Source organism: Molothrus aeneus, chromosome 1 (genome assembly GCF_037042795.1).
Source record: "Molothrus aeneus isolate 106 chromosome 1, BPBGC_Maene_1.0, whole genome shotgun sequence".
In the NCBI taxonomy this organism is placed as follows: domain Eukaryota; kingdom Metazoa; phylum Chordata; class Aves; order Passeriformes; family Icteridae; genus Molothrus; species Molothrus aeneus.
Window position 1 is genome coordinate 16117893 of NC_089646.1, and position 141731 is coordinate 16259623.

At 42.2% G+C, this 141731-nt stretch overlaps 3 protein-coding genes across 5 annotated transcripts; 1 reads left to right on the plus strand and 2 right to left on the minus strand.

The window, feature by feature from the left end:
- Window positions 1–24787: 24787 nt before the first annotated feature.
- Window positions 24788–29607, minus strand: BAMBI (BMP and activin membrane bound inhibitor). Its single transcript, XM_066559547.1, has 3 exons — window positions 29295–29607; window positions 26036–26326; window positions 24788–25588 (listed from the first exon to the last, which is right to left on the minus strand). Exons 1-3 carry the CDS (start codon window positions 29368–29370, stop codon window positions 25170–25172), a joined length of 786 nt encoding a protein of 261 aa, XP_066415644.1. The 5' UTR covers window positions 29371–29607; the 3' UTR covers window positions 24788–25169.
- A 30393-nt stretch (window positions 29608–60000) lies between these two features.
- Window positions 60001–115392, minus strand: WAC (WW domain containing adaptor with coiled-coil). 2 transcript variants are annotated; one of them, XM_066551922.1, is made up of 14 exons: window positions 115271–115392; window positions 115103–115139; window positions 113503–113698; window positions 95468–95574; window positions 94608–94723; window positions 93934–94046; window positions 92203–92511; window positions 77219–77464; window positions 75148–75270; window positions 74054–74202; window positions 70585–70703; window positions 65714–65897; window positions 62508–62635; window positions 60001–60190 (listed from the first exon to the last, which is right to left on the minus strand). In XM_066551922.1, exons 1-14 carry the CDS (start codon window positions 115309–115311, stop codon window positions 60121–60123), a joined length of 1938 nt encoding a protein of 645 aa, XP_066408019.1. In that variant the 5' UTR covers window positions 115312–115392; the 3' UTR covers window positions 60001–60120. The 2 variants fall into 2 exon arrangements, with proteins under 2 accessions (XP_066408019.1, XP_066408010.1); XM_066551913.1 differs by having other exon boundaries at window positions 65714–65900; window positions 115271–115388.
- Window positions 115393–115647: 255 nt separating this feature from the next.
- LOC136557784 (microtubule nucleation factor SSNA1-like) lies at window positions 115648–121694 on the plus strand. 2 transcript variants are annotated; one of them, XM_066551943.1, is made up of 2 exons: window positions 115648–116085; window positions 117024–121694. In XM_066551943.1, exon 2 carries the CDS (start codon window positions 117065–117067, stop codon window positions 117407–117409), a length of 345 nt encoding a protein of 114 aa, XP_066408040.1. In that variant the 5' UTR covers window positions 115648–116085; window positions 117024–117064; the 3' UTR covers window positions 117410–121694. The 2 variants fall into 2 exon arrangements, with proteins under 2 accessions (XP_066408040.1, XP_066408031.1); XM_066551934.1 differs by having other exon boundaries at window positions 115650–116089.
- The last annotated feature ends 20037 nt before the right edge of the window (window positions 121695–141731 follow it).

The window sequence follows — 141731 nt, forward strand, 5'->3', positions numbered from 1 at the left end:
TCACAGGCAAGGGGATGTGTGCCCTTCAAAGGAGGGAGTTGTCTGTAAAGAATCCTGTTAATGACACCTAGGATAATCAGTGCAAACAGGTCTTTCTATTTCTGGGCTCCATGCCATCCTCTCATTCAAAGGTCGGATAGCTGAAGGCAGGGCACTCGAGGGCTTTGCTGCTTTGGGAGGTTCTGGTGGGAATATACCTCGGGGAAGGGAGGGTTTACGATTAGGGAGAGTGATCCAACCTTTCATTTGGAAAGTGTGAATTTAGCAAACACGGTCTCTTTGTGCTATATGTTAAGTAATTGTTGACTCCAGCCCTGAATTTCTTAGCAAGTTTCCCTTCAGATTTCTCTGTGTGAGAGCTTGCCTGCGTGGTAACAAGGTGCAAACTGGATGTTGGTCCACTTCTACTGCTGAGTTTGTAAAGGCTCAGTGCAATGTGGTCCTGACCTGCTCGGTTGGTGTTTCCACCATTCTGTATGCTCCCAAAATCAGACTCCCTTGTCCATGTGCAGTGAGCTGGGTGCTCTGGAGCTGCTCACACGGTGTGCTCAGCAGCACGGCACCCTCCTGAGCCTCCAGAGCAGCATCTTCTAGTGATGCTCAGAGCCAGGCACTGCTCTCTTCTGTCCCTTCATTGCCACGCATCTGGCCCTGTTTCCTCTTGCATGGTGAGCCTGTGCTGCTGAATTCAAGTGCTGTTGGTGATCTCACATCAAAGAACTGTGTCTGGGCACCCAAATAAAGGCTCAGAAGACTGACCAGGAACACCGGTTGTGAGACTCTTGAGCCTTTGATTTCATGCTCTTAAGGCCAAAGAACTTTCTTTAAAGGTCAGTAAATAATTTTTGAGCAAACAGAGCATGGACAAAATCCCAATAGTGGAGTATAAAGCATCCAAGATACAGTGATGTCCAGAAAGACAGAAGAATAACTTTGTTAACATTGGGGTTTAAGGCCTGAATACCAAAATCCATGGGGGAAAAAAAGTAAAGTAAAAAAATAAAAAGTGTCATAGCTGTTGTTTGGACCTTTTGGAAGTTTTTTACTGGTGAGTGCAATTCCAGACTCCAGGCTACACCAGAAAATCCTGGCCCTTCACCTAAGCTAATTGACTTAGTATTTTGGCAACGTGTTTACCCCCCCCCCCACCACCCCTCCATCCCTTCTTTTATTACCTTTTCTATTTTAATGCTGTAAAACTCAACTAACTTCTAAAAAACAAATTTACTTTTTTTTCCAGTGTTTGTTAGACCTTCTCCACCTAGTTAATGACTGGCTGGAACAGCAGCAAGGCCAGGAATGCTTCATGCTCTGGGCACTCACTAATTGGGTTGTTAGCAGACTAGAGAGACAGGAGGAGATGAGGAAAAGCACTGCTATTATAAGCCACTGAGTGTAAAGAAAAAGAAAGTGAAATAAATATGGAATTGTTATGTTAGGGAAATTACGGTACTTAACGCCCTATTTTTCAAAAAAAACAGCTCCCTCAGGACATCTTGCAAGCACTAAAAACAAAATAGACCAGAAATATAACTGGCTTTATTTTTTATAGCAAACTCAGGGGAAAAAAAAAAAAAAAGATACATTTCCTTTTCTAAAACAAATCGTCAGCCCCAACCCTCCCTGTCCTTGGCCATGGCTGAGGCTGTGAAGAGCCAGTGAGAGCACCCGGTGTGGGTGAGCTGGGAACGCTGGCCAGAGCAGTCCAGCAGAACAGCACCAGCGCCGTGCCCTGCACACTCTGGCCTGTGTTAGTGCAGGATGAGTCACGGCGCAGGGGCCAGCCTGTCCTTTTTGTACTTGTGAGACTCAGAGACTTCTCCGACCGAGCAGCCATGCCCCTGCATGTCACCCACGGTGACAGCAGCACCTGCATGTCCCTCTGTGGCAGCAGAGGGTTGAGCTCTGTGGAGAAGGGAGCCTGCAGTGCAGGGGATGCTGAGATGGGTGCAGATCTGCCTTTGCCACCTGCCTGCAGTCACTGTGGGAGTGCATCAGCCACGAGCAGGTGCTGTGGGCTCTGCACTGGCACTGCTGGGGACAGGACACAGGTAAAGCATCAGGAGCACGACCAGGTAACAGGCTGATTCATGGCACAAGAAGCACAACCAGCACCACAGTGCTGCAGGGCCAGCAGTCAGAGCCACCAAATCCCTTTGCCCACTGAATGTCTGGAGCTGTGGTCACAGAATCCTAGGATGGTTTGGATTGGAAGGGACCTTAAAGATCATCTAGTTCCAAACCCCCTGCCATAAGCAGAGAGCCTTCCACTACACAAAGCTGCTCACAGCCCCATCCAGCTTTGAACACCTGCAGGGATGGGGAGTCCACAGTCTCCAGCCCTTCCCAGCAAGAGAACCAGCCCTGCAAGAGAGCAAGCCATGCATGGCCAACAAAGCCAAGGCCTCATCCACTCCCTGTGGTGCCTCATCAGCCAGGAGGGCAGCAGGAGCTGGGACTCACCCAGTCTTATCCCTTCACCCCAGACTTCCCAAAGCTGCTGCACCCTGGGCTCTGTGCACGCGTGTCTGGGGGGTTGTGTGTGTCTATAGGTGCATGTGTCTATAGGTGCATGTGTCTATAGGTGTGTTTGTATAGCTCCTGTGTCTATAGGTGTGTGTGTGTATAGGCACATGTGTTTATTGCCAGCCCTCCCTGGCCCCCTCTACAAGGTGTGAATTTCACCTCAGGTGAATTATTTCTCTGGGGATTACATAACAAAGTGATTGTGAAAATACCATCATCTGTGTTATAGAAACTTAACAGAGCCCCTGGAGTCTTTAAATTAAAACATTGCACTCAAGTGCTTTTTTGCCATGTATCTCCTCCTACACACGGCTCATTCTAGTCTGAAAAATAAAAAGGCAGGACAGCTTCCTACAGGCTTTCAAAGAGAAGATCCTACACTAATTAACTATAATCTTGTTCAGACGGCATTTTCCTTCAAGATTCAAAGACTAGCAGGGGGCTGGGGCTAGGCAGAAAAGGAGATTATTAAAACTTTAATAACATGAGCCTTTGAACCTTTCAAATTCTTTACAATTTTCTCACATCTCTAACCCAGATGTCTGCATTTAAAAACTGTGCCAACAAACATGAACTTTTTGTTTATGCTATTATATCTTTCAATGAACAGCCTCTTTTAAAACGATAGGAAACATCATGCCTGCAGTTCACAAAGGTGGATGACAGGGCTGAAGATTAAAAAAAAAAAAAAAGAAAAGGAAAAAAAGAGGATTCCACAGGCACTGTTTCCAGTAGGTGAAGTTGTTCCAGGAGGCATAGGCAATGCCTCCACAGAGCTCCAGGCAGAGTTGGAACTGGGTAAGAAATGGTTTTCCTGTTCAGTAAACAATTCTAAGAGTTCAAAAATGTTCTCATGGAGCATCGGAGCGTAGCTGAGACCTTGGGAATTTTTTTAAGGGAAAAAACTAAACCAAAAAAAAAAAAAAAAAAAACCAGAAACCAGACTTCTACATACACATGCCTGTAAAAAATGATGCTCATAGAAATTGGCCCAGTGCAATGAGGACTGTGGTGATTGGGATATTTCTCCAGAGTCATGATAAGCTCTGAGATGTGATATGACCAAGTTTCCTTTTCTGGAAGACTTTTATTGCATACCAAGGGAAGAACAGCCTCAATAGCAGAGCCATGGAAAGGCACCTCCAGCAGCCCTGGCAAGAAGGACCAGGGCTGCAGCCCTGTGCCACCAGGAAGCCATCAGAGCCATCCCATCAGCAGCATTTCTGCAGCATGACTTTTGGCATCCAAAAATCTCTGAAAAAAGGAATGAAAAGGCTCTTCTGTCCAACGTTCCCTGCTCCAACTGCAGGTCAAGGGAAGAACCAACACCTCACCAGCTCTAAGATTCTAAACCTGACTTAACCCTGCAAGACCTCACCAAACCTTATAACACAAGAATAAAAATGGCAGCTATCCTGACACACTGCACTGCCAGCTTTTCCAGAAGCCTAAGAGGGGAAAAAATCCCTTTTCTTTCTACAATGATTGCCCTGGGATCCTCTAGTGAACAATTTCAAATCATCACAATTGCTCCAACTTTTGAAAACAAGTTGTTGTTCAAACACAGGTATTTGTTATGACTTGCTTCCTGATCCCACAGTAAGAGCAAGGGAAGGAGCTCTTCACCAGCCAAAAGCTCCAGTAAGCCTCTTACCCCTGCCAGAGCCCTGCTGCTGGTACCACTGCTGGTCTGGCTCCAGTGCCAGGACCTGCAGAGGGCTTTGCTGAAAATGCAGCCAACAACCTCAGACCAAGAAACTGCCCTTTCTTTGGGCCAGGGATGGGAAATTCAAGTGAGGATCCCAAACCAGACTCTTAGAACACATCAGGCCAGATGTAAATCCTTCCTGCTCCACCAGGCCTGCAGTGGGAGGAGCACAGACAAGTGCCCTCCAAATTCCCTACTGGTCACCATGCTGCTTCTGTCAGAAACATTTATTGCTTCACATTTGACCTCTGTTTCTTGTTGTTTAAGGAACAATGTTTTTGAAATTCAAATGGTCCCTAAGAAAAGGGCTCCTTGGCAGAACACGTCCTGTAGTCACAGGGCACTTTGGAAACTGCCAGGGAGAGCTGGAAATGGCAGAAGTCACCAATGTTACCGAGAAAAAAATCTCCAAATTGGCTTCAAAAAGACCATGCCCACATCCAGACAAACTGTTCATGTGTCTCCAGTTTGATGGTATTTTATATTTTCTCCCTAATTATCATTTTCCAGTTGTCTCCAAGTTTAAACAAAAAAGTGAAAATTATTTATTTAACTGTTTCTTTCAGAATATGATTGGTAAAATACATTGGCCAGTTATGTAAAAAAAATACTCTTTTGTGGTTCCTGTGCAGATAAACCAAACATGCTCAGGTGAACCAATGACTGAAATGGGAAGCAGAGGCTGAGGTGTGTGTTCAGAGTTCCCTAAGCAAGTGCTCTTGAAGTGCACACATACCAGCACCCAGCACTGCAGCAGGGTTTGAAAAAAATGTGCTGTGACTTACATCTCTATGTTTGGAGCGTTCTGAGTTCAAATCCCAACATGCAATGCAGTAAGTCACAGGTGCTCCCTCCCTTTCCTTTTCACCCACTCCGCAGCTCCACCGAAGCCAAAGGAAGGAGAAAATTCTTCTTTGCCTGGACCAGAGATCCCTGGTGCTGCTGTCAACAAGAGAGGTGATGGGCTGGGAAAGTCAGAGCAAGAGGATGTGACTGAGAGCAGGAGCAGAGTGATGCAGCAGCTCCTTGTGAAACCATCGTGGCTGACCCAGCAGCCCAGGAACCTGGAGCACCCCCCAGACCTTCATCCCACAGGGCAGGAAAGACAGAACTGGGCAAAACCCTGCAGAGGAATGAGAGCCTCTCATGCACCCATTCAGACTGCAGAAGCGCTGGCAGTGCTTAAAGTATGTGGATTTTATTCTGGATTTATTGAAGACAAGCAACTGCCCAGAAAGCATAGATCAAAACATGTCACTTGGCTCCTCAGCCAGGTTCTTCAGCCACAGGGTGGCCAAATGCAGGAACAGGCTCCCCAGGGAAGTGGTCACCAAACCTAACAGCATTCAAGAAGTCTTTGGACAGTACTCTCAGGCACATGGGGTGATTCTTGGGGCTGTCCTGTGCCAGGCCAGGAGCTGGGCTTGGTGGTCCTTGTGGGTCCTTTCCAACTCAGGATATTCATGATATTCATGATACTCATGATATTCAGCCATGAGGCTGATGAAGAAAGAAAAGTTGGAGGGTTTGGAGGTTTTTTGGGTTTTTTTAATATGTTGCTATTGGATAATACATGTCTTGGTCTTGAACTCCTTACCTTGGGCTTTCACTCTAAGTGGCTCCTTCAAGCAACCTCCCAAAAAAAGGAAATCTCATTTCTCGGATAACATGCATGACACACTCACACCAGCCTACCCCATTTCATACCATAACCCCCTTAGTGCAAGACATTAAGGCAGGGACAGGCAATCCAGTCCAAGATTTATTCTGCTCTAATCAGCTCAGGCTTTGAGAATCTCCTGGTGGATTTGAGCCTGTGTGCAGTAGCTCATTGACTGCTGTTTTAATATTGAAGCCTTTCCAACCCAGCTGCAGTGATTACCCCCACGGAGAATGAGGAATCTCAGTTATAAACTAGCTGGCAATCTTGCAAGAATATGTCTCCTAGAGGACTTCAGGATATTTCTCTCTGAAGTTAACCCTGTTAAATCATTCCTAAGCTGTCTTCAAGTAAAGAATGAACCCTCAGAATAACCCTTGCTTTGGTTTTAAATACTCTCTTTTCGCTTTGCAAGTCAGCTGATCTTCGAAGCCTTCAAATCTATCAAAGCTCTTTCAGTTAAATAATCCCTATTTCTCCTGAAATGGTGCAAACATTCAACAGGAAAGCTTAGGAAAGACATTAAGAACTGGTAGAGTATAAGTCAAAGCTTAACACAGCTTATACAGAGAATATGTCCAGTTATACTCGCCAGACAGGATATTTTCACTCAGTTTGTATCAGAGGAGTTTTTTGCAGAGCAAAGATTACATCAAAGCCTTGGCCAGCAGATCCAAATTCAGCTCTTGGCATTCACGTTCAGCTAAACTTTGTGCAGGTGTGAGTAGAAATGGCACTGAGCTGTGGAGCTTCTCTGCTTCACCTGCATAAATCCAGTCTGGCTCAGAAGTGGCTGTCACCCTTAGATGACAACCTCAAAGTAGCTATGGAGAAGTGTGATGCCTAAAGAGCAAGCACCCAAGGGACTAAAGCCATGATAATGATAAAACCAATACCCTTCTTTTCCCTCAGAGGGTAGAAGAAGTGGGTGAGGAACACAAACCTGTGATAATCCGAGTCCTGCAGTCCTGGAGGCAACTCTGTTCAGGTGAGCACTGCAACCTCCCTGGCTAGCAAGAGGTGATGCCACCCCAACCCCTGTTGTGCTTCCTCTGCACAAGCAGAGCTCTTGGAGGCAGACACTGCTCAGAAATGTTCACCTGGCCAGCTTGCTGAGGAGATGCAGGTCATATCAGCTAATGCAGGCATTCCTACTGCAGTGATACATACTAATAACCTTATAAAGCCTTTTTTGCTTTGAACAAGTGACTGAAAGTTAAACAGTGTGTCACCTCATCCCCTTGCTGGGTCCTTGCATCTATAAACTTGACTAGGCTGGGAAAGAGCCCTAAGCACTCTGGGCAGCCTTCACCTGGAGACAGTGGGGGCTCCAGAGATACCCAAGGAGAGGGAGGCTGCACAGCAGAGGGTTTTACCACCACAGACCCCCATTGAGAAAGAGCTGGAGATAAAATGGCTCCTTACTACTCAGGCTGTCTTTAAATCCAGTCATGGTGAGTTTGAACATTGATGTTTTCAGATTACCACACAAAGAAACAGAAGCAATTTTAAATTCCTCTTTTCATATTTCTCTGAGTGAAAAAAAAAAGAATCTTTCAAAACATATAATTTAGTCACTGCTGGGGTGAATTCTCTAATATTTAGGCCAGGTAATTTTACTGTGTAATGGGGAAGTAATGTTATTGTCTTTCCTAGTACACTTTCTCAAGCTCAGTCCCACAGCATCCTCCACAGCCTCCCTCTCTGAATTTGGGCACTCTTGTATAAACTTGTTTGTTTTTCCCACTCCATAGGGGGCCAAGGATAGGATGAGCAAGCAACTGGGGCATTAACAGCACTTGTGGGGCAGCTGAGGGATGAGGGGCCTCAGGGCCACCCATGCTTCTCATAGACCAAATTCAGACCTGTCAGGAAGTCTGAAGACTTTTCCAAGGCAACAGAACTTATCAAACTGCAGAGAAGTGGTTGATAGAAAAACTTCCTGAAAGACAATTGAACTCTTGCTTTGTGGGGTGTCCAGCAGCAGTTATCAAAGCTCTGTAGCAGGCAGTGCTGCTAGGACTGAACTGGGGAGATAAGTCACCAAATCAGCCCCTGTTAATTATCTTGGCCCTGCTGTCATTCTTTGCCAAAGTCAGGAAGATTTAATTCAATGTTCCAAAAAACCCTTTCTATGTCAAACAATATATATCCTGACCTGAAGGGATGGTGGGAAGGAAAAGAAATTTTTCAATTAAAAATAATAATAAAAAAAGATTCATATACACAAAGATAAACACCTTCTGTATGAATTGAGCATTTCCTAAGAGACATTTTGGAGCAGCAAAGGAGTTGGGCAAACTTTAATAAGGGAATTCTTCAGAGACTAGAGCTTTGTTTTAGTTGCTGGCTGCCTCCTGAGGAGAGAAAACACTACAGAAATGAAATATGACCTTGCATCCTTGTGGCAGAGCATTTCCCTTGCCCATGTGAATAACCCACCCTTGTGTAAGGAGCTGCATTTAATGGTTACCTGCATGGCAGTGCTTCACCACAGATGACATTGCTGCACTCCTTTACCTGGCACACACCACCTGGGAGCTCTAACCAAACTACTTATTTTTCCCTAAGATTTGAAGGATGTAACTAACTTACAGCACTTGTTCATGGCATTAGAAATTCAATGTAAGTCAGAGTTTTGAGACAAGGCTCTGCACCCTCTCCCTGCTCACAGGAGTGCTTTGCAACCCCTCCTGCACAGCCTGTCCTCCCAGAGCCCCCGTGCCTCTGGAGAAGGGTGTCACCCCAGGCAGCCCATGCCCGTGCAGAGTCCCCCCATCAATGCAGCCTGTTCCTGCCTGTCCCCTGCCAGGGCAGAACTGGGACCAAAGTACCCAGCCCTGAGGAACAGCTCAGGGTGGATATAAATCCCCATCAGCCTATCTCCCCCAGCCTTCCTCTTGATACAGTAACTGCCAGCAATCAGGCTTTTTTTTTTTTTACTTATTTAATCATCTTGACTAAAATAAAGGGGGAAAGCATTCCCCAAATAAAAATATCAACATCTGAGCTTCCCCACTTTAATCTGTTCTCCTCTGACAGCTGAAACCTTCCTATTAGCACTGTGCCAGTGATTTCATTCCCTGAGTAGCTGATTATAGAGTAATCACAACCTTCCCTGGGCTGATGATTTTTTCTGTTTGTTTCGATTTCAACTTCCACAAATGGTGGGAAGTCCCTTTTGTGTTTCTACCTTACTCTGCTGTGGTCTATGTGTTCCCAATCCCGGATTTTTCCTCCCGGTAAAGGGAGGGCTGGATAACACTTCAGTGTAATTCCTGCCCCCGTCACGTGTAATTTGGTACTGAATGAGTAAATGAGTGAGTAAATGTTCCTGTAATTTCAGGGAGCAGCTGTCTCCCGTCTGGATGGCGGCACCGTGGTGATACCGTTACCTGTTTGTCTCCTGGAGGGAGAAGCAGTGCTGGCAAGCCCCTGCCCATCGCTGTTTATGTGCAGGGAGTTAATACCCCAGCATTACAGTGCCCCTTGGTGAAACTGTAATTAGGCAACGGTTTTATTTTACTGCCTGTGAACACTCCCTGACAGCACAGCCACTGGGTGCTTTCCAAACTGCTGCAGTTTCAGGTCCCAACCTGAAATTCTCATTTAGAGGAGAACTTTTACTGCACCTAATCCCTCAAGTACTTCACCGAGGCCCTAAATTGCACGGTGGTGCTGGGGCGTGGGGCTGGACTGGGCAGGGCTGGCAGAGGGCAGGGTGAGCCTCTGCTCTGTGCTGGGGGATGGCAGGACAGAGCATGGAGGGACACGGGGATGCTGCTGGGCTGAGCAGACAGGGCAGGGGCTGCAGTGCCCAGCAGCAGAGGTCTGGGCAGGCTGCTGGCCCTGGGAGCCAGAGGCTGCTGGTCAGTGTTGGATATGGGCACGGCAGCTCCACGACCGGCAGCGCTGGTGCCCACGGGAGGAAAGAAGGAGCAGCTGAACAGCAATGCTCTTTTTGTCAGGGGAGCTATTTTAAACCCTCTGCTTTGTGGGTAGCCCTTTTGGCTCTCAGGTCTGTCTGAGGCAGAGGTGTAGAACATGTTGGAAGGCAGAACATCAGAGCAGCACTACAGGGGGACAAAGACAGTCTGTCTGCTGAAGCACAGGCTTGCACAGCACTGAGAGGCACACGCACACTTGCTCATCTGGGACTAAGGGAACAAACATACCCAAGGCTTCTGTAGTTACCTGAGAGCTACTGTTATTAAGGCATTTATTTGGAGTTTTTCTTCTCCTTCCAACACCAAATACCCATCTTGTTCCACAATCTCCATGAGAATCACGGAAACATGCATGGCCCAGGAGGACATCAGCTCAAAAGGACCTAATAAAACAAAAACTTCTTCAAACCAGTGCTTTTAGGACTACTCAGATGACAGGCAAAGGAGCAGAGTATAAGCAACTAGAGCAAAGATTTATTGGCAGGAAGAGTCACTAAATCTTTTGTCTACAGTGATAGGGAAGAGGAAAGCCAAGAACAAGGCAGGGACAGACGCTGGTGCTGCAGGCAGCCCGGTGCTCACTAGGGCTGCCTAGCCTTGTTGAGGCACCTCTGCCTCCTTAGTGGGACTCATGTCGCCAGCTGGGCATCTACCAGCCCCTGGCCAGGGCCTGGAAGTCTCTCATGGCAGGAAACAAGGGCTGGGAAGTTTGAGGGGAAGGGCAGAACTGAGCCCTTGAGTGCTGGATGGCTGCCATGTCACAGCACTGCCTGAGGAGCCCAGGACCCCTGTCCCAGGTGATGCCCACACTGTGGAACATCTGCTTTCTCCTGCACAATGGGCACTGTAAGCCCTGGCACACATGGCAGGGGGGCTGGAACTAGATGATCCTTAAAGTCCCTTCCCAAATCATTCTACAATTCCATTGCAGCCCAGCTTCAGACACATTAAGCACTTAGAGAGTGTCCAAAGGAGGGCAACAAGGATGGTAAAGGGCCTTGAGGGGAGTTCCTGAGGAATGCCTGAGGTCACTTGGTTTGTTCAGTTTGGAGAAGACTGAGCAGAGACCTCATTGCAGTTACAATTTCTTTGTGAGGGGAAGAGGAGGGACAGACACTGAACTCTGCTCTGGTGACCAGTGACAGGACATGAGGGAATGGCCTGAAGTTGTATCAGGGGAGGTTGGATATTAGGAAAACATTCTTCACTCAGAGGGTGGTTGGTCCCTGGGACAGGCTCCCCAGGGAAGTGGTCACAACACCAAACCTGACAGAGTTTAAGAAGCTTTTGGACAATGTTCTCAGGCACAAAGTGTGACTCTTGGGGCTGTCCTGTGCAGGGCCAGGAGTTGGACTCCATGATCATTGTAAGTCCCTTATAACTCAGCTTATTCTGTGATTCTGTGATTCTGTGACCTCATGGCAAGCCAATTCCCAGCTTTCAAAAGCCTGTCAGATTGTATTTCCTTCACACATTCACTCAGCAGTGACTTACATTTCTGACATATGGACAACATGCTTGGCTGTCCCAATGAAGTATGTCTGTGCCTTCCCCTCTTCAGCAGAAACTGCAGGCATTTCCAGTGCACGGCAGAGCTGCAGCAACTTCTGCCTAAACTAACATTTCATTTCCTTGCTACAGCTCACTTCTATTGTCATCACTTTCATGCCTCGAATTAACTTGCATCTGTTTCGTGTTTGAAGTTTGTAACACTTGCCCACTTTGGCTACAGTAGTTTATAACCCAACACTAAACATATGTTTATGTTTACTGCACATCAGCTCTGAATCCTTTGACTTAGCATTGTATCAGTTCATTATACCACTAATGGAGAACCTCTGAGACAGGGCTGAAGCTTTAGTGGCAATAAATTGGGGAATCATTTGGAGGTGGTTGAAAAGAGGTGCCCAGTGAAGACACGCCTGGCCTGACATCCAGAAATGTTGAGCTCTTGCCACCCACCCTGTAACCACTGGGATTTTTGGCACCTCCAAACATGAAACCACAACAGCTTTCAGCAAAACTGTCATCTGGATCTTAAAGAAAAGACTAAAATAATTTTCCATCTTTGTTCCAGGCCTTCAGTACATCCCACCTACCTGTAATCTAAGCCCCCATTGTCTTTGCAATAGGGCTAATGAGATCTTCAAAAGGATTTCAGAAGGCCAGAGGGAGAGGGGACTGTATAATGTACTGTATTACACATATAATATACAGCATATTGCTAAGTGGTACTTAACACCTGCTCTAGCTGTTAGGTGACAGGCTGGTGTTCTAGCATCAGCTGAGGTGAATTTTAAGGTCCAATTGGCCATTCAGACCATTTTTACACCCATTAGCATCAGTGAAGCTTCTTCTGTTTTCCACCAGACATGGTAATGATGCCAACATCTGGGTGAAGTAAGCACCCTGCCTCCTCATAGCCAGAGCCATTAAGGTGGTGCCTAGACAAATGTGCTTATTTTTCATACAGATAACAGGATGCTCCTTAGAGCTAATAAGTATTTACTTTCCCTTGCATTGCTATTATCTCCCTCATTGAGAACTGTAATTAACATCATTGATCATTTCTGTAGTTTGCCTTCTAATCTTTTTTTTGCGCTATGGTGGACTGAAACTGCAATGTGCATTATGTCAATACAGGAGAAGTTATGTTTGATCTCTGCCTTTCCAATGGTCTGATCTGCCTGGGAGCTGCACTGTTCCTGTGACACACCACAATATTTTGCACGGTACCTCCAATTTAAAAGGGACAACCATATATTTTCCATGAAACAAAAGTACCCTTGCTCATAACACTATCACCAAACACTTGAATTAGTTGCTTCCACTTTGCTCATTGCTTCCTCATGGGGATAGACAGCCAGACCCTGAGATTCTTCTTGGAGCAAGTTTCTATCACCAAACCATAGGGCACATTGCATGCAAATAGGGCTGGAGAGCCAGAGGTGAAAGGACCTTCCCTTCACTCTCTCTGCACAGGCACCATTCTCAAGAGGTTGCTTCAGACAGGACAATTTCTGCAAGAATGTGATCCCCATCTGACAATTGAAAATGTCTTCCTGTTGTTGCCTGCATACAGTGAGGATTAAATAAAGCCACAGCAATGATGTACAAGGACAGGCTCTCTCATACAGCCTGAGATGCAGAAATGGATGCTGTCTTGCTGGTCAATGCCACAAAGCTGGTTTGCAGCAGCAGATATCTGCCCAAGCATCTCCAGGGCTGCTGTTCTTCCTGTTCAGGAGCAAGCATCAGTTGACAGCCATCCATGGTCATTTGTTTTATTCAGACCGCAAGAGATACACAAATAATAGATTAACAATAATGAAATTTGTGCAGTAAATTGGCCTGGAAAATAAAATCTTCTGCACAGCTTTTATTTTTTTCTGACTTCCAAATACTCACCTGTGAGCACACACTGAGAGGCACACTGTGAAGAATGTCTGCTTTCCAAAGAGTCTCTGAGGAGAAAGCCATTCCAGGCACGAGAGCCATTGCAGGACCCCAATATCCTGGAATTGTGGCTGGAAGGGGTCTCAGCTCCCTCTACATCCCCCTGCAGACAGGGCCATCATGAGAGTCCAGCCAAGGCAGTCACAGCATCTCCTAATCAAGGACAACCCATCCCAAAGCCACTAAGCTCTGCTCCCCCTCTGTGCCTGGCTGTACATGCCTCACATGTGGGCTGCTGGAAGAGAGTCACCCCAGTTTCTGTTACATCTACCTGCATTGCTTCCTAACCTATTAGAAATCTGGAATGGGAAAAACTTCTTATTTCTTTTGGTTTGCTTTTCTCTCATCTTGTTGGCTGGGAAATGCCCAGACTCTTCCCTAATTTGGCATAAATTCAATGCACCTATTCTCAAACCTTCAGAGCAGAGAAGAATCCATTAAGCTCATTTCCATTTGTTCTAGCAACAAATCAGTATATGGAGACATGAAGAAAATAATTTTGAACTACTTTTTCCATTATCTAGTTCTCACTTCCTGCCATTTCCCATTTGCCTAGCCTGGCTTCTTTATTGTCCCTGTGTCTAGCCCATAGCAATTATCTCAATATCTAGGAAAAAGCATTAGGTTTTAAGATTTCAGGCTCCCTTTTGACAAAGGCTTTGCAATCCGGAGACACTAAGGGGAGAGGATTAAACTTCCATCTGTTTGCCTTGAGGGGGCAAAGCAGAGAAATCAGAGAGAGGTTTCAAGAGATGCTTGTGTGATAACATTGCACACTCACTAGGCAGGGAAGTCTCAGGTAAGATGTGTTTGCTTGGGAGTCATCCCAGTCACCAACTGGAACAGGTTCTTAAAAATTCACTATATGCACAGCAGACTAGAAAGATTCCTTCAGGTCCCTTCCTCCAGAGTGTCTGATTGCCTCCCTAGACCTGTGCCATCTGCAGCTGCAATTTTTCAGACAGCAGGGAGGAGGAAGTGGCTCGATCCTGCACTCTGCTGAAGCTGGAACAGAAACACCAGTGTGGCTGCACCCAGAGGGAGCAGAGAAATCCCCCAGAGGAGCAATCCTGTCCCTTTGTAGGGGTGATCATGCCTGGCACAGACAGGGCAGTGGGTGGTGGGACCAACACCTGCCCCTGCAGCACCCCAGTCCTGGGGTCACTGTCCAAGGAGAGGGGGGGCAGGCGCCAGTGCAGTCTGGATCCTCCACCCCGAGCCGGCTCTGGCCTTTCTGGGGACAAAGCTGAATGTGGCTGTGACTCAGCAGCCTCCTCTCCCTCACCAGTGGCTGGTGACTAATTGTATTTAGTCCCTTTCTTCATTCTTGTTTTGGGGAGAACAAACATAAACAGACTCAGCAGTAATTGTTGCTATGTCTCTACTGTTTCCTCCTCTGGCCGAGTAGGGGTTTTCCCACACACTCATAATTTTAGAGCAGCATTTTAAGTACTTTTTCTTATTTTTAAGAAATAGTGTGAACATTTCTTGACTGATTAGAAAAGAAGGAAGGAAACTTCAAATATTAATTTCTGATTTTGTGCAGCCTCTGGGGGAAAAGTTTCTCTAACGTGTCTGCAGAAGATGACTGGTCTGCTCTGTGCAGAGAGTTTTGTCACAACACAAAGCAGATTGCTTACCAGCACCCTGGAAAAGTCCACATCAGCCCTGGAAAGATCAGTTCTAAGGATGACTTCTCTAAGGACATGGCCCAGAAATGTGATGCCCCTGGAAACAGGTCTCCTTTTTGATGATCTCTCCTGAGATGATCTCCATCAATTATCTCAAAGGCTGATCTGGAGAATTGTGGCTGCTGCCACACATCCTGGCCTGGGAAGTACATACCTACAGACCTGTGGCTTCTCACACATGCTTGTGCATATACAGGTATCACTGCACATAGTCATCCTATATTTGGGATCCCATTCCCACACCCCATATTTGATGGGAATCTGCACCTCATATCTGGAATGGACCTGAAAAGTTCTTAGGAGCTTCTTCTTCCTAGCTGGAGAACATATAGATTGGTCAGAGAAAGCAGGGAGAAGAGCAAAGAATGAGTGTGTGTCAGCTGGACAGGGCACTCCACTCAGGTTCTATTGGATATATTGCTAATTATACAAAAATATTTAACAATTATAAAATAATTTATTTACTACCAATATAAAATTTAATTACATAATCCTCATCCTCAGCCGGAAGACTTTTATTTATAAATTCTATAAACACATACATTTTAAAATATGTTTAACCCAAAGCTCACCAAATCAGATGCTTTCCTGAGACACAGGAGACCTTTGGTCCAGCTTTCACTTATGCAATGCCCAGAGGACTGTTTAGTGACAGCAATGACAGTGACAGTGCCCCTGCAGGGCCATGTGACCCAGGCTGGCCCCAAGCACACACCGCCAGCCTTTGCAGCCTGCAGTCAGGTGTTAAATTCAAGGTGTGGGGTTGTCTCTGTGCTCTCTCTGCAGGCTGGCCTGTTGATCTCTTGCAGATCTCTTGCTCCAGACATCTGCCTGTGCTGTGCACCCAGCGGCTCCCGCCGCTGCTGGCTCTGGGGAGGATTTGCCCCCCTCTGGGAGTTGTGAGCTTTGGGGGTGATGCCTGGTGCAGTGCCCATGAAACACAGCACCACGAGGCCCAAACTCACCTGGTGCACATGCTGTGTAATACAGCATCAGCAAAGAGCTGTGGGCAATCTAAAATTAGACTTCTACTCCCTTACCTTCTTTCCCATTGCACTGTTCGTATCATGATCTATCCTACAATTTGCAACATGATATATAGCATCAGACCCCCATATCACAAAATTTTTCACCTACCTACTATTCTTCCTAATCACTATACTCATCCTAATTATCACCAACAACTTATTTGTCATATTCATTGGCTGAGAAGGAGTCGAAATCATGTCCTTCCTACTAATCAGCTGATGACATGGACGAGCAGAAGCCAACACCGCTGCAGGATTTGCTGCCCTCTGGGAGTTAGTTGTGAGCTTTGGGGGTGGTGCCTGGTGCAGTGCCCATGAAACACAGCACCATGAGACCCAAACTCACCTGGTGCACATGCTGTGTAATACAGCATCAGCAAAGAGCTGTGTGCAATTGAGTTCAACCCCATATTCTTCCTCATGCTGGTTGCAGCCATCCCATCAGATCTTTGCCCAATGCAGTCATCCACAGGCTGCAGCAAAAGCCTCCATATGCCATGGGAGCACTGAAAGCTAAAAGCCAGCTCATCCATGTTGTATTCCACTGCTGGGATAAGTTCATGTGTTGCTATTTCTGCTAATTTTGTATAGCATACATGGATATTTTCAGGGGAGAAAATAGGTTTTTGCATGCTCTGATCTTCCCTTTGTGCCAAATTCTTCCACCTTGGTCCAAGCAAAAACTACCAGTGACTTTTGCTGTCTGTACTCCACTGTCCTGTTCTGAAACCCCATATTTCACTACTGTTCAACTGTACCAGACTTTTAGAAAGCTGTTGGCAAAACACTAGCAAAAATCAAGGAAAAATGGATTTAGTATCTATGAATCCAGGTGGGCAACTGAGGAAAATGTCTGGCTGTGGAAGAAACCAGTGAGATAAGATACTCAAGTGAAGACTGGAAATTACTCCTGTACATTGTATTTCTGATTCATTTTCACTCAATAATACATGTAGCAGAACCCTGTAATCTTGCTGTTGGATGTTTTTATGCACTGTGACAAAAAATCACTGACAGCATCCCCAGCTGTGATCAAGCAGACACCAGTCCATCTGTCCTGCAGCAGCAATTTCCTCAGGAAAAGACAACTCACAAATCCCCCAATACTGGCAACTTCATACTTAAAAATTTCTCCTATGTAATGAAATACTCTGGAAACTGTGAGCAAACAGTTCCCAGGATATTTCATTACTCATTACAAATTTGCAAATTGCTCATAAATGATCAAATATTAATGTGTAGCTAGGGTGCAGTCCCAGCAGGGATCCACCACTTTGATAAGGATTAGCCGTGCTCAGCAGGCACTGCTGCTGCTGTACTCAGGACTCCTGCAGACTCACCCATTGCCACTGTGAAACAGGGAATGTCACTGAATGCTGGCTATTGAAGATGACTGGGGCACTATAACCTGCTTGCTCAGACACTCCTAGGGAAAGTGGAGCGCTCCCCACGTGTGCAGAGCTCTGTACAAAGGGCTGCTGGAGCCCTCGGGGCAGCGCTGCGCTGGCTCCAGCACGTGTGCAGCCCCGAGGTGGAGCAGACTGTTTTTCTGATACCGTGTACATAACACTCCACCCAAGCCTCCCTGTGTAAATAAAAAATAAAGTCAAATCATGTCAGTAAAGAGTGGATTACACTGGTCACTGGGAGTGCTTGTGTATGTTCAGCCATAATCTATGATAAGGTGCTTGCCATAAAATTCCTCCTGGAGCCTTCAGCTCTCCTGGGAGCTGCAAGATGCCAGCAGAACCACCAGGGTTTTGTGTCACACAGTGGGGGCAGCAAGGGGGGCACTGAAGAATGGGCCAGAGACCCAGAAGGTTGCACAAGTCCCTGGGGCCATGGAGGTCCCTCTCCCTTGCAGGAGAAAGGCAGGAGCACCAATTGCCACCAGCAGATATAAGGAGACAAAGTTCAGTTCAAAGAGGTAAAGGGTGACAACCTTTCTACAGACAAAATTATCCTGCAGTCAGTAAAGCACAGCAGCAATCAGGACAGATAACAGAGCGAGTAATGAAGGCAGAGATTACAAAACTCCACAGCCAGTCCTTCCCATAGCAAAAAGCTGCTGTAAAGCAATTTTAACCCAGCCTATAAACACAATTAGAAACATTATGCTTCGGTACAAGATGTTTTTTAAAACAAAAACATATGGCAAGTTTCTTTTGCATTATGATAAATGAATGTCTGAGCAGGTCCCAAATTCAGTGCATTTTTTACAAACAACAACAAAAAAAAATTATTTCTGTCATCTGTTGATGCAGAAGAAGAAAGTGTTTCCAGCTTCTGATATAAAAGCTTCACAAAAAAATCACTTACAAGAGAGTGTTTTGTACTTCTTATTTCTGAAGAGGAAGACCCCCAGGTTTGGGCCTGTCCCATCCTGAGAGCAGATTGCTGGTCAGTGGAGGCTGGCAGAGCCTGGCTCTGCCCACCCACCTGGGAGTCCATCATGAGGAAACCACTCTACTCTCTGCTCTCCCACTACCAAACAGCCAGGTGGAATTGGGTTGGAAGAAACATAATTGTGGCTGTCCCCAAGAGTCCTCCAGGGGAAAAAAAAAATCAAATAAGGGAAAGGTTATTGTGGACTGATAACAGCTAGGGAGGCTGGAACAGAACCTGTTGCCAGGGAGTTTGCTCCAGCGCAGGCAGGGCGCCCTGCACCTCCAGCCCTGTGAACAGAGCAGAGAAAGGCATCCAGGGGAGGGAGAGCCAGAGCAAGGACGTGAGATGAAGAGCTGCAGAGAGATTGCAGCCAGCCACACAGGGACCCAGATGGTTGGGGGGGAGATTCAATAAGGAGGTTTTGTGAAAAAACCTTTGCATGCATTCATGTAATTAAAACCCTGACCATCATGGAGTGTGTGGGACAGAGGGGGAAGATGGTTGAGAGCACAGCTTTGGGCACTGGGTAGGTTTAGAGAGCTGGTCTGCTGCAGGCTCAGCACTCGTGATTCCTTGTGTGCAAAAGCATAAAAGGTTTTAGGTGATGGAAACCTCCCTACACTGCCTGCAGAAAGGGGCAGCTGCAGCCTAGGACAAGGCTCCAGAGCCAGGTGAGATGCTGCCCTGACAAACACACATCCACACTAATTTGGCCAGCATGGGCTTTTGCTCCCCCATCACCAGCCACAGCCGGGGCAGCCAGGTCACTGCTCAAGGGAAAACACTGACTCGATCACCACCAGCAGTGTGACTGTGACTGAACGCTGGCATTCACGCCCAATTCCCCTCCACGCTTTAGCCAAGCAAATGTCATGGCCAGGAGGGACTCGCCCTGAGCCTGCTGCAGCTCCTCAACAATGAGCCCACTGCGAGAGCAGGTACCCAGCCTAGAGCTCAACAAAACCCTGCCAGCAGCAGGGACAAAACAGCCCCTGGGACCGGAATGAATTATGCACAACCTTAAGTATTTGCAGGATAGAGGCCTCAGCTCACTGGGTTAAAATACCAGAACAATATAAAACACCTCTACCTCTGGAACCCACTGCACTTCATAAAAATGCCTGGGACCCTGCTGGAGCTAAGCCATTGTCGATAGCCATAAAAAATTGGTTAATAAATCTTCTTCCACTGATGAAATAGCTACTTCACAGCCAGAAGTCAACAAATTGAGCATTTCAAAGCAACCTGCTTGACACAAGCCCTGATTTGCACACCAATACAAGCATCCCCAGCCTGGGCAGGACCCTGAGCCTGTTCTGTTCCTCCCTCTCTATTGTCACAGCCAAGTGCCAGGAGGAGATTTAGTGCATCAATATTTTCTTCCCAAGCGATAAGAAGGGGATTTACATCTGCAACCCGCAGACCTTTGGGGTGAAAAAGTCTCAAAAGCAGAGACTGGCACTCAGCAGCCACACTGGCTACACCACTGCCATTGCCAGGGTGACAGTCCCCTGTCCCCCACAGCCTCTCCCAGACAGATGCTAGTTCATCACAGTGCCTACTTTAGTTCATCATAGTGTCTACCACTTTTTTTGCTTGGAAAATAGGTAAAAATTAATGTTAAGAGAAAGGCAAGTGTTCATCACCTTGCTGCTCCACAGACACTGAACTGAAATTTTAATCTAATAGGTAAAAAAGCAATTACAGGAGAGGCTCCATTCTTAACAGGCTGTCAAAACTCAGTATTTTTTAAACACAGCCTATAGCCAAGGGCAGTGAAACAACACATTTCACTCAAACAATACATTTCCCCAACTGCACGGCCGTTGATCTGTTTAAGTGGTGTGATAACTAGAAAGAGGAAAATATTCTACCATTTCAGTTTTAATAAAAAACTTCTTTAAAAATTGAGTCACCCTACATTCATGCCAGTGTGGGTTTTTATGAAGTCAGGGCTGACTTGTTCTCTTCCTTTCTGCCTACAGGGAAAAGAGCAGGGCTCGGCTGGGAGGCAGGACCTGCTTCCAAGGCAGAAATATTTATTCAGTGAAAACTTGCATTTAAATATTGATGTTTCAACAGAACTTACTATTTGCTTAACCAAATGTTATAGATTTGCCTAGACAATCACAATGAGGAATTTTTAGGCCCTTTTAGCAACACTGAATGATTTAGAAACAGTGATGAGCAAATCCTAAATTTTTCAAATCCATGTGATTTGTGGCTCAGATTTCACAATAAATTGTTAGGATTTGGGTTTGCAAGACAGGTGTTTGGCATTTCTAACTCCCTGCTCCCTTTAGGAGACATCAAACCAAGCATTAAACTCCTGCGGTCTTGAAAGTTCAAGTCAAGGTGGTTTTTGTTTTGCTTTTCCCCCTGAAGGTCAGCTCAGGATTGAATCCTTTTGTCAAGGTTGGCTGGAGAGCAGAAGGCTCTGCTAATCTGCAGGCACTGCGGCTCCCTCCTGGCTTCCTTCCCTTGCAGTTTGTTTTACTTCAGGATTCACCCCCTGGGATTGTAAAGGCTGCAGATGAGGGTTAGAGGTGAAACAAAGAAAATGAGGTCGGGTGTTTATTTAGAGGGAGACAGAATTCATAATGTTGGAGACACTGGGCCCCTCCCAAGAGATAATCGTAATTTACCAGCACCTCTCCACCACTTGTTTTTCCCCAGAAATAAAACACAGTGACAGATCCAAAATACTACTTCCCTAAGTAGCTCCTAGGACCAAAACAAGGAAGAGGTTTTTTTCTGCAGAGTGACCAGACACTGGAACAATACAAATATGCTTCCAGTGATCTCCATGTGGGAAAGTACCTGAAAAAAGAAATAAAGGCAACTTTGCCTCCTTCAGAGACTTTATTTTTTTATTCACTCAACTTGTGCCTGATGTTTTTTCCGTGGTAGATTGCCTTCTTATTGCTCGCCCTTTTTCACGAGAAGGCCAAATTTAGCTTTCATTTATTCACTGTGGAACCCCACTGACTGGTAGCTAAGGCACATCCCATCTCACACAGGCAGCCTGGTGATATATTTTCCCTTCTTCGTACCTTGTTTTAATTATCACAAGAGCAGCAAGAGAAGGTGAAAATGCGTCCATTACACCTAGGAAAAAACCTTACTCTTTTCCCAGGCTTTTTTTGGTGTTTGGCCTCTAGGGCATCATCCATTTGCAATGAGATCCTGGGATTTACAACAGAGCAAGTGGTTGTACAACAAAAACTGGATTCCGGGGTCCTGATAAGAGAAGACAAGCCTCCTGTGAGCAGAGCCTGACCAGTCACCCCAGGGCTAATCTGGTTGAATCAGCTGACGTCAGGGGTTTTATGCTTAACACACACCGGGGTGAAAAATGAGAGTCGCGCTCAGCGCCGGCAGCGCAGCCCCGGCGCTCCGCTACCAGAAGTGGCTGCTTACTTTCAAGCTCTCCGCACAGCCTGTAATCACTCAATATTGAAACCAGATTTACAAGCTCTTTAGAGGAGAAGTTTGTGATTTCCAAAGCAGACGCATTTGGTATTTCAGAGAAAGGTCAAGCCCCCTGTGGAGTAAAGGGTTTTTAATGGAATCAGTTCAGCAGGAGTTAAGAGGAGACATACCAACCCAGCGGCTCGCAAAGCCAGGAGCGGCAGAGACACAAGAAAAGCTACAGCCATTATTGTTTTGAGGAAAGAATCAGAGAAAGAGAGAGGCACGGGGTATGCCAAACTAAATCTTGGACATTTGACTTCATTTATTCCAATCTGAGAGACTTTCTCAGCTGGAAATAGAGGGCTGTCCTTTCGCTCCCAGGCTTGCAGAGGTTTCAGAGAAAGGAGTGCTCGTTATTATCTGCAGGGGAAACCTGAGAGTGCTTAGCACAATGGCAAATCCAGGCTCTTAACTCAGATGCTTTTAAATGGATAGCCTTCGATTACTGTCTCACCTCGTCCGCCTCCAGCCCCTGGCCAGGCTCTTCAGCTATTAATACCTGTGGCCTGCCTCACTAGGTTGGGTGAAGTGGTTGTCTAGGACTGCTTTGCTTCATGCTGGTACAGCACCCAGCAGCCGGGAAGCCCAGGGAACCTCACTAAGGACCCTCCTTGTCACAGGAGTTTCTAAATAGCGCTGGGGCCTGCAGGCTATATTCGCAGGCACTGCAGAAATACCGGCGATGAAGCTGGCTACTGCCGGCTCCAACGCCCTTTGGACTCTGCAGTCAGTGGTTTCAGTGAAAAGATTTGGGGCTCATTCCGGAACTCACTTAGCTGCTGCCAGACAGACACCAGAGCTCATAACACAACTTCCTGAGTATAAAGACTTAAAAATAAATTGGAAATCCAGATTTCATACCGTCCTGGCTTTGGCTGGAATAGAGTTAATTTTCTTCTTAGAAGACTCATAGCCCAGCAACTCTTAGGCCATATCAGCTACCACGTAAACCCTAGGTACCACAGCAGGTAACAGAACCCCAGGAGATGGCAGCTGCTAGCTAACCCCAGCCCTGCTGCCATGACTGCAGGGGATGGCAAACAAGCTCTTCTTTAAAACATCTCCACAGCAAGGGGCCAATTAGAGCATCCTGGTCTTACTAGCCTTTTAATGGCAAGCATAAATAGGCCCTTATGTATTCAAATCAGCAGCAAATGAGTAGTGAAGGTCACAGGATGCTTAAATGACTATACAATATGCTCCCTCCGATTGCTGGAGAAGGCACTTAAAAGGTTTAGCCATTAGATTTTCTAACTTGTCTGGTCACAGTAACTACTGGTGCAGCCACAGACGGTATTTCAGGTTTGTCTTTTTCAGCATCAAATTCCCAGTCAGCCATTCCCAAAAAAAATACACTTGGCAGAGCAGACAACTGCCCTAGATTTTCAGATCAGTGCAGAGGAAGGGCAGAGCTCTTATAGGAAAGCAGCACTTTGAAAGGTCAGCCAGAAGACCACAGGCCAGATTCCAAGAGAAGTTGTGGCCACGTAATTTCTTAAACTTCAGCAGCACAAAGAGGTAGAAATCAGATATAATTCTCTGCCTTAAAAGCAACTCTCCAGGCACGCTGAAGTAGTAAGGGTCAGCAGCTTGAGGTACACAGATGAAACTAATCCTTCTAAACCACACTTTAATATTGCAAACATGGGCACAGTGGGACCCTGGCATTCCCAAGGCTCTCACTGCACTTGGCCCATGTCAGTGTTTCACTGTAGAGGTGAATATGCAATTTCAGTACCTCTGCTTGTACAGCCAAGTGACCACCTTCCCTCCACCAAGAACCCTACCACATCGCTTAAGTGTGTGTAACTTCAAGGGGCAGTTTTCCTTGCTCACACCCCTTTGCATTTCAGCCTGCACATCCCAAAGCAACCTACCACAGCACAGGGATCAGAGCATTGCTGCAAGGCTGATGTAAACCCCGTGTGTGCCATCCCCTTCTCACTGCTGGCAGCAGGAGCACCTCAACTTCACAGCCAGAACAGGAGGCAGAAGCATTTCCAGGACTTCTTAAAACATAGATGAATACTAGACTGGTGCCAGGTTTTGTCTTCTGAAGCAGCATTTTGGATGCTTCTTTCACCATGATATACTTTAAATATTGCAAAGTCTAACATAGCAATAAAAATAAATACAATAAATTCCTTGAATAATCCAGAGGTTTTTGCTTTTAGCAACTAGGCATTGAATAAATGAAATGATAAAAAGTGCTGCCAACTAGCAGAAGGAGTAAGAAGCAACTAAGTGCACAAATATTGGCCAGGAAGAAAAGCCACCTAGGCAACAACATAAAGGAGGAGCTAAAGATTAAAGTACAGTGTTATTTCTTTAGTCCCACACAAAACTAGGAGCATATGATACTTAGTTACATGATAGAAGAGCAAGGCAGATGCTTTCCACTGTGCCCAGAGGGGTTATAAACAGAAAAAAACCAAACCACCAAACCTAATAGACAGTGTGGTTTTGGGGTTTCCCTCTCCTCCTCAAAGAAAAGTTTGGGTGTAAAAGGTACAAAAGGAAAACAGATCATAGAAACAAGAATTGTGAGACAAGGGAGGAAAACCAGATATGAAGAACTAGGAGTCACTTTCTCACACATTTTGCACAGAGGAAGTCTTTCTTCATTAACAGAGGAAGAAAGTTATCACACAAAGCCCTGAAAGAATTCACTGAGGTTATGAACAAAATGCAACAGCCAAAAACCAAGGATGTGGGTTCACTGCTACTTGAAGTATAAAACAAAGCTGCCACCTTCATTTTCAAATCACCGAAAGTCCTTTGCAGAGTAGGAAAAAAAATCTGCTTTCAGAATCTAATTGTTATGCATGGCATTACCATGTACACCTTGATTTGTTTTCTACTGTCATCCACAAGAAAACCCATTTTCCAAAACAGAAATCACAAGCAAGTTTCAGAGAAAATATATATATTTTAAAAAATCTTTACAATAAGTCAGGAAACATAGGAGCTTGCATACAGTTTATTATAATAACTCAGTTCTCAGCTCCCTACAGTTCAGATAACCCTGGTGACAGTGTTTACAACTTCTAACTTTTGCTTTCACAATTCTGAAGCAAACAATACATTTGAGTGTATTTTACTCTGTGCAAATAAGACAACTTTTGGAATCCTTCAGAAGAAATATCCAAGATTCTGTTTGCAGAGGTCCTTTGTTTCTCAAAGATGATTTATGAGAGTTTTTGTTTTAAGATAAAGTGCTCCTGTCCAGCAGAACCCAAAGGCCTTCAAGAGTCCAGAGAGTAAGTTTAGCTCAGATTAAAAAATAATTGGTCATACAAATTCCAGCTTCCCATGTCCGCTGTACATTCCCCAGTGGACTAGTGAAAGAATTTTATCATTGCTGAGGTCTGAATGTCTCATTTTATCACAGGTCATGCAGCAGTTCTCGTGACCAGTCACAGGCACCATGCATTCCAAGTCCAATTTTGCCACCTGCCCTTTTTTTGAATGATGTCCATGAAAACTGTAGTGCAAACGAGAGAGCATTTGCTGTCGCTGATCTTGCAGTCTCTTGTTTTCACTCCTGAGCATCCTCAAGGCCAGCATGATGAGGAGCACCAAGATGAGCCCACCAGCTATTGGAACAGCAATTACAGCTGCCCTGAACCATAACTCTTTCGAAGAAGTCAATTCTTGCACCTTGGTGATGAGATTCCTGCTGCTGTCGTGTTGATATCTGCTCCCTTGTCCTGCAAAGGGGAAAGATGTGAAGCTTATTTCAGGATTTATATATACACACTGATTTACATATAAGCACCTCCCTTAAATCCCACACTGACAAGTTTAAGGAGCAACTGCTACACACTGCAGTATCTAGAGAAAATACACCTGTAAAGAAAAAAATCAGTTTCTAAGTCTGCTTATAACATAGAACTTCTTACCCCAATAGCCAGTTTAACTAGGAATACCACTGCCACTGACTCTTAGACATCATGTCATGGCAGGAGAAACTTCCAATATTAATGCAGACAAACAAACCTAATTGGCTGAGATGTTCTCCTGCATCCAGCCACCTGCTTCTCCCTCTGGTGTTTCTAGTTACATTAACTAAATCAGTAACAGCAGATGCACAAGGTTTTGACTGTAGCTGGCCTGATGGCCAGAAGAGGGGTTTCACTGAAGCTTTATTGTCCTACCTGAAGCATCACCCCTGGAAGGAGACAAAACATCATGTAGTCCTCTGTAATTGCACATATCTTCATGACAGCATTCCAATGTGGACATGGTGGTGGTGCCAGAGTGGTTTTGTGCTTGTTTGGCTTGGCAGATCTCAGCTGTGCTTGCAATAGAGTCCAAGCAGCCATGAGTAAGTGGGGAATGCGTATTCTGAGGATCAAGCAGTCTGGAGAAGCAGGCACTAAGCTCAGACTTGCACATATAGCCAGTTGCAACACAGTGTGCAGCATCACAGTAGCATCTGATTTCACCTAAAAAACAAAAATTGGGCAAGAAAGGTAAGAATCTGGTCCTCTAAGGACACCTCACCATATATCCTTATTAGCCACACACATCACACCAACTCGGTGCCAGTTTTGAGGTACTTCTTTAGGCTGTAGATCCACAAGAGCTGGGGTTGCTCCCTTCCCATCACTGTACAGCGTTGAAACCTTAATCCTTGTAAAGGCCTTGGGGCACTTGCTTTAATGACTAGTACTATAGTCCTTTGAATTAAAGGGAGAGCATTTCACTAAAACAGGGACTGGGGGGAGGGCTTGGGGGGGGAAGGTCACAGTGGCTTTTTTTTTTCCAAGGTAAATAACTAACAAGACCATTTAATAGCTACTTCCACTCACTGTTAGCAGTTGCCTTTAACCACATTTTAAGTGAAATACCAGTTCTAAAAGCAACATACACTTTCAGTCATAGAAGAAAGTCACAACTATGTTTTTAACCATTACTCCGGGAACAGCATTCTATTTTTATAGAAGTAACGTTTCTTTTGCACATAAGCACACAACAAAAATACCAGGCTTCAATATTTATGTGACAAATGAAAAAGAGAAACTCGGAACTGCTGAATTGTTTATTACCTCTCAATACTGCCCCAAAATTTAAAAGGTCTAACTAACACCTTATAAAGCTATTAGCTAGAACCATTACCATTTAAGTCTCTCTGTCAGGAAGGTTTTACTGTGTGAAACTGAGCAACTATTTCTAATTTCTACTGAAGGAGAAAATCTTTAACTAGTTCTTCATGCAAAAGGACTTTTTAATATTATAGAACAAAAAAGTTCCAGTTTATAATTATTCTGCTCACCAGAGACAATGACTCTCAACTCAAATGTGAAGTTTTTTAATGGAGTGAAACTGCAAGGCTAAAGGCTCCCTGTTGCCTCTCCCCAGTTTCACATGCAATCCAATATGCAGTAGTAAAGAGGAAACACTTAAGACTGAAAATCCTCTACCGGCTCTACGAAAAATATCAGGAAACCTCAAAAATTTCTGAAGGAAGCGATAAAAAAGTTCCTTTCATAAAATTCTTCATTTTGTGCTCTCCAAACTGCTCTGGTATGAATTAAACACGTCCTGTGCTGTAGCAAAAACTTACTCTTTCCAGGCAAGTTGCAACTCAAACATAATTCAGTGTGCCATCGAGCCAAGGTTTAAGAGGAAGCCAGATTTTGGAGACATCCTTGGAAGAATGGACTTAAAACTACTTCTGGTGTGCCTACTGAACTTGCCACCACAGTAGCACCAAGGCTTTCAAAGCTGACTGAATAGTCAGATGTCTTCCTCCTAAAATCTGCACTCCAAAAAAACCAATCTACAGGCTTTTCTGCTGCCACCCCTTCTTATGATATTACCTACCACCTATATCTGAAAAAAACCTCCAACTGTTCTGCAAGACATTAAAAAAAATCATCCCAAACAAGTTACCTTCCCCTCGTCAGGCTACCTTAATAGTTTCCCCAAAATGCTACTGCAGGCTCCAGGCCTTGAAGTTCCCGCTGCTCTTTAATAACTCTGCTTAATAGAAGCCAAATGATGGAGTGTCTCACTGTCTCCAGTCCAATTCCCTTGGGGTTTCAGACCAACTAACCTAATTTTTCATGAATTCACACTCACTGTCATCCAGCATGTTACAGAAAAAAAGACTCAATTATTTTCTAAGCATTCTATATGACGTCTCCCCCCTACCCCTCTGAAAAAAATAGTTTTCGTAATTTTTGCACTGTTAAATTTAAGATGCAAACATGGCACAGTACCAGAGCTGACAGTTCTTTCATGAATCTCAGCACGATACGGGAATAAAGAGAAACAATACACATACTTTCATTTCAACTGCTTATACAATCACGTTCAAAAATCTATATTTTATTGCCTTAAGACAATCTTACAAACAAAATCTGACAGGCTAGTCATCAGGTTAATTCAACTGCTTTTTAATTAAAGCCACGTTTTCAGTGAAACAAAATGGACTTTGTATTACTGTATTTCTGTCAATTCATAAAGTTTCTTCCTGTGCTATGCAAAAGGCCAGAAAGGGTATTTAGTATTTTGAAACAGTGAACAATGCCCTTCTGTTCCCTCCTCTTTCTTGTTACTGTATGTAGCTATTAAAGAAAAATGTCTGCTTTTAGTCAAGATGGCTACAGGAGAGACTGCAGGCTTCTCTTAAAGCTTTTGAAGTCAACAGCAGCCAGAAGTCTGTGATCCCCTAATTATATCATTATCAGGCACATAGTTTCAGTATCTGCGACTTCACATCACTCAGTCACTCCCTGTTCTGCCCGCTTTGATGGGGCCAGCAGGCTCCCCCCTGCACGCTGCAAGGCTGTTATTTAGGGTTAATTACAGCCTTCCTTCCAAAATAAATAAATACCGTCGCACATCACCACCACGCTAACTTATCCTTTACCCTCCTCCCCGGAGCACGACGATTACCGGCAGCCAGCGGGTCGCCTCTGCCCCCGAGGGCGCTCCCCGGGCGGCCAGACCACAGACCACAGAGCCCACAGCCCCCAGAGCCCCCAGAGCTCACAGGCCCCACAGAGCCCCCAAAGAGCACAGAGCCCCCAGAGCTCACAGGCCCCACAGAGCCCCCAAAGAGCACAGCCCGCAGAGCTCACAGGCCCCACAGAGCCCCCAAAGAGCACAGCCCGCAGAGCTCACAGGCCCCACAGAGCCCCCAGCTCCCCACGGGCGGGGACAGCGCCGGGCGCGGCTGCCCCGCCGGGACACGGCGGGGCCGTGACTGCCCGGCTCCGGCGGCCAGGTGGGAGGGGAGGGACACAGGGGCGGGAGCCACCGGCCCGGCGGCTCCTCCACCAACACCGCTCGGCGCGGCGTCCCGAGACAGCGCAGGGCCCGGCGGCCCTCGGGCAGCAGCCCCCGGGCACCCCGCTCCCTCCGGCACGGCCCTGTGGATTCCAGGTGCCCCACCACAGCTCTCACCTTTGGTGAGCAGGACGGCCATGGCGCACAGCTCCAGTTGCAGCCAGATGAAGATGTAGCTGGAATGGCGATCCATTTACCCGGCGCCGCTCGCCACAGCCCGCAGCGCAGGCACGGCCGAGCAGCCGTCGCCCGCCCCTGCCCCACCGGAGCGCCGAAGAGCCGCTCGCCCGCGGGCAGAGCCGTGGTGCGGCCACCGCTGCTGCGGCGGCGGCGGGCCAGGGGGACGGCCGCGGCTCTCCGCCCTTCCCTCGCAGTTTCGCCGCGGCCGCAGGAGCAGCACCAGGAGCGGCGGCGCGCTGGCGGTGCCCGGCGGGCGCTGTCTCACTGACACGGCGGCGGCGGCGGCGCCCGCCCCGTAAATACGGCCGGCGCCGGGCGCCACTGAGCCCCGCCCCGCCTCCCCCTGCCCTGCCCCGCCCCGCCTCCCCCTGCCCCGCCCCGCCTTCCCATTGGCTGCGCCTGCCGGGAGTGGGCGGGGACCCGCTCCGCTCCGCCCCTCGGCCCCGCGGCGAGGCCCGAGAACCTCCCGCGGCGCCCCCGGGCGGCGGCACCGGGAGCGGGCCGGGCTCTGCGTTCGGCGGTGGGCTCTGAGCGCCGGGAGCCTCGGAGACCTGCCGGGAGAGCGGCCGCTGGTGGCACCGAGCGCCCTCGCTCACCGCCTTAGGTTCGGGGCTCTCCGGGGGCCGGGGAACGGGCTCCGCCGGGTCCCCGAGATAATTCCCTACGGAGGCAGCAGCGCGGGGTTTGACAAAAAACATCGTGATGTGACTGCGAGTTCGGCGGAGCCGTGATGGATGGATGGATGGATGGATGGATGGATGGATGGATGGATGGATGGATGGATGGATGGATGGATGGATGGATGGATGGATGGATGGATGGATGGATGGCTGTCCTCAGCGGTGACCGGCAGCGCCGGAGCGGAGCGCGGCGGTGTCCGAGCCCTCCCGCCCGCGGCCGCTGTCCCGGCGCTGCCGCCAGCCCTGCCTGTCCCGCAGCGCTGCACGAGGGTGCAGAGATGTTTCCCGAGCGGGACCAGCCGCAGTCCCACTGCAGCCGGGGCTTTTTTCCCAAGGTTATGGAAACCCTGCGCCTGGGCTTGGCGCAGCGCGGAGCCGCAGCCGCCGGCTGGAAGCGCGGTGCAGCCGGGCTGTCCATCCCGGTGTCCCGGCCCGGGGTCCACCCTGCTCGGGGGCTCCTGCACCTCGCACTCAGCCCCGCAGGGTCTCACCCGCTGCTGCCACATCCACGCAGCAAGGGCAGGCCCGTGGTACAGAGCTTTTAGCGAATATGCCCTGCAGTAACTATTCTCCTTCCAGTATTTCGTTTCCAAGAGCAGCTGTTGGGGATGGAAGCACGAGCTGGTGTTCGACCACTGAGGTCCGATACAGCTCCTGTGGGCTCTGTTTAGCTTGGACAGTTTTCCTTCACGTGTTGGTCCTGAAAAAAATGTGCCCTTAGTTAAAATTTCTTTGCTAACTTAGTTTTCTTCTTTCTTTGTTCATTACGTTTTATAAGCCTTGATTTCTACAGCACAGACTGTTTTCCATTTATGGGCAAAATGCTGTACATATTTGGGTCCACTAGTAGTATATTAAAGCTGTTGGAAAATGTGTAGATAATAATGAAAAAATTACTTGAGAATTTTCATTTGAAATTTTTTGTGAGTCTTTAAAGACATTTTCAATAGGGGACATAATACCTCATGTCGGAGACATTCCTCCCTGAAAGAGAAAGGAGGAAATATGAAATCTGAGATCGAGATAACTCCAGTTTACTTTGGCAGAGAGGAACAGACTGGATCTCTGGCTAATTACTGCTGATGCCATCACACGTTATAATGGTTTTACTGTGAGTCTTGTGATTTGCATATGTATAAGATAGATACACGTGTGCTGCACAGTCTTTACACTTAATGTTAGACATATTTGCACTCCACCACAAAGTAATTTGCTAATTCTTGTTTCTGTTTAGAAATTACAAAACGAGCAAGAACAGCCAAGTCATATCTCCCAGTCTGGCACCAGCTATCAGACACTCATTTGCAAACATACAAAATATCATTTATTATAACCTAGAATCATTACAGCAACATGTGCAGTTCTGCTTCTCCTGCTCCTATCAACGGTGACAAGCGCATTTAACAGATCTCATTTGTTACATGCAGTACCGACAGACTGGAAATGGCTTTTATTCATGGAGCCACATTACAGCTCTAAGTAACATGAGAGACTCCCTGAGTATTATAAACATCCTGGCCAAGGGAGCACAGACAGACTAACCAGAGGGCAATGTGCTTGAGATCAGTTTTGAGAAGCAAATTTCATTGACAGCTGTCAAGTTTGAATTGTGAAGTACAATTTACTGTAAAAAATTTTCTAATTCTGTATGCTACAAGCGTGCATGAAGTACCAAAAGTGAGGGAGGGACAGCAGGGATCACTACCCAGCCTTAGTTCCCCCCAAAGCAGCTGAAGAGCTTTTTGTAAACCTGTGGATCGAGTCAGAGTGTCAGTGTTTTACCAATTTACTGTGTCTCTTCACTCTCTGGTACGCTGCTCAGAGAGACATGCAAGGTTTGTGTGGGGTCCTCTGACAGACTATAACATAAACAAGATAATTCAGCTTCTGCAGTGCTAATTTGCTTTTGTTTTAGAGACAAGAGCTAACAGGGCCAAATTGGCCTGTGAAAAAGGGACAGGAGACAGACCCAGCACAAAGCAATAATAACAACATGTTCTGCAACCAGAAGGAATGTGGGATAATGACTACAAGGAACCATCAAGGAAAGCTCAGGAGCCTGAGGCCGCATTACGTGTCTCCAGCAGCCATGGGAGAGCAGCCTGAAGCCTCCACTTGAACGGACTGCAGAGCCTGTAGTCAGAGCCTGCAGAGCACAGGGCTGCTCCCTCCCACCAGATACCGTGAAGGCCTTTGAAGCCAACATGAACAGAAGGACCTGGTTGCAAAATCAGCCTCTGGGCACCTCAGGGAAAGGGACTGCTTTGGGCAGCATCTCACAGGAGCACGTTCTCTGCATCAGCTCAAAGCTCTGTCACAGATGCAGAATTTTGTCTTTAAGAAGAAATTGCCAGCTAAAATAAGAGATCCATCCAATCAGTCTTTGCAGGCCACATGAATGCTGGTTTGATTCTTTCACAAGCCAATGTTTGCAGAGCCAAGTTTCTGGTAGGAGGACTTTAGAACTGACAAGTCCTTCTAAAAGGCCAATTCCTGGTCTATTCCACACGAGGATTTCTCCTTTTAGACAAGTAATAGCTCAGGACAGTACCTGCTCTCCTCTACACTCTCATTCCAGAACAGGCTCACGATTTCCCTCCAGCAGCATGTGAGCACTGCAGCCATGCAAGACTCTCCTTCCAAATGTCAGGGTGCAGTCCCTCCAGTGAAATGCCAAACCAGATCCATCACCTTCTCCAGAATCTCCATGTGCCTGAGAGTCCCAGCACAAGCATGAGAGGATGGCTGCCATGAGGGGTTTGGGCCTTTCCTGCGTCAAGGAGGAAAATAAAACAAGCCAAGACAGAGATCAGCCTGACAGCCTTTTCTAAGTACAGAACTCTGATCAAGAGAAAAGCTCTTCTCTGGCTATGGGAACCCAGCTTTAGAAAATTCAACTTCCTCCCATTGTTTTGCTTCTTTCATATTTTCTCTTTTTCACATGAATTGGCATTAATGCCTGTCCCTGCTGCTATTGCCTACTGTTTATGTGCCACCACAGCAGCTTGTCTGCAAAACAAAGTTACAGCTTCAGCCTGCAGGTGCCCCTGATTTAAGTAATTCACCCCAGAAAAACAGTTTGGAATCAAAGATATTTCTTTCATCTGACAGCTTTGAACATTATCATGAATTCCTCACCCCTCTATAAACTTTCATGGCATGCTCGCAACTCATGACCATTTCCCCCAAATGATTGGATGTAACCCTTCTGTCCATTTCTAGCAAATAACCTGGTGTTTTCACAGTATTATTGTTTGTTTGTTATATACTTCTTTGAACCTTTCAACAATGAATGCACCCCCCTCGCAAAAAAAAAAAAAAAAAATTAGGCAAAAATAAAAATTTGTTAGAGGTGCAATTCGTAAATTCTTTCTACAATCACCTCTCTAGTCAAGGCATGGCTGCAGCCCTGTCCTGGGGAGACCCACATTCCTCAGGGAGATGAGGATTTGCATACTGCTGGATCTGTATGACCACACCAGCATTTGTCAGTAGTGCCGCATCAGATGCTCGCTGCACCAGCAAGGAAAGGTTAGTACTGCTGCTTCGGAGTAATTTCAAATTGGTGTCAGAAGCAACATTTGCACACCATATCCATTCCTTTTTCCACCTTGCAATTATGATTCAGCTGGGAATTTCTCATTTGGAAATGATGTGAAGTTAAAAGCATTGGGACTGTTTAAAGCATCTTTGGAGCAACATTAATCAGAGTAGTTTGGGGTTTTTTTGTAAACTGCTTAACACTAGCCAACAAACAACCATTGTTTTTTGAGTTGCTTTGCTAGCATTTGGGGTATGATACACAAAAGCTAATTCTACTGAATTACATTTATTTATGCTGATTATTGCCTTTAAAAAAATAATTAAGGCTTAAGCTAGCTTAACTTGGCATAAAGGCCAGGGGGCAGTGAACATAATGTGACTGTGCAATTCTTTTGGCTTCCCACTTCAGGGTCTGGCCATGGATTTCCTGAAGCAAGTAGCCATTTCAGGATCTAAGGCTATGCAGATCCCAAAGGCTGGCTCCTCCAGCCGCTCCCCTGTGACAAACAAGCTGCTGAGCAGGTTCCCTCAAGGATAATAACTCCCAAGGAGCTTTATCCCTGTAACTGGGGCAGTTCAAGGAGGTGGATAGAACCTGCACATTAGTCCCAACTCATTTCCAGCAGCAATTAGTGTCTCCCAGCGAAACCCAGTTACCTCCAAACTGGAGGAGGGGAGCTGTGTTCCAGAGATGAACAGTGATACACGTTCACCTAAAATAAGTCAGAAACCAGACAGTCGCAGGATCCACCTCTCCAGGCACGTGATATATTATCCAGATGGCACCAATCTGCATCCCCCTCAGACACAGGACATGATAAAGACACACTACTTAATAGGCCCAGAAAATGAAGCATTTCCTGCCATGCTCATCACTTTACTTTTTTTTTTTTTTTCATTTAAAAGTAATCCTCCCTCCCCCAAGCGAGCTGCACTCCTACTCCTCCCAATCAATAGGGCGATTTGCATTTATCCTCCTGGAGGCATGGCTCCTAGAATCGGGGCCAGAGCGATCCAATCGATAGGAGAAAGCTGGAGCAAGACTGGAAAAGAAGCAGCAGAGAGATTTCCCCCAGGGAGAAATGCAAAACACTGGAGAGAGGCAACAATTATTGTAATTGAAGGTAATGAGGCCGAGGCGCCAGCTCCAGCCCTGCTTAACATCATTCAATACAAAGTGAGACACACATGAAGGAGACGGCCCAGCCCGGCCGGCCCCGGGCGGCCCAGCCCGGCCCCGCTCCAGCCCGGCCGGCTCCCGCTGCTCCGGGGACAGGCCTGTCTCCTGTGCTGCTGCATTTGGGGCAGTCGCTCCGGACATGCCTGCTGCCAGGGTCCCAGGGCCCCCTTTCCCTTGCCCCAGGAGACTCCCGTGCCTGTGAAGTTCTCGGTGTGTTCATTGTCGCTGGGCGGTGAAAGTCACGCCCTGAGCCCCAAATCCTCCGGCCAGGGCCAAACGCCGTCCTGTCCCGAGACAGGACAGGCTCAGCCGCAGCCCCTTAACCTTCGATCTATCAACTATTTTAGAACAGTTTCTAACCTATTTTTAACAAGCCCTTCCCTGCAGACTCCCCCTCTGCCACTGCAGCCTCCTCCCCGCAGCTCCCCGGTGTGGGGTGCGACTCCCGGGAGCAGAGAGGGGATGCTGCACAGGATCTCCACCTGCCCTGCGGCTCTGCCGGGGCACGGTGCGGGCGGTTCGGTGTCTCTGTCCCTGTGCCCGGCCGGCACGGCCGCTATCTCGGAGCACAGCTCACACCGGCTCTAGGCGAGAGGTCTGCACTGGACGCGCTCGGCTGCGCCTTCGCCTTGGATTCCTCGGGCACAGAGCCTCGGCACAGAGCCGGGGGGTCAGGGAGCCACCCGCACCGGGGCAGGTTTATTGAACCCTCCCGGAGATGGAGGCAGCCGGGGCAGGCGCGGGCTGAGAGCCGCAGAGGCGGCCGGAGCCCGGCGGGGCGGGCGGCGCTCCCGGCTCAGCGCGGGCACCTCTTGCCCTCTGCCGGCAGAGCCGGCCCTAGCAGGGACAGCCGGGGCCTCTCCGCAGCGAGGAACCTCCTCTCTGCCAGGGCAGGGAGAAAGAGCGCCGGGTGGAGGTACGCGAGCATGCGGCTGCCTACAGGAGCAGGAGCAGTGCGGGTACACCGGGGCTCACATCAGCATCTACCCCCAGGCACATCCTGCACACAGGAGTTAACATCCAGTATTCAGCCATCACCTTCTGAAAGATCCACGTAAAAATGTTACATGTCAGGATTTATAAACGGTACCTAAAAAGTCAAGCATCACCTATCAGATCGGAGTTATCAGGTGTCTAGAGATAAGGAATTGCAAATATTAGGAATTTGCTTTAGATCCCAAGCGTGATAAACCATTAGTTACGTCCTGTCATAGCATAATGTGTGTGGGGGAGAGGAGAGCTGACACTGGACATGGCCAAAAAACCCTAGAAATTGAGCATCACTGTAGCAGGACAGAATATACAGTTCAAGTAACATTTCTTACAGAAAGCTATAGTTTGGATATAGGGCATGGACAGAAACAGTCATGTTTGCCAGTGAAACCATAGCCTCTTGAATAAGAGCTTATTGCCTAAGCAAGAGTCTCAGGCTTATGTTTGCACATGCAAGACACACTGTCCATGAGTCTAAACACAAACACCAGCTCCTTGGAGGACTTATCCTAACCCTTGGAAGACTTTCACCCAGCAGTCAAACCCTGCATGCTCGGCAGGGCCATGTGAGACTGTTCTACACTCTTGCAAATCTATTGTCAGCAGCCCCTTCACAACAGCAGCTCTAAAAGCTTTTGATGCAGATAAAGAAACTCTCCAGAGATACATTACTTTGTATTAGTCAATATTTATTGCTCCAGCTCTGTTTTCTGAGTCGCATATTTCAGAGCCAAGTGCCAGAGCCAAGGCAGTCAATTCAAGTCAGGAAAGTCTATACACATTGTAACAGACTGGAGTCTCAGCTATTTAAATAGGCAGCACTCTGCCAGATTACACCAAGCTCCAGGTCTGACAGACATTTGTAAATACAGTAGAAAAAAATGAAGGCAGAGCTAGATCTCAGAGCAAGGACCAGCCGTTTCAAGAAGATGGATATGTATCTTAATTGTATTTAATAAGATTTTAATAGTTCAGCCCCACAAAGCTGCTGTTTGAAAAAGAAGGCAGCAGGACATCTAAGCATAGATGTGCAATTAAAACAAAACCTTAATTCTCACTTTATCATGAAAAGGAGAAGGAAAAAAAAGTATTTGTGAGAGGGGACATGAAGAGTGAAGTCAGTAAAGGCTGTGAACACACTTAAATTCTAGCAGCATGTGTGCTCCAAAGGGAGAGAGTGGACAATTCCCTGCCCTGGCTCTAGGGCAGGATCAGTAAGTATATCAGAGACAGCTTGTGATTCTGATAACTCTGAGTCAGAATAATTGTAAAAAGGACAAATAACAGGGCAGGGGGAGCTGCAGTGAGCTTTGGCAAATACTTTGGCAAGTATGAAGCTGAAGGCATTCAATATCCAGGATGCCAGGCAGGGCAGCATCTGAAGACCCAAGCCCACCACCTCTGGTTGGTTTAACCAGGGAGGGTGAAGGTTGTGATACCCTCAGCTTTCTGGTGGCCCTCCTTGAGGGACTCCCACCCCTGTGACAGGGACTGCAGATGGGATCACCCAGCCCTATCACCTGCAGCCTGGCACAGAAGCACCCAAGGAACAGGTTTGAGCACCCTCTGACTGAGAGGATAATCTCAGGCAGAGGAGGAGGATCCACAGCTTGCTGCCAGGAACACCTCGAGAAGCCACAAGGGTTCATCTGTAGGAGCACTGTGAGATCAAAGGCAGATCAGGCAGAGGAAAGGATGGGTGGAGAGAGCAGTGTTGGCAGAAAGCAGTACCAAGTGCAGCAGAAATTCAGATTCCTCACAGTTCAGACCTCAGAGGCAGCAAGGAAGCAAGAGGGCTGAGTTCAGAGAGCTGAGAGTCCTGTAAGGGGGGAGAAGTGTGGCCCCTATATTTTCATAGCCATGAGTGCAAGACATTAAAGTTACACAGGACTAAAACAAAATTAAGAAGCCTCAGAGAGAGAAAGCCCTGATTAGTCTCAAAGCACCTTTTATAACAAAGAGTATTATATAGCAGAGTAGGATATTAAACCAAGGTCTTCTCCACAGGTTGCAAGGCAGTAGTGAAACATGGGAGTTGAACACACTGGAGGTGGGGAGCACGAGAGCGCTGCCCAGAGCCCCAGAGCTGCTGGGCAGCCCCCCCAAGCCTTGCCCCCAGCCCCCAGATTCACATCTCTGCACTGCAGAACTGAACTGGTTCTGCCTCCACCAGGCTGCCATCCTCTTCCTCTGCCATACCTCCAACGTGCTGCTCTTCTACTTTGGTGTGTTCAATAAATTCCATTGCATGTTTATGGACAAATATTTTTCCTTCACTTTGACAGAAAGAAGTTAAAAAAGGAGGTAGTGGGTTTTGTCATCTGAGACCCAAAGGGAGCTTCAGAGATGGGGTTCCAATGTACCAAAAGTAATGAAGAGACTAAATTATGGCCCTCAGCAAATCACCAGTCTGCCATAGACTGTGAACAGGCTGGCCAACTGCTCTGTCTTCTTTGCTGCCTTTGATGCTCATGGCAGCACCGTGCTGCCTGTGGCTGCTGAAGCCCTGTCTGGCACACCCCCCTCTCCCAGCAGCCCATCTATGACCACCTTCTCTTCTAATCAATTCAATAATAACCTTGTTTTCACTTTCATCTTCACTATCGAGTCCTAATGAAACAAAATTCTATCAATCTCTCTAAAGACACATTCAGACCGATATTAAGTGTGTCTCTTTAGGTCCCCATGGAGAGCCTGGCAGGAAGGTTGATAAAGCACAGAATGTTCTTTTCCCTCCTAAGGGCAGATTTTAAACTCATCTTGTTTTAACCATGGGAGTAGCATAAGGGCTGATATTAGGAGCCCCATTAAGAGAAACTGCTGCTGAGCACTTTGCAACTGAATGGCCATTAGCATGATAGAAATCAGACACAACGATCTGCATTAATTAGTATCCCTGTTGTTAACACTAGATACATGCATTTCTAAATAAATACATGTAATATTCATCTGAATTGCATTCCCATGAGTAAAGCTGGACTCAAGCTCTGTGCCAAAGGAAGGAGGACCCTGTGGGTTGCTGTTTTCAGAGCAGGGCTGGCAGAGGAAGACACAGGCAGTAACTCTGCCCCCGTGCTGTGTCCAGCCAGGACCATTTCATTTAACCAAACCTCTTTGCCTTTCCCGAAACCCTCAGGTTAAAACAGCATTGGCTAACTCATGACACAAATGCCAACTGAAACACATCTATTTCCAGTAGCAGGAGGTAACACTTGATTCAGCTCTGAGGAGGCTGTGCAGGGTTTCTCTGCCTGTCCAAATGGCAGGGAGCTGAGAATAACTCAGAGAATAACCCACCAGCTTTGTTGGGCTGCTGGGCACCCAGGTACATCCCTGCTCTTCACCTCTGGTCAGAACCAAAGCTGCTCAAGATCACCCCTACTGACATGCTCTTCAAGCCTCTCCCCAAAAACCTGAACTTCCCTTCACCCCTCTTGCTCACGCTTTTTTTCACTGTGTTTACACATGAAGCTAGAAAGTAGCAACATCAAGAAGAACTAAGCTGTTGAAAAAAGTGAAGAGAAAACTGGCCAAAATGGAGAGGAGTCCAAAAAGCTACCAGGGAAGAAGGATGAGGAATGAGCCACCCAAGTGAAAAGCAGTGAGCAGATCTGAGCACAAACCCCACAGTGAGAAAAGCTGGTCCTGGCACTCTGCTGAGGGAACTAGGGGTGATGTGCCAGGAAAAAGAGATGTGGTAATGAAGGCTAAGGACAGAGTGACTGACAGGCACTGGCACTGCCAAACACCAGTGTGTGAAAAACTGTCCTCACCATCCCCTCTACTGATTTGCAACTTGACAGACCTAGGAGCCCAGCTGGCTCTGAGGAGGTGCTTGGAAGAACTGGGGACAAGGAGAAGGTACAGGGAGAGCACAAAGATGAGGTGCACCTGAAATGTGAGGAGCAGGTATTTGGCAGGAGGACAGAAGCATTCAGGGACACTGTGTAGGACAGTCCTGTCAGGATCCCTCTCTCAGCTGAGAGGGCCCCTCTACATCCATCCTGGCAAATCTGCAGCAGTGCTCATACTTTCATTCCCTAAATGTAGTACCATGCTCCAGAAACAGATCATTATTTCCAGCATGCCAAGCTCAGAGTTTTTCACTGTGCCCAGAAAACAAGCCTCCCCATGGCCTACTCCATCCCTGACAGTCCTGCAGGAATACTTGGGTGAGGAATATCTCACTGTGGCTGACTGAGTTTTTCCTTTCTGATTTCAGTGACATAATTAGGAAAGCACAAATGATGAGGCTTTTGAGAAGGCATGCTCCTTCCCTCTTTGCTGGCACATCTGTAGCAGTCCTTCTCACTACATTTGTGTCATAGATTTACTTCATTTTTGTTGAAAGAAGGGGTTGTCAGAAATCTGAAAATGGAAACTGAGCCAGGGTCCTACCTTAATCCTTAAAATTACACAGCTGCCTCAGAGTCCCTCACACATATTGCTTAAAAATGTGGTGGTATGCAATGACTTACCATCACCAACCAGCAGGGAATGGCAGATAGTGTGTCAGGAGATACCTTCAGCTTATAAAGCATGTTTCTTCTAGAACGTCCCTAAAGCCCAGTATTAAAATCAGTCAGCAAAAATGATTAATTCTCATTAAATTTTATTAAAAGACCTGCATTTTCTCAACTATGGTTCAGGTGATGATCCTAAATAAAAATGCACATGCCAATTCTGAAGCAAGAGAAATAAATGTTAATTGATTCTCTATAAATTGGAAACACATAATTCTGTCACCAGCCCCTATGGCTCTTATCACAATATCAAACTTCACTGGACCATTACCAAAAACAATCCTACAGCTGATTCAGAAAGCACAATAACTCATTCACGAGCTTCTTATTTCCTCCAGACTCAGTGATTTAGAGTGGGATCCTTCAGGGGAATTCAGTGGTGCTGAGTTCCCATTTGCCACAGAAACACTCATCCATTACCAGAGGGTGATGGGCACAAACCAGGGCTGAATATGGTGGACATGGAAAGCAGAGCAAGGTGTCAGCAAGAGCCATGCAGCACCTACAGCCAGAATGAGCTGGTGAATTTGCACACGCTGCAGTAACACCCATTCAAGTATCCCCACTGGAAAACATCCCATTTACTCCAGCAGATGGTTTTCCCTCAGCAGAGGCAGTCTCCTGAGGACAGTGCTCCACGGCAGGGGTCTGGCTGACATCCATACAAAAGTCCTCCTCTTCACCTGGCTTTCCCTTGAACAGTGCCCCTACAGAAAACCTTTAGGAAACACTAGGCATATCCCTGCAGAAAACATCAGAGACTATCCTGTTTGACCCTTTAAGGATAGATGAAAGGAACAGAAATGAACCACATTTCTCAATCATTCTGCAGAAATAATTCAATTATTCAAAGTGCTGCCCTACCCCATGCTAGACTCTTGTTCCAGTACATAAAATGATTGTGAGACTTGTTCAGCATCCAAAGTTGAAGTCATCAAGTTCTACAGATGTTGAAAGTTCATCTACAGTCATCCAGAAATGACAAGAAAAGAGCTGCAGGCCACTATAAAGTATCATGGCATCCATAATCACTTCAGGACCAAAGAAAAATAAAAATAACAGTTGACTAAAAAAATCCCCAACATAGTGCAGTCAGAGCCGCTTATTCCTTGTCCTACCTGCCAAGGACACAGAAAAACTTAGGCTTCTTGCAACAACCCTCTATATATTTGAATATTGCATGTTCCCCTCTTTCATAGGCTGCCCCAGGCTAAGCTACCCCTGGGGTTTTTTCAGCCCCCTCTGCCACGTCATGTTTTGGAGATCATTGTCCTCGTTCTCGTCCAGATTCTTTCCAAAGTGCAGTCTACAAATTCAGACTCCACCCTACACCTCAGCCCCCCTTGCCTGATTCTGCAGACAGGAACCAAGCATACACCTCTGAATTTGCTGCTCTCCTGCAACAGCAACACACTGAGACATATCCTGAACTGATCTCCAAAAGGAAGAAGTTAATCTCCCTGTTGCAAATTTTAAGGCCACTCCAGAGGATATTCTTGAGGAGTTGTCCAGCTAAGGCAGTCCAAATTTCAATTTGGGAGGTAACTGCTGGCTGGGAAGGGAGTTTGGGAAAGCTGGCATCAGGCAAGGTGTGTCTGACAGACTCACAGCCAGTACCACATCCAGTTTGTGAGACACAGATGGGCTCTCAGACACCTTCCAAAGCTCTGCTCCCCTGCTGTGTTCCTGTGGTGGGCTCTCCTCTGTGCACAGTTGTTCTTTTCACCAAGGAGTTTCTTCCCACGTTTTTTCAGAAAAAATACTTTTCTCTTACTGTACACCCCTACCTTGTGAAAGAAAAGATCACATTGTAGCCAGTATCACCTCTTACTGCTTTTGCTTTCCTTGGTTCATGCTGGAACAACTTCTTTTGGCATTCTTGGGACTCATATTTTAATTATTATTTAAAGGAATTGCCAGTTCTGCTTCATTCCTTTTTCCTTCAGGCTTCCTCCCTGAAATTATCTACTAATTCTGATTTTACTCCAGACTTTTGTCTATAGTCTGCTCTTCTATCACTTTGTATTCCTGAACAGCAAATACATTACCTTTTAACTTCATAGTCAACCTGTTTTGTTTTACTGGCTAGTCTCAAACCTAGAATTTACCTTTCTAAATTACTTTATATATATATAAAGAAAGTGAAAAAAATAATTTTCCATCTCATTCATACAGGTAGAAATAGGCACATATACTTATGAAACACATTATGGCAACAAGTGCTGGAATTTCTCGCCAGTCTGCATCCCACTCATCCTTTCCCAGCAGCTGTGCAGATGACTGCAGCCCTCCGTGACCGCCTGCCACGCTCTGTGCTTTGGGTGACACTGAAAGGCAGCCTGGTCCACCTCATTTTCCTGCTACAGAAGCCTGCAGGAGCATGTGCAGCCAATGTGCTCCTTCTTTCCCTGCCATCCTCCCTGCCAGAGCCAGTGTCTCCTGTGAAAGCCTTCTCCTCCTCTTGGGTGAGCAGCCGCAGATCACGCAGCCATTGAGGTGTGGGGTGTTTCCTTCTGCACTGATGCCACTGAAGGTGTTTTGCTCTTCATTGAGCCATTGAGGTGTGGGGTGTTTCCTTCTGCACTGATGCCACTGAAGGTGTTTTGCTCTTCATTGAGCCATTGAGGTGTGGGGTGTTTCCTTCTGCACTGATGCCACTGAAGGTATTTTGTTCTTCATAGAGCCATTGAGGTGTGGTGTTTCCTTCTGCACTGACGGTGCTCAGTCCCCACTTTGTGTTTGGGCAAGGATCTGGGCAATCTTTCCTGCTAAGGTTCTGACTTCCCTTTGCAGCATTCCCTCTGTCATTGGCAATACTGCTGCAAACCCTCAGCTTCCCAGCTTTTGCATTTTCAGCATCCACTCTTTCTGGGCCTGTGGAATGATGATCCTTTCTCTACCTCACTTTTCCCCACACAGCTCTTGCAGTCTGCTTCCCCAGAAGTTTCCCCATGACTATTCTCCACGCTGGACCATGCTGGTCTCTGCAATAAATCCGTGGTTCTCTGGGCTAATATAAACCCAGATCTGGCTTGCTCAGGACTAAAGTCCACACGGAATTGCATAGACAGAGAATAAAAGATGAGAAACACTCTTTGCTCTCTCTTTTGGAGACGAGTATCCAGTTTATTAGCTTGGGACAGGACACTTCTGGTGGCAGCAACCACCCAGGAGCAAAGAAGCAGAACCATGCCTGCCGTAGGGTTTTATGCCCAGGTGATGGGGGCGGGGAAAGAGGACCGTGGCCAATGGGATAACACTGGGGAGGGGTGAGGGGAGGGACCACCCGTGGGACAGACCACCAGGGCATACAGAAACCAGGGGGTTATGTGAGGGAGAAACCATGTGAGGGGGAATATACCATCCACGTGATCCAATAATGTTTTTTTCAACACCCAGTGCAAACAACTAAATAAATATTTAGTGCAATACAACAGGTCTCCTCACCCTCACCAGGAGGAAAACGTGGAGTTCAGTCCTTGGTACCCCAGCCCAGGATCCAGGCTGAAACACAGTGTGTTTGTGGTGGCCATGGGGCCTGGCCTCAGAGAGTCAGGGCAAGGCAGGTCTGGGCTCCACAGCACTCTGCTCCACCATTCTGCCTCCCAGGCTGTGTCCCAGCCCACCTGTCAGCCATGTGAAATTCTCTTTGTTACCCTATTCACTCACAGATGCTGGGGCTGGGGTTCACAGGCTCTCTCCCAGCCCAGCTGCCTCCTGCTCTCTTATTAGGTAGCAAAAAGAGGGCAGAGATGCTACTTCTCATTAAACTGATGTAGCTGGGGAAGCTGCAGCAGATGGCTCTGGCTGGAGGGATTATGGGGCTGTGTTGGGATTCCCCATAAATTCATCTCAGACAGAACCAGTTTTCTCATAATCTGAAAAGGATAAATGAGAAAGTCTCTTAAAGCAGCTGAGGAGTAGGAGCAGCATTAGAGCCACAACAAATCCCCTTCATTATTTTCTGAACAGGGGCATTGCTTCTGTCTGCCAGAGCAGCTTGTCTCACAACAGCAGAAATGGGGCAGGCTGCACATATTCTAGGCATCAGCTCTTTTCATTACAAGATTCCCTTGTCAGAAGGAGAGCCAAGATTCACCTAGGTGAGCTGGTGTCTCCTCCAAGTAGGCACTTGCATTGTGTAAGAGAAGCCCAGCATTTGAGAGACCTGTTTTTTCCTCAGTGTACACAGGTACCATTGGCTTTGTTACTATCTGTGTCAGGCATTAAAACCCCTAATATTCAAAAGGAGTAAGGTAAAAGTTTTCAGCTGTGTTATTTTGGCTATTTTTCTCACCATTTATGTTCAATATCTCTGAAAACATTATGAGGTTGGCTCTTTCTGTGTTGAGCATTATGAAAGAGATGGAAACTATGTCCCCCAACTTTTTTACAGTCTATTCTCTATACAGGTTATGTTTTAACCTACTACAGGTCACCAAGTTTCTTCAGTAGTCTCAGAAGGACTGGGTTAAGATCAAGGTTATATCTCCCTAGCCCAAATGTGGGCAGGTGGCTACTAAAACAAGGTAATTTCCAAACTGCTTATGAGCTGATGCCTTAAATTCTTTTCCAAAGAATCAGAAATAAATAACTCAAGTTTGTGTCTCCTCTCAACGTTGATAGAAGCATTCCTATGTATTTAAGTCAAAAGATTTCTGCAAGCCTACATATTTTCGACATCTCCAGAAACACTTAGGGGTTTGGATTTTTTGGGTTTTTTAAAAACTTGTAACACTTTGAAGTGGGCATCTGCATCATGGTACCTCAACTACAGGACCTGGGAAAGGCTGAGCTCTCAGGGGCAGGGACTGCTGGGGTGTGATAGGAAAGGGAAGCAAGCTTGTAGAGTTGTCACTGATGGGTAACTTAGACAAAGCAGTGTAGGCATGGGGGAATAATCATGCCTAGGTGAGAAAATCTATTTCAAAATTCATTACGTAGATGCATGCAAATGTTAGAGGGAATTTTAGACAAGCTAATTCACCTAATATACCAAATTGTTGCTGATAGGGGTTTAAACTGATTAATAATCAAGCTAAGATACCCAGTTTCCTCTTTCTTTTCTCAGTACTTTTAGTGATTGTCATTGCATCTTGTTTTGAAACATACTGGCTGTGCAGCGTGAGGGATATTTCCTAGTTTTTGAAATGTTCCAAATCCTTTTTGGGACTGAGAAGCAACTATTTCCTATCCTCAACTAAAATTATGAGGGCCATTCCTGTAATTTCTCTCAAATCTAGGCAAGTTTTCACTCAGCCTGAGCACTGATCTACTGTTGGCACAACCCAAACCCACAGAAGGGTCACACTGTGACCTTTCAGCTGCAGGACTACATTTGACCCATGAATGACCAAGTAAGGGACAGGAACTCCACCCAGGTCACTCCCTGGGAAATATATTCTTAATTCAAGATATGGGATTGTGGCACAGAGGAGATATTTTGGCTGAGAAACCAGCCTGTGTCCAAGCATATTTAGGAAGTCAAATACTCAGGAGCCAAGTCTCATTTCTCACATTAAAATCAATCAGTTAGGTTGCAACATTCTGTTTATGCTGCCAAGCTGGGATAGTCAACAGAATTTGTTTTGTCTCCAGTATACCCCAGGATGAGCATAAGAGGCTAGAAAATCCCACATCTTGTGGGAGCTGCCAGGGCCTCTGCCTTTGTGAAGACAGAAGGATGACAAATCAGGGCAGAGAGCAGAGCAAAGAGAATGGGCAGCCACAGCATTCCCAGTCTCTCATCCAAATGGTCTACCTCCCAAAGTGCAAAAGCCAGAAATAAAAGGAAGTTATGCAGCCCTATAAGAAGCAAGGGACACTTAGGCAGAAATGCAGAGGAGAGCTGGTGTCATGCAGCAACAAATTGTGCTAAAAGAGAAGATGCATCCAGGAAAAAACAAAGCTCACTGGCAAGGTCCAAGGGGATTTTCTTGCTTTGCACCAGTATGGATACTAATCAAAAGCTCTTTCAAAAGCACATATTAACCTTCCTTCGAGAAATAAGGATTCCCCACATCCCTCCATGAATAGAAGTACCTTGTGAAAATGTCTCTGGGAGTCACAGCCTGCAGTCCCCCTCTCACCAGCTCTGCACTGGGAATGCACCTCCAGCAAGTGCCAGCAGGAGCCAGGGCCTCCCCAGGAGAGGCTGAGCATTGCCACACTCTGCCTCCAAGTTCTAGGTTCTAAGCACCTCAGAATTCAAGTTCTCAATGTACAGAATGTTTTTGACACAGGACTTTTGTCAAGCCATAGCCTTAGTAAATAGAACTTTGATCAAAAACTATTCTTCTGTCTCTAGATACCCTCAGCCCCCTGGTATATTCTCTCGTGGTCAGAAACTATTAGCTTCACATCACAGTTTTTTTGGCATGGCACCTCTGTAAAGAAGCAGGTTGCAGCTGTAGCCAAGCATTTGGCTTAGCTCAGCACAGCAGGAGATGATGCTGGAAGCAGGGGGTTAAACATGTTGGAGTAACCACAGCCCTCCAACTTCCCCTTGCAGCCAAACTCAGAACCTGCCAAGTGCTGCGTTCCAATAAAATGCAACTCACACAATCTGTAAGTGCAATAAAATAGCTGTTAACAATTCTGTAACTCTCCCTCTTTTAGCTTGTAAAAGCCTGAAGGTCAGCTGGAAGTCAAACTGCATTTCTTTGGGAAGAGGGCAGGCCAATCCTGGGTGATGGGTTCCTGTCCTTTTGCCTCCTCCTCTGGGGTTTCTGAAGGGCAAACACTGTGCCTGGAGGGGTCTTCTGCCTGATTCCCACCACAGGGGAGCAAAGAGAGCACAAGGGAGCAGGAACCAAAGGATCTTGCCTGTTCCAGGGCAGCTCAGCTCTGCCTTTTGTCAGCAGTGACACTGAGTGAACATCTCAGTTGATGTTTCCTCTTCTCTGGACTTGACACTGCAGATGCTTGGGACCATGGAGTGAAAAGAGAAGCAATTTCAAACCCTGTCCCTCTAGGAATGAGCAAGCCTTAAAATCACTGGTGACCTCCAGGTTGGCTGAGGTTTGGGGCTAGGTATGCACACCCAAACACAGCACTCCTGCAGTCATGTGTGTTGAAATTTAGGGTCACCCATCAAGGGGCTGAAGCAGCTCTGCCTCATATGAGAGTGGGGAAATAGGATGAGTGCAGAGAGGAAGAACAAGGGTAACAGAGGCAGAAAAAGCTCATTCACCACTCCCTCATCACAAGACACTTCATTTCTAGTTTGGCAAATCAAGTGAATTTACTTGTCATCTCCAGGGTCAAAAGCCTCCTCACGTAATCATTGAGATTTGGAGGGACAGAATGTGCCAACACTAAGAGTAAAAACAACCAGCATGAAAGCAATGTTTTTCCCAGTAATTTCCCAGTTGTGTTCCCAAGTAAAAAAAATTCTTGAAAGAAAGAACATGCAGACAGGCCAGACAGAGGGCTGAGGCACACCACCAGAGCAGCCCTGGTGAAAGCTGCAGTCGTTGCAAAATGGCATAATCCACTCCAGTTAATTACCAGTTGATAGAGCAAAGCCTTCATGGCTGTATCCTTTTATTGCTTTAGCAAATATTATGTTATTATATTTTACATTTAAACTCTGATTATTTCAGCTAACAAAGGAGGGACTCAAAGGGGAAAAACAAAGAAGTGCACTGACCTGCAAAACCAGTTCAAACACAGGCTTTGAAATCAAGCATTTTTTGCAGGATGACATAGGAACACTCAAAACTCTGCTCTTCCTAACAGGCTTTTGCTCACCATTACTTTATAGTAGCTGAGGCCAGGGCCTTCAGGGGCAGATTTGGATGAGCACGGTGAGGGAGGAGGAAAGGTGAGGCTGAACACCATCAGCAGGCTGAGTATTGCCATCCCCTCCAGGTGCTGCAAGCCCATGTGAACAGAGGAGATCCTAAGGTTTAGACAGATCTGCAACACTCACACTGACCAAGTGCCAACCTTTTAATTTTTTAAATTTTTTTTAAGAAGTGCCCTTTAGAAATTCCATTTGCCATAACCCCATTGGCAGAAGGATACAACAGCAGCTTAGGTAACAGCAAGATGCACCAAAATAATGATGAAACACATTCAGTTTTTCACCTAGCCTTGTGTCTTCAGCCCATCTATAATCAGGGAAAAATCTGGGTCCCTTGGGGGTTTGATTACAGGGAACCAGCTGTAGTGCTGGAAGAAGACAGAGCCTTTCCAGAGGGAGCTGGTGGGGTTTGTGCCTGGTGACTCCTACAACAATTCAAACTGGCCTCGAACCGAGCTCTGTCCTGCACCCTCTCCTGGGAAACACAGTGGAGATACGGGTGAGGTGTGGGTGGTCAAGAGCTGGGGAAACAGCACATGAACATGGAAAACAGCCCTGGGATGTGTCCCGCAAGGCTGGCATCCTGTCACTGGCATCCCGTCACCTTCATCTGCCAGCATGTGCCTCCCCTCCATGCTGCTGCTGCCCCAGTTTTGGGGAAAACTGCCAGATGAGGTGAATTTTGTCCTGAGCCAGGAGAGATCCCCACAGCCTGATCTCACTGTGCTGGGGCAGTGGGGGGCGGAGGGAGGCGGGGGCGGTTGGGGTGATGGAGGTGATGGATGCAGTGGAAGGAGGTGGAGGCAGAGGGAAGTGATGGATATGAAGGATGCGGTGGATGTGATGGATGTGGTGGATGCAGTGGAGGCAGAAGGAAGTGATGGATGAGGTGGACGAGGTGGATACGGCGGAGGCAGACTATTAGGTTGATACAATGGATGCAGTGGATGTGGTGGAGGCAGAGGGATGCGATGGATGAGATGGATGCGGTGGATGCGATGGATACAATGGATACAATGGATACGATGGATACGATGGATGAGATGATGCGGTGGATGCGATGGATACGATGGATACAATGGATACAATGGATACGATGGATGAGATGATGCGGTGGATGCGATGGATGCGATGGATACAATAGATACAATGGATACGATGGATGAGATGATGCGGTGGATGAGATGGATACAATGGATACGATGGATACGATGGATACAATGGATACAATGGATACGATGGATACGATGGATACGATGGATACGATGGATACGATGGATGCGATGGATACAATGGATACGATGGATACGATGGATACGATGGATACGATGGATACAATGGATACGATGGATACGATGGATACGATGGATACGACGGATACGACGGATACGATGGATACAATGGATACGATGGATACGATGGATACGATGGATACGATGGATGCGATGGATACAATGGATACGATGGATACGATGGATACGATGGATACGATGGATACAATGGATACGATGGACGCGGCGGAGCCGGCGCTGCCCCGGGCGGGTGCGGACAGAGCCCGCGCGCGCAGCGCCACCTAGCGGCGGCCAGCGGCTCCCGCCAAACGAGGGTGTCCCGGCGGGAGCGGGATCGGGATCGGGATCGGGATCGGGACACCGGGGACACCGACTCACATCAGCAATAAAAGGAGCTCCACGACCTCCGCTGGGTGTGGGGCGAAACACAAGGTATGAGGAAAAGGCTGGGGTACTTAGTGCCCTACTAGCGTAGGTTTCCACAGAGCAGTTGTTCTCTGGGTACTCAGTGCCTAAGGGGGAAGGTGAGGATGGGGAGCAGAATGAAACCCTCATGATGCAATGGAAATGGATTGCATGGAAATGGACATGTTCCACTATTTGGCCAAGAAGGCCAATGACATTCTGGCTTGTAGCAGCAATAGTGCAGCCAGCAGGGCCAGGGCAGTGAGTGTCCCCCTGCACTCGGCTCTGGTGAGGTTGCACCTCAAGTAGTGGGCTCAGTTTTGGGCTTCTCAGCACAAGAATGACAGGGCTGGAACATGTCCAGAGAAGGACAATGAAGCTGGGGAAGGGTCCAGAGCACAAGTCTGATGAGAAATTTCTGAAGGAGCTGGGGTTGTTCAGCCTGGAGTAAAGTAGGCTCAGGGGAGACATTATCACTCTCTACAGCTGCCTGACTGGAGGCTGTAGCAAGGTGGAGGTCAGATTCTTCTTACATATAGGGAGCGACAGGATGAGAAGAAATTATCTCAAGATGCACCGGGAGAGGTTTAGAATGGATATAAGGAAAAATTTTTTCATGAAAAGGGTGGTCAAACACTGGAACACACTGCCATGTGAAATCACCATCCTGAAAGTGTTCAGAAGATGTGTAGGTGGGGCACCTGGGGACATGGCTTAGTGGTGATATGGCAGTGCTGAGTTAACAGCTGGATGCAGTGATCTTGGAGGTCTTTTCCCTTATGATCCTGTATTTCTATATGTGCTGTCCACTGAAAACTCTGTGGGAGGGATAAGGAATTTGCCCTTTTACAACAGGAGGAGACTGACAAAAGGAGGTAGAGAGCAGCAGGAAGACAAAACTAGGCAAAGGAAGATGAGGCCATGATACTCAAAACTTCAGCAACAAGATCATAAATGTGCAATGGAGGATAAAATCCGACCTAGAAAAAGAGAAATTGCATTACTGAACTATCCCAGCAAGACACTTTGGTGCACACACGAAGAGGGGATACAATCCCTGATCAAAGATTAAGAAGACTGACAGGATATAGCAAGCAATTTAAGAGATATAAAAGTGTGCTGAGAAGAAAAACAAGGCTCAAATAATTAAAAGGAAGAGTAACATTTCAAATAAAATGGCCCCAATAGCTCAAAATGAAAAAAATAATCCAGTTGATTTCTCAGTTCAGTGAAGTCTCTAAAGCCACTGTAGCTTACTTCTGCATTGATTAAAATGCATTAATAATCTCTGAGTTTTAGATTAATATTGAAAAGCAGATTCAGTTAAAAGTATTTCCTTTAGTTCATGAAAGTCTTGTCACTCATCCCAGGAAATTCCACAAAATGTAAAAGCACATAGAAAAGACAGCATTTAATGATATTGAATACAACCTCACTCCAAAATTTCCAATCTGTGCAGAACTCAAGTGTGTAACAAAATGAACAGGAAAATCTGATTTAACTTTTACCTTTTTCCTCCCCTCAGCAAAGTACTAGACTCCCACAGCTATTTTTGAATTCAGGGGTTTTAGTTTTTAGGGTACACTGTTTCTGACAACACTTCTCATTTATGTACAATTTGCTTGAAAAAAAAAAGATGAAAATTAAAAAGGCCCTTCAAAAGCATCATAACTGGGCTAGATTCCCAGGTAGAAATTCTGTCTCTTAAATAACTCTGTGTAAATTAATTAATTACTCCAGCTCCAAAGAGAAAATCTTATAAATACTACTATGAAGAGGTACAAAATATAAGGTTATTTCAATATTTATACTTGTCAGCCTGGGATGCCTTTGCTGAAAAAAATGTGATTAACAAAATTTCATTGTGAAAACTCCTGCAATAATAAAAATCCCACTGGAGTTGAACAAGGCAGTAAAAAGAACAGAACATCATTAGGTATATGATAATTTTTTTCTAAACAACAATGTAAAAGTTAACAGCAGGTTTCTTTTAGGTGGGCCCCATCTAAAGTTATATATCCCCTCAAAAGCCTGAGGCATATCAATGTTTTCACATTAGATCTTACAAAATCTTATGTCCATGGGTCAGCACACAGGATGTGAGCAGAAGTTAATCTCGTGATATGAGTAGCTTACCTAAAAATAGTAGCAGCTTTTTGGGTCAATGCATGATAATGAAAATTCATTTTCAGACTACTAAATGCTGAATAATCAATCCATAGCATGCCTGAAGTAAAGTCCCTTACTAAATACTATCCAGGGATGATGTGTGCCACTCCCAACTGCAAAAAGCAGATTCTTGTGAAACTCAGACCACCATCACATTTTACCAGTGCCATGAAGGGCAGTCATGTGAAACTGCAAAAGCATGGAACAAACTCCCATGAACCACCAATTAAAATGTTGTCTTCTGATCAATAAACTATTCTAAATTGAAGTTTTAATCTCAAGTAGCTTGAAACAATTGCTGACAATTCAGATTAAAATCAGTCAGTCACAAAACTACACCTAACGTATAAACTCCACTTAATCTTATCCTGATCAAGGACTGACTCTGAGTACTAGAGAATGTAAACAAATTCAAATATATTAACAATTAGGACAGAAAGCCACAAATGTTACCTAGTAGAGAAATTTAGGGGCTTATACCAAAGATTATTCTAGGTGGGGTATCAGGGCCCCAAAATTGGTGACATTGCTTTTTAAGCAAAAGGAAGCCAGTTTCCAGAGGAACAAGGGTCTGGCCTAGCATTACCAAAATTAGATCTGAGTTGGCCATAATAGCAGTGCTCAATGCAGTTCAGGTGAGTGCTGACCCTGATGTGGTTTTCTGAACCCTCCTTTTGGTGGTTCTCTTGCTCTGACCCTCCAGAATTGGATGCCTTGCATGTGCCAGAGCAATGCCTGCAATTGGAGCTTCCTCAGATACTACTGCACTAAAAACTCCAACTGAGTAATGAAATGGCAGCTGAAGCAGAGGCTTTTTATCAGGCCATGCACTTGGTCTGTCTCTGCTGAGCCAGGGGCAGCATTGGATCAGCTCAGATACCATGTTCTGCACAACCCCTCCCACCCCAATCTGGCACCCAACAGTTTCAGCTGCCACAGAAGTGAGGCAGATTGTGTGGAGAGGGAGAGAAAACACATGCAGAGACAGAGCCAGTGTCTCTCTGTACCAGCACAAGGGCAGAGCTCTGCTGAGCACCCGAGCTGGCCCAGGAGCTGTGGCAGGTGCCCAGCCTGGCTGGCTGCTCAGGACCTGCAGCCAGGGCACGTGCTTGCTCACAAGGCTCCCACAGGGGCGTCTGCAAGATCCTCACACAACAACTAAGGAGTTCAGGAAATGCTCCAAACTCATCAGATGGCAGATGAGGACAGCCAAGCAGATTTTCTCTCTCTTGAGAGAGGTTTGGTATCTGATGGGACAATCCAGGGCAAGAATAGCAGTTCAGTGTTAGTTTAACAAGGAGTAGTAGTTGAAGAGGAATAGCATTTCCTTGGAGACACTGCTTCCTTTACACACCACACCTATCAAAGGTGCAGAGTTTATTTTGGGATGGGTGCTTTGTTTAAAATATATTAAGAACATGTTTGATATTTAGACTTTGATTTATGTTTACCTGAAAGCTCATGTTAATAGAGCAGTTTGATGTGGGAATTTTGTTCAGATGCACAGCAGGTAGAAATTCAGAGATGAAATTTTCAGAGGAAAGCATACATGCATGAAACCCCAGAAAAACATGCTTAACTTGGAGCAGTCTCCACGTCCCAAGTCCTTGCTCTCTGCCTATGTAGCTCAGAGTTTTAAGAGCATTTGCCATTTGAGCTCACAGCTAACCCAGGTGTTACTCTGACCTGCCCTTCAATGTCAAAATGTGTCAGCCCTGCCCTTGCTTGGCTACTTGGTGTGAAGGCTGTCAGCCTCTGAAGTCAGTGACATATTTATCAGGCAGGTTTCTCCTGGGGCTTTACTCCCAGGAACACTTCAGGGCTGGCAAAAAGGCCTCAGTAGGAGCACATTGCCAGGAGCAGGGAAGTCTGTTCTTTCTGCAGGGAGCTGGGTGTCAGATAAGCTGAGTGAAGCCTCACCCTCACTGAGCAATACTATCAGTGAAACAACCTGTGAGGCAAACCAGAGTCCTGAAAGATCTTGTCCTATCAATGTGATACATATATTCCACTCTACACACCCCCTTCTCTAATTGTTCAGGTGAGGAGGTGCCAGGGGATGTAAGAATAAAATACACAACTCTTCTTTAAATTAAATGAAATTCAGATACCACCCCAGGTTAAAGTGAACTCTGGGAGTTTTTACCTAAAACCAGAGCAGTATGGAGAGGTTAAGTTATCCGTGCTATGGGCAACGTTTTTGCAAGCAGAAAGGCAGTTTTATTTAGCAAGTGAAGACAGGGACATGCTGTCAGTGGTTTAATAGCTTTTCCACTTAAAAAAAGATAGAAGACTTACTGTGAAATTGAATCTCAAACACGAACAAGAAATTTAATAAACCTTCCAAAATGTGGAAGAAAGGAAAAGCCTTTACTCTGAGGATGCAGAGCAGCAGCTAAAGAAACCTGGGTGGAACTGACGGACATCAGAACTCCTTGGCACCATCACGCAGTCCAGGCTTGCTGAGAACACATTCACCTTCTGCAGCACCATCTGCCATGGGCTTTGGTCATTTTACCAAATAACTCTTCCCAGGGTAAATTTTCTGCTACTAACGAGGATGCATCCAGCAGAACAGGAACCCCAGTCAAATTCTGACAGCATCCCAATTACACTGAAAAAAGATCCAACCACAGATTTTTGCCCAGAGAAGTATATAAGACATTGTCAGCAAATCTGCCTGGCCAGGCAATAGAACTGTCCAGTTTGTTGAGAACTCAGAGGCAACACACTAACTGACCTCCATGGGCTAACTTTAGATTTGGGAGAATGAGGAGAATCAAATTGTGACTTGCACTTAAATTGTAGCTGCTAATACAGAGGACTGTGACAGTATTCTCCATTAGTGATTTTCTTGTAATATACAGAGAGAAGGAAGATGAGCCTAAATTAACATTCTGAGCATCACTGTATTAACACACTTTTACACAGCCCAGATTCTGAGATTTCAAATTGGAGCACAGGGATTAGTCTTTGAGCATGGCACTGCATGCAGGAGTAGGTAGCATCCCTTTGCAAATGCTCTCTGGCACGTGTGACTAACAGAAGGTGACAAAATACTGTCACACATACGGAGTAACTGCTGGAAAGATCAGGTTGTTCAAGCTGTGTTTGCAAACCTGCTGTGCTACCTCTGCTAAGTGGAGCTGTGTAGTACAGCTGCACACAGCCCATCAGCTCCAGGTAGGACTGCCCAGGATGCAACAAGACATCCTAGAATGTTCCTACTTCCCATGGGAGTTCATTCTCCAGAAAGTCCTAGTTCAGGTGGGTTAGAGCCTTTATTAGGGAGGAGAAAAGTGCTTTGTGACTTTCAGATTCTCAGCTACCTGGAGCCCTGAGTGCTAGAGAGTCTACATCAGTCCTTTCCCTCAGACAGGCTCCCCAAACAAAAAAGCCATAGTTGGAAAATACAGAAATCTGTCTCAAGGAGCATCTAGGAAACAGTTCCAGATGGGTTAGCACAGCAGCAGCAACACAGGCATCCATGGAGGTTAGGAGGATAAAGCTGATGCCTACAGCTATGAAAGACTGAATATTTTTGAGCATCTGTTGTAGACCAGAGACGGAAGATAAACTTAGCAGATATCTAAGAAGCGTGATGTGTAACTGGAATCCAAAACTAACAACGCTGAACATATTTTTTTGCAGAAGTCAACATCTATACGGATCTCAGTTGCAAATGAAAGCTTTTGCTTGACTGACTACAGGAAACCGTCAAAAAAAGGGATTTTTTTCCTTTTGCTAGGCAACAAAACACATTCCTCCCACACCAAAAGCTCCAATTCTTAAGAAATAATATAAAACAAATAAGAAAACCAAAACAAAAGAAACCTCCATGTATCATTAATCAGCAATGATTGGCAGAAGAGTAGTGCTGATGTCAATGTGACGGCACTTTAGCTCAGAACATTCCTCTGCTGCGAACTTTCAAAAGTCGAGGCATTATTTTTAAAACATCCAGATTTGCCTCATTATCATCTCGTATCTGTAAATGAGATTGATTTGGTGAGGAGAAATTATTCCAGGATCAGCAGTAAGGATGACATATTCACAGAAACATCCAGCTAATTCCAAGAATGGAGTTGATATTTAACTACATATAGAAGAGCTGTATGTTGATACAGAGGTGAAGTGCTTGCCCCTTACACACAGTGGCCTCACGAGTCCCTGAGGCACCATGGCAGTGATGCTCAGGGTACATCACTCCTTCCTTCCTTGCAGCAGAATATATGCTACTGGCCATGGCAGCCAAACTCTGCTAAATCCTCAGGTTGTCACCACAGGCAAGGTGACACTGGAATGAAAGGGTGACAATAAGACACAACCTTCTTTGACCCACTGACTTAGGAGGCATGGCACAACTACCCAGTATTTTCTCATGTATCTTTGGGGATAGTCCTGCAATGAGGCTGCTCCAGAAAAGAATGGATATGTTACAAATTCTTCCTGGCCTCAATTATACACTTTCTGAATATATTTTCAATTGCAACAGTAAAGACAGCATCAGTATCCACCAAAATATAAGATGCTCCTGCCAAAAGAGATGCAATTAATGAAACGAGTCTGAAAAGGAAACTGCATTGCCACAGAAGATCAGTGTAGGCAGGGAAAGTTGATGCAAATTGAGCAGTTAACCACAGCACCTTCAGATCAGGGTCAGTGAAAAGAATACATTCACCTGCAGAAGAATTAGACTGCCTTAACAATAAAGTAAAAATAGGAATTCCTTGGATCAGTCATGTAATTTTATAATCATATTAAGCTGCTCCTGCTGTAGTCCTTGAGCATGCCACATCTGATAAAGCACTAGCCCAATGGCACTGCTTGCACTGTACAAGCTCAATCTCCTCAGTCTTTCTGAAGGCTGTTTTTCTATTCTACTAAATAGGTGCTTAGCAAATGCATAACAAGAAAATCAAGAGCAACATAGACAACAGTTCTTTCCCCAGTTTCTCATCACTTTTCCTTGACTACCTCGATCAAGTAATTAAACACATCCCACAATTCCAATCAACACCTTCTGAACACCTGCTTAGGAATAATATAAAGTTTGATCCAGGGGACTCACAGGTGCAGAGCAATTCAATAAAGCCCCTTTAATTAACCAACGTGAGGGATACCATCAGCTTCAGGATGGATAATTAATGAAAAGCTGGTAATCTAGTAATAGGTCTCACCACACCTGTTTATTTTTGTCCAGCTTCAGATAGGGATAGATTTGATAGGGAGGAGTAAAATCCGTGTTTTTTCCCCAAGGAGTTTACAGAATGCTGGCTTTGGCATACTACAGAAGCCAAAGAGGATCTCCAGATCACACAGTAAAGCCAGGATTGTATTTGCATCTTACTGAAGCCATTTTGAAGGACCTTAACCTAACCTACTCTTTGATTAGTGCTGACTTCAAAGCAGTGCCTGCAATCCAATCCTCTTTCCTAACTTGCCTAATACTAGCCAAAGTCTGGCAGGCTGTCCCTCCTCAGCTAACAACAGCTCCAGGTGTTGGAAGGGTGTGGGGGATAGGGAGGAAAGCTATTGCATGGGGAGTAAATACAGAACCCAACCAGGTGTGGACGTGTCACCAGATGGTGACAAAGCAGCCACCTTTATTGCAGAGTTAGGGAGGGCATCACCTGAAGAGAGAGCATGTCTCTGTGTGATGGGTATTTATGCAGGTGGTTTGAGAGGGTTAAAGTGGCACATTAATCCTTGTGACTCCCAAATTATCTGTGACCATTCACACTTTATGGAAGTTTTCAAGTGATAAACAGATTAGCATCTTTTAGGCTGGAAAGGACAATCTTCTGCAAAACTGCAAGATCAACAGGCAGTAGTTAAACATAAGAAAATTAATTCAAAACAGAGCTTTAAAAAAAATGATCCAAAGTAATTCTCTAAAACTAAAATTAACTTCTGAGGCTCACTGATACAGGATGCTATAGAGGGCAATATAACAAGCAAAAGGAAACAAAATAAGCTCATGGAAAATAGACCCAGCATATCTATTAAGATAGGAACCACCTCTGTCTCAGGAAGTAACCAAACAGTGAAATATCTAAACTAAGGACAGCCACTGGTGAGAGATCCCTTGCATAACCCCATGCAATTCACATGCTATTGCCCTACACTTGAGCAACTTTCAAAAATAGGATGCAAGGCAAATATTAAAGTCTCAGGAAGAATTCTGTCACTCAGCCTTGGGTCTCTAAAAACGCAGAAACAATGTATGTTCCAATTCATTCGAGAATACTCCCATCTTCTGAGAAAAATCAAACATTTGCATGTTTGATTTGAATAATCAAACTTTTGCATGTTTGAACACAACAGAACATACTGGGTTACAAAGTGAGGAAAAACTACAAGTTCATCTGTCCCAACTTCCCATTGTTGTTGTTAGTTAGGTATTTAAACTTGCTCCATTTGCAATGTTTTGTTAAATCAGAGCATTCAGCTTCTACTGATGAAAACCTGATTTTAAAAATCAGTCCAAGCTCACTCAACACAAAAATCGAGTACCATTTCTGGTGCTGAGATTATTTTTTAGGAACAAAACACAAAGTATCACATGTTCACATGTCAACATCTGTATCATTAAATTCTTTCTTTCTTCTTTCTTTTTTTAATCCATCTCCTACTATCTTTCCTCCTTAACAGACTGCTGTGACATATACCCTCTACAAATATTAAACTAGTACTGCCATCACGTTTCTGTCGTTTTTAAGCAAAGAAAAAGCCACGTTTATTTTGTAGTAGCAATAGTTTCTTTTTTATTTTTAATATACTTTAGGAAACAATATACAAAGCTGAGCTTTTCCACCATTTTCAAACGGTGAGTTGCTCCAATTACACAAATTCAGCGTTTTGTGATGGTTAAGAACAGCAGTCAGCACCAGACTTAAACAGTTAGCTACAACACAAACATCCTTCGAAATGAAATGTCATAATATCAAGACAGGTAAACCAGGAGTTAACATATGACAACTGTTGGGGAGGTGTCTTAAATCATCCTTGTTGAATTTTATATTTCCTTAAATATTTTATACATATTTTCCTGTTTACAAGTTTTAAACAAAACCTCCCTTGAGGAATTATTTAAGTACAAAAATGTTCAACAAGAACAGTTCTAATAAAGAATCCCCAAAAAGACCAAATTTTAATGTGTTGACCAAAGGAAATGAAAACCAGTGTTTCTTTGCTTTAACATGTTTATTACAACAGATACAATTCACATCTGACTAGCTTTTTTTTTCTCTTTCCCCTCCCACAACCATGTTAACATGTTCATTGGGCTATTTCCTTATATTTGAGCAAGTAATGTACTTTCAGCACACATGCCCAGCAGTACTCTAAGTCCATTCTTACAGGGTGCAAATGGAAATACGTTTCAATAATTTATACAAACAAGTGGGTTATGCTCAATCACTGCAATTTTAAGCTACTGTACACAGGAATGAAAAGATTATAGAAAAAGTGCCATAGCAACAGTGCCTTAAGAAAAGAGAAAAGTAGAAGCATTAAAAAGCTGATAAAATCAGATTTAGGATTTCACGGGGAAATGGAACACAGAAGATGAAAAACATTTCTCTGTAAAACAGAAATGGAGAAGCACTGCTCTCGACTCGGTGCAAGTGTGGAAACAGTTGTTTCGTGGTATTTTGTACATTGCCCAAACTGTTGCAGCCTTAGACACAAATCGCCTGGCGCTTGCATTGAATTTTAGGAAAAATTTCTGAATGATAAATTAACTAAAAAAAAAAAAAAAAAAAAAAAAAGAAAAAAAAAGAAAAAAAAGAAAGGAAAAAAAAAAAAAAGAAAGCTAATTTTGCAGACAGGTTTACATGTAAGAGGCTAGGTATTTAGCCACCTCAGCATTGATTAGTTTTGGATGTCTAAGCTCTGATACACATGGCTTCCCATGGCTTCACTCTACAAAATATATTTACAACGTGAAGAATACATCTACAAGAAATCTACATTTCAAGGGTTTTACAAATCATTCTTGTATCTTTCCCCTGAATTTGACTCCCTCCTGTCCCCTTCCCCATGTCAACTTTTTTTTCTGCCCAGCTCAACGGTCCAAAGTCTACTCAAATGCAGCTCAAAAGTGTTAAGACTGGGCATCAGTTTAATAGTTCCTGTACTCAAAACCATGTGCAATTGTTTACAATTTTTCACACCATGAAGGAATTCTGATTCTTTAGCTTTTCAAGTTCTTTAATTTGTTGCCTCAAAAATAGTATCCTGCAAGAGAAAAGAAATTAATTAGTATAAACATTTCCACTATACAGATGTATTAAATAAGCATCTATACAAGTACTTCTGCAATTTCAGTAAAAGATACCAACTTCCTTAGCCCCATTAAAAGAATCAGGTATCAATTCCCAATCTGTTCAATAACCTACAGCCATGTGCAGATGCACAAAGGCTTGGTGTGTTTGACACTTTAGTTCAAAAAACTAAGTTGCTGCATTTTTATTATGACTGATACATAGTTGTGTTTAGGTCAGCTCTTCACTTGAATGTAGCTCCCAGAAAAAACAGGACACTGTCAAGTAAGCCAAGTAACTGAGTAATCTGGAGAACAGCATTATGCGTTTATCATGCAGTTTTCCAGACTGTAAAACAACCTAAAGTGCTCTTAAAAAAAAAAAAAAAAAAAAAAAAAAAAGGTGAGTCTTCTTCTCACTTGCTTTTTTTAAAGTATTTGGCTCTGTGGCTAATGGCAGTCTCTACTTATGGTAAACTCCAATTTTCCAATTTCAAAAACATTTGAAGCATCATTAAAGGGCATCTAAGATAAAAAGTTGTAACTACACCTTGCTTAAAAATAAATTATATTGCTCACAACTTCTTATACCTTTTTTCCTCTTTTTCTGAAGTGACATAAGCAATTACCATGACTAACAAACATCTGGTTCACAGGAATTTTTAATGAACAATTTGAACCACTTTTCATGATGCTGAAGTGTAATGCAAACATGTCAGTGAAATAAGAAAATACTCAGGGAGAATTTAGGTTTTATATAAATATTCTATGAAGGCTGAAGCAACTTTAATAAATGCAGAAAAAGGAACAATTCAGCACTTTTTTGGAACACTTTACAAATATGTGCCCACTTCATTAAAAATGAATTTTCTACTGAAAAGTAGGTGGAAAATAATATATTAATATAGAGACACCAAAAGGAGAACATTCAGCTTCAAGGCATGGGCATATAAAATATATCAATCAATGAAAAGTGACTTTTTACATGCTGTCAGTTATGATTCAAACAATGTATGTGCTTTATCTAGAGATGAAGTTCCTTCTTGGAAGACATTTAAGTAGCACTCTTCTGTGCAGAAGTACAGAAATAGTATCATCATTTAAATGTATTGATTTTGATAATCCCATCCTTTGTCAAAGCCTCCCCCATCAACTTGGTTACTTATGCCTTGTATTCCACATCTTTGGGATTGCAGCAAAAATAAAAGATACATGTTACTACAGGCTCAAAGTCATAATAATAATTATCCATTGACAGTTTTAGGATACAAAGTGTACAAGAAAGAAGGTGCTATTTAATGAGCTGAACAACGACATTTGACATGTTATTTCAGATCAAATGTGCAGAGACAAATGACACCATAGGAAATTAAAACTAAGAAACCAAGCCATTCATTAAATATACTACAGAAGTTATAATTCATGTGGTGAAGTTATGAAATAAAGCTTCAGAAAAAATGGGTGTTTTCAGTTCTTTATCAGGAAAGGCTTACAAATATATTATAGCCTGATTCTAAAGGATTGTTTCACTATCTGCCAAAATGCAAGAGCTTCTAGAATAAATGCAGCTATTTTAGCAGCATGCAACACAATTAAGGTGGCTTCAAACAGTAAGAAGCACTGTATTCAAACTGTAGTGTGATTTGATAGTTGGGATAATATCACTGAAAGAGGAAACTGAGTATGAAAGCAGATACAAAATCAGGACCACTGGTGAATATTTTGAGCATGTATTTTATGATTACAGTTTCCAATCTCGCACAAAAGTATTCAGCCTATCACTGAAGTGATATGCAAGACACCTGCTATCACTGACTTATAGCACATCTACTTTGCTATAACCAAACATTAATTTCTCCTTCACTTGTGATGTAAATTACACCTGTTCAAACTTGCTCTGGCTTTAGATCTATTGAATTTCTCATATGAACTGTAGTGCTTCAGATCAGGATAAACTGTGCAGACATGTACCTATGCAATCTATGCATTATGTATGGGCTGATACTCTAGAAGCATGCTGAAATACTGTGAGTTCATCAGTTCTTTGTAATGCACTAAGGTTTCTGCAGAGATTTATTTTCTATCTCAGTTAAAGCAGATACAGGAATTGCATATCTGGTTCTGCTTAGTGGACAGAAACAGGCAGAATGTACACAGGGAAGACAGCTCGCAAACATGGCAAGTATTGGTGTACTTACAGCCATCAGTAAACAGAACTCATGCAAAATAAGGCAAGAATGAAGTTCTAATAACACCCTAAAAACTGAAGATAAGCACAGAGCACACGCTTACCTTTGCTCACGCAAAGTTGCTTGAATTTCACATACTCGAACTAAAGACCTTAAATTCTTTAATTCAGTACAAATTTCTGACATATGCACACTTCCCATGTTATGGGCTTCCTCACGTAATCTTGATGCCTGCAGGGGTTAAACAAAGATTAGGATTTTGAATCATGCATTGGAAACAAGTGGCAGTAGCCAGAGAATTGCTGGATCAGTGTCTCTTGAAACAGCAAAGCACTCTAATTTCAAAAGGCAGTATTAAATCAGAAGCACTTTAAGTTGTCTACAAAAGCCCATTTTGAATCACAAATAAACAACACTGCTGCCCAGAAACTGTCTAACCTACGCCTATGCTAAGGCCTTCTTGATCCTAAATGTTTACCCAGCCATCTTGAAAGACAATATGTGACAGGACTTGGAGCTTCTAAAATAACCTTTTCAAACAGTTTCAAAGTCTCCAACCATTATTCCAATGGCAGACTTAAATTTCCCATCTAATTAAGCCTTAGTGACAAAAATAACTGAATGCCATCATCTTTCCAGCTACCTTCTACCTAACAGAAAAAAACTCTGCAACCCTCTTCAGGTGCTCTCTAACAGATCAACTCCATTACTTTAATATTCCCACTTAGTCAGCTGGAGATAAGCAGAAGTGTAAATTTAAAAAGCACAACCTATCCAATTCCCAATTTGTGCATTTCTTGAAGTGTCATCACTGTACTGGATATGACTCCAGAGGACTCCACAACAGCACCAGGGAGACCAGTATAATTATCTGACGCCCTGTGTATTACACTGCAGTAGGGAACAGGACTTCTTTCAAGTGGCACATGGAGAAATTGTTTCAAAATACAGCCTTCCCTGCAGCATTACTGTTTAGCAATGTTATCCTCTGCTACACTGGGTCTGGCTGGGATGGAATTAATTCTCTTCAGAGAGAAGAAAATGGTGCCACGTGGTGCCATGTTTTGAAGCTGTGACCAAGCCAGTGCTGACAGCATAGTAAAGCTTTAGCAATTTCTAAGTAGATCCTACACAGCATCAAGGGTTTCTCCCTTTCTCTCTCTGACCTGCTCTCCACCCAGCAAATACATTGTGGGTGGACAACAGGCAGGGAGGGAACAAAACTGGGAGAGCTGACCCGAAATGACCTCAGGGATATTCCACACCATACATGTGCCATGCTCAGCAGTAAAACTGGGGGACAGTGTTCTAGGGTTGCCATGGCTCAGGAACTGGCAGTGCACTGGCTGGCTGGTAGTGACTGCTTCTGCATCCCTTTCCCCCTCCCTCTTTTACTCTTTGACCTGCTTTTACCTCAACTCCCAAGTTTTCTCACTTCTGCCTAATTGTTTCCCCTGTCCAGCTGGGGCAGAGTGAGCAAGTAGCTGTGTGGTGCTTAGCTGCCTACTGGGATTCATCCACATCTGATTAGGTACTTGTACATTTAATTCTCCTTCCCAAAAATAATGTTATTTAGCACAGGTCTTCATCAACTTTTGGCATTTCTCCAGTTCAAAGCAGCATTTTGTATTCTAATTCCCTACATTAAAAGTTTTCATTTCTGGAGTTTATTAACATCCAGGAGTACCCTGGTGTCTAGTAGGATATAAATGCCCATGCAGTAACTCCAGTTACTGAATTGTTTTTCAGTTTGCCATGTTAAGTGCTTTTTATGAGTTCTGTGAGGTAATTGCTGTAATTCAAGAATGTTTTAGCTATTAACTACTTGCACACCACATTTCTTCAAGTCCAACTGCTTTAGCACATACTTGTCCTGACTTTTCTAATTTATTTACTTATTTATTTTTCAGTTTACTCAGGCATGTGCTCTTCTGCCTTAAGTTCAAATTACACTATATATCTGGCAGCTATCTGAAGAAACCAAGGCACTGGATTTTAGTCTCTCCACTTTGATCTATCTTATCTTCTTCACTATGTACCGCACCTATACTTTCATTCACTTTTATATCAAATGTCTCACTTAAGTGCCTCAAGTGCTACTATTCAAAACTGGTCTATAAACAACACCACCACGTGAAATCACCTGAAATAGCAGACAGGACAATACAGCATGTAGCACAAAGGGAGAAGTACCCAACTGAGTACATGACTGCCTAGCATTAGCTGAGTTTTTTGATCTCTTTATTACCAACAAGGGAAAAAGACCCCAAAACCTATGCACTGCATAAATCTGCTTTCTATATTAAGATACTTGTGAATTCAGTACACTGTGAAAATAATACTTTCAAAACTACAGACCAAGGCCATAGGTAAGTGCCTATGCTACACCATTTCCTTCAAGACACTCCACAGCAATGCCTCAGTGTTTGATTCAGTACAGGTTGGTAATTTCTTAAAACCAACTTTAACAAATCAGTGAAAAGAAGCAGGAATCCTAACAGGGTCTCAGTTTACACTGTGCTTGTGAGAGTCATCTTGCAAGTTACTATCCAAAAGTCTCCAGTGTAGAATTGTGCCAGCATGCATCAAGTCTTTAAAAGACCAAAGTAAACTGGGCTAGGTAAGATTATTACCCTAAATAGACTGCATCAGATATGGCTGCCTGCAGAAATAACTTAACTAGATTCAATAACCAATATGGTTCCTTTGAGTAATACATTCCAAGCAGCTGACATGCATCCAGTTTCCTTGTATTACTACAAGAGAACAGATTTAAGGCAATTAGCTATAATATATGGATGACAGTTTGACTGGATTTCCCATTATGTAAAAATAGCCCAAATTCAGTCTGAGTATCTACATTAATTCACAAACAAGGTAGAGTTTCTTCTACACTGTGTAGAACTAACACGTCAGTAACTAAAATCATGGAGTATTCTCAAATAGTTTAACTCTGTACCTAATTTATAACATTTTCCACATAACCAAAATATCATTATGAAAAAATATGTTGAACTCTATGTTCTCTGTAAATTTCAACAGAACTTTAGCAGTAAGAAAATAGTTATGAGGACAGCTATTCATCTGAGGGAATTTCAAAAGCACTGACACTTCAAGTGAGACTGAAAATACCCAACTACTGAAAGGCACACACATAAAACCTGCAGGTCTGGCCTAATCTCCCTTTCCTCTCTCCTGGCTGAGGACAAGAATAAAGGTTTTAATACTTTTAATTCCTAGAAAAAGCAACCCAAATTTTAAGCTACATATTATGCCCTCTCCCAGGTAACAAAGCAAAGGAGCACTCACCTGCTTTTCTGCATGATCTGCAGGCCAGCCCTGAACATGCTTTATAAGGTTCTCATTGAAGTGTGCTGCTAGCGTAGGTGTTAATGAACATGTGGGTCGTACAGATGTATTCTGTGGTGCAGGTGTTGAGTTTGATGCACTACTGCTAGAGGTATGATTTGGACCTGGTGATGGACTTCTTTGACTACTAGAAGAAAGAATAACAAAAAACAAGTGAGCATTTAAAAAACATATGTGAACCTAGAGAGAAATGAACACTGAAAATTCATGCTTCCAGGCACAAAAATACATAAAGCGTTCAAGCCACAAGTAAATACTCCTGGTAGACCAAACCTGGGCCACCTTTCTACAAACCTCTAAATTTAATTGGAACTGAGTGCTACAATGTAACAGAGGATTCTGTTATTTGGTAGGGTTTTGTGACGTCTGGTTTTCAACTCTGAGAGCTATTCAAGAGAGGTAAGCTGTGCCTAAATGGTGCTGGATAGAAAATATACATATATTTATGTTCTTCCTTCAAACAGCTGCAAACATAAGATTTTCAGTAATGATGTATCAGGTTGGAGGCAAACACATTTATTCAAAAGAGGTTTGTCAGAATAATCATTAAGAACAATGCCTGATATCCTGATCTGAAAATACAGCCATGTGGGATTTGAGGAGTTCAGTACTCATGTCAAAACACAATCTACATGGTTTTGTGACATCGCACATCTTTACTGAATGCACTCGGGAGAACAGAAGTATCACAGGAGCAGTGTGTTTGCAGCCACCAAACCTGACTGCTTTACTGGAACGTACTCAGCATAACAGTGATGGTACCTCACAGTTAAATGTTCTTTGGCACTACACGTACTGAGAAACAGTAGCACTAATTGTGTTAGTGCTTCTCCCACTGGCAGAAACTTTTCAACACAGGCCATAATTTCAGTCTATTTCTTAAAACTGTGTATCACTTGCAGGCAAGAAGAAAGTATTATGAAGGAGAACCAAATTTCAAAGGACTTCTGATTCATCACCAAACCTGTCAGTCCCTTTGAAGACTGAAAACATCCTTACATAATGCAACTATCTCTCTAGTCCAATGCCCAGACATTTACCCTATTCAACTCACACTTTCAAAGAACTACAGCATTAAGAATTACAGCCAACAAATTGGATGTCTGACTGGACCTGCTGGAACAAAGCCAGAGAGTCACCAAGCCGACAAGAGGGATGAAGCACTTCTCCTATAAAAAAGGCAACTCCTCCCTTCTTTTCAGAGCTTATGCGATTCACAGTATCTGGAGCACTGTATAGTGGGAAGCCTAAAACCAGACAAGAATTAAACTGCTATAGCAAAGGAATGTGGCACAGGACCACACAGGTGACTAAGGGGCTGAAGCACATGCTGTATCAGAAGAAGCTTAAAGTTTATTCAGTCTGGAAACCAGAAGACTGAGGGGAAGGGGATTGAGGGATCTTTTTGCAGATTTTTACTAATTTTGGGGAGAAAAGACTCTTTTCAGAGATGCACAGTGACAGCACAAGAGGCAGAGACAAGCTGCAACAAGGGACATTCTAATTAGACATGAGAAAAAACAATCACCATAAGGGCAGTCAAACATCAGAAGAAGATATTCTGAGATATTAAAAAAAAAGTCACCTAAGCAATTCAAACTTGCCAGTCCTACTCCAAGTTGGGACCAAAGTAGACTGCAGCTAGAATTCTGTTCCAAAGTAAATTATTCTAATTTAGCATCAGCATAGTGATGGCGCAGAGACAGGCTATTTTTATTAATTAAGTAGAATTCAGGCACAACCTTATTTACTCCTTAGTTCTACTAGAATTAAATTTCCCTCTATGACTTGCCTCCTCTTCATTTATCAGCCTGTCTTCTCCCACTCCTGCTTCATTAGTAAAACTCAAATACATCAGAAATGTTTCAAGAAAATAAATAAATAAATAAAATCTGTGGGCTTCTCAAAAATGAAGCTGTACCTTAATTATGACTAAAACATACTGTCACAATATATCCTAGGCACTGCTGTGTTAGCAGCAGGGGGAGCTATGAATGCAGCAATGACTGTTCCAAACTACCACAGTATTTTTAAATGCCTCACTGAAGGGAAATACTTGCCTTAGCTGAGTTAAAGACTGACTATGCCACAAGTAACAGAATGCCTCCAGAGGGGCAAAAATATCTGTACCAAGGGTATTAACACATGATGGTTCTGAAATATACTACTACAAACGTCAGAATTTTACAACCTACAAAAAATGCAATGAAATATCTCCCTTCACAGCACTTTCCCAAGGTAAAGGAAAATTTTTCTCAGTCCTTCTGAAAAACAGAGAGAAACTACCAACCTGATGAAACTATTAGTTATGGAAGCACTAATTTAGTTTCATATTTAAAGCAGCAATAATCGATTGTGTGTCTTTGGAATAATCTCTAACAGACAGACTCACCGTATGCCTGCATTGTGTTAATTTCCCAACTTAAATGGCTGAAATGTTCACTTTTTGAAAGTTCACAATAGCTACTCAGGTTTTCTCACACTGTGTTTCCACCCCAGCAAGTCAAAAATAATTTTACCTCCATTTACTTAAAACTTTTAATGAGCCAAGGAAATGCAGCTGTGATGAACTTCTGCTCAATTAATCAGTATTTAAGCTGGAGAAAAATGCAACCTTAATTCACAGAGCTAAAAAGATTTTGGACCATCTGTCCACAGTTCAGTTTGCTAAATTGTTGTTCACTCCTATAAAAGTAAAAATTGCTCCCAAGAGCCACTCCCAATCCAACCAAGTACTTTCACTTATAAAGGAATCATCTGTTCCATATCAATTCAGACATACTGCGACACAGCAAATCTTTTGCAGGTAAGTAAATCAATATCTGAACTGGTCCACTTTCATTCAACTCCACTGCACTCAAGAAAATACCAGTCACACAGGTTTTTCCAAGTCACCTATTCCTTAATTTTCCACTTGTTGCAAACGAGACACTTCCAAAGCAAACTGAAATCACATGAACTCAGGATGCACAATACAGCAGAGTCACAAACATGTATTAATTTCAGAGACACAGGACACTGAACAATACTAACACTGTCTCAGTTTCTTTCACCCTGGCCTGCACACTGCCTCCTGCCCTCAGCCATGGAGTGTGCTACCTGCACAATGCCCCTGCTTCAGCAGGGCTGGGGCAAACTCAGCTTCCTCCAGCAAAACACTGATGCCAAATGGAGCAATGGTTTGCAGAGGGACAGCAGATCCCTAAACTCACTGTAGGTAAGGGTCATGCTGGAGTACAAAGTCATGTAACCCAAAGGAAGGGTGAGGCATGGACTAGCAGGCCAAATGCCCACCAGTATCAACTCACACAGACTCTAAGCCATGGTAAAGGTTTCCAAGAATAAGACCATCTTTCTTAAGAAGACTTCCTGTGCCGAGAGGGTGACAAGCAAAGAATAAAAGGGCCTGTGACTGAGAGCTATCCCCCAAAACCTCATCACTCCTCATAAAAGAAGCTCAGCTTGCTGCAAAGTGTAACTTTATCTTTGGTACTATAATTCAGAAAGATTTAAATAGCACCATTCATAATTACTAGGGACTGGAGCTGGACACTTTGCCTTTATTCTCCTAAAAGAGATAAATGAGCTACAGGCTTATAATCCAACAGAGCTTAGAATCAAGTGTCTGTAAAATAGCCTTCATTAAAAACTCAAAATTTCTGACTTTCTTGAGTCTGTACCCTCAAACTGGTCAATACTCCAGGGTCTCCAATAAAGCCAGCTTCTGGGACAGGACTGCCAAGCATACAACAGATAACCCAGTCCCCCAAAAAACTTCAAAACATACATCTCTTCTCCCCACAAAAACAGCCAATACCAACAAAAAAACCTCCCCCCCCCAAAAAAAAACCACCCCAAAAAACAAAAACCACAAAAACAAAAAAACAAAAGTCCCTTTTGTTATTACTCCCAGAAGGGCAGATAGAAGGATCTCACTCTTTTATGATCTGGAAAGCAGCACCATGTGTAGCTTCAGGTATGCTGACAATGCAAGAGTATTGGGCTTTGGCTTTTTGTTTTTCTATTTAATACCATACCACACCACACACCTTATTCAATCACTCTAAAAATCCAGCTATTAAGAAGTGTAGATTTACAGAACCTCTAAAAAAGTCAACTTCTTCCTACCACAGTTCTATACCATGACTCCATCACACATTTGACATGACTCATGACACATCTTTGGTTACAGCCCCTGGAACCAATATGACAAAATGCGGAGCATCCAACACTATGAAGACTCCATCTACCCAAAAGAAAGGTTTCAAAGATACAGATTCTAAACCCACCTTGTAAATCAGAGGTTAAATGTTGGTATCATGCAACATCTTAATAAGTTGCAATGTTGACAAAAAAGTCTGGCCAATGAAAGGTATTTGTGAAACTTACTTAATTTTAATGCTTTTCATTAGAGTGCAATATCACCCAACAAACCAAAATATCATGCTAATTTCAGAATTAAATTACACTACAGCAAGACACTACAAACATCTAACACTAAGCATCACAGATTCTCTAACTGCACAGAGACAGAAACTTCAAAACTCTGAAATCACAATCCAAGGAATCACTTATAAAATTGACACCAGAGTGACAGAACACAACCATATTGCTTCTGTGAGAATGGTCTAATGACTACCCCAAAAATGGAGAATCCACCACATTAAATATGTAACAAAGGTACTTAGCTGCATCATCTCAGTAGCAGCAGTTCAATAAACTGGCCAAAGAGAGTCCACTAACTGCAACATATACAACACACACTGAATGCAGATAAAATCTAATGACAGAAGAGAAGCATTTCAATATACCTTGAACGCTGAAGACTTCGTGGAGAGGCAGGTTCATGACCTGCCTGCTTGTCAGCTATTACTGGCTGCTGAGGTGCTGCCTGGGAAGCTGGTCCTTGTTTAACACCTGGAGTAGCAACCTGGAAAGTTCAAGACTTCATTAGAATTCCTCCACAGTAAAGAGCAAGTGTAAGAAACAGAAAAAGATAAGGAAATTACAGTTTCAACACCTGTAGGGTTTGTTTGCTACAAGGCCTTTTGCTGACACAATTTTTATTATCTTCACAAGGTGTTAGTTAAAAAAAAAATTCTATTCCACAGCTGTGCAGAAAGATTTTTTTTTTGTACTAAGAAGGGGTTATTAATAGACGTAACAGAAGCAAATTTAGACCCATGTGACTTGTCGAAATATTGCAAGCTTATGTTATCTTTGACTGTATCTTCCATCTGAGCACTGAGCTCATTTTCAACCTCAGAAGAGTTGTTCATCACCCAAATAACATCTTCCTGTACAAATTTAAGACTTCCCTACTTGAAAACACATTACACAGTGTCAAGAACATAATTACATCACAAGCATATTAAAAACATCTTTATCAAAAATGGAAAAAAAAATCTAAAGCATATTTATCAGTTTGCTGTTCCCTCTTCTCTAAATTCTAAACTCACAGGTGACTACAAAAATAGTCATCAGCACTTTCTTGCTTTTCCTTTGCAGTACACATTCAATGCAAGGTATTAAGATACCAGCAGTAAGATACAGTCTTTTCTATGAATTTCTCAACTACATCAGGACGAGAAGTTTGGGAATCTAGTAATGTCTAATTTACAGCAAATGAAGTCCAAGATATTTCATCTCGCCCAATGCTTTGCATACCAATTTTGAAATACATACAAGAGAGGTTGAGCTTCAAAATTTATCCTCCACAAAATTGAGCTAACAATATTGAGAGAAAAGGGAGAGAGCAAAGGAAAAATGGCTTCTGGGGATCCATAAAGACAAAAAAACCAAATTGGCCAGCCTCTCTGGCATTTGATGACTTCACATTAGTGTAGATTACTAACTAGGGTCTCCTGAACCTCCAGAAATGCTCTACTTCAGAAACTATGACTTCTATGAAACAAACCACAGATGGTAAAATAAACTGAAGACGTAACTTGATTCATTTAAATATTCGGGGGGGGGGGAGGGGAGGAGGGAGCTGTCTTAATGCCCATTCAAACTCTTAAATGTCTAAGAGGAAAAGTCACCTTTAAACTTATCATCAAAATGAACATGTGTTCTTTCTGGTTTTTAGATTAATAGGCATATACTAAAGAAGTCTGAGTAGCACATGATAAGTCCATGGTACTAAAAGGGAAAAGCAAGATAATTTTAAGATCAATCTGCTGTTGAAATAAACAGAACTATATAGTTCAGAAGGGTGAAACAGTAGCAGATCGTAAACTGATTTATGAGAACAGACTACACAAGTACCTTTATGAAATGTATGACATGAAGAACTTTGCTATTAATGCCTGCATTTTGCTCAGTGTGTAAGCAGACATTAAATCACCAAGGCTGTTCAAACAGAACAATTTCAAAAGAGAAGCCCATCAGCAATAAAGGAATCATGCAGCAGATCCAAACTGGTAAAGTAACCAGCTCCTAGTCTGGTAAAAATAACCCCCCCCAAAAAAAAGGACCATAAAGAAAAAGTGGGATTTGTAAAATAAATGAACCACAAAACCTTTCAATTACTCCATGTTCTCCAAGTGTTTCAAAGACTGTAAATATATATACCAGAAACAGAAAAATAGTAAGGGCTAAATAAATTCAAAAAAACAGAAAAACCAACCAACCAAAAGCAACATTCTCACTGAGCTTGACAAGTCTGTGTAAAGTGCTTTACACAACTACTTTGCAGAAATTCAGAACAGCTTCTGACCACACAATACAGGCACAGCTAAAAGGTAAAGTCTGTGCCCCCTGAGCTGCCACATGCACACAGCACCCCAAAGGCAGCCACAGCAGCTTCAGTCTGAAATCAGTGCTGACATGTTCAAGCAGTCCTAAGCAATGGTACTGTGCCAATGGCACTACTGTAGTCCCACAGCCAGCTCAAATCCCTGAGCCTCTGGCACTGGGCTCTTCTTGCACAGAGCCACTTCAGCTTTGTCTGCTCTAAGCCCATGTGCTCTAAAACCAACTGTGTCCTGGCACAGCACCACATCTTGATTAGGCATAATTCACCTCAAACTGTACAACTAGACAAGCTAGCCTGACTCACATACCTGATGGGCTGCTAAAGCAGACGTGCTCACACCGGAGCTATCACCACCTAAGCTCCCATCTCATGGAACTGAGTTACACAAATAGAAAAACTATCAAGACAGTTCTTTTTTTATCAAACTGGCAAAGTATCTGCTGCAGAAAAAAAATTTGTTACTTCTGGGACTAACAATCAATCTCTGGGTTGTAGAGACCAGAAGAGATCTACTTCCAGTTATCGACAGTACACAACTTAAGATTCTTTCTCATATCTCAGGATTTGGAAGTACCAAATATCTCAACCTTGGCATTTGATAATTTCATTACCTGCCACCTAGCTATGGAATGTGAACATAGATTGAGGATGCAATCCAGGGTCAGAAACCAAGGTAACAACCAGTACTGGTACACACATGAAGCTTTGCAATTCATTGTATCACTGTCAATCAAAAGAAACTGGGAGAATCACTTGGTTTTATTTGTACCCATGGAAAAAATCTGATGAAAGAAAATAAGGCATTTTGAATATAATGAGGAATGCAATGTGTTCTCCTGAAAAGTATTCCTCAAAGGCATCCAAGACATTAGAGGTTCACTTGTGAGCAGAAAACTGAGAAAAAGACACCTCAGCTAAGCAGAAGTGGTGATAGAGAAGACAGATTTTAGGAAGGTGGGGGTTTCTCAGAAAGAACATCAGCAGCTTGTATGTTAGCTTCAATTTACACTTCCTAGACACTGATCCAGTGAAGGAATTCTGAATGAACAGAGGTGAGGGGGCAGGAAGGGAAAGGGACATTATATTATTGACCTGTAAACACCTGGAACATTTCTAAACAAAATCTGAGACTACTTCAAGTAAATTTCCCCAAGAAGTTCTCTCCCATTCTAAACATCTTTTATTGGGTAAGTCTAAATAATTGTATCAGTTGTTGCCACTGAGGTATGCTTTTGTTGCTATTTAAATATGCTAGAATACCAATGCCTTGGTAAAATCTCCAGACAGCATCTGAGGCCAGCATTAAGAATTTCCTCAAGAGAAGTAAACTAGATTTCATGCTGAAGCTGCACTGCCAAAATACAGTCAAGCAGTTGCTTCCAGTTGTTTGTTTCTATTGGGAAAGATACACATATTTTATTATCCTACACACAACTGTTAGCACATGGATATATAGGAACAATATTTAATATTATGTATAATGATTTCTTACTACAATATGGCACAAGCCAAAAGGAGCTCACCTTCTGCTGGGATGATACTGGTGGCGTAGTCATCAAAGGTTTCAGTGGAACAGTGTTAGTCTGTGGCGTGCTTATCCTTGGAGACACATATGATCTTGGTGATGAGGCATCAGATGTTAAAGACATTGGAGACTGATTAGATGGCTGAGCTGTAAAGAAAAGAAAAATGCTTTTAATAAAACCATGTCCTATCATAAATGCAAATTAGATTTTCTTTGGGTACTCTAGAGTATGCTGTATTAGATGATATACAAACATGCTCACTGTGAACAACTAGAACTATTTAATGCTCAACAACAATCCTAGCTAAGGGACTGTTATGTCCCCCAAACTCCCCACTTCTAAAATTTCAGGGGAGGGGAAAGAGAAGAAGCTATTAGGAAATGCTTTTTACAGATTCAGAGACTAAATCATATGCGACTCCTATTTTAAGAGTGTTCAATTTGATTTAACCAAAAGAAGGCATGAACAGTTTATATAGAAACCTATGAATCCATTCTAGGCATATACCAACAGCTCCCCACCCATAGTTAAAAATTACCATTAGCACTGCTTATCTACTCAGTAAGATGACTGCATTTATTGTTTTGGTTTAAGTTTCTAAACTTAAGTTTTTAAATTTTTTTATTAAGTTACAGGCCAGAACATATTGGAAATACCTGAAAGAGTATCTTGCCTGGAAGATGAAAAAAAAGTCCCCACCAGACAGAGGAAACTTTAAGAATTTAAAGCCTCCCCCAAGAGTCAACAGTTGCACAGTATTACAAGATGGGTGTTGAAGTAAGGAAGAGTTGTCTTTTATACTGTTAAGTAACATCTAATTCCAGAAGTTTCACATTACTCCTGTAGAATTTCTTAACATACAAAGAAAATCCCAAAAGGTGAGACAGAGAAGCATGTTCACTTAGTAATGTGTCAGGTTCCTGCCCCTCAATAACAATTTTTTATCCTATCTTTGGAAAAAGAAGTCATTTCACATTCTCCACATCGTGTGGCCAAAGATATGCCATGAGACAGATTCCACAACTGTATCAGCCTTTTTAAAATGTTGTGTAACAAATTTATGTAAGTGAAAAAAAAAAAACTCTGAATACCTTGCGTAGACAGTTGTGCAGCTTGAGAAATTAGGGAGGTGATATTGAAAGCAGATGGTCCAGCAGTAAGAATTTTATGGAGTATAGACTGCAGAGAGGCTTGTGTCACAGCTGCTGTTAGAACTGAAAACAAATATTCTATTTTACTGACAATTCTAGAACACCACTTTAAACTGTTGAAACTGGCTAATTACATTTAAGGTATGTTTTCTTTCACATTTATTTCCTGAATCTACCATGACCAAAGATCCACCTGAACTGTTCTTCAGTTACTTGATTTCAAGTTGCCTTGGAATGTCTAGCAAGTCCTTTCTTTAGCAGTTTTAAGACATACATTTAACAAAAAATTCTTTAAAAAAATAACGTCAAGTCTTCCAGTTGACCGTATGGATTAGCAATAATTCTTGTAAACAGCAAGAGAAATTTTTTTCAATTTGCTACTGTAGTAAGCAGAACATGTGTGAAGATTTTTTTATACTACAATAATTTTTTAAAAAAGCAAAAAGCAGAATCACTTCAACTCACTGAAAGAGATGGGGCCCAGACTTCATGTTCAAGAGCAAGACAAATCTCTTTCAGGTTAAAAATCCATGTTTCTTCTTACTAATAAAAAACCCTTATCTCTTCTGGGTTTAGCTGTCGCATGTCATCCCCCTCACCAGTAAAATAAAATCACTTCAAACCATTTTAAAACTGCACAATACAGGAAGAGCATCTTGCAGTATGAGATGACAAAACCCTGAACTCTGAGCTTCTGAACTAACCTTTCCAAAAAGGTCTCCAGGCTCTGTGGATACTTGCTGCACATACCTTCCAGCACACTCCTGCGAAAACTGACTCACCAGCAAAGCACAGAGTAACTCTGGATTGTGTGCACAGTAAGAGCAGCCCTGCTGTGCAAGGTGAAGTCACTCTGCCCACGTGGACACAGCCAGGCCCTCATGTCATCAGAACAATTCTGAACACTCTTGTTCCAAGACATACACAGCTGCTGCTCATATGGCAAGAGAAAATTACTAGAAATTTCACCGGGCAGCTTTTTAATAAAATACAACTGGAGTTGAGTGGACCTTTCATTTTTCAACACAGCCATAACACTTTTTAGTGGGTTTTTTAGTCTTTTTTTAGTCCAACCTAGTGGATTACAGTTTTAAAGACTTTCCCTGCACAGGAAAAAGAAACCAGTGACCTACTCACTTATTAGTACTGAATGAAGACAGAATATTTGCTGATTAAAAGGAACCAACTGACCACTTTTTCTGATGAATAATTGCAAGGTATAGAATACTTTGTAAGCATTTTCCCTTACTTGATTTGCACTTTCAGGAAGTTAAAGACAATTAACTCTCAGCACTCCATGCAAATATTTTACTTCCTATTTAAATCAGTGATTCTTGCACAAGAAGCAAACAAAACTCCTACACCACTTTATCAGTAACCTGTCACATGCAGACACATTAGAAAAAACTGCATTCAAAATGCATCAACTCTACCCACTCTTGCAGCAAAAGGCACTACAGGTAAGTGATAAACTGACTTCTAACAACCTAAGCCAATGTAACAAAAACATAAGGGACACACTGATTAAATGTACAAAATTTCACTGGCTAGCAAAGTTACTGATACGCTACCTTTATTCAGAGAGGCTTTCTTTGTTATGCTAAAGAAAAAAGTTGTTAGGCAACAAGATTTAAGAACCCCTAGAAGTTTCACTATATGCAACACACATTAATAGAACAGCAGCACAAACTACAGAAAACAAAGAACAGTGCACGAAACAAAAGAACAAAGAGCTCTAACGAAATTTTGCGCAACAGACAAATGCTGATATAGTGATTAAGTCACCAGTTTCAATTACACTGCTCATGTACATCAACATTTATTAATTTGAAATCCTTAAATGCTGAGAAGGTTTAACAGAAAAAAAAAGCCACAAAAAACTCCACTTTACCTAGGGATTCATTTATTCACTTTTCAATCAAAATAAGGCTTTCATTTACTACAGTCTGGTATGCAATAATACACTAATGTATGTAAATGAGAGATTACATGAACTTTAAAGAATCCTTACCTTCATTGATTTTGGATATATCTACGCTAGAATTATTAAGCTGCAAGGTGGCTTGCAGAGCAGGCAGCAGCTGTCGAAGGAGATTTGGGTCCTGAAGTAATGGAGGAATTGGTGATTGTGGGATAGGTGAAACAGGAACTGTAGGAGCAGATGAAGCAGGCGCAGAAGTTGGATTCAGTCCAGAAGCAGAAGATGTAGAAGGAGTTGTGCAAGAATGGGATACAGACTTGTCCACAGATGCAGACTCTGAACAGAAGACAGACAGTATTTTTCATTTTCCCCAATACAACCTGACAACTCACTAGTACAATACTCAAATTCAGAAGATCAAATGCCTAACTACCATTTTAAGAAAAAAACTCACAACATTAACAGAACAAAAATTGAAGACAGCTGATTTCTAATGCAGTTTATGCTACTGAACCTAATATTTATTATGCGCACACAAATGCAACTTTTCCACTTCAAGATACTGGATGAAAAGCAGCCAGTATTAAAAATAGGACATTTTTTTCCTCAACCTTTACGGCAAATGTGGGCCAAAAATTCCTTACTGATCACCTCCACTCATATTCTACACTTTTTCTTATGATCTCAACCTTTCTTTGGAAAATATACTATGAACATAAACCTCATAACCCACGGATTTTGCATATAGGCTACTGTGTCAAATTTGACAGGAGGGTATAAAGCCATACTTCATTTATGAAGAGACCAGTGCAAGAACCCACAAATATAAGTGTATTGTACAAAATCCAGCTACATTGCTGAGGATTTAGAAAGGATAATGAGCTGTACTAGAAATGTAAAGCAGTGCTGTTAACATCCCCACAGCAGAGTGGAAAAATATCTAAAATGTGTCTGCCTATAATTAATTTTTAACTTGCCAGCTTCTTCTGAAGCATTGAGACCGATATCCTTTATTTTATTAATATGATTTTAGGAAATATTACCACTTTTTCTCCAGAGAAACACACAGTACTTAAATACAATTATACTATATGGCAATTTGTTCTGATTAATATGAGTTAATTAATTTTAAATATGACTTCCACTCAACAGAAAGTTGCTCCTCCATTCCAATACAGTGATAAATCTCTGCAATGGAAGTATTTCAACTTACTATATGTGTACCTTCAGTCACTTCAAATATCCTTCCTTTAAGAAACTTGGATCACCATATTTCAATCTGAGCTCCTCCTTCTCTCATCCTCATTAAACCCTCAGAGACCCTGCCCACAAATTCAGTCAAGACTAATGCATCTATAGCACCAAAGAAGTTGGATGCAGAGCATAAAGCCATGGATCCAAGATCTTATGCAGGATGTCTGCCCACAGTAATGAAGATCCAGATTTTAAACCCACCTCAAACCGAGCAGAGAAGGCCAACCTGCATGTTCTACATTTCAGGCAAAAGTCTAGAAGTTTTTCCCCAAAGTAGGGAAAAACTGGCTAGGAAGTTCTTTTACTTTAACGGTGTGCTTGGTTTTTTTTATTTGAAGAAATGGTAAAAGTAAGATGATGCTGACTTTATTAGTAAAGAGGTGATATGGTCTGGTTTGTTTTACTACTGAAGAATAAAATGTCATAGAATTTCTAACAGCTTTTGTATTCCAATAACCTTAACTGCAACTTCCAAGACTAATTTGGAGAAGAACCCTAAAAAAAAAACCAAACAAAGAATTACAGAAGTAACAATGTGTAAATCTTTTCACTAAGATTTCTCATCTCACTGGGAAGAGGATTTCTGTTTCTATGCTGTTATTCTATTAATAGCTTATAAAGGTCACAAATACTCCAGAAAACTTTTTCCAGACAAGTAGCTGAGAAATCTGAACCAGAAAAAAAAACCTGCTGAAGAATTTGAAAGCCTGCAAGGATGCAACAGCCAGGACACAGAGACATATTTTGGAGTTTCAGGCGAACTTCTGAAAAAGATGTGCCTCTATCTAGTTACAATCTCCTCAGGGTTGGTAGCAATGAATCTGTGAAGGGACATGGTCATTTGGCCAGGAGCTTTGGTAAGAACAACTTAAAAAGGGACAAAGGGGTTACAAAGATTGAAGATGGGAAAAAAAGAATAACCTGTTACAAAGCTTCTGTAGTGTTTTCAGTAACATGTGAACTAGAACAGCTGATTAGGTATTAGTTACCATGAAACACTAAGTCATTAGTAAAAGTTTTTGTTATAAAATATTGCACCCTGTGTTATACCGTTTAAAGTAAACATTAGATAACTTCAGGTCAAGACATATCCAACAAACAAGAATCTAATCATACTAAACAAAAACATGTGAAGTTGAAATTGAACTTGGATCTGTCACAGTCCAAATAAGATCAAGATACACTGGCAGACAAAAGCAAGGGAAATAAGCACAATGGAGCACGTTAGTACTTACATGTACAAGCCTGCTACCTACAGTTTTGAAAACCTTACCAGAAAAACAACCATTAAAAACCCAAAAACACCTTTATTTCAAAATGAAAAAATACTGCAACTGCCAGCACTAATTTTAAAACATATTTAATGCATTTAGGCCTCTCTTCACAGTTAAATATTAAGTTATTTTAAGTAAAGAATCAACTCACTACTGTATTATTTATTCATGTAAGCAAATACCTAATCCTCAAACCACACCACCATACCAAACAGCTGGAAGTGCTTTTCACCCATGCTGCAGTTTGAACAGAAAACACACTGAATCAAAGGCAAACTCAAGCTAACAATGCAGTTAAAATAAACCTTATACCCATCCAGTCCTGGGTATTCACTTATTACTTGAATAACAGAACTCAAAACATGTCACTCAAACCACCAAATTCCATGAGGTCTGTAAAACTACTTTAGTTTGAGTTTTTAAGCTCTAAAAATGCACACTGAATTGCATCAACACAATACAGTCAAGTTATTTCTTTCAAACAATATGGAGACATTATTTCACAAAGCTGTATTACTGCAGGTATTTTAAGTATAAGTTAAAATGTATCTGTGAAAGGTATTTTTGTACATTCACCCTATCAAAACTAGAGAAAGGATACAAAGCAAGGATAACACCTACTGCTAACATTCCAATATTCTGAGATGTTTAGCAACTCAAAATCAAACCACTAAATGTTATGAAAGAATACATCTCTATGATTATGACTACCTACATCTACATCACATTAGAACTGCTACTTAACACAGAGGATGCAGAACAATATGACTGGTCAGAGCATCACTGCATTTCACTAATCTATTATTAATGAAATTTAAGCTTTAAACCTGTGTCTGCCAAAAAAACACCCCAAAACAAACCTGTAAAAATATTGGTAGAAATTAAAGTATTTCTTGTTGGTATGAAGTAGCTGTGTTGGTTCTGGCCAGGACAAGGTTAATTTTTGGAGTAGCCAGAGGGGTTTGGTTATTCTATACCACCTCACTTCACTACCAGGGGCAGGGGTAAGGGAGTTTTTCCAGTCAGTGTAGCGTGAATTGTCTCTCTTGTACACCCTTTTATTAATATTGTTGCTGTTAGTGTTCATTTCTTATTGCTGATTCCAGTAAATTTTTCCTATCTCAACCTGCAATCTTTTTGTTTTGTGCCTCCAATTCTCCTCTCTAGCCTGTCACAGGGGAGAGGGAGGAAGCAGTGAATGAACAGTGCATGGGGAACACCACTCATAAACCTCAATAGCTTTATTTGGCACCCAAAAGGTTGAGATAATCGATCTGACCAGAGGGGTTTGAAACAAATTTGATTTATGCATTTGTTGCATTTGGGCAGGGAGTCAACAGCCACAATGTTGCTTGGTCTGTTCACATGGTTGTGGCACACAACCCTGTATATATTCCTGTATACACCCTGTGTGCCCACCACAGTATCTTTTCATAGCAGGGAGAGAGAGGGATCAGGATTGCTGTGTTGTTGTATTGTGGGAGACCAGTTTATGGCATGTGGGGGGGCGGCAATGAGAGTTATTTGGGATGTGTGCTCAGTAATGCTCTTTTATCCTTTCTTTGGGGCCTACCTCTGGGAGTTCATGAAATTGTACCTAGTCTGTGGGGGAACAGGGGCAGGTAATTTTCCTCAGCTTTTTATGCCCTTTGTCACTTTCAGGCCTATTAAACCAGCTTTTGAGAATTTTGGATTTCCCTTGGTTGTTAAAAAAGCATGGTCTTGCTGCTATGTCTCTTGAGTAGAGTCTGTACCACGTTTAGAGTCAGTGTGGCCCACAGCATGTTTAGAATCCAGAGAGAGATTTCTAAGGAGGTCTGCTCTGCAGGTGGATCATCATGAGTGGCATGGAATGTGAGAGAAAATGGGCCAGTTTTGGGGGAAATTCTCTGCTTCAACGGTTTGAAGCTCACCCCTGAACAACTACAGAATCCTGATAAAGCAACAGTATATTTTCAAGGAGGATGGATGGTGTGACATCTCCAGAGGGGAGGAAATCATTGCAGTGTGTTGGGCACTGGCCATTCTTTACCAGACATAGTTCAATACTAGACAGTCCCTCAGACAACAGGAGGAAAACAAACAGGCACTGAGACCACTCAAACAGCAGCTGAACCACAGGATGGATCTGTGCCACTTAGAAGTTGCCCTATACATAAGAAGAAATCCAAGATCAAATCAGTTCAGTTAGTGAGGGATGAAGACAAAGTAGAACCCTCACAACAGCAGGAAGAGGAAGGGCCAAAGATAATTACCCAATCCCTGTCCCTGAGTGAGTTGTGAGATATGCAGGAAGATTTCAGCTGCCAGTCAAATGAACTCCTGGTAATCTAGCTGCTCCAATGCTGGGGTATCATGGCCCATGATATGAAATTAGATGGTAGTGGAGCCAAGCAACTGGGATCTCTGTCATGGGATATGGGCATTAAATAGGGAATTGGGAAGAAGACATACCCTCAGCCTTTGGAGGTGACTCCTGTCATGCAGGAGGGAAGGTATCAGGTATCATCTCAAGTACAATCTAGTAGTGCACCCCAGCAGGCAGAATGCCATGGAAAAAAGGTATCCAGTACATGAATCAGATGTGATGGAGTAATGTACAGAGATTCAAATAACAAGGAGTCTCCTGTATATTCAGATCAGGTCCAGTGCACACAATCCCTGCGGCAGAAGTTTGTACAGAGCATGCCACTGTCATACACCAACTAACTGGCATTCATGTCCAGAGAAGGAGAAACAAACAGTACTTCATGTGACTACCCAATGCCAGCAATATAAAGATCATCTTGACACACACCTCGGCTGTGGAGACTGTCCAAGACTTTGGACAAACTTGGAAAAGTCAGCAAGGAAATGTCCTGTGCCCTGCCAGTACAGACCAAAGTCTCTGCTATTGGGAGCAAGCAGCCCCCTGCTTGAGAGAGAAGACACAGACAAGGCAACCTGTGCTTTTATTGTGAGCAAAACAGAGGACATGAGGAAGTGGGATGGAAAATCCACCTCTGCCCTAGCAATATGGGTATGTGAGCTGAATGTTTGGAAGAACAACCACAACAGGAAACTCTTCATGGACAAATGCCACTCCAGTTTTCAGTGGGCAAGTCCTCAGACAGAAGAGGTGATGTTACTTCTGATCCTCTAGAAGGAACCTCCAGTTCATATTTATACGGAGTGAGCAATGAGAACTATGACCAGGTCCTGCCCCCAGCCAGATGGGGGAAAGGGATAATCAGATCTATTGGCCCAATGGATCCTATAATTGGATCCAATAGCCTGGCACATCAGACCCCAAGAGTACAAGGCTTTAGTTGACACCAGCACACAATGTACCCTGATGCCATCGAGATACGTAGAGACAGAATCCATCTGGACTTCTGGGGTGACAGGGGCATCCCAACAGCTGACTGTACTGGAAGCTAAGTGAATCTGACTGGGAATGAATGGCAAAACTATCCCACTGTGCTGTGGGTTTTTGGAGAGTGCATATTCCAGATTACAGACAGGTAAGTCAGCCCTCTCTACCATGTGACATGAAGAACGATTTCAAGTTGGGCCCTGAACAACAAACTTTTAAACAAAACAGGATCATGCAGTCGCCCTGGGCCAGTCAAGACAGAAGATGTGAAAAATGCTCTACACTGCAGTCAGTGAGAATGGTCCTTCCTGGAGTGTCTGGTAAAAGCATCTGGGGAAACACAAGGACAACCCCTGGAGTTCTGGAGCTGGGATACAAAAGATTTGAGGCCTGCTACGTCCCAGCTGAAAAGAAGATACTGGAAACTTATGAAGTGGTTCAAGCTGCTTCAGAAGTGATTGGCACCGAAGTACAGCCACTCCTGGCATCCTGACTGCCACTGCTGGGCTGGAGATGCAAGGGAGAAATCCCTTCCGCACCTGATGCCATGTGGAGAAATTGGGTCATGCTGGTTACACAGCAAACTCAATCAGGAAACCCCAATCACTCTTGGATCTTGGAAGTCTTCACTAACTGGCCCAAAGGTGAAAATTTTGAACTATCATCATCATCAGAGGAGGAGAAGGTGACATGTGCTGAAGAGACTATATCACATAATCAGCTACTACCAAATGAAAAGTGATAGTCTCTTCACCGATGGCTCCTGCTGTATCGTAGGGACACACCTGAAAATGGAAAGCTGCTGGACTCCTATGAGGCAAGCCACAGAAGCTACTGAGGGACAAGGTGGATCAAGTCAGGTTGTACAGCTGAAAGCCATCCTGCTGGTTTTAGGTATCGCTGAATGAGACAAAATGGCCAACACTCTACCTCTACAATGAGTTACAGACAGTTGCAAATGCTCTGTGAGGGTGGCTGGACTGATGGAAAAAGACCAATTGGCACTGGAGAGGGAAAACCACCTGGGCTGCTGTACAGTGGCAAGACATAATTGCTCGGGTAGGGAAGTTCACTGTGGAAGTCTGTCATGCCGATGCTCTCTGTACCTGAGAGCTGGGCTACTGAAGAACACCACAACAGGAGAGGGGTGGACCAAGGTGCCAAGCTTAAAGTGTCTCAGATGCATCTGGACTGGCAACGTAAGGGTGAATTATTTATTTCTGCCTCAGTGGGCTCATGGCACCTCACATCAACAGGAAAGAGATGCAACAAACTGACAGGCTCACGACTGAGGGCTGGAGTTAACCATGGACAGTATCTCACAGGTTATCCACAACTGCAAACCACGCACCGCAATCCAGCAGACCAAGCAGGTAAAGCCCCTGTGGTTCAATGGACTATGGTGAAAAGTACAGGGAAGCCTGGCAGATTGACTGTATCACACTTCCACAAATCCACCACAGCAAGCTCTACATGCTTACAATGACAGGAACAATCGCTGGATGGCTGGAGACATACCCTGTGCCTTAGGCCACTGCCTGGAACACCACCTCAGGCCTTGAAAAGCAAGTCCTGTAGCAGCATGGTACCCTGAAAGAACTGAATCAGCCAATGGGACTCCTTTCAAAAACTGAGAGCCTCAGAGATACCTGGGCCACAGTATTGAGTGGATATATAATATCACACACCAGCCTCTGGGAAAACTGATCTGTACAACAGACTGTTAAAAACCACATTGAAAGCAGTAATTGGTAGGGCCTTCAAACACTGGGAGATAAATCTAGCCAAGGCCACCTAGTTAGTTAACACCAGAAGCTCCACTAAGCGAGAAAACCCTTTTTTGTCCAAACAAAACTTTCACGTACCACAGAAAGGGATTAAGTCCCTGTGGTGCACATGAAGAACGTGTTAGGAAAGACAGTTTGGATTACTCCTTCCTCAAGCAAAGGCAAAACCCATACACAGGGTAGGCAAACCCATCCATGTTTTTGCTCAAGAACCTGGGTGCACTTGGTGGGTAATGCAGAGGGATAAGGAAACACTACGTGTACCTCAAGGGGATTTGATTGTATTGTGAGAACAGTCTGTAATGTTGAATTTTAAAACTCTGGCTGCTGAATGACACTGTCACTGCAGGCTATAACTATTGTGGACAGTGGGTATGGACTGCTTCAGATATACCAATCAGGAGATTCTGATACATCTTGCAATTAGCCAGGAGCACACCAGGTGGAAGGTGTAGGATCTGGGCATGATGTAGGTGGTATAGAATAAGGGGTGGATAACGTCCTGGATCTGGCCAGCACAGGGTTAATTTCTGCAGCAGCCAGGAAGGGCAGTTATTTTGTACCATCTCACTTCACTGCCAGGGCTGGGGAAGGGAGCCTTTCTCCAGTGGGAGAAGGTGGCAGCAGCTCCCATATTGCAGCTCCCCCGTGTTAAGCTTTAGTTCACAGGTGAATTTCTCACCTCTCTTGTACACCTTCTAATAATATTGTTGCTTTTAATATTGTTGCTTTTACTGTTCATTTCTTATTTCATTGCCATTTCCAGTAAATTGTTCTCATCTCAACCTGTGATCTTTACCTCTTCTTCACAAAGAGAAACCCCTCTGTGATGGAAACTCGCATGTTAAAAATACAGACTACAAATTAGTTGTATATAATCACAACTTTCTTTAGCTTAATTTAAACTCATCTATCTTACTTCACAGCTCAGACAGGATCCTAAATCCTAGAATGCTGCCAACAAAACAAAGCCTCTAAATACTTCCACATCCATTTTTGAGTAATGTAACTATGAAGTTTAAAACCTGGTTTAATTTATGATGCTGTACAGGGCCTGCAAGTTTTGCCTTTTGAAGTTAATTTAACTAGCCAGAACTCCTCAAGATGAAATATTTGTCTGACAAAAACCCTCAGATATCACTCACTGGGGTGTATAGATTTCCCCTGCTTTTACTATAAATAGAAGCAGAAACTCCTCACTCCCTTTCTTTTCCTCCTTAATTCCCTTTTTCTGAGAGACTATTTCATTGTTTATTTTGCCAAAGAATTAAGTTTACTTTCCAACATCTAAAACACTGTTTTTTAGTTTATTAGAGTTTTTAAAAATGGCTGTTAATAATACAATCCTGTGGTTCTTAAGCGCACTTGAAGCCCTCAAACATCACCAAACACAGTCAAGATGAACACAGCATGCTGAGAATAGTTAAACATCTCCACAAATTTAAATCCTGTAGTTTTACAATTCTGATACACCGGTCCCCTACACCTGTGTCAACATCAATTCATGGTCCTTGACAAGCAATCTACACTATTATTGCAAAATAAGGATTTGGATTACGTGGCAGTCATTCATAAACCTAACATGAATCATTAAGCATCAAACTAATTTTGAAATGACAACTGGACTTCTACCAACACAAAATGCAAAATTAATCCACGTCTTATAAAGAAATTTTTATAACAATTTGAGACTTTTGCAGGCTTTACAGCACAGATTATGGCTTAATAAGTGGAACAGGGCAAGGCTGCAGCCTCTTCATTGTCAACATCAATTTCAAAACAAATGCTGTGCAAATGACTCTAACCTCACCTAAAACTTCAGCTTTTATCATGCAAGTCCCAAGGAAAGCTTTTTAAATTAAAAAAAACAAAAACTAAAACTACAATACAGCATACTGCGATCTCTTCAAGTTGTAAGAACTTCATTAAATAAAATTTGTTTTATCTCTTCCTCTGAATAACTAAAGAAAAAAAAAGAAAATTAGATCATTTTTAAAATAAGTTTTTGTGATTTTAAAAACATGACTTTGCACCAATTTCTCCATTATAAGCTATGCACAATAAAGTCTCAATATGTGGAGCTTTTAAAAAAACTTTAAAAATCCATTCCCTTTGTGGCAATAACAGTTTGCTTTCTGACAATTATGCAAGTAAGTTTATTAGACGCAGCCTACAAACAGACCTGTATTATAGAACTAAACAACTTTCTGGACCATCGACTTCATTCACGTGGGAAAAAAAAATTGACCAAAATAAACCCACAGAGGAAAATAAAGTAAGCGGATGGCAAAAAGAAACACCATTAGATTTGGACATTAACTTAATGGGAAGAACTATTAATTTGGTAACATTAAAATGGAGCAGCAAAAAAACTTTTTATAATAAAAATTATTTTTGAAAACCACAATGATTAGGGAAGAGCTTTCTATTCTTAACCCTCTCTGCTAGGAGTGTGACCCACAATCACATCTTTTGGACAAAAAAGAAAGAAATCCAAGTTATCAGTCAGAATTTCACATCACAAGAACCTGTATGACACAAGACGCAGTTTAAGTTTTGTGAAGAGGTTTGCCAAAGTTTTTGCTGAAGTAGAAACACCAGGTCAAGTCATAATGGGAACATTCTGGTGTGATTCTTCCAAGCAGTGGGAATTTTTTAACAACCTATAATGGGTTATTAAATAATGGCCAAATAAATGGTTATTAAATGGTTATTAAATAATGGCCAAACAATCCTTTCAGAAAAAAAACAGGAAACAGATCATTTTCAGCAGTTGTGCCAAAATGATCCTCAGTTTTTTTTCTAAGCACCCTTATCTTCTCAGTTTGAGTCAGTACATAAACACACTACAGTATCTTGCCATCACCAATCTCTGCCCATTATAACAAGAATTTTTGCACCTAAGCAAACAGCTGATCTGCCAGGACTGACATGATGAAATGCAACCCTGAGCCTACAAGACTTGAATGCAAGGGGGTGGAAATCGAAGCCTTCTGACTGTTCAGCTACTCTGCTTCAATGCAGAGGTTTGACACTGCCAGTCCCACACCTGTGCTGTGCTGCTGCCACCCTGCTGTCTGCTGGAGGCCTGTGAGCACCTGGAAGTTGCTTACTCTCCCTCCTGACCAGGGTGCGCCGAGCTCATCAGGCACACGAGCGTGACAGAGAAGTGGATGGGGAAAAAAGAACAAAACTGGGAAATGCCTTTTTTGTGAATAAAGGACTTCACAGCCCTCTTTCTGACAGCTAACATACTTGCACTCCCTGTATGACTACCTTTAAATTAATGCTATATATTAGCTTGTTCTTACTCTGATTTATAGCAACAAAGACTTACTCTTAATGACATGAGATTACCAACTACTGTTGCCTAGATGATTCCTAAATTATTAAAATGACTCTGAGTGTTCCTATAGCTTTTACTGCTGATGTATTTTTTATCCCATTTAAAACAAAACAAATGCATCCCAAGTCCTTTGGAGTCAACACTATAATATTACCTCACTCTCTTGTGAGCTTGAGCTGTTATCTTTGCACTGCTAGCAACTATTAGGCACTAGTGCTCTCACAGTGTGCTCTCAGTAGGAGAAAAACTACATTACAAAATTCTACAAATTTGTATAGTGTCGCCCTATAGAACTCATCTCTGCTTCACTGATTAAAAAACTACTACCCAGAACAGCTAACAGAATTGCTTCATTTTCTGCTCATGATTAAGTCATAACACATTTTCTGTGCTGAAGCACCTGGAGTGTACAGGTCATCAACTAAGCTCTCTGAGCACTGACAGTCACATTTATCTGTTTTACAGTTCAGTTCTGATCTACTAAGGACTGTAAGCCACAGCCAAAATACATAAATATTTAAAAGCAATGCATTCTGTAAACACATTTGGCCAAATGAAACTATAGTAACAATAGCAACTAGAGTCTCAAAAGAACTCAAATTACCTAAAATACAAAAAAAAAAAAAAAAAAAATCCCTATTTCTCACATTTGGATTACTCCAGTCTTAAAACTGATTTTTTTTTGTATTTCACCTCTGCTGTCCAGACAAATGTAACAGCAATGTTCAGCAAACAAGCATTAAGTATTGGAAGAAACTCATTTTCTCACATGTAACTTTTTCTAACCGACATATGAATTGAGTAATGTACTTGGAACTGCAAAACTCAGCCAAAGAAGATGCAACAATACCAGCAATGTTAATAACTGACCACTAAAGCTAGCAAGTGTTACAAGAAAACCACAAGAGTGAGAAAAGGAAAAGAAGCACTGGAGTCACAGCCCATCCAGCATTGCACTGGCCAGCTTGCCGTGCCCTCATAAAAGTTTTAGAGTATTGCTGCACTAGAAACAGAAGTGCTGCCTTGATGGGACTTGGAGGAAAGGTGTGAGAAGCAGTATCCTACAGACAGACACACTGTTAAGATACGGACAATACAACATTTCATTCTGAATTAGAAATAGGAAAATGCGATGTGCCCTACAGATAAAGCAGCCAAAAAGTAGGAAAAGCAACCCCACACTTTACCTGCATAAAGCACTCACAGTGAGCACAAACAGAAGCAGCAGATTCTGACTGGAACATTCAAACCAAAGGGTAGAGGTCAAATAGTTCCCCAGGAACTCTCCACTACTGCCAGCCATTGAGGGCAGAGGACTACTGCTAACAGCTGAGCTATAGTTCAGCCAGGGATTTTATTCAATCTCCTTGTGGGACTACAACATACCCCTGCAGCAAAAGAGATTGAGCTGAAAAAAGCATTGTCGTTGGGTTTTGTGTTTTTCTGTTGTTCTTCTGTTCAAAACTATTACTGCTTAAAAAAATAAACACTGAAATCAGAACTATTAAAATAGTGGTACATATACGCTGGGATAAGGCAGCCAGCAACACATTCACAAGAAGCAAGAATTCATTTAAGGAAGGACTACTGCACATATTATTCAGTCATTGGACCAACCTATTTTTTTAGGCAAAAAACAGTTTTACCTCTTTTTAGAAAGAGAGAGGGATGGCATAGTCAGTGAACAGAAAAAGAAGATCAAAGGCTATTTGCTTTACTACTGTAAACATAAACCTCTCAAACTATTTTTCAGTTCTGCAAAGACTTTTAGAAGATTGTTTGAACCGAGTGTCTCAGGACAATTACTGTATTTTCAATTTGTAAAACAGCTACAAAAAATATTTAATAAACTGCATACTTCTAGTACTACAGGTTCAGAGTCACCTGAGAGAATGAGTAACAGTAAATCATCCAAAGCACTGCTGCTTCCCTTCTAAAAAATTTAGATATGTAAAATGCTACGGAAAATTTACTGGTTTAATTTCTTAAAAAGACAGTCCAACATTCATTCACCAGAAAAAGGAAAGTGAACTGAATGTACTGTTTGATGAGCTTTTATCATGACAGCACCCACACCGAAGTCTTCTGTTTCTGTACAAGAAGTAAAGCAACGTGTAAAACTCACATTTTCTACAGTAAGAATTTCAAGCCCAACATTTACCTATTCTAATTCTTCAATTATTTACTAATTTTCTGTAATTGACCCTTTTCTGAAGCTCAGTACAGTATTTGCTCACAATCAAGGACCATGAAACAGATCAATGAGGCATGATTATTACAGAGAATCTATTCATTTAACCCATATAAAATTTAAAAAATACCTAAGAATACAGAAATTCAGTAAATTATTTAATATGGAACTATCCATGGATTCTAATATCTAGATTTACAAGACTGCCCTGTGTGATTGTTTTCAATATTATTCCCAGTTGTATGTCCTCTAATTAATGTTGTATGTAAGAAATACTTGAACTCTCTGCCAACATCTGCAGCAGTTGTCAGGATGGGAAGTTCCTTCAATTTCTGTAAGAGTCATCTCTTCAATTAATGAAGATGTGCAGTTAAGCAGCAAAAGAATACCCAGTATGAAATCTGATCACACACCAAATGGGCATCAAGAACATGCCAGAATTGAGTAATAATAAGAGGGGGTTTAAGTGTATTTTAAATATAGAAATGGAAATGGAGTAGATATACTAAAGGAAAGAACACCTGACACGGATGTTCTGCACTGTAATGTGTACAAGTGCATCAAACTGCAGTCAGAAAATCGAGGCTGAACTGAAGCAGGTAACTACTGCACTCAGTACAAGAACCATGCTTGAACTAGTACACCTTACTTTGTCCTTTACTGTGTTGAATAGGAAAAGGCTTGCTGAAAATAACCTGTTCCTCTGTAGTTTACAATCAGTATTAATAACCCAGGTTATGTAAAAATTGCACAAAGTGTCAAGAAAAAATGTAAAAATATTTCTTTACATGCACAATTACCTTACAGTATTTGTCAGTTTCGAATATTTTGTGTGGCCAGCTGTTCTTAAGTCTGTATAGAAGTTGGAACTCTTTAATAAACAAAAATGGAAGAGTCGAAAACAAACACAGAGCACAAGACTAGTGTCAGACCAGAGTCTGTTTTGGTCTTCTTTTTAAACTATTTAACTAGGCCAACTTGCAAGTATGGACAGGGCAACAAGCCATCTTTCAAATAAAGAATTCAATTACATATTAAGTACACAATATTTTATATTAAAACACAACATGATTGCCAAAAATTATTTTCTCCCTCCTAAAGCCTTCAAAATAGAATTTTCTTACACAGTACCACTCTGAAAACTACACCAAAGTAACCCACTATCAGTAATGACACACATCTCATTCTCACAATCTTCTTGAGCTCTTCATCTCTAATAATGAAGTAAATCTAACAAAAAGACAGAGGTCTGAGAGGTCATAAACAGCGCACAGTGAAGTCCTGATCTTTGCTCGACTGTAACTGGATCTACCAGGTATTATCAGGTAAAAGAAACACATACTATCAGATTTAGAATTGAAGATCCAATATTTCTCAAGATGCAGATCAAAAGAGATTAGCTCTTAGGAAAATGTAGAAAACTCTCGCTTTCTGTAAGAACTGTGCTTGTGTTGATTGAAAGGTTTGACACTGGCATTCCAAACAATAACAGCAATTCATAAAACATAATGGTCCAAAATGACTTTCAAATTGTGTAACTACATGACAACTCAAATAAATGGCAAAGATCCAAAACAACAAGAGAGAAAACAAGAATTAAAATATGCTCTACAAAAATACATTTGAAATGTTAATTTGCAGAATAAGGCCATAAATAGTAAATATCATAGTGTCAATTTGAAGTTCTACAAGGCACAGCAAATTGGGTTTGGGGGTAAGTAAACATATCAAAACAGCAATCAGGTTCTAAAAGCACACACAACCAAAAAGGAAAAAAATCTTTAAATTCTAGTACTAACATACTTTGAACAAGCAATGTAATGCAACGCATTGTCTTGAATACTAGAGGGAATTTCATTACACATACCTTTTCTCTCTGTTTTCTGTGCAGGGATGGAAGATGCGGATGTAGACAGTTTTGATAAAGTAGATGCTCCATTAGCATCAAAGGATTTCTTTGGCTGGTGATCAGATTGTAGAGAAAATGGACTAGGAGGAACAGTGCTTGGGGTAGCAGTTGGATGAACCACTGTTTTGATGGGATGCTGTACTGGAGTAGAACTACTGTGAGTCTCTGCTCTTGGCAGTCTGTAGTCTCTGTCATTGTGCCTGCTCGTTTGAGATAAAATATTCTGTGGGAGCATACTGCTGGTGTCACTGGAATGCTTGTCTTCCACTTTTTTTCAGGATTCCCCAAGTAACATTGCAATAAAACAAAAACAAAGGATTAAATTAGAAACGCGTCTAAGATTGCAGTAACTGATTAATACAGCTGCACACCAACAACTAGAGCTGATTGAACTTCTTATGATTAAAAAAAGCTTCAAGTAGATCAGCATCAAAAAAGGCAAAATTTAATTCTACTCACTGACAAAATGCATTTTCTCTGACCTTTGCTTGATTTAGAGCTCCAGTTAAGCACTGTATTTTGATGAAAGGCTGCTTTATAATGAGTGTTACAGTCAAGTTAACTTTTGAAGTCTCCTAAAAAGATCTAAATCAAGATCTATTATTTCCATCTTGTATTTAGTGTGAAGAGATAATTTATGCCATTTTTCTTTTGTTCATTAAAATCCCTGAACATCAAGTATCATTTAATAGTTTCACATTCCACGCCTTCAAAGAATTCCTCTCCGTGTCACTTGAGTACTACTACAACAAGCTTACTTACAGTTAATTCAAGGCATTTATATATATTAAATGAATGACTCATCTGCACTGGTCACATGATCATAGACTAAAATATGCTACTCAGAGAACATACCAAGTAAACAGAGAGTAATTCTTCTATAGATTCTTACATTTTCACCTGTCACAAAACAAATACTCACTACATTATGCATGACTGCTATCTTTTTGCAGCATCCAGTATATTTTAGCATACACAGTAATTTTCAGTTTACACAGAAAAATACCCCTTTATACATCACCTTGTCAAATCCCAAGAGCGTGGGTGAAGAATAATGCTTTGGCTTCTGCTTTTAAACTACCCTGAGAACTATGCTACAAATTTATCCAAACTACATCAGGATACAGACAGGATCTTACAGTACAACTATTTTCCAGAAGAAAACTGACAAAGATTAAAGCTAGGTATCAGGATAAAAATCTCCAAGTTACATAAATTTACAGTCCAGGGAAGATTTTGCTAAGAGTACTGGTGAGGTGTGCTCTCAATAACACACACATGCCTCTGAAAACCCTGATATCAAAATCCATTTAATTAGGTTATTTTTAGATGTGAAATCTTTATTTTTAAGGTCAGAATATGACATTAGCAGGTCTCAATGATCACAACAGTCCAACTAAATTACAGATGATGCAAGTTAAGTAACTACCCATGAAGATAATTAAACTCGACAGTAAAAGCCACAAAAAGGAGGAGAACCATGAAAAGCATTAAGCAAATGTTGCACTAGTAAAGTTATTAAAAGAAACCACATTTGTGAGAGTTAACTGTGCTACCCACTTGGCTTTTATATATGAAAAGGTGAGAAAAAGAGCTAAGGAAAAGGATATTTTATAGTTTTTGAAGTTTGGAAAAGAAAACAGTAATGCAAGCAAGGCAAGAATATATTGCTGTAAAAAAACCACATACTTCCACTGGCAAACCCACTGGCAGCTGTCGCCTGCATCACCTCTCTTCTGTAATCCCTATCTTTTGGAAAACTGTTAACTGACATTTTGCTTGCTTCTTTTTGTCTCTGCTCTCTGAAGAAAAGAAAACAAAAGTTAGGTAAAAACGTATATTATCTAATAATAAACCAGTTTCTATAAATTACATGAGATGAATTAAACTGTTAAGTGCTTGCTGCTACAGGTGGGGTTAGCAAACCCCAGCCACTGCTTCCTTACATGCGTGCTTGCTGAAGCCCACAATATACCAGCTCAGCTCACGAATCTTGTCCAAAATAAAATCCACCCAAAAAACCCACCCTGAAACAAAACATTTAAAACAACACTCAACCAGAAAACTAAAACAAAAATCCAACGAAAACAAATAAACCCCAGAACAAAACAAAAACCAAACCAACCAACCAAACAAAAAAACTCCCCCACCAACAAATCATCTCCACACCAACCATACTTCCCTCTCAGGCTCTGGATTGTCAAGGGATAAAAGAGGTGCTAGAGGTAAGGGTAAGGGTAGGAACACAGCAGACTTAGAGCACAATCTTTTATAGCAGTAATCTATTAGATAAGCTCAAGTGCTCTGAAATGTGCTTAAGAATATTTGTTCTTTATACAATTAAAACAAATACAAACATATACCTTTCCAGCCACTCTTTTGGTTTTTCCCACTGTGAAACTTCTGTCCGGCAGTTGTAGTAGTATTTTTTGCCTGAAGAGCTGATGTGCTCAGACCAATCATCCGCAGAATCATAAGCCTTTAAAAGAAAACAGTGTTGGACAAAAGTCTACTTGAGAGTTTGGATATACAAATTTAATATCTTTCATTGTTTTTAAAACTACATGGCACCTTCTATGTACCCATATCACTGCTTTCCACCACCTCTAAATGACAGCTTGAACACAGGACCAGTATCCTCCTGCTGCATTCTGCAATGGTTTCCTTTATTCCCATCAAATCCCTTAACAAAATCTAGTAGTACATTTAGTGGTATACAGGAAGGTCAATACTGATAACGTTAGTTTCCTTCACCTTACAACATCCTCAGAATTATTATCTTTCCAAAATTTTTCCACTGATCACAAACGTACCAATTTTAATTTTGGGCAATTTTTTAAAAACACCACTGCAACTACTAAAACTTTGATACTGAAGTGACTAAAATTCACAATATGTAATGCATTTCAAGTAAGTAAAATCACACTGTCTACGCTAGATTTACCACAAAGTTCATGGAAAATATTTCTGTTTCTATGTCATTAAAATAATCTAATATTTTAAAATGAACAACAGGTAACTCAAAGCTCTAATGATTACCAATTAGAATAGTTTTAAAACATATAACAACTGCAGGTTGGGTTTACAGAGTGTTTATAAAATAAAGACTGATGTTGGAAAACTCAAGCACAATGTATATGCTGCCTGTCTTAGACAAAATTATGAAAATATGGTGTGTATGAACAGGGCAACACATTGATAAAAATCAATCACAAATACTCACTGCATCAGAAGTTTTGCTTGGATTATTGCTGGGATTAGAAGAATGGGAATTTGAACTATGAAGAGCACTGTGGTTGTGTGAATTTTCTTGTGGAGAGTAACTGGTCCCTGAAAGAAAAGAGAAAGACTATTCACCATGTATGATTTCAAAGTAATCAACCATCTGCATTCTAAGGAGGTGGAAGGGCAAAGAAAAGGGAAAGGGAAAAGGAAAGTTGTCCAAAATCTGGATCACAGCCAGGTGAACCACAGTTCAGATGCAGAAGTATTTCAAGAGACCACATGCACATTTCTTTTTCACACAGCATAAAACTTACTTTGATTTTATAATTGAGAGTAATCCAGTAAGACCAGTGAATCGACAAACTCTCAAACTTTATTTCATTACTAGCAAACAAACAGCCTTTATAATTTTGATGCTTTTAAGAGTCCTAACATGCCAATTCAGAAATTAACAGACATTTTCTCCTCAACATTAGATCAGAAAATTTAAATAGCTTATCAACAGCCTACATGGTTAGATGCATAAAATCAGGTTTTAAGTTTACTGAAGCAATGCTGTTTTCTTAAAACTGTTGTTTTCTTTTGAGACTACTTGTTATTAGTTCTAGACAACTATTTCTGTTTACGCATACTGAGCAGACTAAATTTTCCTGCACCTCACTCTCTGCAATAAAGGTACTGGCATCTAGAACACCAAAAGCAGCACTTCCCAAATGGCCACCTGCTTCTGGCCTCCCTACCAACTACTCTTCAAGGCAACATGGTTTTCCTCAATGTGAAAACACTTGAACACCTGAAACAAGAAAGGAGATAATTCTCATCATCTTTTAGATCTGTGTTTGTGCCTAAGCTCAAGTCACCTGAAAAGTTCCATCTACAATTAAACAAGAATGCCCATTTCACACTGCAACCTTCTTTTGAATTTCCTGCTCTTAAGGCTTCCCATTTCTCTAAAATTTCTAAGCAAGTAAAAACTTTTCCATTATTCTAGATGGGATTTTTCTAAAGTTCCAAATGTTCACATAAATCGCACCAAACTAAGTAATTTTCTTACACATTTCAGGAAAAAACCAAGATATTGCAAATATAACATTCTCCCAGCTTTTACTTTCCCTTTCCCTACTGAGAAATTTCTCAATACCCAGGGGTACTACATGAAGTAACACTAGCTTCACAAGTTGTATAGCAATCTAGTATTCATAGTAAATAAGAAGTCAAAGTGATCTGAAAATGGCAAAGACTTTATCTTATGGGCAATTACAGTAAAGAACAGTAAAGGACTGATAGGTAGGAGTGAACGGAGTCATAAAAAAATAATTGTTTCAAAGTCTTCTGAGCTACACACACAGAACACGAGTAAATGACACAGTATGGTGCAAAATGAGAGCCATTATAATGCAAATTTTGTCTTCTGAGCCTTCTAACTACACAAGCAGTGACAAAATTGCAATTTCAAACTTCTTTCTCCCCACCTTTAACCCTGCAGGTTAGAAAGACAGTCCACCACAAAAAAGCAAAAAGAGGTAGACCACCACCAAACTGTTTAGTATTCTATAAAGGTTAAAGGTCAATTTGCACAAACATGAGTTACTGCAACCTGAACCAGCACTACCTCAAAACCTTTCCCTACACTATGTTGGCTAAAACTGTATGTTATTCTCTGTAAAGATATAAAGGGAAACAAGTAAGGATAATAAAGTAAGTCTCATACTCAAATACAGTTTTTCAAAAGCTAGACCATAATCCTACACCAAAAGTATCTTGCATGCTCAGAGCCAGGCAGAATGACTTGGCATGGGGGCAAGTTAGGCTTGTCAAAGCAATACTAACAACCATGACACACTTGTGATGCACATGCCTAACAACAACAACAAAACCCCATGTATAGATGCATTTGATTTCCCCCCCCAAGATATAAGTAGTATATCATAATTACGAGGCTGTGCTCCACAGCTACACCAACATTCTCAATTTTTTTAAGACACTGATCATGTAGGGAAATAACTGTTTAGCAATTCTTTTAGTATTTATTTACTGTATCATTCTACTGAGGTAAAAATCATTAAAACTTTTTAATGTATTTTTGTAGGTTGTTCAACACAGACATATTTTAATTAATTTCTGCTAAGAGGTAAAATCATCTCCCTTTTTCAAGGAAAAAAATTAGATGAAAATTTACCAGACGGCTTTGTTTGAACAGTCCTTTCAAAACATTAGAAAGCACCAATGCATTTAATTTACCTGTAAATTAATTAATTAATCCTGTACCACAGCTGCAGTATCACTACACTTTGTTCAGCATGCTCAAGACATACATGGTGATTTTTAGATTCTGTAGTGGCCTAAATACACTGCCAGGTGTATTTACACCTAAATCTAACAGGCATTTCCCAAACATGAGAAAGAGCCAACAACATACCTATTATATCAATAAAATATTGTGAAGCCAATTCTATCCAGCCCATAAACAAACCCCTCAAATTCACTGTGCAGACTTGAACCCCACATGGTGTATCAGCTCAGCAGCATGCCCCCATGTCACGCAGTGCCCAGCCCCAGTACCGAGTCACCAAGGGCTCTGCAGGAGTATCAGCGCAGCTGCAGCAAGTCACACCCACCTCCAGCTGGCCCCGATAGGCAAACGCTGCCAGGCAGCAGTTTCCTCAAGAGGGGCCCCTGGGCCTCTCTGAGCTGCAGTCCTCCCAGACTGTCCACCCACATGCTCCATCCATCAGGAGCCCTGTCCTACCTCAGCGGCATAAGAAATCATGGGTGCTCCAGCAATGCTGACTGCCTCACGTGACTAGGACCAGCGACGCCTTTACAGAGCGGGCCATAAATGCATGCTGATGGTGCAGGGTAATTACAGGTGTGGGTTCACCACCCAGACCTCCATTCTGTTTTACACATAATAACACTTTATGTTTGGATCTGTACCCAAACTTCAGGAATGAGCATACAAAAGGACTGCTGAACTGCTGCTTACTGTTGGAAAGCTTACAAGACCAAAGTGGATGATACTCTGGGGAACAAGAATTTTAGGCACTTCAAACAAGTCAAGGGCTTAAACACTGTATGTACACATGACAACCATATTACCAAATTACCTTTTTATACTGAGGCAGCAAGGTTTTAGTATGTGGTTAAATCCATGCACAGCTGTCACCTAGGAATCTGACAATCCAGACAAGCAAGCAGTGCCAGCTCAAGTTGTCTGGGAAAGTTGTTGAGGATGTTTAAAAGGCCAGAAAGCAACCCACAAGCAGAGGTCTACTTCTAAAAACAGGGGGGTTCCCCTCACTTGAATGATAATTTGCAAAGCCTAACCCCAAGCAATTCCAAGGTGGCTGTGACTTGCCACCAGCTCTGTATCTCCCAGCTGCATGCCTGGCAAAGGAGATCCTGAGAACAGGATCACCAAGACTAGTCCAGACCCCAGAAACAGGCCTGATAAGGGAGAGAGCATACTACTGTCCCTTGAGACAGCTCCTCATGGCAACTTCTCACCTTCTCCTCTTACAGTTAGACCTTCCTTACTAGCTACACTTTCCTCAGGAAAGAGGAACAAAGACTTGGTTTTGCACTCCTTATTAGCATATTTTCAGATTTAGCAATTGCTGATATATATCTTTGATGCACCATAAGGAAATTTATATTATGTTATAAATACTCCAATTCGGTTTCAGAACTCCCCATGGAAATGTTTACTGCACAATTACAGTGAGTTTCCTCAGTTTAATCATTATTTTGAAAGCAGTTGAAGCTGGAAAGAGCTACTCCTAACTGGAAGATGGCCAACAAGGGCATCAGCCCTACAGTTATATAAAACTGTAGTGGTGCAACTGTGTGAGCAAGTCTTCCCTAGTGATTAACAAGTCATAGGGCAGGTCAGAATCAAGGCTAAAATATCACAGCTATCTCCTAACCTTTCCAACAAAAATCACATCTTTCTTACTAATGCATGAAAATCACCAGAAAGCACAAAGAGCAAGGGTCTGGGAACCAATTCAAAATTGACTTAATGCCTACTACAGATTTGAGATTCTGTTACAAAAACATTAAAATGAGTCCTAGTGTAAGTTGTTTCCGTATCCCAACTGCTGAATCCAAGACACTTTGAACTGCAACAAAGGCTCAAAACTATCCTGGACTTGAAAAACAGATTTAACATAGGCTGAAATAAGAATACTCCATTTTCCAATACAGTCAACTTTTTCTAGCAATTATCAAGTTAATGAGCATCTCCATTAACATCACTTCAATTCTGAAAGTATAAGAAGTTCAAATTTTGAGTTAACTAAAGATCAGACTGCTCTAATAAAGCACCAGGTTTCCCTCCCTTCTCCCCTACCATCTTCAAGATCCAACCAAAACTCCCTTTCCAAAACCTGTGAACTTACACTGGCAATTACAACTTCCACCTGAAACCACCTAAAATAAATTTTCTTGCCATTTGATTAGAATAATCTAATATATGACTGTGCATTACCCACCATCCTCTGGCATCCAAGTATCTTAGCCTAATTAACTCTTTTTTGGTTCATAACATCACACAGTATCAGAATCATAAAATCTTCTACTGAAATGCACAAGTGGGAACAGAGACACATTAGAGTTGCAGTATACATACTGTTGTACCACATGACAGTTAACTTTACACAGTTCACTGCTGATAGAGGATTTATGTTTTCTTTTTAGCCACAAAAATACCTTGTTAATATCCTAACTCTCATTTTGTCCATACTGAAAAGTGTCAGTGTAGATATAAAATAAACGAAGTTTACAGGTGCTCACCAGCTGGAACTCGGAGATGGTCTGCTCCTCCAGCCCCTCTAGAGGGAACTGGGAATCAGGAAGGGCTTTAGGAGAGTCACTGTTTCTGTGCCCACATACTGGGCATGTGGAAAGAAACACTAGGCAGCAGAAAAGAAAGGTCAAGGAAGGTCATTACCTTTGTGACAAGTCTATCCATACTTTCTATGACTCCATGTTCCACCTCTCAGCTAACATGCAATCAAATTCATTAAACTACAGACAATATCAGAATCTGAACTTCCTCAAAAGAACAAATACTAGCAAGTAACAGATACCAATTAGTTGTTAACAGAGAAAACTTAACAGCAAGATTAGTTTATGGTGGTGATATTATATGGGGATAACTAAGACTTCCTCAAACGGTAAAAATTATAGAAATTTATCTAGGACAAGTCTAAACTAAAATGTCTAAAGTGTATTTTAACTGGCTTTGTTACTTCAATGCAAATCTTTGTGCAGAAAACTTTCTAAAGTACTGCATATGGGAGAAAATAAAACAACACAATAGGAACACAATACCCAACATGCCAGCACTAACAGAACAGCCTATCATGGTCATTTTGATTTGCCAAATGTAAAAGTAATAAGAGAACAATTTTTCTTCACTGCATTTTTATGTGACCTAGTGTATTGAAATAAACATGGCTGCCTTCCACACGCAACCAAAAGCATAAAAACTTGCAATTTTCCTAGCAGAGCAGTGGCCTCAGAGAATACACCAACTGTGCAGTAACATTTTCCAGAAATTCATAACCTACTAAGTTGAATGCGCAATGCTTTGCCAAAGAAAGAAAATCTAGCCTGATCATGGTACTGCCCAACTACATACTCATTATGCCCCCCCAAGAAATGTTTTATACCAGTCAAGAAGTAGCTCTATTGAGCAAAAAAACTTACAAAGCCTTATTTCTTTCCCTACCCCTCTCTCCTGCCACAGTGCCAATCCAGCACAGCAAAGTCTGTACTGTTTTGCAATATCCGACTCACAGGGTAAGCATTCCAATGTAAAGAAGTTCCCTTTTTCTCCAAGTTACCACTCACACAGAATTTCACAGACATCAGCCAAAATCATTGCTATAAACAGACCAGGAGTCAGACATACATGGAATAGCACAAATGACCAAATGTGGATGAAAGTGATATTGTAAACATATAGTTTTATTCATAATAGAATTTTCCTTCTAAAACGGTAGTAAGAAAGTGACACCTTGAAAAGGAAAAGTGAGGAGCAGTAAACTAATGAAAGTCAAGGAGTCATTTTACTAATGAAACGCTCAGCAAATGCAAAGGCATTACTGATTATTAAAATGAAAAAGATAAAGTTAAATCTTACATATTGCGTAACGTACAGTAAATTTTATTTTGCTATTTTCTGCTTACTTTTCTATTTTTACTTAGCTATACTCAATTTATTTCAGAAATTGAAGCTTAATTTTAGGGCAGACAGACCAAACTGTTCTAGAAAGAACACCAAGTTATGCTGGCCCACCAAAAATTAAAGCAAAAGTTTAATAAAATGCCTTAAACTAAATTCAAACTTTCAGTTTTCAAGTAACAATTCAGGGATTTACGACTCTAGCAGCTAACTGTTTTCCTAGGGTTGTACTTCAGCCTAAATGAGTAACACAGCTTGGGTTCTCCTCACTGAAAGAGCAGATAAACTTCTTTTTATCCAACCATCCTATCATTTGCTACTTTCCTCCTTACAGCTACAGGTTAATAATTAAATAATTTTGGGGTTGTTTTCTTTCTCCTCCCCGTCCATCTCCCAGTAGCAATGAGAAATCACTTTTCAACTTAAGACTCAACTTTGAAAATTATCAGGTTCACTAACAAGGTCCACTGAATGCAGTGAGTTTCTGTATGATCCAACACTCAAATGTCACAAATTATAGAGCTGAAAAAAGCCTAAGGGATGAAAAATGGATTTTCAGCATACTCCAGAGATAATTCCTACCAATTTTCTTCTTCAAAGAAAATCAGTAGATTTTAGTTTCCTTTATATCTCAACTATTGAAATAACAATAAACAAAGACTGGACAAATAATTTTACCATCACCCATAAAGATGTTTATTCTTTACTCTAAAGTGGAGTAAACAGCATCATTTGAAAGAATTTGCCTGTTTCTCAATAATTAAGGCAATTTCCAACCAGCTTCTAAACATTTCTGGTAAGACTCAAATGTTCCTAGAATTATAATGTACAAAGTGGATTTATGAGGAATTAAAAACTATGGGTAGACAAGTTCTTCAGATTAACGATTGTGATTTCCTCCCTATAGGGAACTTTAGGTTCAGGTCACCTAATAAAATAAAAAATGCTAGCAGCATCCTCAACACTCCTGAAGATCTACTAAGACACTCACTTCATTTGAGATGAATCAACTTGAAAAAAGCAGCTTAAGCAGCTTCACCCATGGAAAATGTGAGTGAGTACCATGAATTTCAGCAACAGTCATATTCCTAACTCTCTGGCTCACGACACCAGAAGATTTCAGTATGTTTAATAAAAAACCAAAATCCTTGTTCGATATCACTTATGCCAGTTTGAAGTTTGAACTGCAACATTAGTTAACATGACTGTATTTGTACAAGGAGTGGGACATTGCTCTAAAAAGAAAGGAGGCAGGTTGAGAATAAAGCCAAACTCTGCCTTCCTTCTGGACTGTGGCTCCCAAAACATTTACATCTCTAATACAGTGTCAGAGACTGTCCAAGAGAGGTTCTTCCAACCTCAACTAACAGCTTCATATAGAGACTTTTTAATTATTACGACATGCAAAAACAGATGTGTTAAACTGACTGCTAGGATCCTTACCACAAACTAATAACCATGTTATCTGAACTCCATATGGATCAGCTCAGCAAATGGACAATGGACTGAACTTCCCCCTTCAAAGAGCTCCTCAGCAACACCACAAAACCCAAATGAGCCTCCCATGAACACACTGTAATACAGCACTGAGAGTCAAGCTCAGTGATGGAAGTCTAACAGCACCACAACACACTCTCCTACCTCCAGCAACATTTCCACAAAACTCATCAACTAAAATTAAGCACAAGACTGAGACTCTATTTCTGATTCACATTAATTGTCAGTAGACAGTTCCAAATTTAGAAGTTTTTTCCCTTCAAAAGCCAAGAAAAACTAGACAAGACATTTTAAAAAAATACATTAGTCATCTGGGGCAACAGGCACATACTCAAATGCTTCATGAAAATTAGGCTCAAGGGATACTGAAGTGAATAACAATTCCTTTAACATTGCAGGAGGGGGAGGGGGGCAAGCATCATAAATTTTACTTTTCATTCAAGGAGCTTCTTAAAGAACATAAAATATTGGAAGAACCACTGATATTTATCAACATACACCTCAGATGGGAGTTACTCAAATGCAGACACTTCATAAAAACTGTATATTTCAGTATTTTTAGATTACAAACAGCAGAGTAGGACTGTGAAAGACTGAAACACCATAACCCAGTCATCACAAACTGTAGTTTGATTAAAATCAGGGGTCATGCCAAACAATTTCTGCTTATAAGGAAAAAAAAAAGCAGTTGCCCAAACACAGCTCTGAGACTATTTCCCCTTTTTCTCTGTGTCTCCAGCACCAAATTAACACACCCACACAGAAGCTCCAAACAATTAACTAAGATATGACAACTTAATCTCCCTAACAAAATCCCCTGAGCAAAAATAAGGTTAACTAAAAACAAGGCCAGGTTGTTTAGCAACTGTCAAATTTCTTTTGATGTTTTGAGGATAGCGTCTTGAGAACAAGAAAGTGTAAACAGAAGACCCTGTGAATGCAATATTGCTTACAAATGAACTTGCACTGAATGTTTCCATTACTAGGCTTAGAACAAGGAAGGTGAAGCCAGAAGCTTTTATACACATAGGTAGTGCCACACAATGACAAATACTTGTGAACTTCATCCCATCTCAAGTTTCCTCCATCTCAACTGAGCATACACTATTGACAGCAATTCAATAAGTACATGGTGTTGTAGAAGTACTAAAAAAAGGGAGTCTCTGTTACAAAACATTACTGCAATCCTGCAAAAAGGATTGTCACACATAGCACACTTATATATCCTTAATCAGAAAGCTGTGGCAGAAACAATGTCTAACCACATTAAAACAAGGCAAGGAAAAAAAGGCACCATATATTGACCTTCTTAAATGTGTCTTAAAAATAGTAACTGTAGGTCAGATTATCTCAAATTCTTAAAATGCATCAAACACAATAGAAGAACCAACGTCCACTTCAATACTTCAATTCCTTGAGTGCTACTAATATTTGCTATTTGAAGAGAACTTTCTTTTCTTCTAAGACTATAGCTATGTCCATGTGTCAATAAAACAGAGAAAGCCTTATTTCATCTAAAATTTAGATATTGACTGATCTGCCTATGAAGAATTCTGGAATACTTCTGTTTTCAGAAAGATTACTCTTTTTTTCCTGGTCATGTTATTTCTTCACCACAAATGAGAAACCTAACTTGAAAATATTTAGTATTAAAAACAGCAATTGGTCACTACACTTTTATGTGACTTGAGAAATTATTAGGTTTAGAAAAAATACATTTGCTGTTCTGGACATACTATGCCATGTGTATTTATTTGGGTACAGATATGCAGCAAGCATAATTTTAATTTCATACCTATTTAATTTTCAGCTGAGAATTGTTTTTGAGAGATGCTAGTAATACTAAAAAAAAAAATAAAAAAGCAAGTCAAATTACTTTATTACTTTCTGTCACATAGAAATTCTTCACTAATAAAGGAATGCTGTCCCACAGCTCTGGGAGGAAACAAAGATGTCAAGCAAGGATTGACCTAAGAATTAATATATATAGTGGTGTGGTTTTAAAAAAAAACAGATTCACAGCTTTATTTTAGGCTGGCCTAGCTCAACTTAACAAAGCTTAGCTCAGCTTAACAAAGGTATTGTGCAACAGGGCTTTCAAGCATCTACAGCACAATAGGTGACAAGACAATTCATCCCTCTTCCCACTAAGTAATTCTTAAATACATCAAATTCAACTGGTCTTTCCTGGAACTACCTTACTATAAAAAATAATCCTCTTCACAAAAGCTGTAGTTATGTTTACAAACTCAAAATCTATTTTACAATTGTTTGATTGCCTAAGTGTCTAATTTTATTTCTCTAGTTAAGTAAACACTCTCAAAAGGACTATACAAAAACTGCAATCATTATTATTGACAAGGTCTAGGCAGTATGAGGTGAACTTTATACTACTTGAATTTGAAGAGGATCATATTATTTCTTGTATTAAAGTAAGCAGAAATAGCATTCTTTCAAATGAACAGTGTTCAAAATGAAGTCTGTGTTAATCTGTCAGCAGCAGGTGTCTGAATGAGGAATCTACTCAAACAACTTAACTAGATGAGATCTAAACTCCTCCCCATGTTATTCAAGGGGCACAGCTGGCATGAACACACCACCATCCAGAAGAACATAATCATGTGAAATAAACACAGCAGAAAAAAAATTAGGTAGAGCACATTACCTAACTTGTATTGTGGCATTTATGCACAAATGTGAATTACTTATTATATACCTTAATAAAAAAAAACATTCATTGTGGGTTTTTCCCACATTTGGGAGTGAATAGGTATGTTTAAAACATAAAAATGAGATGAGCAAGACAGACCAAAATTTCCTTTCCCTGTTTTTGCTACTGATAGACATTGATAATTGATAACTCTGCTGCTCCAAAAAACTCAGAAACAAAGCTAGAAAAACACTGAGGTAGACTGTTGCTTTGGAAAACATAACAAAGCACAATATTAAAGAAATCTGGGAAACTATCACAGAGGAACTAATCTCTGTAGCTGGGATGGAACTATAAATCTGCTTCGTAAAAGTACTTTCAGAAAGCCTGACATTACTTAATATATATAGCAGGTCACAGAAATTATATTGACAGTTATCAGAAAAGTAATGATAATAGTTTAGACCAAAAAAAGACCTCTTGAAGATTTCTGCTGCCCCTCAAAGACAAGGAATTTAGCTCATTTAGCACACTGTTTGTATTTCTGGCTGCCTTTTCCTTGTCATTAAGCACTTGAAAGCTGTTTTACATCTCTTTTTGAGTGATGACAAAAGGAGGGTATTATAATTTTTTATCATACCTCCGCTGTAGAAACAAAACAAGTTATGTTTTAACATGGCAACGGAAACTTTGACAGACTGTTCCTTTGCATCTCTCCTTTTGTAACAACAGTCACATTAAGGAACAGGTGATTATTCCAAAGTACTACAGGGCCTAATCACAGGTCTCTAGGCCTTATTTTTCATTAATTTCAAACACAATGTACCATTGCTGCATGCATGGAAAGGTAAGCCAAGGCCACAAAAGCTTAACAGACATCTCTTAAGGCACCTGGTAAAAAGAGTCAGTCACCTGCTCAAAAATTTATCTCCCTTCCCAGTGACCTGAAGGACAGACGTTCCAACTGGACATACCAAGGGGAACCCTCATCACTGTCTCCAAGTATCTGAGCAGAGGGTGTCAGAGGATGGCACCCAGCTCTTCTCAGCAGCGTCAAACAACAGGTCAAGAAGCAATGGGCACAAACTGTGGTGAAGGAAGTTCCACCTGAATATGATGAGGAACTTCTTTACTGCCCGAGTGACCGAGCACTGGAGACAGTTGCCCAGGGCGGTTGTGGAGTCTCCCTCACTGAAGAGATTCAAGAACCACCTGGACACAATCCTGCGCCATGTGTTCTAGGATGACCCTGCTTGAGCAGGGAGTTTGGACCCCTGTGGCCCCTTCCAATCTGACCTACTCTGTCATTATTCTTGAACAGTATTCCATCAGTCACTTCCAGTTAGCAGGCAAGTACAATTTGTGCCTTAGAACACACAGCTTGCTTCACAAGCTTGAAAGTAGGGAGAAAAAGGGAAAGAATCCTTACTGAAGAGCTACATAGGGAATGATCTCTCTGTACAGCAAGAGGTTTTTCCCTGAAAATGCCCATGAAATTGCATGAAAGCCTGACTTTGTAAACAAATGCAGTTATCATTGCAAGTTGGGTGCCATTAAATTACTATTACTCACAGAGAAGTTATTACAGCATCACCTCCCCTCTCAGCCAAAACAGAGGCAGAGCACTCTCTTCCAAGTTCTCTACAGCTTCAGTGATACTTGCCTTACTGGACACTTTACAATGAATAGGTAGAAATGGCCAGGAAAACAAATGTAAACTGTTAATAAACAGTGTTTCTCTTAGAAAGCAGCCATGTCGCAAAACATGGTTAAGGAATAACTCTAATCAGGGGCCACTGGGGAATGCAGAGCAAAATGCTACATAATTTACAAACTGGTATCTTGACTATGGCCTACTAGCAGGCAGCTCATCAGAAATGAAAAGTTTTCATTACTTCTTTTCATCTTCAGAAAAGCAACCCAAAAGTACAAGTTTAGTAAACTGTATATTCCATTTCTGTAAAGTCAGAGGGAAGAAGCATATATTAAAGCATGATGCTAAGTAAAAATCATTCCCTTCTGATTAGCTCACATACCAAAACCAACCAAATTCACCAAATCCTGTATATTGTCAGTTATCTTTTTTCCAAAAGATTATCTCTTTTCCAAAGCATAAAATCTGCTTATGTACAAAAGCTTACCAGGTCTAGCAGGCAGACTGACTTGAACATAATACATTTACAATCCAATGAATTCTTAAAACTACGAGATATATTTGCTTAAACAGAACAACTATAAATGGAAACCTTCACAGGAGCTATTTAGACATCAGAATTCTACACTCTCACATATAAAAGAATGTAAAAACAGTAAGTGAAAATTCCTAAAGTCCTAATAGCAAGAGGTTGGGAAGCAGCTGTGTCAACAGGTAACAAACAAATAGCTCTGCTTATTAACATTTGATGTAGCCTCCATTTCAGATCAGGTCTCACACTAATACATCTTTACTCTAGCAACCTACACCAGACACTTGAACTTCATTAAGAGAAACAGAGGACTCCATCCACCCACATGAATAAAGACTTAGCATTTAATACCACCATATTAATATCACAATTCTTACCTAACATCAATAATATAAAATTAGGGGGGCTTATCTTCCATTCTGTGCTAGTTAAAAGCTTTGCAGATACTGTTCAAAACCAATTTTCAATATTAACATTCTAAACCTCTAGATTTAAAAAGTATAAACACAAGTCAGATCTTTTACTGTGATTCTATGAGCACATATTTTTCAATTTCTTTTCTATTAGAGATCCTCACGACAGAGTAACACATAAGTTGTTTATACAACTAATCCCACAAAAACTCACCTCAGAAATATTGTCAAATCCACTGAGTAAATGGAAAGCTACTTTCTATCTACAAGTTCTAAATTTGAAAGCAAACTTAAAATTAAAACCCTGTCTGAAGGCAATAGAACTAATAAAAATTAAAAGAAAGCTTTTATAAACATCAGAAAACAGAAACTTACTCTTCCATTTTTTTTTTTTAATCCAAAGAAAAACTTCTAAAAGGTGAATGATCCTGGAAGCAATTCTATTATTCTTAAAAAACAAACCACCCAACCCATACCTCCTTTAAAGCCAACATTCAAGGAACAGTGAAGTGAATCACTAAATCTACACTTGGATGTTAGGGGATATTCAAAGCAGTTTCATGGAGAACTCACTCTCCTTTGTGATCAGAGTTTTCTCATCCCAGCTTTGACCATATAGTTACAGTGAAGAAATGGTTTTCATAGTAATGACTAATTACTTAAACATTAACAGCAGTTAATAGTAACTACATAGATGGAATCCACTCCAGCTTCCCCCTGAACCCTTCACTATGTTCCATTACTCTCAGACGTGCCTCTTTCCACCTACCCTGCAATTTCCTCTCTACAAAGCCCATTGCCCGAGCATCTTCCATTCTCTTGTGGTTGCCCTAACACCCTGCTCATTGTTTGTTTCCCTGGCCAATGGTCATACTAATTTAATCAGCAGTTCCCATTTGCTGCCAGGGCTGCCAACACAGGAACCTAACACAGTTCTCAGTTCAAGGCTGTTTGGTATCCCTTTGCTATGAGGACTCTGAACTCCTTCAGGAACCAGTGGAAACAAAGCAAGTCAACAAAGAATGACTGAAGCTCCCACCACCACTTTAGTAAAAATATGAACTCATTATTTAAAATATTTCATTCAGCCTCTAATAGCAGTAAGATTTTTATCTTAGAACTATATTAGTCAGTAACCGTGCTCACTGACAAATGACCAATTAAAAAAAAAAACAACTCACGTGCAAAAGAAACAGTCACAATGCTTCAATTATACTTTGGAATTTAAATACCACGAGCTACAGTCAAATTTCATTAAAAGAGCCTGCACTGCACAACAGCACACAATTCAGCAGATTTTATGCTATGTACATTTACACTCTTCAGTTGTTATTTTAAGCAATTCAGTAAGACCATGGTATGAAGCAAAGTTTCAAAGTCTCTTAAATATAAATGCAGTGAAACACGCAGTATTTTCTTCACAGTAAAAAACAATTGAGTACAGGTGGCTTAAGTGAACAAACCTTGTTTGCATCAAGTTCTACTGTGAATCTTACTGGGGGTCATTCTGCTCCATACAGTGAAGCAGAAACACCCTCTACCGTTTTTATAACAAGGGTTGCATCTAGCATTTTTACTTTTAAATTGTATCTATTTATAGCTATGTATCTCCCTCTCATTATTCCCAAAGCTACCCTACTTATCTGGCCTCTTTATTTTCTTTCCTGGACACCAGTATCTCATCATTCATGCATTTTAAAAGACCTACAACAGCCTTCCATCCTCAAGCATGAGAGTCCTCAAATCTTTGTATTTCCCTTTTTCTTTCATGGAAACATTTTTCCACATCTACAAGGCCCTTCATAGTTCTATTCCCCATAAACAATGCTGGCTTTAAGTCCCTATTTGTTACTGTTAAGAAACTTCACACTTGAGCTGGTCTCATAAGACCCCCTAATCTCTTCAAACCCCACACTTGCCTATAGCAGCTGACCTATAAATAAGAGATGCACTGAGGGGGAGAAGCTGTTCATTATGTTTTGAACACTTGCATACAGAGACAATTCCCCCATGCACAGGGACCTGAAAGCAAGAACAAAGTTAAGGCATTTTTTTGATACACTGCATGTACAAGTGCTCTTAGGAAACCAGGAATGTGACAAAAACTTGCAATTACTCCACGGTGTTCAGTCCAAGGTAAACTTGGAAGTCTCTCTCCAGAGAACAAGTGTCTCTGTACACAGTCTCTTTCTACAGAAACCATGCAGTAAGCAATTCTGAAAAATGCTTTGTTTGCACTGTATCAGTATGGAGGGCTTACCCGTAACACGTTTCAAAACCTTAATTGAATTTCTCCCCATGGATTACAATTCTACAGAAGATTCTGCCATGAATATTACAGAAATAAGCTGTTACAAAAAATACCTTTATACACATACTAAGGATATTAATAGGAGGTGGTTCTATAATTTTTGACTAATTAATTTTCAGTCAACTCCTGCTTATATTTTAAATGCATACACTTAAATCTTCAAATGACATTTAAATGACATTCTGCATTTACCACAAAAACATGAACCAGTCATGACTGAATCAGTGTGCTACAACACTGAATCTTCCTGTTTCTCTTCAGAGCTAAAATTACCAAGAGATGTATAGGAGTTCTTTCCAAACACAGAGTTGAGAGGGAGAGATCAAGTTAAATCGGCTTTATGTTCAGCAGTAATACTCTAAATTTATGTCCTATTCTGTTTTCTAAGGTATGAGAGAAGAAGATATTGTTTGTTTGGGACTTTAATTCAGTTTAGGAAAATAAATACTAGAGATGTTTCAATGAGATTTGCTAGGTTCAGCTAGATCACAGGAAGGCAGTAACACCTGTAGTAGTTTCAAACTGAGCAGCACCAATTTTAAAATAATGCACAGCAATTACAAAAATTAAAAACCACTCAGCTTCTGCCTTCCTCCATGAAGAATGCAAAAAGAAAACAAGACAGGCATTTATAGTAGTATCATAGCAAATTAGTAGTTCTCAGTCCTATAAAGGCTTAGATGAAAAATGTTAGCACTTTTGTAATGTTTTTCTTTTTTCCACTGTATGTCTCTAATTGCAAAACTAAGGGAATACTATAGCAATAGCAGCCCTTCAGAGTAATTCAATACAGAAAATGGTAAAATATTTTATTATGTCTTTTGCCTATTAGTAATATGCAAATGCTCATTACACTACAGCATTTCACCTATATTTTAACACCTACCTTCAATTCATACTGACAGAAATATTCAGTATATCAAAGAAAAATTAATACCCTTCTGCCCACATCTACTCAGCTTTGGTTAACTACATACAGTACACAGGATTTAACATAATTTTGGTTGTTTTGACTACATTTCACAGAGGTGAAACTGCGGCCAAACTAACCTTACTAATGACACACAAAAAAATCACTTATTTACATTAAACAGTACAAATGTTAAACTTTTAAAATTAGTAATTTCCCTTAGACTGTTGAAGACTACTTCCTTCTTCCAGTCTGTTAACACATGATGTGAAAACACCTGCTTTCAGATCAGAGTAAATGAAACTTTCCACTGTCTTAACAACTAGGAGAAGGTACAGGGGGATGGTGTTCCTTTCATTCACAAAACTACAAATAATTAATTTTTCCTTCATCCTGACTGCATGCATACATGCCTCAGACCACTCCCCAGCTATTAAATCCATCTGGACCTTGTAAGGACTTCAGAATATCGCTCCTATCTTACCACACTTCCAACACACAAATAAGCAGAAGCACTCCCCATATAGAGCCTCATCCTCCAGATGTTTTCATATATGCATGATTCCACTAAATGCAGCTCTGTTCAAGCAGAAAAAATTACTGACTGTAGCAAAACAAAGCAGAATTGCAAGAGAATGTGGGACTAATTTTTGGACAGGTGAACAGAAAATTAAAGAGGACACCTCTATATCCTGCAAAGTAGCACAGAATAGCAGCATATGGGCATTGCACATGCATTTAATTCTGAGATTACTACACTTTCAATTATTATCAGATACAATGAAAATCAGTGTATTAACAAAAGAGGCATGTTCTTATAATGCATCTACACACTTCTATGCCATTAACAGTAGTCTACATAGCCTCAGCATTAAGTCAAAGAAGGAAGAACAAATAGGATTTATAAGAATAATTGGGTACCCATGAACACATTTGTAGTGTTAAACTAGTATGTCCTAAAAAGGTACTTGAAAGCTATTTCCTTTATTTTACTATAACTATTATATCAAGTAAAAGCAGTGCAGCAATAAATGTGTATGTACATCAGAATTTGTTAGCTTTATACAGAACAAAGCAGCACTGATTTAAAGCTCCAAATTCTCTACTTGAATTCTTCACCTTGTACCTTGACACAAAGACCAATCAACGAAACAAAAGAATTTTTCCAATTTCGGACAGCAACTGCAATTTTCTAAACTCTGGCTGTTTGTTACGTAACACTGTTTATTACCTGGAAAATCCTACTCTTTTCCTAGGAAGCAGGGATACAAAATAAGACCAGTTAAAAAATACTGGGGATATTACTACTGTTTATAAACCTGCAAAAACACAGCAGGCTGACTTGACTGTGAACACAGTTCTTCAAGCTCCTGTCAAGAAAGGCTCTAGTATGTGCTACCCTTGATCATCTATTAAGAGTTCTACATAGCAGCTAAATTTACCAAGCTTTTTTCATTTCTGATGGGGTATAGTCTATGGAGCATGTACCTACACAGTACAGCACCACAATACACAAAGTTATTAAAAAGAATGCAAAACAGCAAATATTTATTGCTAATGAAAATTCAGAAAACTATTTCATGTTATCAAACACTGCAGTATGTCTAAATAAATAAGACATACTAGTTAAAATAATAAAAAAGGGTTTATTTAATCTTTGGGGCTGTAAGGAAAACTACCATATCTGTAAAAACCAGGAAATTAATAGGTGTTACCTCAATGATTGCCTTCCAATTAAATTCCCATTTTGGGCTCACTGCAGTCACCCTAGCTGAGTACAAGGCACATGTAGTATAAGACATCACCTGAGTGATACTGGCTAATTTTAATGAGAAATTAGTGATTGCTTAAGTAAAAGTTTGTTAAAATAACTTACCACCATCCCTCTCTCTAACTCTGTGAGTATGCACACTTTTTGCTTTACTGTGCCCTGTGTTGTCACCGTATTTGTTTTCAGGGCTGTCAGAGCGCCGCAGCATTTTATTTGGTGGTGAGGGATCTGTGGTGTCTCGCATCTTGTCATGACGGTGATCACCACCACTGGGGTGACTCTTGGATGAGTACTTAAGAGCCTGAAACACATCACAAGAAAACAGGCATTGACATTAGATACAGAATTTTGGGATTTTTTCTTCTCTTCCAAAAGTACTTTTAAAACTTAATTAATTTTCATTTCCTATTAAAAAAAAATCAGCATTAGTCTTCCTAGTTTTAATTACCTACATTAAAGCAACAAGTTCTGTAATTAGAACTTAAACCAATTTCTCCCACTATTACATGCAATGCAACACTTGCTGTTAAGAAGAACCTAGTTTCTCTATCTTTTCACTGATGGACTACACACTTTCAGCAGTAAATGGGCCACAGTTCTTCCACACTTCTGGGGGAACTAGTCTCCACTTGCTATTAGGAAAACAAACTTACAGTTAGACTGAATCAGTGTAAACTTTGAATATGTCCTCTATACTCTAGTCAAGACCACTCAGTTTCACCATTAACTTGAATTTCTGTGATGTTTTCTTCAGTACTAACATCCCTGTAACACGTGTAATTAAAAAAAAATAATTCCAGGGGGCCAAAACATGTAATGTAATAACTCATTCTAAAGTCTTTACCAAAAATTACATGCTCTGCCTAACGCTAACCTACTTGGTTCTGTGAACTCCTGAGTGGCAAATGTTTACATTTATGTGAACTGTCACTGACAGCTGCCTTGGACTGCCATACTGCAGTCCAGTGATTGAAATACACAGAAATGCATTAAAACAGTTCAATTCAGGGTCTACAGACATCAATATCACAACATACGGCTTTCCACAGACTCAAACCTCGACAACTGGGTTTCTTCAGTGGACACAGCAAAGAAGTGCAGTGTCCACCTTACAGGAATTGAGGCTATTGTGGGTAAGCCAAGGATTTCTGAACATGCCCAGCAGCTGGCAACTGCAGAAATTAAGCCTCACCTGCAGCCCCAAGTTGGTCAGGGTCTAAACCCGTGCCCTGCTCAGATTACAGCCCCCAGCAGCAGTTTTGGGGAGAAGAAAGGGCTTTGGGGAGGGGTTGGGGGAGGGGGCTGGGGGGGGGGGGGGGGGGTAGGGGGGTGGAAGGGTAAGACTCCTTTTGTTTTTAGAAGAAAAACATTCACCTCTCCTGGATCTCCACTCCACCGTAGGAGACCCCGGCTCCCCCTCCCGCCCCTCGCACCCTCCCTGACTCCCAGGCCCGAGGCCCGCACGGGTTGCACTAGGCCGCTCCTGCTCGCCCCGGCTCCGCAGGCCTCAGCCGAGCACCGGGGCCCCGTTCCCGGCGCCAGGGCCGCCGCCGCCTCTCGGCCCCGCGGCTCCGGGTCCAGAGCGCCGGCAGGGGCCGGGCCGGACCGGGGCGGCCGCGGCACCGCGGCCTGCAGCGGCCGCCGGAGCCTCTGCTGAAGTAGCAGCCCCCCGCCTCCCCTGCTCCTCCTCCCGGCCCGGCGGTACCTGGTAGGGCTGCGAGTCCCCCCTGCGGTCGTGACAGCTGAGGAGAAAGCGAGAGAAAGACAGAGAGGCGTTAGCGAGCGCCCGTTACCGGCCCCGCGGCCGGGCCGAACATGGCGGAGGGGGTGGGGGGGGGGGGGCGGCCCCGCGGGGCCGGGGGGGTGAATTTACCCATCACTGAGTCTCTGCTGTTTCCTCGCATACATTACCATCAATGCCCGGCCTGTGTGTGTGAGGGTGAGGGGACCAGGAGGGCACGGCCGCGGCCGGGCCACAGGCGCCGAGGGGGGAGGCGGGGGCGGCAGCGCTCCGGGGGCAGGGGCGGGGGAAGGGGGCGGCTCGGGCAGCTCGGCTGGAGCGGCGCTCACGGGCCCATCGCCTCGAGAGGGGAGACGCTGGCAGCTCGGCCCCGCGCGCGCTGAGACACACCGGGAGCACCGACTCGGCCACCGCCTCCCCCCGCCGCGCCCGCCGCCGCCGCTCCAACTACATCCGGGGAACTCGGGCGACGCCGCGCTCGGTCAACGTCGGCTCTTTCCGGCTCTTTCCGACGCGCTCCGTCCCCTCTGTCCCCTTTGCTCTCGGGCGACTCTGCCTTCGGTAAACATCGGCTGCGTCCGCCGAGCCCGACGCCCCTCAGTCCCTCCCTTCGGCAAACATCGGCTGCCTCCGCCGAGCACGACGCCCTTCAGTCCCTCCCTTCGGAAAACATCGGCTCCTTCCGTAACGCTCGGCCCTCCCTGCCCCTCCCGCCTCGGCCCACTCTTGCGAGCGCTACCTGTCTTCGGAAAACATCGCGTTTTTCCGGAGAGACGTTTCCGCGCGGCCGTCAGGGCGGCGCCACGTTCGGAAGCGCTCGGGTATTTCCGTGACCCCTCACGGGCCGGCGCGGTCGTTGGCGGGCGCACGGGGCCGGCTAGCCGAGGGCAGCGCGGCCTCGCTGGCAGAGCCGCTCCCTCGGTGGGGAGGAATCGCGATCCTGCCAGGCAGGTGGGGGCAACGGGGAATTGCGGGGGGGAGCTAGGAATGGGACGGTCTCCTCTTACCTACCCCCTCCTCCCCTTCCGCCCGGGCTCTCGATGTGCAGGCAGGAGCCATTTTGTGCGCGGCGCGTGTTCCGCGGGGCCGCGCTCTGTGGCGAGGAGGGTGTTAAAATGTCCCTGGGACGGCGGCCGCCTGGGTCGGGCCTTGGCCCCGTTGTCTCCGTGGGGGTGTGAGTGGCGGCCCCCGCCCGTGGGCCCGGCACACGCGATCCGCGTCATCCCAGTGTTTGGAAGCTCCGGGTGCTCGCTGTGTCGGGGAGATTTCCTCGCGTTGTTAGTGCCCTCTGAGCCCTTCAGGGTGGTGCCTGGTGAAAGGATGAGGAGCGAGGGCCGTAAACTAAAACACAAGAAGTTTCACCTCACAGTGAGAAAGGACTTCTCGTGTTGGATTAGGCGTGGAGTCTCCCTCTGCGGAGACATTTAATACCCACTTGGATGCTCCAGGTGACCCTGTCTTGCCAGGGAGTTGGACTGGATGGTCTCCAGAAGGCCCTTCCAACCCTCACCATTCTGTGATTCTGTAATTTTTGCTTATTTCTGACCAGGCCATCGAAGTTTGTGGTACAAAGCATCCTATATTCAGGATTGTATAAAGGTATTATAAATAAATATCATAAATACTTTGATACTATTGCCATGACAGTGTTATAGGGACCAGCAGCTTTCAGTAAAGGTTTAAGAGCATTTGCCAAGTTTTCTCCCGTTCCCCACTTGAAAAGGGAAGAGATGTGGCACATCTGAAAATGAGCATGTTAACCTTAAATAGAGCACCTTGTCCGGTGGCTCCATCTATGCTAATGAAGCATTATTCATGGCAACATCTTACAGATTTTTTTCTGTTTCTTTGTTTGTTTGTTTGTTTTTCTTTCATTTGAGTGCAGGAGGCCATTGCTGAAAAGGGACTTCAGGGAGTGAATGCAGGATGACTCAGCAGGGAGCTGTTCTTCAGGGTTACAATAATGAACTAGTGAAATGCATTGAAGATTTATGTATGCAGAAAGAAGAACTGAACAAACAAATCCAGCAAGCAGAAGAGGAAAAGAATAAACTCCAGCATGAAATCCAAGTCCTCAGTGAACAGCTGGAGTGTGTATGTGAAAACCTGGCCCAAAAAGTGGCTTCACGGAATGAGCTTGATAAAATACTTGCTGAAACTGAAGCTGCTTACATGAAGATTTTGGATAGTTCTAGAACTTTACTTAATGTCCTGAAGAAGGAAGTGGGAAGCTTAAAGCATTCACCAGATCTGAAAACCAATGTAACGTGAAACAGTCAAATGTTTGGACTCTGCAGTGCTAAAATTCCACTAGGTGAGAAATGTGGTCAACCACAGAACCTTACAGCCACAGTGTAAGCAGAGAGGGATTTTCTTCCAGTCTTTCTGTATGTTTTATTATTTTCAAATGCACTAGAAAATAGATTAAATAAAGTTGCTGTTTTGTTTTAAAAAAATCTAATTAATTGAACACTACAAAAAATAGCAGATAGGTAGTTGAGGTAGATGGGAGACTGTCAGTTTTAACATCATTGTGCTTCAAGGATTAGAAAAAAGGCATGTTTTATTGGTTGACTTCAGATGGCTCCCAGTAAATGATTCTTTGAAAACTCCTGGATGCAAGTCAATCAGATGCTACTTCTTTTCACTTTACAAATGCTTAGGCTTTACTGCTGGGACCAGGTAGAAATGAGCTATTTAGCTTCCTCTAGGAGCTTGGAGCCAGGAGCACGCATCTATCTGTCTGATGCATGCACAAAGATAGCCCCATTTACAGTAATTGCCTACTTCAATAATAGAGGGATAAGGTGAGAAATCAGGAGTAATGCAGGGCATGGAGGCTTAAAATTTAGCACTGTATGTGGTTCATGCATCTTCTGAGGCTGTTCTTCAAAGCCTTGTTTAGAAAGGAGGTCTGCTACAGTGAAAGTCAGGTTTGGTGCAAGTGCAGGCAGCTACACCAGGAAGGCTGGACCATTAATTCACTTGGGGGTAAAAAAATGTGTCAGTAGCAACTAAAAGTCCTGAAAAACCACTGGGGTCCAGTTAAAAATACAGAGGTAAATAAAAGACCAAAGAAGATAATCCTGGCTAAAAGCCATAATAGAATGTCTGAAAGCCTTTTTAGTGCCTTTTAGCTCTATACTGATCTGCTAAATAATTGTAGTAAGATTGTGGAGTATAATGAACACCCTGAAATAATGTGAAAGAAATACAAATGAAAGGTGAAAGAAGAAAATGAGAAGTGGTTTACAGCTATCAGCCATTCTTACAGAGGACATCAAAATAGAACTTAGTTCAGAGATCAGGGATGACATAAGAGCGTGGCATAAATTTCAATTTAATGCTGTTTTTTGTTCCTGCTGAACCTCTCTGTTCTGCAGGAATCTCTCTCAGCAGTAGGTGCATGTACATGTGTATTTTGTCCCACTTATTTGTGTGTTACAACAGTAACTTTTTAAACTGTGTGTTGTCAAATCTGCATTCAATACCAGTTAATTAAATTGAAAGAAGTGCAGTTGAAATCTCCTGACTTGATAGTGGTGTGTCTGTCAGGTGCACATACAGAGGGAATGGAGATGTGAATAATCTTGGTAATAGCTCTTCATCAATAATAGGGAGCAAATTTTATGTTCTTCTGGTTGCCAAGCTACGTCAGGGATGAGTGTGACTGAGCTAATCGCAGTTTATTTGTGTGGCACTTCAGGGGCTTCCCTCTGGGGGATTCCCAGTGGGCAATGCAGAGGTGATAAAAGTACATTATCTCAGGGGCTTTGCTGTTGTGGTACTGCAGCACTCAGGACTACCTTGTTTATGTTGAAGGGAAACACGAAAATTTTGCTCTCTTTAGTAGTAAAAAAGTCATTTATTTGACTGGACACTCCACAACATTCTGTCTGCCCTTAGACTCATAGTAGTAACTGATTTATAAGAAATAGGAAGATTCAGGAAAAGTACTACCTAAAGAGCAAGAACTTTGAGTTGCAAATGTAAGCTGCTGCTTCTTATTAGCTGCACTGGAACTCGAAATTGTGAAAAACAATTTGTATCATAGAAAGCTCATTATGGAGAACAGTACAGTTAATTTCTAGTACTGGTCTCACACAATAATTACAGGTTTGTTTGCCTTAGAGTAATCATAAATAATGCTTGTTCTAGTTCTAGTGAAGCTGATAAAACTGAAGAAGCATTAAGAGAAAGATTTAAAGAAATCTACTTCACAGCCATTATTATGTCTAGTGGTAGCTATTATGGTGTCAAAACTAAATAACTGGAGATGCTTGATTTTTCTTTTTTTTACTAAAAAAACTAAGGGAAAATGTAACTGTTGACTAGTACTTATGCACATGCAGGGGCCTCCCAACATTCAAATAAAAAGTTGAAATGTTGCTAGAATTCTATTCAGTGATCCCAATCTAAAGTTTCCATTTAAATTCACATTTAAAAGTGGAGAGAAATAATAGATCTCTAGGGCCTGATTATTTTTAGAATAACTCCCTAGTGTGGCAGTCATCCTGCACCTGTAGAGTTGCTACTCAAAAATAGTGTTTAGCATTATATTCTGTATTTACCCAAATGAGCCCTTTTATTGATGTGGTAACCTTTTTCACTGCTTTTTCAGACACTATAAATCTTGACATGAATAGCTTTTGTTAAAAAACTTCACTTTGTTCAGAAGACATGCAGACTTAAGTTGGTCCAAAGTATTGCTGGAAGAGAAGTGATAATTTGCAGATGGCAGCAGCTCTGCAAGGATAGCCTGAAACAGAAATTCTACCTGGAATAAGGCAGGTCATAAGTTTAAAGTATCATACTTATTCCTAACTTAATTTTTGTATTGAATTTTTATGACTCTCTGAGTTTGACCGGGTGCTTTACTGGAGTGCTTACAGTCTAGGAGCCTTGCTGAGAAAAATTGGGTTCTTAATCTAAACTGCTGTGTTGAGTGTTCTGTATCTTATTTAGTATGTGAGGAGACAGTTTTTGAAACTCCTATCTGTGCGTGATTCAGAGGTTTAGTGAAATGCATCTGGATCAGTTGTCTTAAGTCCTGAATTTATGTAAAGGCAACTTTACCCGGCTTCCAAATAACAGAAGATAACTGGAAGAGGTCTGATGATTCCCTGCTTCTATAGCAATGCTTCTTGAAAATGTGCCCAGCACTTAACACACTAATGATCAACAGTTTTTTCAAAACGTTTGACTGTTGACTCCTTGTAAGTAAACTGAAGAGATTTTGGCAGTTCCCAAAGAAACTGCTTGTGGGTGGTATGTTGAAGTAGAAGTAATTTTCTGTGTGGAAGTGATTATAGGAACCACTGGGTGAAGTGCTTATGCCAGCAGCCATTCACACCCCATTACTGTCTCTTTTCAAAGGTGCTTACCCTGCTGTTAGGTGCCTCCCACATGCAGTTGCTGTTAATCACCTTACAGAAATGGAGGTGAGTGGACTGGGGGTTCACCCTGATTTTAAGGGTAGGGAATAAAGAGAATTTATGGATGTGAAGTCCTGGTTAGGGACTGGAGCATGAGGGGGTAGGATAGAGAGGTGGAGGTTCTCCTGATTCCTGTCTGCTCTGAGTGTACTTGTACTGAGCTACTGCCTACAGTTCTTGCTACCCAATAAATCAAATTCCAGAAATCATCTGAGCTTCATCGTAGCTCTGGACATTCTTCCCCTTCCTTTAAGCCCACGGATGGTCATCAAAAGAGGCAATCTGTGTTTTGTTTTCTCTTTCTGTCTTTTATTTCTTTCTGTTCCAGCAGGAGGCTGTGCAATCTGAGCCTCCTGTTGCCTGGGTAAGTGTGCTGCCAGGCTCACACAGGATGTTGTTTCCTGTCCTGGTTGCTCTCCTATGAACAGTTCTCAGGGAATTGCTCGAGTTTTATAAAGAACCTCCAGTTCTGTGTGTACTTGATGTAGTCTGTATGTCAGATTGACCTTGGAGGGTTTAGGCAGAGGATTGGCAGGTTTTTGGCTTTTGGTGAAAGCAAGAGATTTGTTTCCTTGGATTAGGAATTCTTCAGACCAGGAAGACTAGGCGTCTTCTAATACCCAAAGAATTGTACATTTAAACAATGAAGCAAGCCATAGTCTAAACCCAGGTGCCTGGACCTTGGATTGCTGTTTCAGAATTGAGAATCATTTCCATCTAGGGGTACAATGACATTTCCATCTGTACTTGGGGTACAGGTGTGTTCCACTCCAAATCCAGTAAGTGGATTAAACTGAACTGGTAATTCTGTAACAAGAACATTCAGAAGATTGTTAGCCAAGGGATTAAATGTCTACAGTTAGTTCATCATACAGATGAGACTTGTGCAGAAGACCAATATCTATTACTCCTTAGATGATTTTGCTGGTTAGGAGAGATTTGAGTGATAAGGTGTAGCTTGTGGCTGTTGCCTTAACTTTGAGCAGATCCTAGATTCTTGGGGTTTTATCAAAGAAGAAGTAGACACAACAGTTATTTTTTTATAATTTATTTTCTTTTTCAATTTCTTCCTTTTCAGGAATGAGCAAAGAATTATTAATAAATACTGTAGTGTTGATTTATTTGTGTGTGTATTGGTGCTTTTCTTAACAGATGAATAGGCAAATTTTCCTAAAATCAGAATGCTCTTCTAGCTTTTATGTATGTGTGTGTTTTTATATATAGATGAAAATATTTTCTTTTTTGGGTGAAGGACAGACTAGCCTTTGATAAATTTGTGCACCAATTGCTTTGTCAGTGTCTGTTATTTTACTGGGGCAGAGTCAGGCACCATGGCCATTTCTTGGGCGTCTGTTCTATGCCTTTTTTAAATTGGGGATGTGTTTTTTTTTTCTTTGCCCTTTAACTACTTATAAATCTGTCAGGGATTTTATTAGATGCCTCAGAGTAGTCCTTGATGGTTGTCTGCCTCAGTTGCTTTCTGATGAAGTTTGGTTCACTGTCCAGCTGTAAAACCCAGCTGCTTGCATGTTAGGCATTGATGAAGCATGGAGGGGTTCAAGCTTGCAGAGCAGGGAGCTATATGGTCATTCATAGCTCTAGCTTGTGGGGTTTGTTTGAAAAGTAGTGCAGTGTTGTAGTGTGTATTGACTAAAATAAGGTGTTAGTAGAATTGGGGCTAGTGGAACGCTTCATTTTGTAGTGGTTTTTAAAAATAGTTTTACAAGATCTTGTGGGGTGGAACACTTTGCGGGGTTTTTTGCCTATATGTGCAAGACTATGGTTATGCTGCAGGAACTACTACAGAAAATTGCTAAATTTTAGTACAAACTTGGGTATCTTATTTAGCAGCACAATGGAAAATAACAGTATAAAATACATCCATTTTGATCGTAGCACACCCATTGTCTGTGATCTGATGCAAAGCTGATAATATTTGTAAGTATGCTTAATTTGAATGTCACAAATGGGGAAAATGTTACTTTTATAAAAGGATTCATCCATGTTAGAGGAAAACAAGCATGTGTTGACAGAGATCATGGTCAGGAAAAGGCATTTGAATAAAGTCCTGTTAGTCATGATCTGGAAGTGGGGTTGATTGTGATTTCACTGATTTTGATGGGAGCTTGTTTCTCTCACACCTCACTTCAGGGCCTGTGAAATTTCATGGAGTGGCTTCTCCTCTCAGCCTTAGCAGCACTCGTGTACAGAGAGTGTTTACTTGGTCCTGAAGGATTTAGAACAGTGTCGAGTGTTCTTGTTTGCTATCTTGTGTGAAGTAGGCATGCAGCTTCCTGGCCAGCCTAAATCAAGACCACAGGAGTGTTAGAGACTATAAAACAAATAGGCTGAACAATTTTTAACACCTACTTTGAAAAATGTTTAAAATTATGAAACCTGATAGACTGGTCACAGAGCATTTTAAAGTTAAATCTTCACAGGTGTTATTTTTTGAGCTTCATATGCCTAGGTTCTGTTGCTTCAGTCGGAGCTCCCATGATTGGCTTGAGGTTTTCCATTGATATGGGATACATGGGAACACTTTTAGAAAATTATTTACATCATAGTCCATGACAGATTTGTAATTTACATTTTTTAAAAAAACCATATAGTTGATTTAGTTGAACATAGTAAAAAGTATCTTATTTCTTTCCTAAAGGCTTTCAAATCTCTGTCTGTATTCAGAATTAGATCAAAGTACTATTTGTTGTTGTTATATGATTATTAAAAAGTTGATACAACTTGGATACCAGTTCTGATCAGGCATGTCTGTCAGCTCCTGACACAAAATCCTCTTCATATTCTGCAAGCTTGCACTTTTTAAAAACCTTTATCCTTATACAGTAAGAGCACTTTAAGTTGAATTTCAGCATGAGAGAGTTTGTTATTTGAATGTTTTTTTAATGTAGTTAGTATTCAGGGATGAATCATACACTGTCAGGTGCTTAAAACAAAAAAACTGGCAGTAATTCTTAAATGGTTTTGCAGTTGTTCAGTAACAGAAATCCTGCTAGACATTTGTGCTGCTCACTGCCTTGTAGTAAGTGAGATTAATTGCTGTAACTCATGAATCCAAGGTACTTTTTGTTAAATACTGAGTCTTCCTCAAATGTTTTTGCTAGCATGAGGATACTCCATTCCAGGGAACATGAGGTGGAAGATGAGCTGCCTTTTTAGTAGAGACCACAGTCTGGAAAGCGAGGAGCATCCTTGTTAGCCTTGTTGTAAAGGTCCACTGAAGCAAGCTGAAAAAAAGAAAACGCAGTCCATGCTGTCAGTCACAGGGAATGTGATACCCAATTGCAGCCAGGTTATCTTTAAAGGCAGGAGCTCAGGTACAGCTGGAAGCAGTGTAGCTGCTGCAGAACTGGGCTCAGTGAGTGTTGTTTTGCTCTGCCAAGAAGCAGTTGGCCCTGTAGACACACTTAAGGAATCTGATACACTCTGGAGTCACTGGACTTGTTAGAAAAGTGTGACCTGTTCTTGAAACTGAGGGAATCCTGCATCTTAGTGATACATGACTTAGTGACATGACTCCATGAGAAGGATATTTATTTAAAATCCTGTGCATTTTAGTGTTTTTTCTAAGAAGCCTAAAGTGTTCTTGCTTTAGATTCAGGTTGTTCGAGTTCAAATACCTGTGGCCAAAAATAGAGATGCCCACGTTCCACTGAAGCCCACAAGCCCGTAAGGTGTTGGTACTCACTGTGTAGTACACCAAGTTCTTGGTCAAATGCAGTCTTAATCCTTCAGTCAGGTTGCAAGCTCTGTGGCTCCTCTTAGTTTAGATGATTTGCATGAAGTGTTGCTTGCTCGGTTTGGAATGTGCTTTCGGTTTCTTGTTTGTTTGTTTTTAATGAAGTATTCCATTGAGGCCTCCCGTGGCACTCTGCCATACACATTCATGGTGTGCATGTGAGAATGTTTTCTTTGAGAATGTCAGAAGGAAACTACCTGTACAGCAGCCATTTAACTGAAACAAAATTTGGTTTTATGCCATGCTGGTTTTGTTTTTATAAGTGTTTAGAAATGACACTTCTATAAATACATATATTTCTATAGGATATGTAAACAAGTGCTTCCAATGAACTGATCACATAGTACCTCACAGAGAATGTTAATATCTTTATCCCTTTGATTGACAGTGACACTCAGTAGTAATCTGCCCCAAATAAGGGACAGATCTGGGAATAAAGGCTTTGCTTTTTCAGCCTTAATTGAATGCTCTGACTTGGACTGGTTCCCAGGGATTCATGTCCTGTTTGGTGTTTTGACATAAATGGACAGGATTATGAATTCTCAACCTGCATGTTAGGGATAGGGATAGATATAACTGATTAGAGGCACACTTTTTTGTTGTTGCTTCCTTAACATTGCATTCAGCTTGATGATGATATTTAAATATGTTATTCCTTTCTCCATAGATAGACCCTGCATGACAAGGCATCCCAGCTCCTGAGCAGCCACTTTCACTTTCCAGACCTGCTGTTTTCAAGCCCCTGCTTTGGGACCTGTAGGAGGTGGGGCAGAGGAACAGAAAGAGCTTTTAATGATAGTTGCTAATTAATTACCTTTCAAAGCCTAACCTTTTTCAGGTACCTTGTCTTTATAGACCCTATTGTTTTATCAGGCTGCTTATTACCTTATACTAGTCCATGTAAGACCACCAGCTTTTTTAGGCATGGAGGCTCCTTGATGCTTAAAGGTAGTGGGAGGTCTGAATTCTAGTCCATCTATAACAGCATACAGAGCACATATAACAGCAGCAGGCTGTGAGGTAACCATATTCCAGCACAGCTTGTTTTGGGTTAATGGATTGAGGTAGTATGGCAAGGGAGGAACTCTAGGTATCTGGATGGATGGGGCTCTTCTGTATTGAAAATAAGCTGGCTGCATGAATTCAGGTTAAGAACCTAGGACAGGTGGCCCCTGACAGCAGTATTCATATATTCACATATCATATGTATGTATATGTATGTGTGTGTGTGTGTGTGTGTGTATACTCACACATACATTAAAATGTATATATAAATATGCTCAGCATTTTCGTAAGTATAGAGAAAGCTGTCTAATACTTCAGTATTATCTGCCATTAGAAAAGACAATTTAAACAGGTTGGACATTAACAACTTGCATGAGGTTGTGTTCTCTGTTTTTTCAGTAGTCTTTGCAGTCTTGCTTCCACATAAGCCCTCATTTGTAGCACCATCCTCATCTTCCTCCTGCAACAGCTTTTGTTGCCTCTAGTTCCTTGCTCCTTTTTTTCCATGTGTTTGATTATCCCAAGCTGCTGACCAGAAACATGCTGCTCTTCTGACATGTGATGGGTCAGAGATGCTTTCACTATCTTGATATTGTCCAGGCATGTTCTAGCACACTTGGGAAAATTGTTTGCACGATAAACAGATTACATTCAATTTGACAGTGCCCCAAAAGTTATGATTGGATGGGGTGATAATATTATATTCCAGAGAAACAACAGACACCTGATCTGAGTTTCATCCTATAAAAAGGATGTAGGTCAAAGCAATGGATGGAGGGGAATTTTCCTGATTTGCTATGGAGATTAAAGATCAGAAGTTTATTTTGTTTGTCATTGAGTGTAAATAATATAATCTTCTGCAGATAAAGGTCTATATGAGACGCTGTAATTTAATTGTATTAAGGCTGTGTCCAGAGTGATGTGAGTTTGTTTCAGAAATGTTTGCTCTGTGTTTGAGAAAAGATTATAACTTGAAATTAGAAAGAGGAAAAGGAATAGAGTGCTGGATCTTGCAGATAGTGATCTCATTGAGGAACCTGTTATAGGTCAGCTGTGTCTTCTTCAAAGCTCTGAGTGTGATCTGTATTGCAAATTATTAAATATGTGCTAAGACAGAGTGGAGTATGGCACAATAAGGCAACTTGGAAAAATTATGTCAAGGCATTGTATGTGTTCAGCAATTTTCTTTGCAATCCTGCTCTATTTTACAACCTAATCTATTCCCCACTAAGATGTGCTAGAGATAAACATTGCAGATGCCTTTGTGTGCAGAGAAGAAGGAGAGGCAATTAAAAGTCTGCATGCTGTGAAGTCTCTGGGTACCAACAGTGTCTGCCCAGACCTTTACAGTGTTTTAGGGAACAATTGGTTTTCCTGCTGGCTGGGGTGACTGAATGCAAATAGTTTTTGAATAAGGACAGTAACTCAGTTATTTTCATACTGGCTAAAGTCCTGCTGGTTTGCATAAAGGTTTCCGTTTTTATTTACTGGTAGCAAAGTCTTGGTGACAAAGTGGTTCCTTCAGATCAGATGCTGTTTTATTAGAGCACATAATTTCATTTCTGACAAAGAAAAGGCAAACTTCTGGTAATGTAGTGAAAGAACCTGGGGCAGGGCAGTATCTGGTATTGGCCTCCATCAAAGACAAGGAAAAGCACAAAAGAACCAAACTGCTGGCCATGGTCTGAATCAAACGGGATTGCCTCCAAGCGTAGCAAGTGAGAGGGCTTCTCTTTCTTTTAACTTGCTCCCTCCTACATCATTACTGGGCTGAGTAAAAAAAAAAAATTCTTTTGAATTATAATAAATGGGATAATTTGCTTCAAGAAAAGCTAGTGCCACATAGGAGGCAGATAAAGCTGCTCCATGTGAGCTTTATTTATTTTTTCATCAAAAAAATTTCAAAATGCAAATTCTAAAAGCAAGCAGCCATTGTAAGGAAAAGAGGAACAACAAAATGTTGTGTTTGCTTGTCATTGCAGACCATTTATACTTCAGTAACTTCAGTCCTATGTGCAGTTTCTTGGCTGCAAGTACTGCTTGTCCAAAACATGGATTTTTGGTCTCAGACTTGTTCAGTCCAAAATTCCTTTTCTTATTTTAGATAAATATAATAAAGCAGTATACATTTTTTATTTATATTGCATGTATATTATATATACATGTTATATATTACTTCTGTATGTATGTTGTTACTTAGATAGGTAAGAAACTTAACCTATAACTTTTAAGTACAAGTTTTTTTCCCATGGTTTACAATGCCATGAATTACTAAATGTGTTACCACACTGATGTAGCTGGAGTGAGGCTTAGTTCTCAGGCATTAAGATGACCTTTGAACTTTGATTAGCTGATAAGTATTTATAGTTTCAGGTGTTGGCAAAGTCGGAAGCAGCCAAACATTGGGAAGTGTAACTTGACTTTGCAGATTTAAATTAGGATTTGCATATTGCCTTATATGGAACTTGACTTTGTTTCAAATAACTTCTGCATCTGGTTGTGTGGTGGGAGAGCACAGCCAAATGTTTTAAAGACATATCAAAAGCCATAGAGCCATTTAAATTGGAAGGAACCTCCCAGATGGTCAGCCATTAACCCAGAACTGCAAAGCCCACCACTAAACCATGTCCCTAAGTGCCACATCTAAGTGTCTTTTAAATAAATAATAGCTGCTTGAGCTGCTAGATGCTACCTCTGCTACACTGGGATTGTTACATTGAGAAACCATGATGTAACTTGTAGTTAAAATAATCTCATTAGCAGGAGCACAAATCCCCTTTAACTACAGTAGTTGTACAGTGTCACTGGATTTCAAAATGTAAACTTCTGATTCTTGTGCTGTGGCCTGTATAAGAGCTAAGAAGGTAACAAAAATTAATCTTGAAATTCTGGAATGAGTTTTGAGATATTAATTAGAATTTAATAGGTGCCTAAGGATTTTATGCCACAATACTCACTGAAAGTTTGTGGGTCTTGTGCTCTGCTTGGTGTTGCTCTGGTTTTTAAGATTCAGGATTCTGCATACATTTTCAGAGGCCTGGCTCCTGAAAGAAGGGCGTTTTCTTTGTCTTTCTTCCCCCTACCCCCTGAAGTTACACTTCTGTTTCTTGTAAAGAAAAGGCTGAAAGCGCCAAAGCAAGTAGAAAGGCTCAGAAATGCAAATATAAACAATTCTAAATCTTTTTCATGATTTAACAACAGTCTCACACTTCATGCTTGGCCTGGTGTATGTCTTTTTCAGTGCCTGAAGCTGGTAATGGTCAAAGTCCTATTGAAAATTTCACACCATGTTCTGCTTCATCAAATCAGATGCAATGATGGCTCCAAGAAAGGCCCCCATAATCCGTGGCTGTAGGACATAACTGCCTTTCTGTACCTGTGAGGTACAGAAAGTGAGGTGCAGAATTTAAATTCCTCTTAGTACCTTCTATCAACTATCTATCTATACCTTCTTAGTACCTTCTATCAACTACATCCAGCTTTCCACAGTCATTATGGGTTACTCAGAACTGTCAGGGAAGTCCCTTTTTATCCAGCCTCAATGTGATCTGCAGCTGTCAGGGAACAAGGTGTATGGAATTCTGGAGCTTCCTGGCCAGCAGAAGCTGGAAACCCTATGGGATGGCCGGGGAAGGGAGGGCTGCTGACTCCTGGCAGAGAGAGCATGCAGCACCAATGCAGCAGCAGCCTGTCTTCTGCCAAAAGAAGTATTAACCTGACATGATGCTTCCTAGAATCAGGAATCTTGGAGGAATAAGCAATTTCAGGGCTGAAAGAGGCTCCAAGGATCTCCTAACATCACAATGTATTTATTCCCTTTGAGTGAATGCAGGAAAGGTGGATGGGAAGATGACTGAACAGAAGGAGTTTGTAGTACTTGCAGAGCCTGCTTTGGAGGCCAAAAATATGATCACAAAATTCAGCTGAGGATTGAAGATGTGATTTAGAAATGGAACAGTTTGTCAAACTGAAGCTAAAGATTGAAGTAAGTATGCTGTATAAAGGGTAGGACAAAGATATTTCAATAAAACTAACTCTGATCAAGAGAGAATAAGCAACTGACAACATCTAGAGGAATTTTTCTGAGAGGAGAACATCAGAAGAACTGCCAGAATTGTATAATTTTCCAATCTTTTTTGTTAAAACATAAATTAGTATATAACATGAAGAAAAAATTATCACAATAGAAATAATTAAATCCTTGGCAAAATGGACATGAATTTTGATGCCATTCCACAATTATTTTTGACAAATGTTTTAAATTTGGCCGAAACAATAGCAAGGAGGCTTTGTGGGTGTTATTATATGCAATCTAGACTTGAATGATTTGTTTCAGTCATCATAAAGAGGGGACAATAGAGGAAGCATGACAAAAATATAGACAACAATGAGTAGGGCTGCACATAATTTTTGCTCTCCTATTTTTATAATAAATCTTTGTGGTTTGCTTAAAGCCTCAGCTCCCAGATTTATGTAGTAAATAAGCTAAGATTTCATTACACAAAAACAAGTTTCTGATTTCTGCAATTGCAAAAGAAATGCTTATATATAAAGCAAGAAGAGGAACCAAAATACATCTTTTTAAGAGACAAAAAGTAAAATTCACCTTTACTCTAAAAAAACCCAAAGGTGTGAAGACTTGATGCTGCTATTAGAGCTCAGGTCAGTATTTATATTGTGTTGGTTCCTTGGACAGACATTGCAAGGCCTTGTATCCCATCCTTTTTCTTTCCTTAGCAGCATCCTCTCAGAGCCTGGAAAATAACATGCCTTTGCCCTCTTTTCTGTGTGCTTTTTTCTTCAGCAGATGCTGCCAAGCCCAGCGTCTGATTTCAGTCCTGATCTGGAATAACTCCAGGGCTGTGCCCGAAGCCATCTCTTTCTTCCCTCCTAAGGGGGTGGTGGCAGGGAGGAGACTCAAAACCATTGTTCTCCCTCCCCGTGTCCCTCCTGCAGCAGCAGCCAGCATTGTTCCTTTTTATTTACTTCCCCCTCTCTGTAAACCAGCAGGGCTCGCAGCAGAGGGATGCAGCTCTCATTAGAGTAATTAGGCTGATTTATGAGAGAGAGGCACAGTGAAGGAGAGCTTTCCTAATACAGTGTTCCCCACGGGAGGCTGGGCACCCTCCAGCTGCTGGCAGGGCAATGCTGGGCCTCCCTGCCAGCTTGGACTGGAGAGCCCCCTTCTCTTCCACCTTTCATAGCAGTGAAAATGGACAAACGCATGCAATAAATGCTTTTTCCTTCACGTGATATTCTTCACAAGTTGTATGTTCCACATTAATATTAGAAGTCTAATTAAAGTAATAGAGGGATCCTTCCTTAGTGTTAACTAAGTGTATGTTTTGACTTATAAAGGACTCTTCAAGCAAGTTTGCTGTGTCACTGCAACAGCAAGAGCTGCTAGGGCTTTGTTCCTCTCCTGCTCTGTGGAAGTTTTGCATTACTTTTATGAAAGGCTTATGTATGATGAGTTAGGAAATTGCCTTCTTCCAAAGAATATGGATATTCTTTGTTCATCACATTTCCTTGGTGTCTTCATGGCAAGATACAGTGTGTCCCTGGGAAGTCCTGCTGCACTTTGGAAGTCCCATTTGAAATGTGCGTGGGCCTATTTAAAAACCCATTTAAGCTTTTAAAAATGTATTATACAAGCAAACAAAAATAAAATATCATTAGCAGTTCTGCCTGTTGTGTTTCTGCCAGGCACCAGGATCAAACTTGCAAAACTTGCCAGCTGCCTGCACTTCCCAGTGCAATATTTGTGGTCACCTTTATGGAAGAAATGTACTCATCAGTTGTCTTCACTAACAGAGTGGTATTTATAGTGCCTGAAGGGCAATTAAATAATTTTGAAATTATCCCCCAAGTCTATAAGAGTATATTTTATCCAGGAATATTTTAATGGTGCTAAAGGCATGTTCAATAGCCTCTCACATTGCAAACTGAAAATCCTCAATGAACACAAGGAACTGCTAGTAGAACTAAGCCAGAAAAGTGAAAGCAATAAAAGAATGAAGTGCATCTTATAAACTGACATGGAAAATCTTACTGTAATTGTAATCGCCTCAAAATGCCTCATACCACCCACAAGAAAAAGCACATAGGCATAATTTTCTGCCACCTTCACATTGTCTCAAATGCTCTCAATACACTTTCAACTGGAACATTTGCCTCTGCCTTTTGCATACACAGAAAAGCAGTGCAAGCCCCAGTTTCATTCATCCCATTCCTTCATGCAAAGCCACAGTATATTTTTGGCTGCCACAAAGTTGATCCATGAGGAATTATACCCCCCTTTCACAGACTTGCATTCCAGAAACTGAGTAAGAACATCGTTTTTTTATGAAGCTTCATTTTTTAGAAAAAGAGGTGGGAAGGGCAACCCCTGGCACCTTTACAGCTGGAAGAAAAACTTTGGTGTTTATTGATACCTCATTAGTCTGTGTTCACCACAAAACAGCATCCAGAAATGTATCCAAACCATAACTTTATTCTCAGAGGTCACTGTTTTGATGGGTAAATATGCAACCTAGGTTTTGTGCCTCCAGACACAGTGATTTCTCTGATGGATGTGGAGCATTCCCATGGGAGGAGCTCATGGTGTTGCTGTGTGCAAGAGCAATCTGTGGGGAAGAGACAGCTCTAAAATGGAGAAATGGTTAAAACACAGTGCAGTGTGCCTCTCTCCTAAACAATCATACTGTTCTCGCTTTCCTTCTCAGGATTGCTGCCTTGGGGAGGTAACGAATTACCATTGCCATAAACCGTAATCAAGATCAGATGTGCAAAGGGAAAGGCCTTGCTCAAATATCAAAGGGGTCTTAAATTGCCAAAACAGAGCAAGAGAGAGAAATCCTGAGGGAATCAGAGATGTAATTTATGACTGACCTTCATTTTAACTGGGAAATCTGTGCTCTTGAATGGCAATGCTCCCATGAATGCATGTTTTATTTTGTTTCAGCTTATTGGGAATCTTTGTTGTAGCAGTATTGATGTAGGCTCCCAAACAAAGAGCCAGGGACAAGGACTCACATATGCATTCCAGAAACATTTTTCTGCACTGAACCCGTCTCAGCAGTGACAGTGCCTGGCTTTGTCATCCCCTCTGCCACGGCGCTGCCTTCCAGGGCTCACTTCTTTGTGTTTGCATCACTGCTTGCCCAAATGACTCCACATTTTCTGCATTCTCATAACCCAATTGTATGGGAAATAAAGTGGAGTAACAGCTCTTCAAGGGGATTTTTGCTGCCACAGGAGCAGCTGATACTTGGATGAGCTCTCAATCCTGCATCCAAACAGTACAAGAGAAAATAGATATATTAAATCTTTGCAGTCAAATATTAAATCACAGCACCACAGTGCCTCAGCTTCCCATGTGCTGCCTCCTTCTGTGAATTTCACAGGGTAACATTTGGAGCCCCACTATGCTTCGAAAAAGTTAGACTAAAATCTAGTTCCAAACTTGTCTTTGCAACAGACCCAAACTGCACACCAAGCATTGGAGAAATTCAGATCCACATTTCCATCTGTATTCTGTATTTTGTGGCCCAATTCCAGCCATAGTTTAAAACAAAGATGCTTAGCTGTTGTCAGCTGAAGTACTGTACTCAGTTCCCCTGGCTTCCCATCAAATATGCTGTTTTAAAGCAAATACTCATTTACATCATCTCAGAATTACACTCTGGATTCTTTTTAAATTCCAGTTAAACATTTTGATGCGAAAGCATATCCTCTGAATTATCCCTTACACTGAACATGAACTACAAGCAACAGAAGTGTTTAAAAGGGACGGAAAAAGAACAGATTGCCAGGAAAGCCTGTAGAGTTGTCCATTCTGAAGAAACGTCACCAGGGTGTTAGCTATTTGTAAGTTACACTTCTTGTCTGATAACCAGAAAGAGATGTCTGTCATAAATGTCACAACTCCTTCACAGTTTCCCCTCTCAGCTTCCTCTGTGAACAGCTGTCAATATGTGTATGAAACCAACTTAAAAAACCCCAACAGATAGGTTTGATGGCTGATTTAAACAAAGTGATCTTTTAAACTGAGCTTTTTCAGGTAAACCCCCCTTTGGAGCTAATTGAATGGGTGTTATTTTTCATCACTGCAAGATGTTGTTCTGCCACACAAAATATGTCCATTTTCAGTAAATACGGAGACGTCTGCAACAAATTAACTTCGGAGTTTTGGAAACACAGATGGTATTTGTTGCACTTTCCCAAAGGGCTACATTTGCTCTAGATAAAGCAGAGCTTTTAGCTATTCTGTTATTTTTAGGAGTTTGTTCATTCCCATAATTTCCACTTCACTAAGAAGAGATAAAATCTGATTTGCCGTTTATCTGCTACTAAGCAGGCAGATTAAACAATTCATTTTGTCACTCGCGCTGTGATTCTGCCACCTCAGGCGTTTAATTCTAAAACTCGGTATGTCTGTAAGGTGAGCCATGGAGATTCTGTGCTCCGCAGGGAGGTCTCGGCGTTGGCACCTCCCGGGCAGGCAGAAATCCCCCGGCGCTGTCTCTGCGCTTTGGCGTGGCCCGGATCGCCAGGAGGGGGCGGTCCTGGACTTGGGAAAACAAGCGTGAAACATTTCATACAACCTTTGCTGGAGCTCGCGTTTATGACTGTCTGCACTTTTGGAATTTTTCACCCCCATCATGGCGTAAGAAATTCAATTTAGGACACTCCCGGGAGGGCAGAATTCCTGCGACCTTTAGACAGAACGGGCAGTGGAAGGGCAGAGCGTGCAGCAGGGCGTGCGTCCGTCCCACCTAAACACGGGCATCCAAGGAGAGAGAGGGCTAACTGGGAAGCCAGTTTGTCTTTGCTTCCCTCTAGAGTCGATGGATGGATCTGGCTCCTCCGAATAGCGATTCAGCACTTACAGCTGTCAAAAGCATCGCTCAGTTCACCATCCCCTGCTCCCAGGGAGAAAATAATCAGATTTTGCAGGCAATGTAACACAACATGCTTTTTGTAAATCCTTTATTGTGATGCTTAAGTCATTCAAAGTGAACACTGTGAAGTAAATTACTACTTTTTCACTTACAATGTTAAAACACACAGAAGATGGCTTAAAGATGTAACTTGCCAGTGACAAGTTCTGTTAAGAAGTAAGAGAAATAGTCTTGTGGCAGAACTGTCATTGATTGACTGCTAAAACATGCAAATGAATCCAGGGAGGAATTCAGACACCTCTCAAGTGACAAATTCTTACTGCAAGTAGATCAGATTCTGCTCTCCTGAATGACACATTTGACTGAACAGTGTTTATAACAAGCAAATAGTGAGTGAGATAAATATGAGGGCAGAGCAGCAAACTGCTCCTGCTTGGCAGAGCAGCAGGACTTCCCTCTGCACCCTGCACATTCCTTTGCCATCTGGGATTCCTCTGGCCTTCCTGATTTGACACTTCCCTTGCTGTTTCTGGGATCAGGGAACACACATGTTAAATGTTAATCTTTTACAACTCAGTTCCTGCATATGGCTTTAGGATCACTCTTGTCCACAATCCTAAAGGTGTTCAACAGCTCAGTAAAATTGCTTTCTACTGCACAGAGACTTGTAAAGTCCTAGTGGGTGCCTACCTGCATGTGAAGGCGCCTAAAATCCTTTCATAATCTGGTCCTTGCTTTGGCCACAAGCTGCTTCATTCCTCCAGCTAACTGATGACAGTGAAAAAGCAGGATTCAAATCAGGTTTAAACCTGCAAACAGCCTGACTGCAGCTCAACAAATGGTCTTTTTCCATAACTCCAGGATTTATTTTCATTTGAGATTTTTCTACCTGTTATATATTGTCTTCTTTTGTTATTTTTCCTACTAACAAATAAAAAGAACAGCTCTGCTAACTTAGAGTCATCTTTAGTGACATCCTCAAGGATGGCATCCCTCAAATCCTTAAGCCAGAGATGCAATGCAGTAATCTGCATGGATTGGAGAGAGAAAAAGCTATCCCCAGAGCTTCTCCCAAAACCATCACCATCTCTCTCTTCCTCTCCTGGGAAGTTACACAGCAGTGGCTGTGAGAATGGCTGCAAGAACACAACCTGCAGGTTCCTCCAGTCAGCAAGAACAGGGGCAGATCATCAGCAGGTAAACACAACGCTGAGCCAGTTCAGAAATACTGTATTAGTGGAGCCTACATTACAGATTTGGCTACAAACACCTTGGGGGGATCACACCAGAGTACAGGGACTCATGGGCAAAGGGCCACTGCACAGAAACAGTCATTCTGAACTCACATGCATATCCCTACTTGCACAGGATAATCCAGACTTGCTGCATCTGTCCTCTGGCTACCAAGATGGTGAGTTCATGGTTCCACATGGTTGCTCTCAAGGCCTCTTGAGGGTTTGCACAGCAGCCTTCTTGCAGGTTCAGACTTTCTTCCTACAGCAGCACAGCTCCAGGGGGAAGGGGGGTTTCCAAGACCTTCTCGTGCTAGCCTTGATCCCTTAGAGCTGTGGCTTCTTTGCAAAGATTGATGTTCACACAGTACTTAGCACTGCTGTCCTTTGTGGAAATGTAATTTGCAAACCATTGTTCACTTGCCAGAAAGCTCTTCCTTCATATTGTATGTGACCCACAGTAACACATACAGACACAAACTTTCTTCCCAAGGCAACTGGCAAGCAGTGCTACGTCCTCATTCTATTGTCACTGACCCATCCAGTTGTGTCTTACACTTGTGAAACACCTTTACAGATGTTTGCAGCTAAGCCACAAACTTCCACCTCTGTTGTATCTCTACTGGATGGCTCTTCTGCTGTCTTGATCAGCAGTGTGGTGTATCAGGTAAGAGAGTGAACTGCTCAGCAGAAAGGGGCTGTGCACGCTTTGACCCCAGGCAGCTCCCACAGCTCCCAGCTGCAGCACATGGGTTCCCTGCCACAGGAACAAATGCATCCCATGTCCCAAGGCCTCATTTCTTGTGGTGTCAGATCTCATTGTGTCCTACTGCAGAATGAACTGAAGCACTGCTGGTGTAGACATGACCCTTGAGGTGGGTGCTTTCCTGTCTGATACCTTGTGGTTAAGGTAAGTGTGTGATTGCCACCAGAAGCAAGAAAGCAGCACTTGGCTGAAATGACAATGAGAATTCAAAGAGGAAGTGGTCGGTATTTGCTTGTAACATCTGCAGAGCTTGTTTTCTCTTTGTTGCCTATATCAGGAAAATCTATTACAGTAGTTAGGAGAGGGAAATATTTCTTTCTGTTTCTAAGCATGTGAATCACACTCCCTGCTGGCAAAAGCTGCCCAGCACACTGTGTTCAGTGATGTGTAGAGCCTGCAACTGTGCACTGCACCAGGAGCAAAATGTGTGGCAGTACAGGAACCTGGGAAAGGGCTTAGCAGGACAGGAACCTGGGATAGCTAAGCTCCAGCTAGATCCTGCTTTGGGTAAGCCTTTGTTTTCTTCTTTAAAAAGGGAAATTACACCTGTATTTCATTTCCTTTTTTACAAGTGAGAAGTTTGGTATTTTGAGGATGTGGCCAACTTCTGGTGAATAATGTTTTGATGATGAGTGCAACCATTTGGGAACAGGTAGAGATGGATAGAGAAAGGGGGATGTGTGTTCCAGTGGCAGGTATGGTGTCATGCCCTACTCCTTTCCAGGGAAGCAGGGGAATGTGGGTCTGGACAGAACAAAAATTGGCTTCAGTGACATGTCAGGACGGCCCACGTTTCCTGGCTGGTTATGAAACCTCTTGTAGCTCATGTGTAGCCACACTGGAATAGCATTTGATGAAGATCCTGCCTGTTCATGTCAAATGAGTTCAAGATAAATGTCAGCTCATGACAAGGATGAATCTTTAATTTACTTTTAAACTTTGAAGCTAGTGGAAAAGACCTTTAAGGAATATTGGCAATTATCAAATTTCTGTTAAAAGCATTTTACTTCTAAAGCAGCATCTCTAAAGAAGCACCAATTTAAAGGAAGAGGGTTTTCTTTATTTTCTCTTCTCCTGGTCACTTCTGAGCATTTATAGTATTCTTTCAACTTCCACTGTTTCCCCCTTTAACTTTATTTTTACTTTTTTGTTCCTGTGGTACGAGTCCGTGACAGTAAGTATAGAACATAGCTAGGGGAATCTAAGTTCACAGGGGATGCCAAATCAATTTCATATTTCACACTGAAGTCCTCCTTTAGCACTTCCTTGCCAATGTTTTACAGCTATAAACCTGCCAGTCTCCACACCACAATAATCTCATCATACACCCTTAGGAATACTTTTGCCTAGTGACCATAAGATAAAACCTTCCTTGCATGAACCTTGATATACATTGCCACAAACCTAGAAAGGATAAGAAATTTCCCAAATTCTCATTTGAAAAATTCCTTTTTCTGCTTGTCTGTAAAGATCAAGTACACAAAAGCATGAGACCCTAGCCTCCAGCATTTAGAGGACCCAGGGAAGTTCTGGATGCCAGAAATCTTATACCAAGGTGGAGCTACTACCTTTGCAATTACTTTCTATTCCCATAAGGTACCTTCAGCTTTGTCCTTTCAGGGGAAGAAAGTCTCTCTTGGTCCTTCTTCCTGGAGATTGTTCCAGAGAGAATGAATGTTTACACCTGTCTCTGACAAGTCTTCAAGTCTGGTGGTTGAAAATGTGGAAAGAGCAGCTACCAGCACCACTATCATCAGAGGGTCACAGCAGAGCAGCTTCCAGCCCTGAGCATTGGCATCAGTAGAGGACAACAGAGAGAAGTTGTTACAGTTGAGGCCAGAACTACCCAGTCTTATTTGCAGTGGCAGAGAGGACTCTCTGGCTCACTACTTGGGTGGCAGGATAACCTTAGTGGGAGAGGTGCAAGAAAAAGCTATACATGCTTGAAGCAAAGCCTGGGAGAAATTGTGATGCCTCAGCCCAACAGACCAATCACAAAAAGCCTGTTTATGTGCCTGAGTTTATGGGCACCTGAGCATCATTTGTATCCAAATTTCTATTGTCACACTTGTCCAGAGATGCAGCCACCTTGCCAAATTGAGCAGCTTCATGCTTTCTTCCCACCTAAGACAGCAGCAACTGTGGCAACTTTCATTTCAACCCACACAATTTTGTGTAACAGCCTAGATGCTTGCTCTGGAAATAAGCTACCACTTAACTTCCTTCTCAACTGAAAAATCTAAGTCAACTGTTCCAATGACTGTAGGTCAGTAGGCTTCAAAAGTAGGTGGGAAGGGAACAAAGTCCATCTCTTTTTGAAACTACATCAGTGCAAGTCCAAGAGTGATGTGGCCAGGAGGAGAGGAAATGTAATGGAGCTATTCTGTAGTCCATAAATTAGAAATTTAGCTAAGTCTAATAGTAGTCTTAGTCTTTAGCTAATTTAAGCTAGTAATCTCAAAGTAAAAGAGGTATGGTCATCCCTGAAGTGGCAGTATAATCTCAAGGCAAAAGAGGTATGGGAACCAGTCCCATAAGAATAAATAAAGTCTTCAGCGACCAGAGTTCATTTTTCATTGACTGCAACCCCCTTCTGTTGCTTGTGCACTTTGCTCACAGCCCACTGTAACCATTTCAAGAACAGTTAATGAAAATTTTCAGGTTATTAAAAACAAAGGTTAAGGCCAGATGTAAAATGAGCAAGTATATTTTCTAGGTGACATCAATCTTCATTTGCAACTCTCAAATCTTAAAAATAAAATGCCTGAGAAATCATCTCCAAAAAACCATAATTAAGGATGAAAAATCTAAATGGCTTGTTATGGGGAAAATACTTAAAACCTCCTTTATGGAGCACTGTTGTATCTCTGGAATTTGGATGTCGTAGTTCTTGCAAAAAAAGCTTTACTTTCTCAATGAGAAATCCCCTCCCAACCTGTACCTCTGTGGCAGCAACATTCTTGAGCTGCTCCATTCATTCTCATTCATGTGCTACTGATGAGTATGGAAAAGAGAAAAGGAGGCATGACAGACTTTCATCTTTTTTTTTAGTCCCTGCCTGTCTACATAAAACTATGAAGCCTGTCAGACCTTATTCTTCCTGGGAGCCTCAGGGTAATTCTGAAAGACTTTACAGTCCTCTCTTTGAACTTCTGCAATCATTTATGCTTTATTTTCTTTTAAAAACAGCGAGTGGGAAATGAGTTGTCCCGTTCTGATTTCATCCTGCCTGTTGTTTCTGAGGGAGGAGGCCCCCTTCTGAGGGAGGGGGTACAAAGTGTGAGCTCTGAAACTGCCACTGCCTATGATGGAGTGGAAGGGATCCAGGGAACCCTTGGAACATGCAGAATGCTCTCTGTGAGGGTATTTAATGCAACATTTAGTGCTCATACTGCTCAGAACAGCAGGTCTGCTTTTCAAACACAGGCTTCTGAAGTACAAGGTTTATAGGTAATGCAGTGGTAACACTGCCTGCCTGTTACTTGCTCTGAAATTCTCAATTGCAGTGAGCATGTGTCTTGAAAAATTCATTCTAGCTGAGACTGGGGTGTCAGATAAGGGACGTGTTGCTCCAGTGCTGTGAGTCAAAGGCTCTCTTATTCTTTATCTGTGACAGTGGGAGCACACACAATGAAAGCTGTATTTATGACAGTTCCCTTATTGAAGTGCCAGGCTTATTGTGCTGCCTGTAAAATCATAGGAAAGAACCTCCCCAGGTTTCTTTTTCTTTCCCTTTTTTTTTTTTTTAATACAGACATGTTTGAACCAAGGCATTCCTGCTTCTCCTAGCTGCCAGCTCCTGAGCACAAGATTCAATGTTTTTCTTTTACTTGCTATAAAATGCTTAATCAAAGCCTTCCCTGCTCTGGTATAGCTGTTTCATTATTTATTAATCTAAAAATATGAATTACTGAACTTCAGCCTTGGCAGATAAGTGAAATTGGAATGAACTTTCAGCTCTTTGGTTTCAGAAGGTGAGTAAATCTCTGGTGGAGTTTGCACACATGGTTGGAATAGTTCCCCTTGTTTACCCTGGCACAGCTCCACCAACTGCTGCTGCACTGGCCTGATTCACACTTCCAGCAGCAGGGAGTTAGAAACTCAGGGGCCTAAGACAGCTGTAACTTTTTCAAATTACTTGTCCAGCTTACCTTTTAAAACAGAAAATTTAAAATCATACAGGAAGAGAATGGTTCTTTTTCTCCTTGGCTATTAGGGGTGACTTGACTAGAGAGAGAGAGGAAGGAGCTGTAAGTGGTGCACTGAAGATGACCCTGGAAGAAGAAATTAAATAACAGTACAAATATCCTTTGCCTCTTGAACCAAGTCACACACAGCATTTCTCATCTCTTTTACACAATGCCCTGGCAATAAGGAGCTCCTTTTAACTTAGTTTCCCTAGGAAATGTAGCAAGTATGTTCACACCATCTCCCCATCACGTCTCCCCAGCCTTCCTCCTGCCCCCTGCCACTTGTCCACTTCCTGGCGTGTGACAGAGAAAGTCCAAAAGTGAAAACTGGCAGCTGTGTCTGGGAGAGATGAATGCATGGCCTCCCCAGCTGGGCACAGGGAACAGCACCCACTGGAGGGGGGCTCCCTCGAGTGTAGCTGCACCAGGATGCCTCCAGTCTGCCAGAGGGGATGCACAGGCACCTGGAGACATTGCAGGAAGGAGCAATGGCATTGGGTGCAGGAAGGAACTGGGAGGGTAAGAGAGTGTGGAAGAGAAATCCATAGGAAACCAGCTCCTGTGAGCTTCACTGCACACAGCAGTGGAGCCTGACACCAGACAGGCGCTAAACTAAAGAAAATCCCTTAAATAGACAGATGTGTTCTTTCCAAAGTATCTGCTGGTTATAAAATGAAGCCAGTTAAATTAAGCTTCCATGTTAGCATCCAGCAGTACAGCTCACCCTGATTTATCAGTCTGTTTAACTACAGTCAGCAGTGTAAAGCTGGCATTTTATAATTTAGGATGGTTGATTCAAGTGTTGTTTGACATACTGTCCGCTTTTAAAAACAAGGGAACACGAAAGTGTCTGCTCGCCTTTGGAAAAGGAAATAAATATTAACTTATCTGCACATTGTGTGAGCAGATCTAGCCCTGTTGCAGGAAACTCATTAATCTCACATGGAAAATAAATAAACCAGGAGAGAAAAGGATGGGTGGGATTTCAACTTCCCCTATTTCCGTAAATCATTATTTTATATGAACAAGAGCATGCCAAAGGTTTTAAAGAGGAAAATTACTGCAATGAACAAATAACTTCATTGAATCTTTTAAAAGCTTTGCAGTAGTGGGATAATTTAGGATGGCATTGGGAAAACTCACCCGTTAAATACTGCCTGATAGTTCCTGCTATTAGACCACATTTTCCATTGCTGATGCTATTGTCAGTCTTCAGCCACCAGGGCTCACATTTTCCATGGCAGGTGTCTGCCTAAGGCTGGATACGTGTGATGCATGTGTGCTTGTACCAAGAATTGTCTCAGA

Bases quoted from the DNA above. Each gene is read 5' to 3' on its own strand.
- WAC (XM_066551913.1), bottom strand. From the start codon at position 115,311: ATGGTAATGTATGCGAGGAAACAGCAGAGACTCAGTGATGG. The intron at 70,704-74,053 runs GTGAGCTCCTTT...TGAACTTTCCAG, and splicing joins CAGTATCATCCCAGCAGAAG to GTTGCTACTCCAGGTGTTAA. The intron at 62,636-65,713 runs GTGAGTGCTCCT...TAACCCCTGCAG, and splicing joins CAGATCATGCAGAAAAGCAG to GCATCAAGATTACGTGAGGA.
- LOC136557784 (XM_066551943.1), top strand. From the start codon at position 117,065: ATGACTCAGCAGGGAGCTGTTCTTCAGGGTTACAATAATGAACTAGTG.
- BAMBI (XM_066559547.1), bottom strand. From the start codon at position 29,370: ATGGATCGCCATTCCAGCTACATCTTCATCTGGCTGCAACTGGAGCTG. The intron at 26,327-29,294 runs GTGAGAGCTGTG...TTTGTTTTTTAG, and splicing joins GGCCGTCCTGCTCACCAAAG to GTGAAATCAGATGCTACTGT. The intron at 25,589-26,035 runs GTAGGACAATAA...TCCCCTTTGCAG, and splicing joins TTCCAGGGGTGATGCTTCAG to GACAAGGGAGCAGATATCAA.